This window comes from Trachurus trachurus (genome assembly GCF_905171665.1).
Source record: "Trachurus trachurus genome assembly, chromosome: 9".
Classification (NCBI taxonomy): domain Eukaryota; kingdom Metazoa; phylum Chordata; class Actinopteri; order Carangiformes; family Carangidae; genus Trachurus; species Trachurus trachurus.
In genome coordinates, this window is record NC_139895.1 from 29,614,266 (window position 1) to 29,758,444 (window position 144,179).

Here is a 144,179-nt window from a genome sequence, read left to right on the forward strand (position 1 = left end):
CCTGGCGCCACTGCGTTGTGCTCACACATGCCGGCCGGCTGCTGCCTGAGCTGTGTTTACTGGCTCCTCCAAGGTAGCTGCACAAAGCCATAACAGCATAACATGCAGAGCAACGCGAGCACCAAACACAGGTAGCTAGGTTAACCACCACTGAGGTTTGTTTGAATGTTAAAACTCCTGAACAGATGTGCCGCAACTTTCTTCCCCTCCTCTAGAGCTCCGTGCTGAGGGCGGAGCCAGACTCTCCAGGACACGCCCCTTTCAGATGGGGGCAACTAGACTCCAGGTCAGTCAGTCAGTCAGTTGTAATAGCCTATTTGAGAGGGAATGCTCTATGAAAGTGACATGAAGCTTTAATGATCCCCGCGGAAACATCTGGCTCAGTCATCCATGGCGAGGTCAAAGGCGCGGGTGTACGCCTGCTGCGCGCTCATGCTGCTCTGCCTGGTCGCTGTAATTGTATGTATCGCTGTACTTGTGGGGCACAAGTGTCCAGCTGATACTTTCTCCAAAGCTGCAGTGGCCGCAGACTCTTTGACATGTTCAGAGATTGGACGGTGAGTGACACTTTTCTTGTGGATATACTGTACATGGTCTGGATGGTTCTGTATGCCCTTATACTTTTTTATTTTTAATATTAATTTACTTACACATTCAAAACTTTACAAATCAGCTGTTCTCTCTCACTCTGCTGTTATAAAACTATAAGAAGATTACAGCTTCAATTATATCATGCTTCATTCGCTGGTTGTAACACTTTTCATTACATCTACCAGAATACATATGGACAGCATGCTTATGTATGGAATTTTATAGGGACATCCTCCAAAGAGGGGGCTCCGCGGTAGATGGCGCCATCGCTGCGCTGCTGTGCACCTCCATCATGAACCCACAGAGTATGGGCATTGGAGGGGGGTCCATATTCACAGTGATGGACAGCTCTGGTAGCACACACACACACCTTTATTAACGCCTCAGTTACAGCAGCAGCTTCCAGCAGAACTAAACCATGACATCTCATCTTTTCAAAGGTAAAGTGAAAATCATCAACTCCAGAGAGACTGTACCCAGCAAGTTTAAATCCGACCTGCTCAAGTCGTGTCCCAAGACCTTCCAGCTGATATCAGGTACTGCTCTGACAAAAACCAGTTTTCTTTTTCTGAACCTTGCTTGTTTTTCTTGCTCTGGCTGTTTTGCTGGATTTTAGATGACTGGTTTACCGCGCTCAAGGAAGTAGGAGAAAAGCATAAACAATTTTTTGCTCCTCATATCAGTCTCCTTCCTTTTAAAGAATTCAGTGGGCTCACGTTTAGATTATGGCACTTACCATAAATGGACACAACGTTGAAAGATTTGCAGCCGGTCTAGGCTGAAGGTAGCCTACCAGCAGTCCTCTCCAGACATGTAAATATCTTTGACTCTGAGCCAAGACCACACACGTATTAGTCCTCAAAGCTATTAATTCTGGAGCAAAACACGGTAGCACTTATGTCAGACAGGAAGTTTGACCTGCTAGAGCGTCAGTAGGTCAGCATTTGTTTAATGTACAGCACCAGTCAAATAAGAGCTAAAAACAGTATGGTCATTTTCTTCGCCTTTGCCTATTCAGCTTTTCCACTGAAGGCGGCTCTCAGCAGTTATGTAGCACTAACTGGATTTGTTTATTTTAATCATCTGTTGAATTCGTAAAAGTAAAAGGGTTAGGGTTAGATAAAGTTCAAGACGGACAAACAGCAAGAAAAAAAAACATACCTGATATGCATGAATTCCACACAAAAAACAACCTTTATACACATAAACAGGCCCAACATGAATTAGATTATGAAAGGGAATGAAAGAAAAGCAATATATTAGTATGTCACTAACAGTTTTCTAATTTATCCATATTGTTCATCTATTCAGGTAGCCAGTGGATTGGAGTCCCAGGGGAAATTCGAGGTTATGAACAGGCCCACAAGCTTTATGGGAAGTTGCCATGGGCGACACTCTTCCAGCCAACCATAAAACTGGCCAGAGAAGGTTTTCCTATCCCTCCAATCCAAGGGCGATACCTGGCGTACATCGATACGAACCAGACCCAGCCACTACGGTAGTTTAAACACCCACTAAAACTATATGTATGACTAGCACAGAATGAAACATTTCACCTTTCTACATCTGAGTCATTTTCTCTCTCTCTCACTGCACTGCACTGGCTCTTCAGGAAATTGTATTCAGATAAGGACGGGAAGCTGCTGAAAACCGGTGATATAGTGAAGTTTGAGAAACTGGCCGACACTTTGGAAAAGATTTCTAAAGACGGGGCAGACGCCTTCTACACTGGAAGAATAGCAGAGGATTTAATCCGTGACATACAGGAGGCAGGTATTGTGAGACGGGTTTCATCATACTCTCTTTCCGGGCTATTATCTATCTCTGCCTGGCACGCTGATCTAATTACAAATGAACAAATCAATTGGGTCTGTAAAGCACTGCAGTGATCACTCACAGACTGCGGTGCAAGCTGCCTGCATCCATTGAAAGTCATGATTATGTGGAGCTCAGATGCTTTTTCTTCCGTTTTGCTGAGCAGAAGCATTTGTTTTGGCTGTGTGTGCTCAGGAGGAACACTCACGATGCAGGACCTGGCGTCATACAGAGTCACGGTGACTGATGCGTGGGCTGTTCCTCTGGGAGAGTACCAGATGTACATCCCTCCCCCCCCTGCAGGCGGCGTCTTCCTCAGCCTCGTCCTCAACATCATGAAAGGTTGCAACTGGAACACACACACACACACACACACACACACACACACACACACACACACACACACACACACACACACACACACACACACACACACACACACACACACACACACTGCAGAGCTGCTCAGCGACAATCTCAAATTGAATGATTTCACTGGTTATTACATGTAAGAGTTGTGTACTTGCATTAGAAGACTGAATGGTGATGTGTATATGTTTTCTTGTTTGGTGCCAGAAAAGGATCAGGACCATTTTTAGAAGCAGAATTCACTTAACCTATATAGACAAGCAAAGAAATGAAACCATGTATTTTTTCCACAGGGTATGGACTGAATTCAGCATCTCTGACGGGTGAACAGAAGACTCTGGCTTATCATCGCTACGTTGAAGCTTTGAAGTTTGCCAATGGACTGAAGAAGCACACCCACCCACAGTACAGCTCAGAAGATGTAAGAATCAAAAACTCCCTCACTTAACCTTCGTCTTGTTATAGCTTTCTGCTACCATTCAGGTCAGTTTTGACCCATGTTTTAAATCAGCTGTAAAATACACTAAACATTTATTTTTTCATCCAATTTGATTTTAATCTCTTGGTTACATTGTTAGGTTTCTTTATCCATGAACATTTTGGTTTTAATATTTTTGGTGTGGGCTTTGGTGTTGTCTTCAATGGAACCTTCCTCTTGTCAGCTTTCTGCTGCCATCTCTTGTGTCAGGGTCGGTTCTGACCCGAGTCTTAAATCAGCTGTAAAACACACTAAAAATAATTATTTATCATCCCATTTGTTTCTCATCTCTTGTTACATTGTTAGGTTTCCTTATCCATGAAAAGGTTGGTTTAGCACTTCTGATTTCAGTTTTAACTCAAATTATTGTTCTTATCGTTATAACCGGGTCAAAATTGACCCGAACACCACAAATGTCAGAATTTTAACCAGAGCATTTTAGAAATTTGTGAATTTTTTTTATTTTTTATTTTGTTCCTAAGTCAAAAAGCCTTGATGCTATAAACAAATGTATGTGGTACTTATGCATTTAAAACCTGACCCGGACACCAGAGGAAGGTTAAGTCAAAGTAAGCGGTCCACAGTACAGACGAAGGGTATGAATATCAAAAGTAAATCCACATACTGGAGGTTTGTATGTGTTTTATGCTTTGTATAAAACAACACCAGAGTAAGACATCAAAATATATAAAAGAATGAATGCTCTCAAGTAAAAGTAGTTCAAGGTACAACGTGTCCCTCTGCAGCATAAAGCTGCATGAATTGTAAAGACTCAGGGGAAGTACAAGCACATCAACATCATACTCAAGTACAGCTCTTGAGTAAATGCTTTTAGTCTCTTCCCACTGTTGATAATAATGAAGTCAAGTCGAAGAACTGTTCAGTGTTTAATCCACAGTCCCAGTGAAGCAGGACTGGTGCATCCCTGTCAATCAACACACACAGTAACAGTCCTTATGAGCAGTGCACACACACTTCCAAGAGATCCATCCACATCCAAGAGACATGTCTGCATCATGTTATGTTGTGTGTCTCATTCTCCTGGAGTGGGGCAAGGTGCAAGTGTAGATTCACATGTCAGGTCAGAAACATCAATGACATGGGTAGGTAACTGAGCAGTGGCTTGTTGTTGCTGTCTGTTAGGGTTCATTTGCTGTGATGCTGTTTTAAGACAATATAGTCGAAAAACGAGGAGACTGATGTGTCAGTTCTGTTTCAAATTTAATTTTTGGGCTGGAAATATTATTGTAATTTTCCCTTTGAAATCTGTGTTTATTGTGGTTTTCAATACTCGGCACTCCTTGCAGATGGTGAGGAAATTCACAGAGGACAGCTTTGCCAACCACATTCGGAGCCTGATCAGTAGTGACAAGGCTCATGATCCCAGCTACTACAACATCACCCCGTATCTGGACAGCATGGGCACCACGCACGTGTCTGTGCTGGCTGAGGATGGATCTGCTGTGTCTGTCACCAGCACCATCAACCACATGTCAGTATCTGAAAAAACGTGTGACAAACCAAACCGTCCAATGTTATTGCTGGTTTTGAAATTTGAATGGCGTCACTGTCCACTTCATTTAATGAGTTTCCTTCACAGATTTGGCTCCAAGGTCTTCTCTCCGAGCACCGGGGTCGTCCTCAACAACGAGCTGTCTGACTTCTGTGGAAGAGTTGATAACATCTCTCCTGGTAATCGCATCAGCATGACTCATCATGACTTCCACTGAATATTTTCATTAGACTTTTTTTTCACAGCGAGCTGCAGAAGGCTGAGTATCTGTCTTACTGTATCTCAGAATTCAGAGCAGATATTGTCCATTATGTTTTGGGCTGATGACAAACAAAGTTATAAAAAATCAGCACTTGCTCCTGCACTCACTTGAAGCTCTTTTATTGTTAGGTCAACGTTTTGGTCAATTGACCTTCATCAGGACCTGTTTTATTTGTTCGAATCCCCATTAGCTGCGCTCTAGAGCACCGCTAGTCTTCCTAGGGTCCACATTTAAAACCAGTATATTTAAACATACATCTACAATCACAACACAAAAAAGACAAGACAAGTCAACAAAAACTTACATTAAATCTGCACAATTGGATTGTCATCTACATCAAAGAACATAAGATACTCCAATATACAGTAGTTATAAAATAAAATAGAATAAAATAAAAGGGTAAAACAAATGAAAATGACAACAAGACACCCTACGACCCCTTTGTGTGTATGATTGTGTTTATGTGTGTGTGTGCAAGTGTATGTGTGCGTATGTTATTTTACAGATATGAAATTCCAAGATTTTTTTTTTTATTGCTTTTTGATGTTAGTTTGAGTGTGAGTTTAGTTATTGGCAGCGGTGAGGAGTTCCATGCTTTCATTGATCTGTATTCTATTGTGTGCTTCAAAAAGTTGGTGTTTAGTTTGGGAAGCGTGAACCAGCTTTGTGTTGCCTGTCTGGTGGCATATGTGTATGAATCATGATTGTGTTTTAGCTTATGGTATAGGTGTAAAGGTGTTTTAAACTGTAATGTTTTCCATATTGAGAAAAGTAATGCAGCATTGACTCTGTCCTCAACTTTTAACCATTGTAGACACAGGAATGCAAAGTTATATAGACATATATTATTTTACGTCCAGACATCCCAAAGCCTGTCGGTATGCTGTGACATTTACACTGGGTTCCAGAGACCACTTTCCTAGAATGGGGAGATACACATGTTTAAAACAAATAAGCAAACCGTCCATCCATTCATTTGCTCTACTGCTTGTAACCTGTGCAGGGTTGTGGGAGCCAATCGCAGCTGACATAATGCAACAGCTTGGTACACCCATAACAGGTCAACGCTCTAATACAGGGCTGACATATATAGACAATATTCACATTCAGTCATACCTATTGGCAATGTAGTGTGTCACCAATCAACCTGGGACTGTGGGAGTGTAGCCGATGTCGATCTGGCCCTCTGCATTGTGACTGCCCCAGGTGGGGTTCCAACCCATGGTCTCCTGATGCGATGCAAACCGTTTTGCCAAGAGCTCAATGCGCGCTTGGCAGCCGGTTTGCACCTCCTTTTTATGGGTGAGTGAGTGCACCTCCGTTACAGGAGGAACCTAGAGAGAACCCAGACAGGCCCCCAGGCCTGTGCCGCCCTGAGAAAACAGATTTTGGCATTTATAAATGTTATATGCAGTCCTGTTAATTTAGTGTAAGTATACTTAATAAATTTGGTTTTATTGTAGAAATTATCTAAGATAAATAGTTGCAGTAGTCTGGTTTTGACTTTCATTTGTCCATGAGGCAGTTAGTTGAGCCTTCGCCCAGTTTTGTTAAACACATGCATCATATTCAGAGAAGATTTTTATAGAGAGGCTGAAGGATGAATCCACGTCGCATCAGCATTCACTGCTGTCAGGTGTCAGCTGTTGAACAAAAGGTAAAGTCACATATGAGGGTTGAATAACCGTCCTTCACCCTTTGTTATTCAAAGGCACTCTGCTGATTGCATTTATAATCATTCTCTTGCTCCTCTCACACTGATGAGTCTGAATTGTAGCCGTCTGTCTTGTCAGTCAAGGCGTTTGTTGTGTCCACAGGGGAGCAGCCTCCCTCCTCCATGTCCCCCGCTGTGCTGAAGTCTCAGTCAAAGACGCTGGTGATTGGATCGACTGGTGGGAGCATGATCACGACTGGGATTGCCTCGGTAACGTGTCCATGGCAATCACACTAAGTGCCATTAAGATAAATTGCAGCAGACTAATGCCCCTTACTGTTGTCATAGCAAGAGCTGTCTTCACGAGTGTCTTCAGCATGTCTATAATCCATTCTGTAATAATAATCACTTTCCCATCTGGCAGATGACAGTGCATTGTTCCGTCTCTCCTCCAGGCACTCATGAACCACCTTTGGTTTGGAAAAAGCCTCAAGGAGGCGATCGCCGCTCCCGTCGTTTTCGTCGACTCCCAAAACGCTGTGAAGTTTGAAGCCAGCTTTGACGAGGTAAAGACTTTCGGTGTGTTTGGTGGATGAAGCAACGTGCGACGCTGTTTTTTTTGCTCCTCCTGAGGCTCCCTCTTCCTGTTGTCCCATGCAGAATGTAATCAAGGCCCTGAAAGCGTTGGGACATGATCAACAAGCAGCGAGCCGTTTCTACAACGTGGTCCAGGCTGTGGAGAGGGAGGACGGCTGTATCTGTGCAGTGTCTGATGCCAGGAAAATGGGCCAAGCGGCCGGTTACTGAGACCAGTGCTGAGGGTCAGTGATGCTGGTGACTGCAGGGTGAGCCTGAAGGTTACAGGGACCTTCCAAGGCTGCGACAGGTGTTTGTGTCCAACACATTGAATTAACAGGCTTCTTACAGCAACATGTAGCAGTCAAACACGTGGCCTCTGACTTCTTACTGCTGCTCTTACCTGTTATTGTATCTGACCTCCTGTGACTCTTCTGCTCAGATCCTTTATGCACATTGTTTTCTCATGACATTTCTGATATGGTATAGTTATAGAACAGGTGACAAATCCTAATCGGTTCATTTACTTCATTTCTTACCTGATCCATGTTAATAACCGAGACATGAACTACATAGCAGGCTATTTTAGACTGTCTCGCTGTGTTGATAATAACAGAAGAGGTTACAAGAGTCACGTGACTTGACTCAAATCACTCGTACATAACAAATGTGGACACTTGAGACTTGCTTGTGTAACAATGATAAAAAAAAACTGGACTTGATGTTCATTTGGTATCTGTGGCATGACTTGACATGACTCTTAGGATTAGGGGGTGAGATGTTCTGTATTATTTTAATTGTGAAACATGGTCGGGTGATTTCTACTGCGATGCCCACGAACCTGACAACCTACTGAGACGTGGCAGACCCGCCGAGGCCAACACACAAAGCAGCTCTGATGGGAGGAGCTAAGTCCAAAAATAGGATTGCAAGAGAAACAAGAACATGGCACAACGCAGGTTTTACATAGACATGTATAGTTTTACCGATTTGAATGGCACAGAGTAGAACACATACCTTTGCCAAGGCCAAACAGCCCTACACATTAAAGAAAGTGATAATTATAATAAAAAGAATAATTCTGTATCTGTATCTGTCCCCTCACAAGATCTGCACCAACATTTAATGCATGCTCTGTCAGCTCATGCCCCACCATCCAGCAAATTTGGTGCAAATTTGTTCGGAAACATTTTGTATAACCCTGCTGAAAAATAAACAGACACAGATGAGAACATAACCTCCCTTGGCTGAGGTAATAATAATAAGACTAATAATAATAATTGCAGCAGTGGGTGGTCACAGTCGCAGATCTAGACTGCCACAAAATGTCAAATATTAGAAAGTTATACGCAGCTGCACCAGTTTTTAAGAAGTTTTTATTTTTTATTAATGTTGAAAGTACTGTAGAATAAAACTTTTCTTGACCAATGTCCTGAACTGACTTCACCAACCTTGACTTGTGACTCACCCGAGACCTGCACACGTGCGACTTACTTCTCCACCTCTGGTTAATAACTTATTCATATCTGGCATTATGTTGTATTCACACTGTCATGTGCCATATGCTGCAGTGAGTAATATGAAACAACTGAAAAGCTGCTTCTCAGTATGAAAACATCATGTTAATTGTCCACACTTTGATGGGTAGTTATCACAAATGAACTAAAATGTGTTTGTTAAGATATGACTTTATATATATCGAATATATATTTGTGAATCTTAAAAAGTGCCAATTTTAAGTTGTATTTACTGAGCACAGTGAGAAAAAGAGCTTGAAGTTCACTTGGAGTTTAATACATCGAGGATTAAAAAGAGCTGTAATTAATGAGAGGATGACAGAAATCCTGTTTGTAATCTGACAAACAAGCAATAAGGGCAAGTGCTTTTTTTTTCCCCGGATGCACCAAAATGGCCTCAGATGGCTGTTCAGTCCCTTTAACCCGAGGTCACACAGCCATTGAAATCTTCTCTGTGGATCTGTTTCTTTGTGCCATAATGTATTCTGAACAACGTGCCTGACTTCTCTGTGCTGTTTTCCATAAATTATTTTTCATTTCTGTGACGGCGCATGCTGCAGCTGGAGCAAGATAATCACATCAAACAGTGACTCAGACAAACAGGAGAGCAGTTTCAGAGAAAGTTTGTGAAGAAATATGATGCACCCTCTCTGTCTGCCCTACATGAGATATATTTTCATTTTATACAATAAATAAAATAAATGGCTTCTTCTTCTTCTTCTTCTTCTTCTTCTTCTTCTCAATTTTTGTCAAATTCCGGGGAAATAAATCAGTCCTGAAAGGTAAAGGTCACATAATGAGATCCTGGTGATTTTTGGGGTGGGCTCCGTTGCAGTGTCACATGGTATTTGGACCTCGGGGGGTGTGACAGTCACACTGTGCCCTGACCTTATAGGAGCCACCTGTTGCAAATGCCACATTACCATGTCTGGCAGCAGGAACAAAAGGTTGCCAGGAGAGGATCATGGGTAGGGCCTCATGTGATGACCACCCAGCCTTTCCCTGGTAAACCATGGCAGCTCAGGCGTTTCCCTGACAGCACACAGCACCACAGATGATCTGCTGGCTCTGAAACCGGTACAGTTCTGCCCCAGCCAATCCCAAACAGCTCAGTCTGAGCTCATTTCTTTTATTGCCCTATTTGCAGACTAATCTGCATAAATAAATCCCCTGTTTGTTTCCGTGAGAAGCTGCAGGTCCTGCTCGTGACATAGATATCGCAACCATCCGCCGTGCTCTTTTTTTTTTCGAAATAAAAACGAATCACTTCTCGGGTTTGGATCAGAGCTTTTATTGGCAGTCAGTGTTTGGCATGAGACAAATACACACAGGCTACAACAAGGAAGAGTTTGACGTCGACACACGAAACATAAACTAGGAACCGAGTGGACAGTGCCTTCCTTCACTCTGGTTAAAACATTGGCCATTAAAAGCTGTCTGCTCTGACAGAAAGTTACATTTACTGAGCTGTTTTCTGTTTTGCTGTGTAATCCGCCGCGTCCCCCTTTTGTTTACTGTTCAAGCTTACAGCAGGAGGTCACTGGGCTCAGTTTCATTAGAGTCATTATTATAATTACCGAGTTGGACAAAAGACAGAACACCAAAACAATAACACAAATTATTACAGCAGTAATCAGACGTTTTACTGTTACAAACACATATAACACACACTTGAACATTTATTATATATTCGATGATGGGTGTTTTCAATGGTCCTTCTAACAATCATCAGCCATTTGGTCATTTTACCTAAGAGAGGTCCGCTTTCAGCTGCTGCGTCGGAAATATCTCATGTACACAGAGTATATATGCTATGGAGAAAAATATAAAAAAGAAGATAGTGCCTTAAAGTGCATTGCAGTGTTTCGGTCAGTCTAACTTTATCATTATGTGCTACTGTAGACAGACTCTAACCATCAGATAACAGTCTTCACTGTGTCTCCTAGCAAACACAGCCCCACTGGATTTAAATACATGGAAATGGAAACGTATCTGTGGAGACAAACGGCAGTAGGAAGAGCACAGACTCAGTGGCCCATATTACAGTTGGCTGTGGTGTCATTAATGCACTGAAACACTGTGGTGGTGACTACAACGCTTCAATAATTACAAAGAGGTGAATATCAGCATTTAGGTTAAGTACAAAAAACAATCAGTGACAGCTATCCATTGTTGAGTCCTACCTGTTGTCTTCTAAGATTGCTTTGTTCACCAAAAGTGCACAAAAATAGCCTGTGGAAACACAACAGAGCCATGTTTTGTGTCCTCATTTACATCTACACAAGGGCTGCGTGGGTATTCACAAGTGGACATTTGGAAAGGGGGGGAAAACGCAAAAAGTCTTGACCTAGCAGTTTTGCCGGCGTCACGTGACGGGTCGTCGGCTGTATAGTCTGTTGAACTTGTGTCATAGCTTTTGTTGAGAGATTAACAGAGAACACACAATGTGGAGCTAGGCCCTGCCTGCCAGAGATAGTCTCAGTCCTGGTAGAGAACCCAGAGGGACCCACTGTTTCCAAACTAACTCCAGCTCCACTTCAGCTACCGCAGGGATGCTGCTCCTCCATCCAACCAACTGATCCAAACCTCCTTGGGACTGGCTCCTCAGCTGCCACTACCACAGAGAGAGAGAGAGGGGGAGAGAGAGAGAGAGAGATAGATAGAGGGAGAGAGAGAGAGAGAGAGCGAGCGAGCACCGGTTCATTAACTCTTCCAGCCCCCCTCCAATGAAACCGCACCTTGCCCCCAAGAGCACCATCCACCAACACAGTAAGTCCACTGTTGTGACTGTCACTATCTTGTGTGGGTTAACTCAGAGATGGTTAGGAATAGCTTGATAGCTTGTGTCGCGACGAGAAGTTCACAATGTGGGGCAGCGGGTCTCCCTCGTGCCTCAAAGGGTGACCGGGCTCGTGGTGTGAGGGCGAGAGAGGACGAAGGAAGTAACAGAGTGCTGTGGAGTGGGACCACGTTCCATCCGCAGTGGGGAAGAGCCTCACGGAGGAGAAAAAAACGCCTCATCACCTCTCACAGTAGTGAAGGGTGAAGTCTTTGGAGAGCTGCTTCTCCCCTAAACCCCACGGCTCCAGCTCCAGTTTGCTCCCCATGTGGTCCTCGTCGTCCTCCGCCTCGTCCTCCTCCTCCTCCTCCTCCTCCTCGTAATGGCTGGGCTCCTCGATGGAAGTCTCTAGGTGGTAGCAGTAGGGCTGGCCCTCCGTGTACTCGTAGATGGTGGGCAAGCTGCTCTTCAGGCTGCAGCGCCGGCGTAGCGCCACCAGCAGCGGCTGGGGCATGGTGAAAATATCCACGTTGTTGCCCAGGTCGATCCAGGCCAGGCTGGAGAACTTCTTGGGGTCTTTGAGCATCTCGGTCAGGTCTTTGAGGATAGCCAGCGTGAGGCGGTTGCCGTTGAGAGCCAGGGTGCTGAGTTTGGGCAGCGAGCCCAGAAGGGGCAGGAGGAGTTTCAGGTTCTCATCCTGGAGCTCGGTGAAGCTGATGTCCACCGCCACCACAGTGTCTCTGTTGTTTTGGAGGTAGAAGGCGACTTGTCGGACGTCGCGAGTGGACAGAGGGATGCCGGACAGGTCCACAGAGTCACTGGACAGCTTCTTCTGTAGGGTTGTCTTAAGACTGTTGGGGAACACAGGTAAAAAGAAAGTGGGATTACTCAGATGAGTTCGTAACAAAAAAAAGCAGATTATAGTTTTTACTTTTAGATGGAAGCATCTTAGAATGATTTGATGATCTTTGGAACAAGGCCCTGGTTTTGTGTTGTGTTTCCTGTGATGTACAAAGGAGGGGGTGACTGGGCTGGTTTAGAGCGGAAGGCTGACACAGAGACTCCAGCATGGGGATTTAATAGTGTAAACAGAGGAGCCAAAACATCCGAGTGAGCCAGGAGCTTGAGCCTAAAGCTCTGAAGGCCAGGAGCGCAGAGCTCCTTATAGCGCACAGCAGTTTACTGCTTAAAAGATAAACCTTGATGTGTTTTAGAAAAAGGATGAAACTTGAATAGAAGATGGTCGGCCACTACATTTTTAGCACAGGAGAGAAAAAAAAGATGCTCTCTTTGTAAAAGCTGCAATAACTCAGGAAATACATGAGAAAATGCTACGAATGCGTTTTTGTTATTGTCGCCAGTAAAAGAGTCATGTTGCGTGTTGATTTGTTTCTTCTATTACACCAAGATGTCTCAGAAACCTGACGACAGAAGCTCGGTGAAAATGAGGCCAGAGAACTTTCTCACACACCGATTTAAGCAAAGTACAGCTAATTCCTTATGCACCACCTCATCACAGCTACACAACCACTTTCATGATGGAACATGGTTTTAAATTTCTCTGTCTGACAATCAGGGAACACTTTATGATATAGAGTAGGATTTATTGTGTATTCTTGTCACCTAAATGACCTAAAGTCACTATGACTTCATGTGATTAGTTAATACTTAATAGATCATCAATTACGGACCTTTAAATCACAGCTAATTCATACATGAATTTCTAACATGTATAACTGCTGAAAATGGCTGAACCCACTTACATAGACTCCTTTAAAAAGCCTAATTTAGTGCCATATAAATGAATGTGTGTCATTAATTGGCGATCCATTAGAGATCACATAAACTAATCATGTGTTAATGACCAACAGGAGTAGGTGCTTACAAGAAATCATAATGAATCAAGCATTCGCTAAGCATTACTTAAACATATGGTCTGTGCCCTTATTAAAAAGTGTCACTTGATTGTCTATTAGTGAATATTTTAATGCAGATGAAGTGATTAAAAAAGAGGTTTAGAGGATTGTGTAACTGTGGCTGAGGTGAGCTGGCTCCAGCTGCTGCCTTGTTGTGTCTAGGTGATTTTTGTTGTTGTTGTTGTTGTTGTTGTGTCTGAGACATTGTATTGATTTATATAACGTATGTCAGTCACTGAAGGAAGCTGTATTGGATGTGGGAATAAGGAGCCATAAGGATGGGTTTTCTGGTGCATGCACTCAGCACAAACCTCTGAAAACCTGAAGGTGCTTTGAGGATAAGTGGTAACACAAGCAGGATTTGACTGCATGTGAATAGAAGTGATACCTTTCCGTAGCATTAGCTATTGCTTTACACTGTAGATGAAAAATATTTCTGCATTATTTATGCTCTCCGTTGCCCTTTTGTTTCCAGTCAGTCCCATTTACCGGCGCCTATTTCTCTCCCCGCGAGGATGCGGTGTGTTTAACTGGAGCTGCTACTGAATGGCCCGTAACGCTGATTTGGTGTCAGGGTGAATTATAACATCCTCCAGCGCCCAGTGACTTACTGTGACATTCACTGCAGTACCTGTCACTTGTGATGCTTTAAAGTGTTTTTTGGTCACACTGAAGATGGATGTGCCCTCAGCAGCACCCACAGCTTCATTTTAGAAACAGGTGATGGGCTGATGAGCACACACGTTTGAATTAATTTCAACAAGACAAAAAAAAGAGTTGAAAACGTTGCTTACGAAGCCAGGATAAAGTGGAGTTTAATCAGCTTTTGAGTGCAGACTCTATCAGATTAAGACATTTGTCAAGGCTGCCGCATCTTTAGCAAAAGTCTTGCGAGCCACACTCCCCTCTCTATTGTCTGGCCTCGGCAGCGTTTTATAATTGCCTGAAACCTCATCTTCAAGTCCTAATGACCTGGCAGCGACTCTCTGCAGGTGTGAATGAGTTTTGATCACACAAGCTCCCTCCTTTTCAGACCGACTCGTCTTTTTGAGCTCAAGAGGCATGAAAAACGGCGGTCTGCAGTGTCCTCTCAGGAAGCCTCCCCCATCTTTCCTCCAGATCCATTTGATACCAGGAAACAAGAGTGTTGCTGATAACTTTTCAGAGAATGGCTTTTCTTAGTCTTTGCATCTGTGAGGGGGTTCAATTTTAAATAGGTTAAGTGAATAAAAAAGGTGAAAAAAGAAATGCTGCAGAGGTTCTGCGCTGTGCATCAAATCACATTCAATACATGTTTCTAAGTGAATGTTCACAGCAGCGAGCAGAGGAGAAAATAATCCCCTCCTGCTCTAACAACAGATTGAAGCCAGTAATACACAAATGGCATCAACATTTTAGTAACAGTGCTTACTAAACTAAATTCACAATTACATTATCTAATAAATATCTTTTACATAATTAATTAATCAATTAAGATTTACATCATATAATGAAGCCATACTTGGTATTCTGGGTTAAGTACTGAGGAAGTAGCAGAGCACATCCCTAGTATTCATGTGTGGCTCATCAGTCGCTGTGTGTCAGTGATTTAATATAATGAGGCAGCGTTTGAATTCAGTCAGCGTAAATCAAATCACTCTCGTCATTTATAAATATTCATACCTGCAGGGTCAGCTGATGCTAATTGAGATGAGGGGAAATGCTATTTAAACAAATAAGGACACTTTCTGCCCGTGTTAACAAGTGGGTGGACAATGACAGAAGTCATAAAAGTTCCATTTCATCTCAACTTTAAATATGTATTAAAGTATTTTCCAGGAATTCATTCCCTCCTTAGCTCTCCCCTGGATTATTACTGCGTAGCTCACACCTTTTATTTATTTCTTTTTTTTTTCAGAGTCATTTACATTCGAGCTTTGCTTTGTTAGTCACTTCAGTCCTCTGACAGCTGAAACCAAACAGTAAAGAGAGACACGAGATGAGATGAGTCTCATCACATCTGCTCCTCAGCATTTCACTTACATTTTTGGTTTATTTTCTGCTGTATTATATCTGGCAACCTGCACAAAGGAAGGTGAGGGTGCACATACTCAGGGTGAAATCACTGCATTGTCCTTCATGAAATCCAACCTCACACTCCACAGCCCGGATCAGTAACGCAGCACCTGCATGCAAATACCACCTCCATATCTTTCTGTGTGGTTTTAGTTTTGGTGGAAACCCCCTGGAGAACTGCTGTGAGCACTTTGTTTTCCTGGCAGAGGACTTGAAGCTGAGACGATGTGTAAAATGACTCATGTGCCCCTGAGGAAGCTTTAATGTGCATCGTAAGCCACAGTGCACAATATACTGTACATTAGTGAATTTGAGAGGAAAAAGCAGAAGATTTATTATGCAGGTGATGGAGAAAGTAATGTGGAAACTAAAATGATAGTGCCCACTAAATTATTATTTCTGTATTTCTTGTTTCTCGGCATTCAGGTGACAAAGGAGGGGGGTGTTTATGAACAAAAATAAAGCTGATGCAACAGGAAGACAGCCGTGTGAGAACCGAAGTGAAAAAAGGTCACCAAAGTGTCGGCAATTTTTACGCTTAAATGAAATGACCCTTAAGGTGGGAGCGCCTCGGCAGCATTTCTGGGTCACTGCCTCCATCAAACCAGTTGTTGAGCTCTTTCGCTCGAGTGTTAAAAAAAAAAGAAGAAAACATTTTGAACAAAAACCAAATAAACTAGTTAGATAGATTAACGGGATTAGCGAGATTCAGACATTAATGCAGTGTGGCATTCCAGTCAGAAATGTGTGTACAGTATTTAGAGCGAGCGGTGTGCGCTGCTAATGCTGGATAATGAAGGGATGAGGAAGGACTGAGCTGCTTCTGTTTCCTCTGGGTACAGAGGAACCTCACAGAGGTCAGCTTGTTGCATGTTTTCATAGATGAAGGCATTTTGCCTGCAGTTGGACAGAGATGGAAGTGAAAAGGGGGTAAAATCCAGAATAAAGTCATTCCCTTTTATTGTTAATGAGAACAGGTAAATCCTTATTTGATGAGGGAATTGTTCAACATACTGGAAAACATACTTAATTGCTTATGATAGCACTCTCATGTCTGTACTATATCACATGGGAAAGGGCTCTGTTCTGAAGTAAGAAATAAAAATGTTATGCCAAGCTAAACTATGCTATGCTAAGCTTCCTTAGCTTCCTGCTGGCTGTAACTACAGATTGAGCATACAGACACAAGAGTGGTATAAATCTTTTCATCTAAGAAAGTGAGTGAGTATATTTACCAAACAATCTGTGATTGCAGCCCACAGGACAACACTACCACACAACTGGCTGCAGCCTGCTGCTTCCTTTAATAAGAGTAAATGGGAAACGATCTGCGCACCCAGGGAATTATCACACAGCTGCTTCCACCAAAGTGTTAAGGCAGACACACCAGAGACTGAGGTGAATTTCCTTTTCACAGGCAGCAGCAGACTGACCGTGTCTCGTCTCTTTCCAGCTTTGACAGGTGTTTGTTCATGAGCGCAGAGGCAGGCGAGGCTGTCAGAGCACACTACCGTATTAATATTCTGTTTTAGGGTGGATTTTTGTTTTAATGATTCATGCTGCTCCTGCTGTTTCAGCCGATGTCAGACTCTGTCTGTCTCTCTGCAGGTTTGAAGCCAACAATATGACTATGTAAAAAAAAAAAAGAAAGGAAAAAGGCCCCTCAGCTATAGGAATTTAGCAATCGTATATATCGGCTTGTTTCCCGAGATGCTGTCAGAGTCCGTTAAATCCAGCATCTTTTTCTTTTCCGGGCTGAGCTTAAGCGTCCACCAGCGCGACAAAGCCCTGCATGATCATGTGCAGCTCGACAGTGAAGGATCTGATCCTGCAAATATTTCTTCTCTTCTCCTCAGATTGTGCATGTTGATACCTCTGACTGACTCATAATGGACCTGCCTCATCTCACCGTGTTTGCATTGTCTCCTCGTCAATCCTGAGATTATTTTCATCTCCAGAAAATGAACACATTATGTACGGCGCCCAACCGGCTGTAGAATAGGTAATTACACTGGAGAGAATTATGATAGCCCGTTTCTGTTCATGAATAGGATTACCGAGCAACACCTAGGCACATAAAAAAACAAACTATTTGTGCACGACTACATTCTCTTGTTGTCATTTGCACATCAAAAGCAATTCAGTCTTTCATCAAGATGATGCAATTATATTTTAAATACCCCCCCCCCTCAAGCTTTTCTTCAGCAAACAGATGGACAAATTTGTTGCTGTGCCACTTTTGAAGAGAGAGAGGCCAATGGCAACGCACATCCACTGCACAGACCCGACCACTTAAAAAAGAGAGATGATTGACAGCTGTGGTTACCATGACGCTCCCATCAGGTCAGCCTGTGGCCAGCTCTGTCCTTAGTTCAATGTCAGCTACAAAGATGGAAATCTCACAGCTCGACACGGAGCAGAGCCTGTTCTCTGTTGTGCGGAGCTGCAGATTTATGACAGACTGATGTCTGGACAGAAGGCTTACCAGGCCTGGGATTTCCGTCTGGACATGCTCTGCCTCAGCCACTTGGAGTGCGGGGTCAGGTGGTAGATCAGCTGTCTGCAAATCTTATCCGAAGACTTTATGGTGTCTGCGTCCTGTAGACCAGAGCAGACAGAGCGTTTTTGGACACAAAAGACTCGGAGTTGTGAAGCAGAAGCTTTACAAAATGAGATTTTCTGCTTGCGTGTGCAGAGAAAACATCTTAACAATGCTTTATTTCACACCATCCAGCCTTTAAATCCTACAAAGTTTCCTCCTTATCAACCTGAACTTCTTTCACATGGACAGAATAATAATAATAAAAAAAAAGGTTTGTTATAATTCAAGATACCCTGAGCTGCGCCTGAACAAAACACAATTTCGGTGCCTTGCTGGGGGAAGAAAATCTAATCACATGCAGCGTTCATCGAAGGGGAAAACACAGGAAGTACAGAGGAGAGGTGAGATTTGACACAGCCACTGGCAAACACTGGCAATTTCAGTTCATTAACCATGTCGTGGCCCACATCCAAATAATTCAATATTCACTGTTGGGGGTTGAAACATACTGAGTTATGAATTCATCTGTCTGCACAAAACAACTGTTTTCAATCAGAGAGCTCTGTCTGTGGATTTCTCAAGGGTTATCACTTGTACTTTTGTAGATATTCACAGGTTCTTCAGGCTTATGAGTTTTTTGGTATGAGAGCTCAAGATGGAAAACAATCCAACAAAATATATTTGATACATATTTCTAGGATTCATACTGTACTGAGCAGTTAGTCTCATATCTAGCCCCTCAAAAGTAAAAAGCAGCTGCAGGACTTCTCTCAACTGTCCGTCTATAGAAATTAAGTCGATAACATCCACTGATTAGATTTGCATTGATCTTGATTACTTCAGAAAGAGAAAAGAAAGAAACCAGAAGGGGGAGACTGTTGGAGAATGCTTTCTTTTGCAGAATATCGTGTCAAGACTGTTTTCTGCTTTCCCCTGCTAGTCTGTGAGTGTTATGGGAAGGATGACGCAATAAAAACCGACCTTCTTAGGACACTGCATCTCTCGAGCCAGGCTGAGCAGCAGCTCATGTGAGATGGGGTCCACCAGGTTGAGGAAGGCAGCGTTTTTGTACAAGATGTCATTGAGTGAGGTGCCTTCCAAACCCAGATCCTACCAAAACACAACCAGAAAATGAAAAGGATCAAAATCACAGCAAGTTGAAATAAAAAAACAAAAAACAAAAAAAAAACATCCTGCAGTAATTACAATTAAAGTGTGTATGTGGAGCTGAGAAGAGAAAGAATGCATTAGTGATGGAAATGGGCCTCTGCTGTGTCAAGGGCAACGTGACTTGAAATGGAAAGATAAAAGAAATGTTTTGTTTTAAATATTCATTAAAGGAGACAGCAAGCTTTTTCATCTACAGCGGGAGAGTGAAATCTGGAGGGAGTTACATATATAATCACACCTCCATGGCACCCAGCCACAGCGCATCCCAACATGCAATAGCACATGCTGTCTGCATAAACAAGACCACTTTGAGAACTACGCATGCTGCGTGCTGTCATTCAAAACCCTCCAGAAACCCCAAAATGTATGAAATCCCTTAGAAACATGCTGTTTTCCACCTACATGCATCGATCTACGCGTTTTTTTCTTGGTGCATCATTCTTTTCACCGTGGCACTAAAAATGATTTTGACTGAATGTCATTCAAAATTCTGAACAAGACATAAATAGATTTCCAGAGAGGTCAGAGCTGACAGCTGTCGAGTAAGCTTACTCATAAATATGACAAATCCAGAAGCATCTGCAGTAAAAACAAATCAAAGCGACTAAAAGGAGCAGATTTCTGATGACCTTTTGATTGTGATGAGACAAGCAACAATCAGCAGCGCAGCTCCGTGTCCTGAACTGCACGATCTGCTTCCATTAACACGTCCATCCTCCAGGTGCCACAGAGGCAGAACCACCACCACCACGAGCACTTGTGCAGCCCATGCAACTTTAATGAGAGAGGCAAGCTTGTGAGACACAGTGTGCTCACACCTGTGCACACAAACTGTTTTTTTCCCCCCTCTCTCTCTCTCTCTCTCGAGCACAATTGGCATTGATTATAATAGACAGTTTGAGTGGGAGGTTGGCAGCTTCACATTATTGGCTCCCCTTTTAACAAGGGCAACAGTAAACAGACTGAACCCAAGGCGGGAGAGAAGCTGCTTCTGCCCTTCTGAGAAACAAGGTATAAAAATATCTCCCCATCTGAGTTTAGACACGATCAATTGTCATGTGCGAAGCGCAGCATGAAACCACGAATCCTCGCCATATCTGCGGCAGAACTCAGATCTTTTTCGTATCTGGAGCAGAGCTCGCTGTTACACACCAATTAACTGTGCCACTAACTCCTTTTTGAATTCAGAGAAGAGAAATCTCTCAGAAATCTCTCCCTGCTCTGCTGGCGACACTGTGAGTAAAGATAAAGTAAGGCTTATTTAATAAAAGTGGAGCTCATTTAGAGGAAGCTAGCCCGTGTCCCCTGTGATGTGGCTGTCATGGAGCCTGGGCTGGCTAGTTTATCTCATCGGCTTGATTAAGGATGTTCCACTCTCTCCCGTGTCAAGGCTTCAGAGTAATTAATGCTGGATTGGCCGACAGCTAAAAGACAGAGGGAGGCCTGAGGGAAAGCAAACAAATGAGATCACCAAGGCTGCTGTCACATCTTCAATGCACCTACATATTCTTTTACACCTCTCAATGCTACACTACGCATCCCACAGCAGGTGAGAGGAGACTTTAAAAACAAACTGCTTCATTTAGTACGGTGGAGATGGATTAACTCTAGGTCATGACTACAATATCTATTTATAACTACTGTCATGTTCAAATGAAAAGTGCATCAGATGTACAGCAACAAATGTCAGTGTTTTATTTTATTTTATTAAAAACAATTCAAAACTAGTGCCTTTGCCTTGATGACAGTGCATTTTTGATCTGGTCCAGCTGGCTTTTCAGACTTCCATCAACCCAAGAGGCAAAAAAGTACCTCAACTCATGGAAACAACAAGTAATCTTCTATGAAAAACAGGTGGAGCAAAACAATGTATGAAAGAGCCGCCGCTAAAGCAGTGACAGGGGTCTACATTTTCATTTCTGTGACCTTCTTCCTCTGAATAAGAGTTAATAAAGCCTTTTGGAGAAGAATAACGTTTTGTATTGTGGTATACACAGGACTCCAGGGCTTACATTGTTGCTGCTGGAGCACAGGCCATTACACACAGAGGGAGAGGGAGAGGGAGAGAGAGATGAGGAGTGGAGGGGGCAGGTCTCTATTAGAACAGCCTAAGGAGGAGAGAGGTGAGACTCTGGCCACAGTGGAGGCAACAAAGACAGATGTAGAGCGGATGGACGACTGTTTGCTCGTGGCAAAACCCACATCCCATCTGATCTGAGGACAGTGAAATATGGGACGAGGCGATGACACACACACACAGCACGCAGTTCGACCACGTTCCTTATTTTAGACTCCACGTTATCCCTTCAAATCAAACGTCAACATGCGGCATGTCAGCCCACTGGGAGAGAGGACGCTGTGTTGAGTCACATGCTGCGTCTGTCACTGAGACAATGTGTCACAGGTACACGGCTCTGGCCACCGGCCTACTTCCTACACAAACACACACACACACGCTCCTGGAGGAGAAGTGGCCGCAGCAGCCAGGCCATGCTGTGCAGACTCATCTCATGGAGATATGTAGATGAGGGGGGGGGGGTAAAGGGGGGTCTGGGCTGGGGTCAGAGGTCAGAGGGTGATGGAGGCACCTGTGGACGTGCAGGACGGACACATCAAAGTGCATTAACACACTGCAAGGAGCACTTGCCTTGCTCTCCATCTGTTGCTTTGGGTGAAGGATGTTCATCTGCATCAGAGCAGGCTCGCAGCAGCAGTGCACGTCGTGTCTGTGTGTGTGTGTGTGTGTGCAGTGTGTTTGTTGGAGGGTTGTGCTTACCTTCCTCAGTAATTTGAGCACGTCGGTTGCCTGCTCAATCCTGCGGTCGCGGAGCAGCTTCTGTATCTCCTTGATCCAAGTGACTCTCCTCATGTAGGGGCTGTGGTTGGACCTCCGCAGCATCCCAGGCAGCTTGTCTGATTTCAGCATCAGTGCAAACAGAAAGTCCCCCCCGCCCCGGCTGCCCCTGTCGCTCTCTCCGGTGCCATCCAGAAGCTTGCGTCGCTTTTTGGAGAAATTCTCATTGTCCAGGCTGCTCTGCCTGCTGAGTCTGGAACCCATGGTTGTTGTTGTTTTTTTTTTTTTTTTTTCCTTTCTTTCTTTCTAGACGCAGGCGGTGTTCGTGCTGCAGCTCAGACAATTATTAGCACAAGGAAACCCCCCATGATCAGCCACAGTTGTTGTTCAGCCAGCGGATGCTCCTCAGTGGATGGATGTGGTAGAAAACAGCGCCGTGCTGTCTGGCGCTGCGTTTCTACCGCCTGGCTGTCTGTCTGTCTGTCGGCAGCAGCAGCAGCAGACTGATCCGGCTGCGGAACGACACAATATCACCACGACGACACCAGTCTATTTTGTCACCATTGTGTCTCGCTCCGGCGGCCACACGTCGCTGTTGTGACCGTGGTACGTGAGCCTGGCTGTGTTGATGAGGATGATGCTCCGGCGCGGCTTCATCCTCCGGCCACCGTCTCTCTCTCTCTCTCTCGCTCTACGCTGCTGTTTAGGTTCGTGCAACGTGGAGCGTCCGACCAATCCCATCATCTGGTGCCCGCTGTGCGTCTCTCCTCCAAGGCTCCAAAGCCCCCCACCCCCGCGCCCCCTCCTCTCTGTCTCTCTGTAGCTACAAGGAAGAATAAAAGAGCCGAGGATGTCAGTGTTGTTTTTCTTTGTTAGACACCCGTGCTGCACAATTAGATAAATCAAGTAGAGCTGGTGGTGCTCAGAATAACTCTCAATTTCATATAAACTCTATCTAGAATATTTTTGATTCACCCTTCAGAGAAATCCCAAAGTTTGTCTTTTTTTTTCTCCTACGTGCTTTTTGCTTTTGCTTTTGGCCTTGGATGAATATGAATTTGTCTTTTGGCAGTCTTGCTGTCAGTCAGCCGTTGCCTGAGCTGTCAGATCCTATTTGCATCTGTTGTGAATCCACTACACTATTGTCATCCTTTGAAGAACATCCATGTCCCAGTGTACCTTTCTGTCATGTGGATCGCTATCTTGTTCAGAGACCTGCAGGCGGACTAAAAGGGGGACCCAGGGGGGCTTTCAGCTCTCAGTTCAGACATTTCACGTTCCCCTAACCCCCACACACACACACCTGCACTGCAGCAGGAGATTAAATCACTGCAAACATAAATGTTGCTTTTTCAGATTGCATTGAATCCAATCTTATCAAAGGGCTCATGGTGTGGTGTCAGTCCACCATGAGAGGCTCTGTGCTCTCCTGCTTTGTTTTCAGGACAGGTCAAGTCTGTTACTCTTCAGAGGTGACACCAGGATCTCAGGCTTTACTAGTACACTCTATTCTAATCCTTGTGTTATCACAAGAGTGAAGTAGCATTACATAAACATAATCCTCTGATTTATTGTTGTAAGACTAAATTATGTAAACAGAATGGCGTAAACCCTGGTTTTATCATAATTGAGCAAACAGGCTAAGTTTAGCAACATGCAAGCCACTAATAAAAACCTATTCTGGCAATGCCAGTATTTATCTTACTTGTTCATGCAGTTTGTAGACTAAACTAAAATAAGAGAAGAGAATTCAGAATATAGAGAATTTTGTTTTTCATTTACTATGAAGTGGCCTATGTTGCTAAACCTAACTTTGCTCAGCTGTGTTTAATGGTGGCCTAACCTCTCTGCATGCCTAAATGACTTTATTAGTCTATATCATTTGTTGAGTTATGTAGTTAATCCCAAATGTTTCCAACAATTTTCAAAACCCAGAGATCAGATCAAGGTCAGTGTTGTCTCATTTGGTCACAAATGTCATATCCTCTCGAAGCATGCCTCAGAGATGTTTGTCAGAAGATGGCAGACGTTACTTTTATATTTATTATATCTTTAAAGCTACTTTTTAATGATACTCTTTACGCAACTTGGTTGTTTTTAAATATACATTCGAGCCAGGTGATATTTGTCACAAATCTGAACATAGCTTCTCTCAGTGTTTTTACCTGAAGATGTCCTACACAGGGGTAGATAACAGTGTGAAGAAACAGCTAGCCTACATCTTTGTTGCTTCATGATGTGGCTAAATTTGTTCTTTCAGTATCATTTTGATTGAGAGACCCCCAGTGGCAGATCATTTCAAAACCTGTGTTTTAAAATTATGTCCTAATACATCAATTTCAGACTTCCAATAATAACATGGAGGATTTGTAAATGCATCTTCTTCTTCTTTAAAAAAAAAAATCCCTTTTATTTCAAAATGGGCAAAGCATTACCTCGCCGTAAATGATTAAAAGTAATTACATAAAATGGAGGTAATTACATGAAATAGAACTTGTCTGCTTAGCTACCACCCTCAAACACACACACACAGCTGCCGACCTGTCCTGAAAACAAAGGAGGTATTTGGCTCCGTTCTAGCCATGGAGGTTCAGCTCTCTGTCTGTCTGCTCTGAGGATCCTGGCCTGACTGCCCATCACTGTGGGTTTAGGGACATTGATCTTGATTTGACCCTGTTTTCTGCTATGATTCATGCCCACTCTTGTTTAGTGCAGCAGGAGTGTTGATCTCTAATAAACATTCCCCCTGGCTGCACTACACTCTTCCTGGATTCAATCTGCTGCATGTTTTCCTTGAGGTTGTAATTATGACTGACTTGTGCCCTTAATTTAATGTTTCATCAACGTGCTACTCATTTGTTTTGTCAGGGCTTTACCTCTCCAAGCAATGCTGATGAAACTCATTTATACATCACGTGCAAAACATGCCTGCCTTAGATTTTGAAACATATATAAAGTGACAGTTCTTCAGATAAGGGAGAAAACAAATTAAATTGTTGCCATCTCTCGTCTGGGGGGGAAAGAGTGATTAAGAGGACAATCAATTTTTACAGATCAGTAAAGTTCAGTTTGCTCATCATGAAGTAGCAGTGGTCCGCTTGTACAAACACCTGTGTAATGTCTCCTGTGGTTCTGGGGTAAGATTCCTACACTTTGCAAAAATAACTTTGATGATGTCATCTCACACTTTTTACAGAAAGTCTGTGTAACAAACTGGAGCTGTGGGTTTGGAAGACATGAGAAGTTGAGAGGCAGAGAGAGGGTCTAATTACTGAGTGAGATCAACTGAGAGTTGTGGATCCGGGCTTTTAGGAGTTAGACAAAAAGTAGCAACTAAAAGTCACAATATCTTGGCTGCTTCAGTTCAGAACATTATTTTCCACCATAGATGAATAGGGCAACATTTTTTTTCAGCACAGAATGAGGCATAGTTCTCAGATGTTCTCCTAAAGCTAACCAGCTATCCCTGGCCAGTCCTATACATTTCCAATAGTGACTATAACCTCTACAGTATAACCTCTACAATGGCTGAAACTCTCAGTCGCCAGCGCCACCACAAGTTCTTGGCAAGAAACCACATTGGGTGGCAGAGAAAACCTAAGCACATTGAATCTGTAAATGTTCCAGCGTTAGCCAGCTGGTGTCCGAAACCAATAAAGGGGAAGTTAAACAGGGGAGTTAAACAGTTTCTAAACAATAAGATAAGGCAGTGATAAGATACTGAAATGTAAACAGTTGAAAAAAGTAATGGTGGCACACATATCAATCAATCAATCATTGACACCATTGGTCTCCCCCTGTATCTTAGAGGTAATGTCTGGTTGGAGAACTTTGTTGTATGTCTTGCTTGTTGACTATCAAATTAAAGGCATAGTTCAACATTTTGGCAAATTGGCCCATTGCCATAATCCCTATAGTTTTAGGAGTATAGGTTTGTTACCTTTAATTGTCGGTGCAAGCTATTTTTAGAACTGCGGAGCAGAGCCGTGAGCTAATGGGATTTCTTGGTTTCCCTCATCAAACTCATCAAATACACAATCCAACAACTCCAAAAAGCTCTGGTGGACAAGTTGTGACCTGCACATTCACCACGCTATGAGATAATAACACAACGTTATGAGACGGAGTTGCTTTCTAGACAGATTCATGCAAAACCGCTGATGCATTGGCATCGGTGGCAGTTTTTCAGCATGCAGTCTCTGCATTTACCTCAAAAACAACTCCGTCTCATAATGTTCCGTTATTATCTCATAGCGTGGTGAATGTGCAGGTCACAACTTGTCCACCAGAGCGTTTTGGAGTTGTTGGATTGTGTATTTGATGAGTTTGATGAGGGAAACCAAGAAATCCCATTAGCCTCCGTAGCGTAGCTCTGAGCTGCTCGCGGCTCTGCTCCGCTGTTCTAAAAATAGCTTGCACCGACAATTAAAAGTAACGAACCACTGCTATCACTATAGGGATTATGGCAATGGGCCAATTTGCTAAAATGTTGAACTATCCCTTTAAGTTGAACATATAACTCTTTCATTGGACACAAGTACATTAGTTTGTGGACCTCTGTGATAGAAGACAGACGGGTGTGTGCCACCCTACCTTCAGTAAACATGCATCTTAAGACATTTTTCTATCCTTGCTGAGAAAGAAGCTGAATTTTCTAGTATAACTGCAGCAGACAGGACCCAGCGTCTGTCTGTGGAGTCCCTATCATTAAAGGACTGCAGTCACACATAAAAACACATGACATCACCTCCTCTTCTATTGTGGCCATCGCTCAGCTGTGTTTCTGCAGACTGTGTTTCTGTCCCTGAGGAGCAGCAGCAGTGTGTGATTTGATTTGCTACTGACTATATAGGTATAGACAAGCCATCCGCTCTGTTGTGTGAAAACAATCAGAGCGAAACCTGGACGGGTAGGACTGTGTCCCCCACCCCCCAGCAAAGTCAAAATGAAACCTATAAGCCTTTTACTGAGGGATAAAAATATGAACCATTTCCAGCTGGTATTTCATAAAAGCTACCCCACTGCTCCCATCCAGTGACAGTGATGTACACACAAAAGCTGAAGGAAGGCTTTTGTGACCTGTGACAAACAGATATGTAATTGTCCTCTTCCGCTATAAATCAGCTCTGTCCATTAGATAAACTCCCATCCTTAGGGTGGCTCTGAACCTGGGAGATCCAGAACAGGATAGTAGTGATTAGATTTAGACACAATCACAGCCACAGCAGTAGCAGCAGCCCACAGGCTCCTTTGACAGTGCTTTATCAGTGTGGCCCAGCAACAGGAGTGCACGCTGGATTAGCTGAGGTACCACAGAGGGGCAGTTTGCTGTTGAGAAGCTCCTGCCACCGGTGTGGCCGGCTTGGACCTGTGTTGCTGGGATGAAGGCTCAGGCATCTCAATCAGTCTGAGGATGCCTGCAGAATAAGCCAAATAGACTGTGACACGGCTACTGAGCATGGCAACGCTGCTGGCTGAGCCAATCACACGGATCCCTGAGTTGGGGCTGAATGCTGCCTGCATCTGTAAACAGATCACTCTCTCCTTCACTTTGGCAAGCCTGCCAGATTGATATCAGAGCAAAATGGAAGGTTATGGAAGACTAGAAAGACAAACTCAAGAGCTTAAAGTGAGGAAAAGGAAGCATCCATCATTTGAAAAAATTGATGTCCACTTTTAAAAACGATCTATTAAACCACACCAAAATCTGATTTTTGAATTGAATGTGCAGTTTTCTGTCAGAGTCGAAATCCTCATTGCTTCATTGCTGATATATGGCTCAAGCACAGTCGTTACAGAAGACAGCTTGTCTGACATCTGTCCTACCACTGTCTTCCTCTACTTCCCCGTCTGTCTCCGTGTGTCTGTTTTTACGCCTGTAACTTTGGAAAACATGTACAAATGAAACACATGCTTATTATCCAGAAGGCTTTGCTCAGCAACATTACAACGTGACACCTGAGCTAAATAACAGCTGAAAACCAAACCATCATCAGCATGACACACACTGAGTGTTAGCTGAATGGACAGCCCCATGTCTTCTTTTTGTCCTGTATTTGACATCTATCTGTGCCAGACCAACATTAGGTGAGTGAACTTTCTGCTCTCACAAAATGTTATCTTCAGTTCAGTTTCAGCTGCAACAATGATATGGATGCCTGATGTCTGGACCGGAGGAGAAGACACTTGTTTCTGAGCTGAGCAGGATCCAGTCTTGACTGTGAGGTGTGTTGATTTTCCCCCGGGCAGGAAAATGGTTGGGAAGTCCCTGATTGCTGGCCTGGTGGTCCTTCTGGTGGCTGCAGTGAGCCTGTTCCTGGGGGTCTTCATGGGGCTGGGGAAGAAAAACACGCCTCCCCCCTCAGACTACTTCTACTCAAAGGCCGCTGTGGCTGCCGATGCTGGAAAGTGTTCAGAAGTGGGGAGGTGAGAGATTCTGGTTTCACGTCGTCTACTTCTACATGTGAGCGCTCCAGCTTTTGTCTGATGTGTGTTGATTGTGTCTTCAGGGACATTTTGAAGAAAAATGGTTCAGCCGTGGATGCTTCCATTGCTGCCTTGCTATGTGTCGGCCTTTTGAACGCTCACAGCATGGGCATCGGGGGAGGACTCTTCTTTGTCATCTATAACGCCTCCACAGGTGAGCGCGCAGCATCAGTTTCCACTTGCCAACAAAGTTAACCAGGCAAACACCTCCAATCTGTCCTCATTTTCTCCTCAACAGGGAAGGTAGAAACTATTGATGCCAGGGAGACTGCGCCCATGAATGCCACAGAGGACATGTTTGGCAACAACACCAAGCTTTCTCGTACAGGTAGGAACCGACTACTGAGTTTGGTGATACTGTAAAAGCTATTGGACTCAAATGTATCAGAGGCCAGAGAAGGATTTTCAGAGGTAGAGATAAATATTTGGTCAGCAGACAAGAAAGAAGGCTTGTGAAATTCAAAAATAGTGTTATTGCTGTCTCTACATGACAGGTGGGTTGTCCATAGCCATTCCTGGGGAGATCCGTGGCTACGAGATGGCACACAAGAGGCATGGCAGGCTGCCATGGAAGGAACTGTTCGAGCCCAGCATTGCATTGGCTCGTAATGGCTTCCCTATAGGAAAAGCTTTGGCTCATGCCATCTTCAAGAGCAAAGATTCAATTCAAGGAGACGCCAACATGTGGTGAGGATGAAGCATTTAAAGGGAAAAAAATACAAGTGAGCTTAAAGGGCAGCAACAATGGCTCCACTCTCTCTGCTGCTTTTTCTAGTTTCATGACTCAAATCGTGTCCAATTATCTTATAAAACAATATTTTGACGTCTTGGCAAAAACTTTGTCATGAAGTGTTATGAAGCTTAGCTTTTTGTATATATTGAATAAACATCTTGTGGTTTCTGATAAAAGCTGTTTTTAGGATTAAGATCTGGGCTAGTGACGTGATGCAACCTAAGATGTAACTGGTGTATTTTCATAAAAATATGACTATATGCAGGAACATTTTTTGTTTTTTGTTTTACATAACTAACATTATTTAGAAGTTTTTAAGTATTCAGGTTAATTAATTCATGGTGGCATATCTGTGCAACATATTTTTTTAAATCGTCTGTGTGGATATCAAGCTCTGTCCTGAGAGGACTGAGACTGTTATGATCACACTTGTTCATTTTGATATACATGTACATAAATTATAGTAAGTCAGAGGCCATTAGAAAGTGATACTGAGACTTTTGGGGCCCACTGTGACATTTCCGTATTTGACTCATATCAGCTTGAACATCCATTGACTTGGTTTAGGTGATTTTCTGTCTTTTTCTTTTCCTCTCATCTTCCAGTGAGGTGTTTTGTGATTCTCAGAAGAACATCCTGAAGGAAAATGATATTGTTAGATTTCCAAAGCTGGCCGAGACATACCAACGAATAGCGGAAGAGGGGCCTGACGTGTTTTATAACGGGTCAATGGCTCAGAGCATCGTAGAGGACATCCAGGCGGCAGGTCTCTTTTCCTTGTCCGTTCTTATCTTTATACATGAATGAATAAATGTTTTGAATAGGCACGGAACTGAAACCAAGACTTCACAGTAATGCAGAGATCAGTAATTTGAGCATCATCCCTCATTTCAAATGTGGCTGTTCATGTCTGTGCATGTTCCAGGTGGCATTATCACCCTTGATGATTTGTTGGAGTACCAGCCTGTGTTGAATGAGAACCCTCTGAAGCTGAACGTTGGGGAATACACCATGCATGTCCCAGACGCCCCCTCCAGTGGCCCTGTGCTGGCACTCATACTCAACATTGTGGATGGTGAGCAGCTTGGCCAAGTGCTTGTGCAGCCATGCAGAAGAAAAGATGTCAGGTTTCCCCAGGTCGTCCCTGAAATGTTTCTCCGCCCGGTCTGGAAGCAGAAAACAGAGCTGCTGCTCAGTTCTGCTTGCCAAATTTAATTCAACGTCGACACCCCATCTGTGCAGGCAGAGAATCTTTAGTCATGCTTTAAATAAAAAGTGGCATCATTAGTTTCAAATGATGGGATAAGATTGAATGTGTTCATATATGACTCTGCAGGAATGTGTTCCCACTACAGATCTCAGATCTGCTGAAAGGGCTCATGTTGTTATTTTACTTAGAGTTTAATGACCTGCCACTGACTCAAATGGGCTTTTAGGACAATGATGGAGAAGCCTCATTACCTGAGTGGGCCAAGAAAATGTTATTCTTCATTTACTGTAGACTTGATTCTTCCTGTGGATACTTTGCAGGGTACAACTTCACAGACACAAGTGTCTCTACAGCAGAGAAAAAGACTCTGACGTACCATCGGATCGTAGAGGCTTTTCGCTTTGCTTACGCCAAGAGGAGCAGACTCGGGGACCCACGTTATCTCAATATTACCGATGTAAGCCTTAATGTTATTATTATCATTATTATGATCCTTCAGACCTTTATTATGGGTTGTTTCTAGTTTATATTACTCAGTATGATCACAGTCATCTCCTGCTTGTATTGTTCAGCTCTTTAGGGAAATTAAGTCTATGAAATGTTTTGCCTTCTAGTCATGATTTTGAAAGTCATAAGGTCCAGAACGAGTGCTGGGCAATTGATTAGCATTTATGACATACAGTACAGCTCTGCAACTGACTTGTTTTGTTCCTCTCAGCTCATCCATAACATGACCTCAGACTACTTTGCTGATGGCATAAGAAGCAAAATCACAGATGACACCACTCACCCAGACAGCTACTACGAGCCAGACTATTTTGTCCCAGACAACCACGGGACAGCTCACCTGTCGGTTATAGCTGAAGATGGAAGCGCTGTGGCCGCCACCAGCACCATTAATCTATAGTAAGACTTTAAGAGAATTTGAAATACGTCTCTCCTTTGGAAGGAAACAAGTGCGTTTTCTGTTCTGCTGCTTATGATCTGTGACTTTGAATGAATGATTCGTAAAATGAGCCATTTTATTTCCCCAGCTTTGGTTCCAAAGTCATGTCTCGGTCGACTGGAATCATTTTCAATGATGAAATGGATGACTTCAGCTCTCCGTACATGACCAACGGGTTCGGAATCCCTCCCTCACCCAACAACTTCATCCAACCAGGTGTGGCTGGGCTGAATTATCAACTGCTTTACTCCAACCCCCAGTTAAAGTTATGAATTTTGGGCACGTCTGTTTTGATGGACTGATGTGTTTTTAAGCCTCTTGTTTCCACAGTCACAAGGATGTTACATGACCATTTCTCTCATTAGGTTGATGCAGAGGTGACGTTTCCAGGAGACTTTCATTTGTCATTGTCTGGAGCTCACAAACAACATCACCCTCCTCCACTTTTAGAAATATAAGCTAATTTCCACACTCAGACTGAGACTCACTGCTGCCCTTTGCTTTGTTTGCAGGCATTTGAAGTATGTGGCAGATTACGAAAAAATAAAAAGTAAACATCTATCCATTAAGCAGTCGTAGCAGCCTTCTGTTTATCTGTTGTAGGGAAGAGGCCGCTGTCTTCCATGTGTCCAACTATCATCTTTGACAAAGACAACAGAGTGAAAATGGTTGTAGGAGCTTCTGGGGGCACAAAAATCACCACAGCTACTGCTTTAGTAAGTCTGATCTATTCACATTCACATGCATCTCCATCCCACACACACACACACATAATTATTTGTCTTGCATTTTGGCCGCAAACAGGTGATCCTGAACTCCCTGTTCTTTAACTACGACCTTAAGAAAGCTGTGACGGAGCCTCGAGTCCACAACCAGCTCAACCCAAATATGACAGTGGTAGAGCAGGGCTTTGAAAAGGTGGGTGGAGACTCATGCTGCAAAACAACATCATCAAACAATGATCTGATTAAGCAACCTCTTGGTGCTGCTTGTTACACAAGCATTACTTATTACATAATAATGAGATGCAGACTAATGAATAGTGCCTCTTTTGATTGATTTCCTACTGTCCAGAGCAATTCAGCTCAGCTCCGATCAGTAGGAACAGCTAATTGTAAAGACCTTGGGAAACTTGGGATGATGCTAAATTCATTAAGATATTAGAGATTGCATCAAGCATCTAAATGCACAACAAACAATCCCATCTCTCATCTGCATCATCACACGACGATTGTCAGAGAAAAGGCCGGAGGAACAGCAAAGTCACTAGGATTCAACCTCTGGATACCACAAATGGCTAAAAATAACTAGCAGGAATGATAAATAAAAGACGACAAAGTGTTTCCTCTGATACATTACCCATCTCAGCCAAGTCTAAGATTCATGAAAGTCACAAATCAGTAAAACATTAATGTTCTGCACAAGACTCTACATGTTTGTGTGTGTGTGTGTGTGTGTGTTGATGCTACCGTGGCAGAGTGTCCTGGAGGGTCTGGCCCAGAAGAACCATGTAACACAGCTGCTGAGGACTCCAGACTCAGTGGTGCAGGCAGTGGTGCGGCAGGGAGAGCGTCTCTGTGCAGAGTCGGACCCCAGGAAAGGAGGCTATCCAGCAGGGTACTGAGTGTGACTTCAGGGCCTCCTCTCACCTGTCAGCCTGGAGCGTCTCCTCAAAGACACTTGGACAGAGCCAGAATACACGAAAGGTGTCTGCACTGAAGACTCAAGCAGTGTTTAAGCTACAGAGACACAGCCACCAATCCTTTTCCGAGATGAATTTCTTTTACTCAAACGTGGAAAATGACTCCATTTCAATACCTCTTTTACTCCAACTCAACGATTTAACATTACTTTTTACTTTGGCATTATTTTTGTGTTTTGAAGTAAATTAAGAGGTTGCACCTAGTTTGACTCCTGTATCATCAATACTGGATACTGGTCAGAAAGGAGATGTTTGGGAAAGACCAAAACACATGTGCTTTATATAAAATAAACCTGTATGATGCAGTATCCAAAATTAAAAACAAGCAAGCACCAAATATTGGGCAAATGATGGAAATAATGTCATGATATGAAATGTTCTTTCTTCTTCTTCACTGTGTTTTAGGTAAGAATCTGAGTGGTTGTAGGTTGTCCGTGTAGTATTTTCATCTCTTTTAGTGTCTAAGGAAAAACTATTGTCAATAACTGGACAGTTTGTCTGAGAGGGGTGGAGTGGGGTGGGCTGGAGGGGTTGGGTTTCATGTCCAACTGGTGAAAAACCATTCACTAAAAACTACACCAGCAAGCAGGTACACCACTTAAAAGTAAGGACACCTCAGGTCTTTGCCTGTTTTACCAAAATGTCTACCTACATCTTTCTCCTGATGTAAGTTAATCCTGCAACGAACATTATTTAGCAGAAACTGAACGTGTTATTTTCTACCGTGACTCTACAGTCAAACTATTACTTTTTGAATTGTAAATGTTTAATATCGAGTAGAGGTTAAGTGAATGTAAAGTGTATTCTGAAAAATACATTTGCAGATATATTTTTCTAAACATGCATTGTTCTTATGCCATGTTTGTTGCCATGCTTGTTATTAAACATTTTGAACAAAGATGTTATATTTTACCATAGAAACTGTGCTGTTTGTGTGCGGGACTGTTAAACACCCTATCCTATCTTTCCATAGGCGGATGTTCTGCCAAAAACACTTTGAATTTCATGCATTGTGGTTAATACATTTAATCCAGAGAACATTCGGTGGCAGGACAGCTACAGTAAGACAAAGATACTCTACTGTCTTTGGCTAAGACTTAGGCTACAACAATTCTTTTCATTATGCACTAATTGTTTGACGTATATATTTTCTATGAAATATTTTGAAGGTGGTGTTCAAACTGATTGTTTCCTTTTGCACACTGTTAAAACTCAAGGAGCATTTAGTCTAACTGCTAACTTCCTCAGAATCGCTTTGGAAAACAGGTGAACAGGTTTAGCATGTTAGCATGCCAATGTGTGCCAATCATGGATGTATTATGGTGCCAATTAGACCCAAACAAAATTGCTTAAGGGACTGTCAAAACTTAAACCTCTATGAAATCAATTGTTATTAAAGAAGGGAAAAAAATCCCCACAACCCCCAGCTTTAGATGTGGCAAAGGCACTGGTTGTGATGACTTTGTGCACCCCACCACATCTTCAGTTTTAGTATAAACATATTTACTCAAAATAAATATGCATCTTCACATGCATATTAACAATATTTTTTATACATTGCTATTCAAATTTAAACATTAAAATGTCATACTTACTTAGGCTACCACACTGTTGGCTGGTAGGCTACCGTGTCCCATCTAGGTTTAGTTCCTGTAGGCTAAGGACTGCTCTACCCTCAAACAAAGAAGTTACTTTCTAAGTGATATTTTATTTTAGAAAAATTAAAAGGAGCAATGTGAGCACCAAAAAAGTGGTTTGTTGCCTGAGGGCAACACCATCCATAGAGGGTAGCCAAAGGGCTACACTCGTTTAGGACACAGTGGTGCTAATGCTAACAGAGAATACTAAAGGGCCAGGAAGATGTGTCAACATGCTAGGAGATGGTCATGCTGGGCTAAAAAAGCATGTTAATGCTTGCTGAAAACAACATTGGTGAAAATATCAGTGTTTTTTTGTTTTTTTTACCACCTTCCCCACCTTGATTTAGCATGTTAGCATGCTGAGGGAAATACCTTCAATAGGCTACTGCAAGAAAAAAAAACTGCTTAAGTGTTAGATGAGAGTAGAGTAGGGATCTCCAGACTCAATAATAATTGGAGACACTGAACACCAGAACTCTTCAGCTCAACCCCTGAAGAGTCAGTGTGACCCTTTTTTTTTCTGTATTCAGTCAGCCACTGTTTGAGCCAATAAGAAACCAAACACCAGCAACACAGATAATGCAGCCCTGTTGAAGAAATGTCTGAACAATTTTTGAGCTTAAAAAAAAAAAAAAGTTGTATTCTCAGTATTATTATTTTTTTTAAACTTATCTGATGGAAGTATTCTCTCAACTCATGGAAATTGCTCTGCTGCACTGAAAGCACTTTGTAACCAGAAGCATCAAACACAAAATAGGAGGCTTTCTGCTGTAAATGGTTCTACCAAACTTGATGGATAATGACTCCCACTGCAGCACATCATAACTGCATTCTCTTCAGGTTAAAAGCATAAACTGAACACTCAACTCTGCACTACACAAACACACTCCTACATCCAGAAAAGTGTTGGTTCAACTTCATCCTAAACTAACAAAACCCACAAAGTCTATCCACCATTGGCTGCAACTATTCCAAACAGGTTTTATATGACCTCAGTCGCACCACAACAAAGACCTCACCTATGAGAGTAACACTTGACTCTATACGGAAATTAACATGAAGCCAAACATATAATTAACTCATTCAACTGGAATTTGTGAGGTTGTTGGCACAGATGTTATATGAGCAAGAAATTATTGAGAACATATACTGAGAACAGGCTCTGACAGCTCTAACCAAACAATCACTTCAAGATGCTTGTGCACAAGACTAACGAAACAAAATCCTACTGAGACTTAAACCGTACCACACCAACAAGATATGACAAATCTAACCGCAGATTTATTCCTACTACAATCATTCCTATACTTGATACAAATTAACTGAAAAAGGAAATCAGATGAAACAAGTCATTTATTATTTTTTTCCCCAAATAAGTGCTTTCAGTAATGGATTATGGATCTGCCAGAAGAAATGTAATGTTATCAGCCAAAATAGTTCTCACAAATCGTGTCAGACATTAGTGGAATACAGATACAGTATCTGCTGTTATGTCATCCCAGAGCTTTTATTATAAATGTGATCACGATTTCTTTCCTCTGGATTCCAGCTTCATCAGTATTCTTCTGGTGAAATATGAATCATCCAGGCCACTGAAACACATTCATCTTGTAGCCAACTGTGATATTACGCTCATTCATCACGTAGCAGTGTGTAACTCAGCGCCGCTGTGACGGCTTCTGATAAACTTTCGATGTTTCTGCCATGCCGTCACCTGGCATGTGTCTGTCAGACAAGACTGGACTGCTGCTGTGGTTCAAGCTACTGAAACATGTGTTTATTAACATGCCCATGACAGGTTAATAGAGTCATTTATGTTTTGTCTTGTTTAATTATTTTCGCGGCAGTGAGTACAAAGAGTTTCACAATAATCTCCAGTTCAAAATATTTGTAAAAGAAATGAATAAGAGCAAAACAGAGTTTCATCACCATCTAGTGGTGAGCTGAAGAGACTCAGCTCAGCAGTTAGAGGAGGTTTCCTTCTCTCAGAGGCCAAAAAAAAAAAGAAAGAAAAAGTTTGTTGTTGAAAAAGGAGCCATTAGAGCCGCATGGAGACGGGTGGTGCTGGCGACTGCAGCTCCTGGTCCAGCAGTCGGAAGAGCATGGCACTTTTGTTACACTGTGAGGTTTGTCCCAGAGAATGCTGGAGCTGAGCCTGCAGGTAGTGGACGTCCCGTAGCCGCTCCTTACAGTTCAGAGTGGAAAAATAGGCCGCCGCCTCATTTAACGTGTCAACAGCCAACACCGCCATATGCAAATCTGCAGAGAAACAAAAAGCAGCAGTGTGTAAATGTAAATGAACAGCCGCGCCGCATGACTCTGCGAGATAGGGATCGGTGTCCGGCGGGGGGGCTGAAGCTGTTACCTGCTTGCCCTTGTCCGTTTGGCCTGAACCCAGCCACCGCCATCTGACAGCGGGCTGTCAGCAGCAAGGCTCGGCCCTTGTCCATAACTGCTCCGTGGGCCAGAACGGGCTCAATGGCTTCATGCAGGACACTCAGAGCCTGCTCAGGAACCCCCAGCATGAGCTGAGGACAGGAGAGACAACAAAGACAATAAATAAACCATGTGTCGGTGCCTGCATCGCTTTTATTTAGCAATTACAGCAGCATTTCTGTCCATAAAGTCTGCGGTGATTTGCATACCATGAGAGCCGTAATAGAATCAGTGTGACGGCTGTTCCTCTGCTGCGGATTACCTGAGTAAAGGCCAAGTGAAGGATGGTCTCTGAGGCCAGGGACTGTAGGTGGTGCTGTCTGGCCAAAGCCAAGGCCTGGAGGAGGAGAGGCAGAGCTGTGGAGAAGCCAGAAGACTCCCAGTGGAGCTCAGCAGTAGAGAGCATCACTCTGTAGGAGACATAAACAGGCAAGAATAAAAATGTGACTGAATGTTCTCATCTCTGGGAAGAAAAAAAAACATTTTGGGAAAGGCATCTATTTTTTATTCAGTCTTTTTATAACACAACACTTAGTGCTTCCTAAGATGATGCATAATGTGAACCTCATACATTAAACATTCATGACAGCCCTAAAAAAGATGAGTCAAGTTGAAGTGAGTTCACTCTTCTCTACAAAACCAGGAAACACATCATTATATTATCAGAAAATGTGTCATCAACAACATACAGTAAGTGGCAGCCTACCTGATGACCATCTCTGTACATTTAGTCTTCTCACAGTGAACCTGCAGTCGCTGTAAGATGCTGTACGCCTCCGTGCTGCGGTTGAGAGCTTTCAGAACTTGAGCTTTCCTGTCAACAAACACGCTGTTACTGTCACAGCACAGTTTACACCTCAATGATTCAGACAGTGTCAAGATTAGGACCGAAGACCTGTGCCTTGCCGTTACCTGTAGAGACCCTCTGTTTTGTTTTGGGCAGAGATGGCTGTGACAAGTGGCTCTGCTAAGTGGTATTTTCCTTCATTCATGTGTCTTTCAAACTGGATTTTAAGATCACACAGCATCCAGAGCTGATAAGAAAAGAAACAAAAAACATTTAACTTTTTTTTACATTTTGTGCCATGAACTATGATACCATCATAACGTGCATCAGAAAATAAATCTCTGTGCTGCAAGACTGAGTTATGTGTTTTACCTTATAAAAGAAGTGGTAGTTTTGAACCACCCACATGTTCTGAAGTATTAGAGATCATCAATAACCTAAACAATGCTGCAGCTGGTCATGATGAAATCACGTGCTTTATAAGCACCAGTACGGTTTTAGAAAAAAACATTTGACTTATATGGCTTATGGGGCTATCTTATGGTGTTCCTCAAGGATCTATCCTTGGGCCTCTTTTGTTTCTTATCTTTATAAACGATTTTGCTTTACAGTTTGATGACGCTCTATCCATCATATTTGCTGACGATACAAATATAGTTTTGTCACATTCTAAGTTCAGTTCACTTATCAAAAATGCTAATTACATACCTGACCAAACAGCAAGATGGTTTCTAATGAACAGGCTTTTATTAAACATCAACAAGACCAATTATATAGTCTTCAGACACAAAAACAAAAACTATCCTATTGAGGAAGCTAAATTATTTATTAACAATAATGAAATTAAACAAGTATCGCATACCAAATTCCTAGATGTCATAGTTGATGAAGCCCTTTCATGGAAAAACCATATTGACTTGGTGTACAAGAAAATAACTAAATCTTTGTGTTATCCGTAGAATTTCATCTTTTATAAATAGATCTCGTTTATTAACACTGTATTATAGCTTGATTTACCCTTATTTATCATACTGCAACCTTGTTTGGGCCAGCATATACTCAACATATCTTCACAATTTGTTGTTGTTACAAAAGAAATTTGTTAGACTTGCCACTGCCTCGTGTTACCTAGCACCAACTACTCTTTTGTTTAAGCAACTTAAAATCTTGACCATTTCTGAAATTAACACTTATCAAATATGTATTTTTATGTTTAATTGCACTACAAATGCTGCATCTTTTCCTATTGTTTTCAATGACTTTTTTGTTGCAAATTCCACTATTCACTCATACCCAACCAGACAAGCTAATCATATTTACCATAAATTTTCTCGTACAACATTAGGGCAGTTCAGTATTAAATTCAGAGGTCCTTTAATCTGGAATTCTAAACCTAATATAATTACTAAGTGTAGGTCTATTTCAGTGCTCAAATGTAGACTTAAAAATGTTCTACTAAGTGACTGTATGTTAATACTGGAGTGATTTGAGTACTAGTCTCGTTAATTAATATTATTGTTAGCATTGTGATTTTTATTATATTGTTATTATTAAGATGAGTATTGTTTCTACTCTTCACTGTCTAGTAGGTATGTATGTATGCATGTGTGTATGTATGTGTATACATGGGTATACAATACCAACTTGCACCTATTATTTTTTTGTCAATGTATTTTAATGTGTCCTATTTTTGTTATTCTGTATTGGTGCGAATAAACTAAACTAAACCAAAAAAAGAAAAAGAAAACATACTCTGCTATGTAAATCTTTCATTACTTTGAAAAGGCTGTGTAAAATTTTGAATAACCACAAAATGGAGCAAAAGACTAAGCTAAACTACAGAAACTAATCTTCCACACAGGAGCAGTCAACTATTGACCAAAACAAGGTAAATGCAATGTTGATTATTTCTGTATCCGTTACATATATTAAATTTGTTTCTTTTTTTGATTAACTGATCATGTTGGGCTTCTATTCCACTTACTTAAATGAGGCAGTAGCTAAATCTCATGTTTGAAGAAAGAAATTCTGCTCAACTCTTGGCAGCTCCTTTAGCTTAGCAGACAAGCAGCAACTGCCAAGTCAGCGTTTGACTCTATGCCAGTGAAATTCATGTGATTTACTGTTGTTTAGCTACCTTTAAGTCACATACTGAAATGTAATGAATTGTGAATCAATTGATTATACTGATTTAAATCAATAGTTCAGTTAAGTAGACAGAATAGCAGACAGCCACACAGACACATTTTGATAGAAACAGCATTTTCCACATGTATTTTGTTTTGTTATTATCTAAAGGCAGTGAGGTATAGTAATATGTAGGTTCAATGGCAAGGATTTTTTTTGTTAAAAATGATGGCAGAATAACCTTTTCATCTGTTCTGTTGTTTGCGGCTGAGTCTACACATTCCTTTTCTCTCTGCAGTTATAACCTTTGTAGGGCAGCAATGAATAATACAATTTAGAGCACACACCTTGGCATGCTGTGAGTGGGGAGGGAACTGTTCTTTCAGATGCTGGAGAATCTCTGTAACTGCACTGTACAGGCCCTGCGACAGAAGCAAAAGGTACATGAGACAAAAGATTTAAAGGCTGGACTCTGCCCAGGAGCCGGAAAAACAGACGTGATCAATGTTTATTGCCTTCCCGCAACACTGGGCAAATGGACTAATGGGTATGCAGCGGTGGGTAAAAAAAGGGCAGACAGACAAGATCAAATCCGTTGTGTTACCTGCTCAGCGTGTAGTTCAGCCAGGTGGCAGAGAGCCACTGTGAACGCCTCTGTGTTGTTCTGCTGGACCCCGAAGTTGACTGGCTCCAGACTGCTCATGTTGAGAAGCAGCTGGGCCTGCTGCAGAGCCATGGTGCTGCGCCACACACAGGGAGCCACGTTAATGACTGGAAATCTGTGGCTCAGTTATTCATGCTCTTGGAAAGTCTACCATGTTCAGGAAATGTTTAAGCTTATATAAAAATAGATATCTCTAGCTGTGTTTTGCAGGAGCTGATTTAATGTGAGTGGTGGAGAAGGCTGTGTGCTAGCATTCAGCTTACTGACAGTTAACAATGAACTACAGCGACAACTGTGTGGTGTGGTGGCAAGGTGAGGAGGCTGACCTCTTGCCGTACATCCTCCATATGGACGTGGTCTGAGCCAGGCTGATCTCGATCAGCTCCGACAGACTGTGCTTCCAGTGCAGGATGTCCGTGTCCTTCAGTGCGTCCATCAGTTTGTGTGCCGTCTTACCCTGCGTCGCCCCCTGCTGGACCAGAGACTGAATGCCCAGAGAGGCCAGGTACTACAACAGAGAAGATTATCAGTCAGCGAGGTGGGTAACGCAACAAGGATCAAATGTGCCAAGGTTCAGCGGGTTAAGCCCAAACACATGACTGGTAGATGATGGATGTTGTGCGTCCTCTGATGTTTTAATTTGCTGTTTTTCCACACATGGTTTTTAAGTGTTCTCTGTGCCTCTGTATGTTACTATGTTATCAAAACAACTGGGTCAGGAGTATTAAACAAGAGAAGACGTATGAAAGTGCTGGTGGAAATTTAAATGTTTATCCAATAGTCAGTATAACCACTGTATATACAGTACAGTACCATAAAGAACATCTAGTTTTTATATCTACATTTAATTTTACTTTTCACCGGTATTTCAATGTGCAGTACACCTAATGCAAAGAACCAAAGTGATGTATGGAATTCTCTCCTTCACAGATGCTGTCATTGAAGATAAAAACACAGACTCACAAACTCAGTCCATAGAATAACGACAGCCGATATTTGCCTCATTAGTAAATGCACAGACACGTGTTGCCCAGTTATTTCCCCTTTATTCTAATGTAGTCACAACAAATCATCAATCACTGAAACTTACTGTATTCAATCAAATTAAATGTACTGTGGGTTGAAATATTGAAAGTTTGGTGTTTGGGATAAAAATCAAACAGACACAGTAAACCTATCCCATTCACTGTCTTCCCTCATTTGGATGTAGGATTAGGATAGATGCTCATGTTGCCTCTGAATTGTTACAAATGTTTTAATTTTGTGTCCTGGAAATGAGCGTGTGCTGTGCAAATATTTGAGGTATTGCATTTTGTGCGGCGTTATGCAAATTGAAGCCGTTATAAAAAAATTGAGCCAAAGCAATTCAAAAATAATGAAGAGCCACCGCCATTTAAATATATGCAGACTTATTTAAGAGCTTATGCAAAAACTCACTGGCAAGCAGAAATGGGCAGCCATTTTCACTGAATCCTCTGTCAACACCGTGCTGTCAGATCCCTTCATCTGTTCCAGTGTGTAGAGCCAACTCTGGTGGGAGACACAAAGAGACAGGGAGAAATAATCTAAGGCACACTCATTAAATTCAGGCATAATGACCCATGGTGTTGACAGTGGTAACACAACACAGTGACATCAAGTAAAAAAACAGCTGAAAAGAGTTCTTACCAGACAATGCTGTAAGCACACATGGTCATTGGACTCCTGGGCAATGCGGATGGCCTCCTGCAGAGCCAGGTCAGCCTGCTGACTGGAGGAGAAGAAAAAGAAAAATATGTGTAATTAATGCATTTACTCTCTGCTTATGAACTTGTCCATCTACTTAGAGCTGCCCCATCACTTGTACTCACTAGTGACCAAAACGACAGTGCAGGCTTGCCAAGTTAAGAGCAGCGTAGCGGAGACTTCGACCATAGCCCTCATCCCCGTTGCTCTTTCCCTCACTTCCTGACAAGATGAGGCGATCAAAGTAATGTAACAGACTGTGGGCGGAGAGGAAGATGTCCTGGACTCTCATGCTGTTCAAGTAGTTCAGATAATGCTGAGGACAGAGAAAAAAGACCACACAGGTGAGACCAACTGATATATCAGAAGCAAGAATTATAAATGAAAGTAATGGCGATGGTCTCACCGCCTCAGCAAAATCTGGGTTAAATTTCAGCATGTTGTTGAGCTCTTCCTGCAGTACAGCGGGCTTCAGAGCTTTGTTCTCATCGTTCTTCAGAAGATATGCCTGGTGGTGACAGATAATGCAAAAAACTGTAAGTGCCCTTAATTAGGAATTTTAGTTGTTATGGCAAATCTATGGGTTTGAACAGAAACACTCACCTGTCTTGCTAGAAAGTACTCCGCCTGTTTTTGTGACAGCGGGCCTCTGCTTGGAGCATTGTCATTTCTAGAATAAAAAAAAAACAGACTGTGGTAAGATAGATATGCTAATCACACAATCGTCAAAACAAGAGGGTTTCCATTTACTGAGATTTCAATATTTGTTTTTACTGTAGAGCAGATGCAGTGAATATGATTGTTGCAAATGATGTGCTAATTTGTTCCAGCACTTAACATTATTATTATACAAGAACAGCGTCACTAACCGAAGCTCTGACTCATGCAGCGGGCTGTCTGACTCCTCTTTGTCTATTCTGTCTCCCACAGTGTCCTCAGTGCTGGTGAGGTCCATATCAGAGTCGTCAGCAACCAGTGCTGGCAAACCGACCTGCCCATCAGTTGGCTTGGCATAGTGACTGTGGTAGTAGTGCTGCAGGGACTTGTAGAGTTTATAGACCTGGCTGAAGGACAGCTTGTTGTAGGCCAGGAGCATGTGTCTCATAAAAAGGCCTTAGAAAAAACAAACAAACACAAAAACTGGTGAGACACAGACTAGAGTATTACATATTATTCTTTTGAGAATTATTCTTTTTGAAAGTATTACTGTGCACTCACCCACAACGCTGGTTTTGTAAGCTTCAGAATCAAAAGCAGTGAACGGAGTGGGAAGAGTGGAAAAGAAGTACTCCATGTCTTTCAGCTCTCCATCTGCCATTTCATGCAGCCTTTGAAGGAAAACAAGACCGTAAATTGTCTACATTTTAATGTTTCTAGGTGGTTATTATGATATTACTTATTGTCTATCTAATAAGAAGACAGTTTATTTATAGAGCACATTTCCTGCTGAGGACAACTCATTGTGCTTCACATCCAAAATACATGTAGAACAACACAAAACTATAACACAAATAAGCAAATCTAAATAAATACAGATAAAACAGACAACACAGCAGTGGTGTACGGTGACTTTTAGGCAAGCAGAGCCGAAGACCCCCACCGCACAACCAGAAATCACTAATTCAATGTGTGATTAAGTTGTTTAATAAACTAGTATCCACACTAAAAGACAGAATTTCATGATTGTGTGCTGCTGCCTGTCTTTCCCATAGACTGTAAAAAGAAGGTCTTTCCTCCTAAGCTCAGAGTCTCTCTCCTGCATCTTGCTGCCCTCTGCCTGGACACCTTCAGCTTTACTGCATTGAAAACATTCATAAATATGGTAACTGTGAAAAACTGCACCAACATTTTTAATTTATTCAGTTTTCATATTTACAGTTAACCATTTAACATAATTCTTAAGTCTTAACAGACCAGGCTAAAACCAGAACTTGTAAGAGCAGTGAGACAGACCAGGGTCTGTGTTGTTCTGTGTTGAACACAGATATATAAATATAAGTGCATTATATAAATAATCAGAGATAAAACAAACGTAAGAGACGTATAATTTAATAGGTGATTAAATTTGCTGATCTTAGGAAAGCAACCCGCAGTCTGATAATAATGTTTTTTTTTTTTTTTTTCTCATAACACCACGGCTGAATGCGACAGCGCTGTTAAAAGTAGTCAGTGTGTATCAAGCTGGAGCACCTGAGTTTGACAGCATATGCAGTCTGAGGGCAGCACTCCTCCACTGTCTGCAGGAACTGACCCAGAGTCAGGTCTGGACCCTGTAGACCGCCACATGAAACACAAGACACAGCTGTGAGTGAGACACCTCCTCAGTTTCATCACAGTGGGATGATGGAAGACAGTTCGCTCCGGACTCGGACCTGCTGCAGGGGCAGGATCAGCTTGTTGAGCCGCCTCCTCTCCGGCAGACTGATCTTGGACGCGGTCATCTCGTACAGCAGCGCCAGCACCGAGATCTTGTACGGAGTCACCCAGTCTTTGATGCCGAACACGTTAGCATGCACCACTCCGTTCGTCATCATGGGGTTGAAATACAAACTCTCATGCACACTCGCCATTTCCAGGAGGTCAGCGAGGGCCACCGCCACCACCACGACCACCACTACAACTAACTTTACCCAGCTAGGACGAAGAAAGACAGGAGTTTGACGGTGAGTCTACATTTAACGGGGAGCAGCGAGCTAGCTCACCGAACAACAACTGGACTGAGCCGAGTCCCGGGACGAGCTGGAAACAAATTATCAAACCAACCTCTTGCTCTCAGATAACTTGTAGTTTAGGAAGCATCTTACTGACGGTGACCAGTCGCTTCACCATTATTACCACAGCATCTTTCTTTTGAACATGTTGTCAAAACTAGCCTCTTCCTTTCAAACCGCCCTCCTCCTGTCCCCTTAAAAATACGTCATAAAGAGACAGCCCGCTGTTTTTCAATAAACTTTATTAGTCACGAGTCAGGCGTCGATTTTTTTTTTAATAGCAAGGCTGGGAGGTGAACAACAAGAACTTGAAAAATGAAAATAATATTGAAAGGACGATTTACACTTTCAGATAGTGGTGGTTTGAGACGTGGAGTAGTCGTATTATTACACTATTAGCTACACAGGGCACTTATTTTGTCCTCATCGGAAAGCTATTGCCACGGCCTTGTCCACGTTTATATGATCAAGCAAGCATATTGAAAAGTATAATATATATGCTACTATATCTATTATACACCCACCCACCGACAAACACATATTATTTTGAAATGACTCACTATTACAACCATGTAGTTACACAATGTGACCACTTGATGGCAGCGTCCAATAAAATCAAACCCTGTCAACTTCATGGGTGGGTGGTGGACCGTGGTGGACACAACATATCTGACACTTTAAAACAAACTTTTTGATTAGTCAAAAATGAAATGCAGGGATGTGATTGCATATGAATAAAAGGATAATTTTATGGCTTTCTCAAAGATGTCAACACTATATTGATAAGGCATATCCCTACCTCGTGCCTGGTGCCGGTTCCCAAAGTGACGAGGCCAGCTGGAATCAGTGACTACAGACCAGTAGCCCTGACTTCTCATATTATGAAGACTCTGGAGAGACTACTACCCCGCCACCTTAGACCTCAAGTACAGCATTCTGTGGACCCCCTGCAGTTTGCATACTCAGGAGAACATTGGGGTGGACGATGCAATCATCTACATGTTCCATCGGATTTACTCCTTCCTGGATGAACCTGGGCGATATGTGAGACTGCTGTTTCTAGACTTTTCCAGTGCCTTTGACACAATTCAACCTAGAATTCTGAGAGGAAAGCTGGAGAAGATGGGTGTAGATCCAACCATCATCTTGTGGGTCTATAACTATCAGAGCGGCCACAGTAGTGTGAGGCTGGGGAACTGCATGTCAGACACAGTGAGCAGCGTAGTACCACAAGGTACTGTGCTCTCACCTTACCTCTTCACACTTTTCACTGCAGATTTCACATCTAAATGAAATGATTATTGACTTTGGCAGGTCCAAGAGATCCTTAGGGCCTGTGACTGTGGATGGGGTGGACATTGAGAGGGTTATAAGTACCTTGGAGTAGGCGACACCTTGATGCTGGACTGGTCCGTACACACAAGTGATGTGTACAAAAAGACACAAAGCAGGCTCTTCTTTTTGAGAAGACTCAGGTCCTTTGACATCTGTAATGTAATGCTGCGTATGTTCTATCAGTCTGTCATTGCAAGTGTTACATTCTATCTATCTATCTATCTATCTATCTATCTATCTATCTATCTATCTATCTATCTATCTATCTATCTATCTATCTATCTATCTATCTATCTATCTATCTATCTATCTATCTATCTATCTATCTATCTATCTATCTATTTCTTCATCTTTAGATGGAATGTGCACATTGTCAATAGCCTATAATGAGTGCTTATTTAGAGTAGAACAGCTTATAAAGCAAATTTACTAAAACTCAGGTTTCCTGAAAGCCCAATACAAGCAGAATAAATTGCTTCAGATTAACATGTTCTCATAATATTACAGATGTTGTCTCATATAGCAGATGGCTGACCATCCTGGGAACCGTTGAGGAGGCTCTCAGCCCCAGAGCTGTGCTGAAGAGAGTCCTGTCTGTTTCTTTACACATCCTTCAGGAATATGTTGGATACCCAGCGGCAGAGCAGATAGCTCAGCTGGTCCCACCGGTGAGTCAGAGGAGTTCGACTTACATTGAGTCAAATATAGACTTCCTGATGTTGTTTCAGTGCCAGATCTCTAAATCTCAGTCTGCCCCAATTTCAGTATTTGTGTTTTAAAGATGACACATGAAATACCGGGATGGCAGGGCAATTATAAAAAATAAACTAATAGATTGAAAATGGTAATCAAAATATGATTTTCAGCTTTTTTTGTGGGTGCTGTCCTCAGTATTACTGTACAGTAACTACTAACACGACTACTGCTGCAACGACTACCAATAACTTCCACTGCCTATATTGCTGTAGTGCTTCTTGTTTATTCTGATCACTGCTCCCCTGTTCTCCACTCATTCAGATAAGTACTTTAACTCAAGACTTAAAGGAGAATCCCAGGGGTGTCTGTGGATAAAAACCTCCACAGTACATCTGTTGAGTTAAAAATGTGAGCAAACTGCCAGTCATCTGGATTTTTCAGTCTATACAGAAGGAAGGCATTTTCATCAGAAGTGGATCCAGTGAGAATTGAATCCTGAACCTCGGCAGCATCGTGGTCTGTTCATACCTGTCTAACCCCGGTCTTTCTCATCATAATGTCTCACATATTGTGTATGATGCAGTGGTTAGCATAGGCTGTGGGTTAGATTCCTGGGCCTCAGGCCTTTTTCTGATGTACGTAGTAAATTCACACATTGCCTTCAGGCAACGTGTGAATGTTTGTTTCGATATGTCGGCTCTGTCATCAAACATACTGTAATCTGTCATACTCTGATATATATTTTTAGCTCCTTCATCCACTTATTTCATCATGGTCAACATCAAATATTACACTTCCGAGTGAAATACTGCTCATTTGTTGAAGTTGTGAACTTGAGAAATTTTTGAATATGTCTAATAAAAAAGGCACTTAGGTAATTGTAATTTCACAAGTCATTAACAAAACCTTTAACTTGTGAAAGCGTAAACTTGGTTGCGAGTGGGAGAGATACCTTCTTTTTTTGGTTTGTTTTAATCGAACATGTTTCTAATGACCTATCCTGATTCATTGGTTGATCATTTACAAAGCTTGTTGATGCTGCTAATCTGAAGTGCAAGCAATTTACATTATCCATAGTTCACCATGATACACTGACTAAACAACATTATCTCTATCCTGACATTTGGAAAAAACAAACCAATGAACGAAAAAAAAAAAAAAAGTCATCTACATCATTACAGCCCAACACTTAAATCAGTCAAATATAGGAGTTCTGCACTGATATAGATTGGATCCATCAGAGTATGTAACTTATAAAATGTCCACCAGTAGCTGAAAAACCTGATTTGTAACCACATTTCACTATATTTATCTACTTTTCACGGTACTTTTGTAAAGTTTGCACTTGCCTGTTTGGTGTGGCTATACAATTTCCTCACTTTATTAAAACAGTAAATAGCTTTAGAGGAGCAGGTGGGAAGATTTTGTTACCTCTGGACAGAGCCAGACAGCTGTTTCCTGTTTCAAAACTCAGCTAAATGGCTGCTGACTCTAGTTACACACTTAATCTAACACACAGACATGAGTGGTACCAGTCTTTTTTATTAACATCGTAAGAGAAAGTGATTCAAAGTTGCAGTACATTCAATGATAATTATGCACAGTAATATGGAGGAGCTCAGTGGCATGACGAGCTAATCACATGGAACATTTCTATGATGCCGTCAGCTAATGGCAACATAGAAACAAACTAAACTTGTTGAAGCGTGATCCGTGACTTTTATGACTGTAGCCTACAATACACAACTTTTTCCAGAAGGTGGCAGTATTGAGCCACCATCTCATTCAGCGTGGTTCAACATTTCCTCATCAGAAACCAGAGTGAGAGGGAGGAGAGGCAGTGCAATCAGTGTGTGCCCCCCACATCCCCACATCCCCACCTCCTCTGTCTCCGTCTCTCTCTAGCATTAATGTAAAGTCAGGAGACGGTGCACGGTGGCACCTGTCAGAGTTGATATTTTTGAAAAGCTTAAATGAATTGACTGTAAATGCCTCTGTCAATACATGAGTCATCGTGAGCTAACATCACCAACTGTATGACTGCACAGTTTGTAGGATTAGATCTTCAGAGGATCAGGACAAACCAAACTTGTGTGACGTGTCTTTGAGTGTTGTTCGCCAGAGGTCTCTCCAGGTTTCATGATCTATCTATCTATCTATCTATCTATCTATCTATCTATCTATCTATCTATCTATCTATCTATCTATCTATCTATCTATCTATCTATCTATCTATCTATCTATCTATCTATCTATCTATCTATCTATCTATCTATCTATCTATCTATCTATCTATCTATCTGGCTGTCAAACAAAACGAAATGAAACAAACAAAGCAAATAAATGAATTGCCCAGTATTAGTTCAGAAGTTGTCAGATGACCTTGAATGATTGAATCTGCTCCCTGCTATCATTTTAATGAAAACAGCTTTGTTTAAAATATATAAAAAAGAAAAGTTGAGTAAATATAATTGCTTTGATTGCCAGCTGGCACATCATCAGTCACAGTCAAGTAATTGGAGTGATTTTGCTGGGTTTTCCTTACAGCAGTAGTTTGACCTCGTGGATAAATACGGTTATTTCTTCCTGATGAGATGAGAAGATTAACACCACTTTTACAGCGGTTAAACAAACATGCCAGGTCAGCGTAGCTTAGCATAAAGGCTGAAGACAGGAGGACACAGCTAACAAAGTCTGTCTATCAGCACTGAACTCATGAATCAACCTGATATATCTCATTAATTTAATACAGAACATAGTAAATATGATGAATAATATAGTAAATATGACATATGGAGCCTTAGAGGACCAGGTTTGAAGATGACTAACTCTGTCCCCTTGTCAAAGTTCAACTAATTACACATTTACAGTAATATAGCACACATCGCCTACATGAGAACGCCAGTCTTCTGTTCAAACTCAGCGAATATGCAAAATGAAAAACGAATGGTCATTTAACATAAAGGAGAACTTTATTCAAGTTAATTCAGTATGAGTTCATTCAAGAAACAATGTTGTCAGGTTAGTCTATAGGCTTTAGGTTTTATTGCTCTTATGGTGAAAATCCATGTTCTTGTGAACTATTACTCTCCCTTCATTGTCATTCAATGTACATAGTTATAGGCCTATACACTGTAACTACATCATTTACTGAAGGTAATTTCAACTGAGAAATTGTGAAGAGACAGGTTGTGTCTGTAATGGTTGAAAAACCTTCACCTATCATTTAGATGTAATGAGTTACTAACTTATAATCTTTATTTAGCTGTGTTCCTCACTTTCCGTTCAGTAATGCATATTTTTCTGTCACTTAAATATTCAAAATGCAACCACAAAGCCTTAGCCTCTGTATTTCTTTTGGAGCATGTTAAAAGGAAGGTCACTGAGACCGCTTTGCACCCAGCCAATCTGTCGCTACCTTGGAACATGGTTTAATTAATTAACATTTTGACCTCTTCCATTTTCAAAAGGTGATTTTTGTCGACCCTTCACAACGCAAGGATTTCACACATCAGGCTAGCGATGTTCTTATAGTCTTTAAAAATGAAAGAACATATACCACACATTTTCTTGTGTTCAAGTACTTGTGTAACCTCAGTTTGAGCAGCCTTTCATGTCGTGGTGCCTTTTAATCATCATGGTATCAGAACAAGATGATTGCATTTTTTCCTCCTGCCTCTCTGCTGTTTTTGTTTGACTCTTAAGCGTGTGGAATAGATTACCAGAGATAAACTTATTGTCCCTTGTGTGAGAAATGACAGACCTCTGTGTACACTGACCCTGACTCAGCTTCCTGCTGCTTACTCAGTGTCTCTAAATGGATTAAGTTGTCAGTTGGACAGCCCATCTGAGATTTTTAATATCCAGCCTGAGGTATATCAAGCAACCGTCTGCCAAATGGTATCAGAGGGATTTACTTCGGTTTTATTGCAACTTTGTCTCTCTCCCCTCTCTCATCTAAGACGTGGCCATGCCCTCCATGATTCCTTCAGGGTATTTCACTCGTACATTAATAACACATTGAGTGAATAAAAATATATCCCATGAACTTCTGAGTAAATATCAAGTTTTTTTCCCCCCATCTATAGTCTGTAGCATGTGTAGGAGGAGAAATTAAAATCACTGCTACGTTTATCGATTTCTTGACCTATCTTTACATCTTGGCAGGTTTCCATGTGGTTTCCACCAAATACAAAGCCAGATAAGAATGAAAAAGAAACACAGGAGAGTCTTGAGGAGTTAATGGATTTGACCAGAAGCTCATCGACCTCAAGTGAGAGGACACACAGCTCGTTGGACCGTAAGTGACACCCACCTCTCCATATATGCAATAACCTCCCATTCCATCCTCTTTGCAGAGATTCAGTCTCTTTGAATAGACCTTGAATGCTGCCTTGACTCCCTCTATCCATGGTGCTGAAGTACTGCCCACGTTTATTACAGTTCAGGCTTGAGGAGAGGAGTGAAGCCTGTGACAGTGCATTTGGACCTATTTCATCACATCAGGTATCCACAGAGAGAAACACGTCAGTTGTTTGTGTGTGTTTGTGGATTTTCTTCCCGAGGAACAGTGTTTGGTTTGTTGAGCCTGGTTTTTGTGCTTGTTTGTGTATCTCAGTGTGTGTTTGTGTGGGTGTGTGTATGTGTGTGAGTGGGTGTTTTTATAAAACAAAAATATCTTGTAACAGTTGCTGCTCATCGTGACAGAGCCATGAACCAAGAGAAAAAGTTTTCAACTTCCATTCCATTACATCTTTTTAGGGTTTATGCTGTGATTACACTTTGCTTTTTGCCGGGCAATTAGGTGTGTCTTATTACTTATCATCACCACAGAGTGGCTCTGTACAGGCTTTTGAGATATATTGAAATTAATTCTATACACGGACAAGTGCATTTGCAGTGAGTCATCACTGGACGAATGTCTTTAACATTGTGTAATTTGGTTTGACGTTTACAATTTGCTTTACAATTCCTTTCATTTCCTCACAGTTTCCTCGCCGGTTTCCAGCACAGAGGTGTAATTTAGTACAAATCATATGGAGAAAATAGAGATAATGACCCGAGACACCAAAAGAACACCATCCCTGCTATTTAAGTTTTTATTTTTTAAATATCATTATTATTTTTAAGCGCAGTTTGACAAGTTTGTCAGTTTTAAAATAAAACTTTTACAACTAAAAATCATAAACTCAGAAAGTTGACAACTTGTCAGGTCAATTGTTAGCTTGTGATCATGTAAAATAATATGTGGTTTATGTTTGTGCTAAGTTAAGATTAGTAAGAATAAACTTCAAGCCTAAACTTAATAAATCAAGTTTAATTGGTTTTTGGTATGATTTATTATCGGTGTACAAAACGTTAATTTGCTCAGTTCATGCTCAGAACATTACCAGCATCACCTTTCTATAACTGAACTACACCCACTTCAAATCAGTGATAAGAATATTTGGAAAACTGGACATCTCTCATGTGAAATAACCAGAACTGTTTGGCCCAAAGAAAGTGTGTTCATGTGGGATGCTGGGATCCCAATCCATGTCGAGAGGGGCAGATACATTAAGTCAGTTATCAGGGCCTGTTTGGAACAAGTGATTATAAATGTATTTGTTGGACTGCACAGAAAGACTGTTTGCATGTTAATGACCTGACGTTCATCGAGTGTAAAAACATTCACGTTTATAATTGAATTTGGAAACGACGAAACATTGATTAGTACAAAATCACAAACTCTTTGTCAGAGATCTTTCTTTAGTATTACAGTTTCATATCATGCCACAGGAAAACTCGTGACCCGTGAAGTATGTTATCACAGAGTTTATTCAATAAAGGTTTTGTGTACTGATGCACTTGATGAGCCAACGAGACCTTCAGCCTGTAGGTTGTTTGTCCTTACCCTCTCAGAGATGCTACAAAAAGACACAAAACCACTCAATCTTGAATAGAGTAGTCTTTAATACCAAAGATGAGGCTATAGAACATAAACCATGTCTCAAACCTCCTCACAGTCACTTGTCTGCTTTATATCAGCCAGTTGCAAGGTTTTGCAAAGTTTCAACAGTTATTGCCCTTGCACACGTACAGTAGAACTAGAACCTGGAGAAAAAGTAGAATTTATTATATTTGTATCATACATATTCTATATAAACCTTATTTCATGGAAGTGCCATTAAACTCTATACATTTTTTTATTATTATTTATTTTATTTTATCAGAATTGACATTCTAAACATACAGATTTTATGTTTCAGTGACTATGTACCTAACTGGAAGCTAACTGCTAGTGTGTGCCAAGATGGCTGCTGAGTGGTGAGATTTGCTTACTTGGACTTGGACCCACTGACATGATCAAAGAGGAGCATCTGCTTAAAGCAGAAGTAAGCGATCAGGTGGTTTTGGCTAACTTCCTGTCAGCCGATGGAGTTAGCAGTCCCCGCCCTCGTCCCTTGGCTGCACACACAGAGAGGACCGCCCCTTTATGTCGTTCTCTCTCCTCATTGGATAAAGGTTGTAGGATACAAGGAAAGTTTTCTCCTCTGCTTACAGCAGAGCAGAGTGACTGACAGAACCGTGTTTCAGACCAAACACTCTATGTAAGTGATTGCTGTCGGAAGATATAACTATTTAAGACTTATATTAACACAAATATTCTGCTTACTTCTGCTTTAAGCACTATAATGAACGTGTGTTCAAGCTAGACAACCTTGGTTTGGTCAGGTTTAGAAAAGTATTGTGATTTGGGCAGGGCCGTTGCTAGGAATTCTGGGCCCCCTGAAAGTATACTAAAGTGGGCCCCTGCCCCCTGACTTTTCCACTTTTTTTCATAGATTACGTATGTATTATCATTTCTTATTTAGCCTACTTTGTTTTGATGCTAATGCAGCATTACTATGAGTATCAGTCAGGGTCTTGTGCAGAATAATTCAGTCATACAAAGATTAGACTACTGGGGTTTTTGTGGGGCCTACTGGGTGCTGGGCCCCTATATCATCACTTTTCTCCCCTATTCAACGGCCCTGGATTTGGGTTAAAATAATAAAGTCCATAAGTTGTCATATTTGTAATAATACTGTTAATGGTAGTAGATAAAGGGAACAACAAGGTTGGTACTAAGCTGCCAGCACAGATGACCTGAGGGGTGGACAGTCTCAGATAGGTGTGCAGGAAAATGATAATGTTAATGAAGAGATTGTATTCCTGCTCACTGTCAGCACTGAGTTTATTACAGATCGTGCACCTTTATCAGGCACTGAATTCACAGCACTAAACATCTTTATAAAAGAGCCATAGCCCAAAACAAACAGTAAAAAAGGATACCTTGCACAGTTTATCATGAATAATTGATTAATTATTCTTAAAACAAGACAAAACATGTCAAAATCTAAAATGGAATTTTTTTTGTGTGTATCTTTAATCCAATGCCTTACAAAGGCTTTAAACTGAACCTTTGATCTGATTCAACTAAATATTTAATGCATATCATGCCTATTGGTTTATGTAGATTGTGTTTGTTATCTTTCCATCAAAACATCTTCATGAATTTTTAGTGCCAGAACAAATGAAATGCCAATTTGACAATGAAATAATCATCACCTTTCACTTGTAATGAAACACAGTCATGCACTGTCTACAGTGTTGGAGAAAACATTAGTCACAGCCATGTAGAAGATACTGGAACTGAGCTGTGAGAGATACTGCAGTGAAATCATGAGAAGCCTTCAGCTCCACAAAACAGAGCTGTTTGCAATAGTCTAGTTTGTTTAAATCCACTGTGAATTCTTCTTGCATGAAATACCTCAAGGACACCTTTATCCGCCTTCCACCCACAGATCTGCACTCTCCTTGTCTCACCAAACTCACCAGTAATTTATTTAATACATTCCAAAAGCATTTATCATTTTAAAGGAGTGACAACAACAAGGCAGCAACAGCAGCAGCAGCAGTAAAGGCTACATGATGCTTCATGGTAATAAAAGAATTTGGAGTCTGATTAGTATCTCCTGTCTTACAGTTTTAAAAGCAGTGGGGGAAATAAACATCAGGGATTCTCGCTATGCAGCCATGGCAACTCAGGCATTGACAGTAATCTCTTTCAGGAATGTGTATGACTGTTTTCAAAGTGACTGAGGCTTTGTCAGGCTCCTCAGAGTTTGGTGGCTTCACTTTGAACTAAACTGACAGCATTATATTAATAGCAAATCTAACTTTTGTACAATTCTATATTCAAACGTGAAGGTTCTTCTGTTATATAAACATCACAGTCAACAACATGGTCTTTCAAAGTTTGTTTTTCTGCAGTCTATAACCTCTGAAATCTTACTTTGGTGGAAATATGCAAGGATGATCTTCACGCCTGCCAAAAATGTTTGGGGGTGAAAATGCCTCTAAATCAATTTCTCTAGCCATCAAGACTCATGCTGCTCCCATTGTCCTTATGTCAGGATGACATACCGTCTCACCTGTCCAATTTCAAGTTGACCCATCGGATATCATTATGGGTGGCCTGACAACCGTGAAACTGTCAAAGAATAATTGATGTCACGGGATGGGTGTTACTGAAGCTATACATCATCCGATCTCTACCAACTTACCTTTTTAATGATAGCGCATTACAGTATATAATAAAGTAGCAGCATCTGATTCCAGCCTGTCCTTACTGTAATTGCAAATTATGTTGATAGATGTAAATTAAATGCAAGAGTGATTTCAACATGTTTTGAATGAATAAAGAAGCTGGTGTAAATGTCTAATGCAGATAAGTTTACCTCTTGTTTGAGTATTCTTTTTCACAGCATGTTTTAGTGCAGCAGCTCTTCAAGTAAATTGCCTAGACAATCACAACTTATAAGTAGCTGTTTATGGTTGTAAATGTCATCCAGTGTTGCAGTCCTCTACTACAGGCTCTTATTCTGCTGCGCCAGCATCCCTGGGACTGCCATTAAATAGAGCCGAGCCACTGGAAATTATCTCCTCTTTCTGCTGATGAACTAATTGTGCTCGTATGCTGTAATAACACCATTAAAATGTAATACACTTGGGATCATTACTTCACATTTGATATAGTTGAGCGTCGCCGGACAAAGAAAGAAAACAAGTGTGTTACAGGCAGCAGTGTTTCCCCGTGTGATGTAATTCACTTTTCAAATCAGGACAACTGTCTGTCTCAGTGGAATAAGTGAGTACAAAGGGAGGTGTGTTTTTCTTCTTCATTGCTGGAAATTGCTCTCCACAGGTGCACTAAGTAATCATATTAAATAGAGGGAGACAACTCAAGCATCACATTGTAGAACTACAGATAAGAATTAATCTGAGGTTTTGTGCAGAGAAAAGACACATCCAGCTGCTAAGAGTGACTGATACGGTGCTGTCATGTCGGGCTTTGATGAAAGATCTTTCATTTTCTTGGCCACTAATGGGAATTCTCACAGTGTCACTGAAGCCCTCGTTTCAATTCCTGTTTTTAATTCATCATATAATTTCTTCAGGGCAAGGATAATGGAATGTTTGCCACAATATTTCTTACCTTTTTAGTGATTTTAAATTCAAATGAATCTATCTTAGCTTACTTGGGAAAAGAAACTGACTATTCTAGGAAACTAAGACTATCATCACACATGTACATGTGTGTACAGACACACTAAAAGAGAGTAAACCAAGTGTGGTGGCTTGAGCAGCACTTTTGTTTGAAAAAAACTGAGCCTGACCAAAACTGACAGAATAAAGTTTGTTTTCTTTCCACTGCAGATACCCCACCATTAAGGGACATTGACTGGCGTATAAGGCCTTTGAACAAAGCTCAGCTGGAGTACGGTTGGATCGTGGTTTTAATAAGGTCCCAGCATTTTCATCGTCTAGCTGTAGCGACTGTAGCAGTGGGGGGAGGGTCCTTGCCAAACCTAATGAATTCAGATGTGATAAGACTTTGGTTTTGACTTAACATAATTAGGCAAGATGCAATAACACGCTGACCTTGGAGCGGTGCACCTGGATAACAAGCGATCAAACAGGCCCATCCATCCACACTTACAGTCTCAGCTCCTGCAGCTCTTTGTCGAAACAGGCTGTTACCTTGAAGCTCAAGCTCATTAACTCTTTCAGACACTGTTACGTCCACCATCTTTGATAGGTTCCAGTTGTGTGTGTGTGTGTGTGTGTGTGTGTGTGTGCACGTCCTAACATCATGCTTTCATCCAGGGTCCTTCTTGCATATAATTTCAGTGGTTGCCAAGCTTTTTTTTTTCTTTCTTACATACCGCTGAGGCCCTGTAAGGTGGCCTGTGGTCATCAAGTGGATACTGTCGGAACGATGTGTTGATACAGCTGGACGTTCAGTATTCAGGTTGGTTTGAGCAAATTTGCTCCTCTACCACTTTGATTATGTAATAGAAGCATGACATTTGACATATTATTTCATTTTTGTATCCATTTCTATTTTCCAACTGGTCATTTATCAATTTCTTAGTGAACAATTCCAATGATTTAACTTTTTCAACCATTATGTACTGTATTTGTAATTTTTCTCTGTGGTGGCAGTGACTTTGATAATCATTACTGTCAAGTTATTAAAGGGATAGTTCACCCAAAATTGAAATTTCACTCATTTACTTATTAAAATTTTTTCGGGACAATTTCACATTTCGGGGCTTCAGTACAAGACGGACATTACATACGAGCAGCATGGAGGTATTTGGATGTTTTTTGGTGTGTCTTTTTGTTACGAAGACAGTTGGTATCCATTTGCAACCGTTATGTGGACATGCACTGCTACGCCGAGACCCCCTGTAACTCAGAGAAGCCACAGACTCTGAAACTTCTCCCAGCCCTTAGTCGACATGAGGGTGAGTAGATAATGAGTGAAATTTCAATTTTGGGTGAACTATCCTATTAAGACTTCTGCCTGAACTCGACCAGGCTTGGCACAGAGGACGCAGGAGTCAACTCAGTTCAACTTATTTCCTTTTATTTGACTTTTGCTTTGTTGTTGAATCAGTCAGGTTGATAACCTCAAAAGAGAAGGAACAGAAATTAGTTTCAACACTGTAAATCATAATCAGGATCACAAATGCCATCAGCTCTCTGTCTTAAATAAATATAGATCCATATCTTCAATGAAATGAATCTTACAATTCCATATCTTAAGAGAAAAATGAACGAAGAAGTGACCTAACATATATAATTAATGTGAAATAACCATACATACAAATAGCATATCTGTGCTTCTACTCAAACCGCACCCAGGGCAGACAACAGGTGTTCAACCAAGTCTCATCACCCTGATGCTTCTCACTCTCTCTCTGACAGTGAACATTCTCTGGCATAAATCTGGCACATATCCCACACACAATATAACATTTAAAACTTCCTCACTGTGAGAAAAAATAAACAGAATATAATGCATCTCAACAATTACAAAAGGTTAAAATACACCCTCCGAGCAGTGGTACCTCTTCAGGACAGATTGGAGGCTTCAGTGAGGTTCTATCAGAAAGTGATCAGACAAGCTGGTTCAAAACAATATGTAATAAAGAATAATAGTTAACATTTATGTTGCTTTCCACCACTGGTGTCGGCTGTTGGTGAGTAAAGAGTACAACAGTTGTTTATGATGTACAGCAAGCATCATTTATAAGTAAACAACTGTTGTGGCTACAGTAGATAACTAACTGACTATCACAAAAACAAAAAAATCATATCACTTCAAGCTGTTTTAACCAGACATACTGTGTATTAAAACATTATAATTTTACACTGTTTAGACTGCTAATGAGTTTTCATGTACTCAGTCACAACACATGACTGATGATGATCACAACACATGTCACATGACTCTAAGGTGTTTCAGGAGCTTTCCTTCTCCCAGTAAACAGGAAAACCTGATATCCGCCTTCAGAACACACAGTGCCTTTAGCACAGTTTTTCAATGTACATGGCTGGAAGGTGGCTCCAAGCATCACATACATTACATGAGGTACTCCCCAGTGTTTCCGTGTACCGTACCCCCTGGCAACTGTAGTGGCATCCCTGAGGCATGAGTTTCCCTGGGAACCAATGATTTACACAGTGAGGAGGGCCTCCATCTAGTCAGCATCTGCTACTGTATGTGTGACAGTAATGTTAAAGCAAAGATCTTATCTCAACAATGAGGCTATTGGAAGTAATTTGAGCTAACACAATTTAAAGATTTGTATGAGATTAGGTTTAAAAAGCCCCCCCCCCACACACACACACACTTTTCGCTGTACAACGAGGCATAACAAGTCTGCATACAATGACCAATACTTTATGCATTTTAAAGACCCAAAACATGAAGACCCATCTGAATCAAATGCAATTTGAGTGCAATTTATTTAGTGGCTCTTATCAGTTGAATTATGCTGTTTTTCTGTTTAGAGAATCCAGGTGCAATCACTGAAGGAGGTGGAACTGAATCTGTTTCTTAATTTATTTATGTAAACTTGGCCTCCCTCCAGTTGCAGCAGATGATTTCATTTGTCTGAGCAGAGTGCCTGATATAATGGGATTACAATCTGGCTGTTCGAAAATTGTCTGTGGACCTCTGTGTTTCAGAAAGCTTGAGCAGGTCTATTATTCCATGATGGCATCTTTCTGTTTTTTATTCCAAGACTTCATCTGACATTTAAGCACACATTAAGTCTTGTGAGTTAGCCATTTAGCATCACTGAAAATGTCAGTTCAATAAAGTAACTAATTGTAGTAGGTTATTGATTAGGAGCATCTGTTCAAAAACGATATTTGGTCATTTGGTCAAATTGAGGCGTCTGGAAGCTTAATGTGTTGTTGGTAAATGCTCTGCAAGCTATTGTTAATTTTATCTGTTTATCTGCTATTTGGCTCTGAAGATTTCACATTGTTGTTTTTAGTTTCAGTTGCAAACTGCATCCTGCTGTGGAGAGTAGTCTAATGAAGTTGATGAGACCTGAAGAGAATATAGAAATTATGGGCCCGAATACCAAAACAGAAAAAAACTTGAGGTGGATTTGCCATTGCATGAAACTCCCATCACATTACACATAGTTATTTGAATAAATTGCAATATAAAAATTTGGAATAGAAAAGCTTTTAAAATGTAAAGTCGACTTTCAGAACAATTTCATCACATTTTCAACCTGAATTAGGCTACTTTAGTAACAGCAAATGAGAACACAGTGCGTACAGGACTTTATATCAGGGGCATCACTTGACCCCTTTAACTGGGGCACGGCCCCCAGTATAAATGAGCTCTGCCCTATAGGCTATATGTCATACGTACACTTTAATGCTTAAAGAATAAGCAAACTCAGTTCAGACTTAGTTGAAATATCAGTTGCCCTGAAAATTACAGGTATAACTTATCATGTATATTAAGGGGTTTCGGTGATTTACCTCATTGTTTGGATCTTAGAGTTGGGTGGGGTGGAGTGGGGGTGGGAGGGCTATACCCCAGTAGACCTTAATGGCTGGCAACGCCCCTGCTTTATACCCAGAAACTCTGAGTTTAAATGGAGAAATCATAACTTCACCCATGTTTTCTATTTCCCCTATAGACCCTCCACTCCACTCTATTACAAAACTGTCGTTGTGGGAACATTGCTGCTTATAAAATGGATGAGAGGATTGGCTGTAAATTTTTTTGCAGTCCCCTACCTACACATCATATATGATAATCAACTCCTTCAAACCCTAACCTGTTTTTCATGTGCTCCACCCACAAAACCAGCACTAACCGCTCACAGCGCACTGCGCGCCCTGCACCTTGCTTCATCTTATTAGCACCATCTGTCTCCTTCCCTGTCACTATCCACCATTAAGCCAACATGGAAATGAGGTTCAGCAGAAGAAGTCTCATCAGAGGCACAAACTCAAGTCTCCAAGGCATATTCAGATGAGGGCTTCCCTGGAGACGTTTGGCAGCCTCGGGAATGCCCTCAAGTGGGATTAAGTCAAACTTCTTCTTTCACACCACGGACACATCCACAGAGGGCACCACATCCTGCACTATGAACACAAGACCAACACTATAGTCTATCATTTAATATAGTACCCTCAAACACATTGAATGGTGTCAGATACTTTACTACAGTACAGTATGTTAGTATCAACATAAGAAAAAAAGAAAGTCTTTCTGTCTGCCAGTCTCATTATGATAGCATTGGTACAGCAGTTATATAACTCTCACTTCTTTATACTCCTTTTCTGACGAGGTTTGCTTTTTCCTTCATTATCATCATGTCGTTCTTCTTGTATAATCCTGTATTGTATATGAGTGATAGGTAATCATTTCATTATGAATGCTCTGTTTGCTTGTCTGTCTATGTCACTAAAATCTCGTTTGAGTGCCTATTCATGTTGATTTGTTTTTTTTTGAAATTTAAAGAAGTAAGCAATCCTGAATGTAATGTTTCAGCTATTTTTTTTTGCTTCCAGTACAGACTACATAGCACAATTCCACATAATCCTTGAGCAAATATACAAGTCAAAGAATATCTAGAGGGATCTGGCATATACCTTTATGTTAAAATTAAGCACTGCTGTCATCTTACAAGCAACACACTGCACAGGGTTGCGCATGAGTGAGTGCACCGTGTACGAAAGGAGACAGGAATCTGCATTTCAGTCCCTAGGCTACCTATTCTGAAACACAAGCTCAGATACTCAAAAAGGGTGAGACCCGGGGAGCAACAAGGGTGAAAATATCTTGGAGGCGTAAGAAATGATATGATAGATGCGCTGCGAAACAGAAATGTGGTGCAAACACAGGAAAACAGCTTAGAAGCGCTCGTCTCTAAATAGACTGAGGGGATCATTTTCTATTTTCTGTTTCATTGCTGTCTGAACCTACAAGACACCATGAAAGTTTGTGCTGTTTCATCCCGGCAGACACAAATCCTGGATGACATGGCAAATCCATCCAGTGGTGATTAGCACCAGTGACGTAAAGAGACGGCAATTTGTTCTCTGACTTTAGGCCTGACCACCTACACGCGAGCCTAGCATGGCTCCTCTCCTCCTCTCTCTTGTCTGATGTTTCTAAGAGCCCAGTGAGAGCTCCCCAAGCACTACTTCATCTAGGAGGATGTCAAACATAATGTTGACAGTTAATGTGGTCATTTGGTGCATGGCTGGCAGTGATGGCTTTTCAATTAATACAGCCCAAATGGCAAAAACGCTCAATTAGCTTTAATGTATTCTACTCTGTGATGAATGCTGCGTAAGTGAATGAGGGAAAAGTAATTTATCTGCTGCGTTTTACCTATAGCGACGTACGTAAATGTGCGATGTTCAGCAGTACTAGAAGACCAACCTTTATTGTTCTTTTTTTTTTATATATATATATATTTTTTTTTTTTGAGTCCACCTAAACCCTGGACAGTATAGAGACAGCATGGAGAGCTGTCTGAGAGACTTGCTGTTCTCCCTCTGGGCGGTGCAGTGGACAGAAAGCTGGACAGAAAGACATGTGGGCATAAACTGGGTAAATGAGAAACTCAAGCTGCTGCATAAAAAACTTCTAATACCCTCACAGACAGGAGGAACAGATGTAAACATAGTGGTAAATATCAAACACCGACAGCCTTCAGAAGCCATGTGAGACTGTGCGCCCCCAGAGTGTTGACTACAATTGGATGGCACATGCTGCTTGTGCTGTACTCACTTTTCACTTGCTGTTATTCCTCCTCGTTCTTTTATCATATCAGCTCTCAATGTGTGTGCTGAGAGCAACAAAAGGTTTTTTTTCAGTCTGAGGGTGTCACTGACCACAGTTGTGGTTTTGCTTCTCGTACAGATTGACATGTTTTTCCTCTCTGAATATGCAATCCTCAGCCCCAGCCAAAACACAGCAACCAGCATGTGTGGTGTCTATAAGACTCAAGCTGGGTAATCCTCAAACTGCCTCTGAGGCCGGTCTTCAAGTCTGCCAATCTGAGTCGGATTAGACAGTTGCTAACAGGATTGCCTTGGAAACATAATATTAATTTTAGTCCTCCAAAACAGGACAGCCATACTTCATGTACTGATGCTTCGGGGCAATGTACTGCAGTTGTCGAGTTGACTTTCCTTCGCTGTAAAGTGTCTTCCAAATTCAGTTCTTCTCAGAAGGAGAATAACTCAATAAAGCAGAGAGCTTCTCCTTGAGCATTAGTTCCAGATGTTTGGCCTCAGATGTTTGGATTCACACTGACAGTTTGGGTGTGTATGTGTGTGCGTGAGTGTCTGTGAGCCAGTCCACGAGAGTTTTCTGCCAGCACAGTTGAGAGAAAGCCAGCAGCAGGTGTGAGATTATGGTGCGGTCTTATTTTGAGGTGAGCAGATGTGGTGCTGTTAAAGCCCTACCAGATGCACAAGCTGCTCTTTTGTATCATTCTTCTCATCCATCGTATCACGTCTAGGGCTCCGACATGAAGCCAGGCAGCTGGGATGACGGCTTTGTTGAGAAAGATCTTAAAAGGGACCTATTACGCTCATTTCCAGCTCTATATTTTTATTCTGGGACTCCGCTAGAGGAGCTTTGCATGATTCACAGTTCAGAAAGATCCTTATTTATCTCAAGCAGCCTGTTATGCAGCCCCTCAGCTGAGCCTCTGACTGAAACTGGCTCTCCAAGCTCTTTAGAACCCCCTCTGCTTTCCTCTGATTGGCCAAAGCAGTGTTTGTGTGTGGCGCCTCATCCTTATACCAGTGTGATAGGTTCTGATAACTAATTGTGAAACTACAAAATAACATAATGATTGGAAATGGCAACTTCTCACCAAACATGATCTGGCCCAAATCCAATCCAAATCCAAGATTATAGCAGGATGCCTCTGTTCAGATTTTTTTTCTTTCAATCAAAATTCATGTCCTTTTTTTCAGTATACACACCTGTTGCATGGGGAAGTGTTGAAATACTGAAAATGTTGCTGTCAGAAAACACCAAAGTTAACTTTGCATGTAAAATATTCTGCTGTTGTCAAATGAGGAAAAAGTCCTCGGTCAAGTTTGGCCACATTTAATACGGCCATCCGACTTTGTAACATTGCCACATGTATGGCAAGGAAAAAGCAAAAGCATTATAAGCCCACTTTACAAAGTAACCACTCTAACTTAATTTTTCAGACTAGGCACTTGTGAAACGTTTCCTCCACTAATGAGCTTTTTTTGTTGCCTATGAGAGCTGGGAGACTGAGCAGAAACACTAAGGCTGCATGTCATAAACCCAAAACAATTAGCTTAGCATCCATTATTGATAGGTCTATACAGACAACAACAACAACAAAAACCAATTAATTAGAACATTTAAGTGAACATTTTGATTTCTTTATTTCTATGCATACTCTTATAAACTGTGGACCTATGAAGGCTATTAGAGATTCCTTCAACAACAACATTTAATTGCACAGATCCAAGTGGAAGTGTGAATCATTACTCTTCAGACTACAGGGACTGGCTCCTCACTATCACCTGTTCTAAATGCCATTCATTTGTCTCTAAGTTTCCTAGCAGAGGCTGTGGAGAAGGACGATTGGTGCTTCATCTCAGACAGATTTCCTCTTTGCCACTCAGGCACTGAGCAGCGTGCAGAGGTCTGGGCTCAATGTTCTGGTCATTAGTTCAAGACCATTGACTTGATAATCTCACCTGGGAAGGACAGGTAATGGTTCCTATCGGCGCAATTATGGCTACTCACACAAACAGCTATTCGTACTTGTCATGTACATACCTGCTCAATTTCTCTGACCTCGGGAGCTAAGTGGGGATGCTTGACATCTGGCACAGACCTGGGGACGCACTCACAAAACGCTGTCCAGATTTCATCCAGTAATTTAAGAAAGTTTAATAAAACTTTCGACTCTATCTTGAATCATTCAAATTTAACAATTTGGATGTTTGCTCTCTGTTTTTACTATTTAGTCAAGACAGGAGAGCTACCAGCTGGTATTATTTATCAGTATGAGCATTTTTTCCATCTGTATTTTCAATTGCGATATTCTGTGAAAGCATCTTTTTCAAAAACTGTTGCTTCTCTCATCAGTATTCACAAATAATAACCAACAGTGGATATGGTAATTCTAAGCCCTTGATCATGTCGTAATATTAGTGTTTGAAGATGTAATTGAAGTTAATCTGATAAGCTTACATGACTGTACGATGTCTATTTACTATGGTATGGTTAATTGCTGTATTGTATTGTTTCATTGTTGTACATCAACAGATAATAGTTCATTAATGTTGTCAAATGTTTAACAACTCAAGGCCTTTTTGCTGTGTATCTTTATATCGATCATGCGTAGAACTTTACTTTGAGAGGCAGAATGACTGGGATTTGGACACAGATGCATCACATTTAAAATGTGTTAAAATTTACATACATCAAAATCTGACAGAAAACATCAAGTGTTTTGTTCTGTAAAACACAGAAATGTGGTGCAAACTCAATGCACAATGTATTATTTATATATTTTATTTTGGGTTACACAGAGAGGACACAGTATCTGTTCAAAATCTGAAAGTAATTCATCAAAACAATTGTGTATTTCATATTAAAATGTGCTGTAAGTCAGTGCACATGAACACAGGATGATTTCCTGTCACCCTGCTAGACACCACCTCTATCCTCCACATTTTCACTCTTTTTTTCCACTAAAAATACAATTACAGAGATACCCAGGACAGTATTGTGACATTTCACAGGTAAGTGTTGGTCTTCTTCTGAACCTGCCAAAGGTCACATCCACTGATGAAGGAAATCGGCACACTGTAAGGCAGCACTCGTTGCAGAAATACATCAAAACAAAGAAAAAAGGAAAAAGAAAAAAAAAAAAAACAGGGGAGAAAATCTGTCTTGTCACTTGAGGCCGGAAAAACATCTGAAACACTTCCATTTCCACTTGAGACAGTTTAAGTGCTGGCCATGTTAAATTACACACTCTTGGAGCACTACCTACCCCACCAGTTAAGTAGATTAAGGTAGATTGAACGCATTAACGTTTTAAAAAGTGCTTTAATTTCATATTTTTCTGGGGGGCAAGTAATCCAAAGATTAGAAGACAGGAACATTTTGCTGATTTTGAGGAGTAACACGGCTGATTACACGTTTAAGTCTAATTTAACCTGTAATGTTTTAGAGCCAACCCCCCCATCCTCCTTGACAGGGTAGCGTATGCTTTTCCAACATGAATGAACCTCTAGTGCTCTGAAATTGACTCCTGCTCACTTCAGTGCCCTACATTTCTCGCCTTTCAAATGGAATGTTTCGGATTTGATTGATTTCCAACTTGATCTATCTTTGCACCTGTACTCAACCACCTCCATCAACTTGGCAGAAATGCAACTAGAGAGCTATTGATTTTTGTACCCCTGAAATCACTTAGAGGAGGATATACACTTTGCTCTCACTGTAACAAAAATAATTTTATCTCTCCAAAATGGTTTCCTATATTCCCAATTTCGCAAACCCATTTAATTCAGGGGAACATTGCTGTGAGAGGAAATTGAACATGGACTGGCTGCACCCAAGTCAATGAAACCTTAAGATATAGAGCCAACATTTGCAGTGTGTGGAGGCTCTGGACAAGCCACAGTGACCAGTGACAGCTTTAATGTATAGCTGGTATTAGAGGTTCCCCTGGACATTTATAAAAGAACTAAAAATAAGGAAAAAATAACTTGGTTCACATAGCATGCAGCTTTGGTTAATACTATTTCACATGGTGTTAATGGAAGAAGCCAATATAGACAATATGATGTAGGTACTGGCCATTTAATGTGCTTTGAGGTAAAATTGCATCACTGTGCAGGTTTTAGGAACACAAAAGCAGTCCAGTGACTGCAGTTGTTGCAGTTTATTTAAAGATAAAAAATCCCTCCCTCCACATGACAGTGTCATCCACAGTGTTACTCTTTGTGTCAAAGTCACCTTTCATGTCACTGCTTCATGGAAAGCTGCCCAATGATGAGCTGCCAGGTATTAAGAATTTTTAATCTCACTTAATCTCCCCCGAGTTTCATCCAACCTTCCACTTTCAAGGAGTTAAAACTTTATGATTTGTGATTCACATTTACGATTCTCATCCCCTTTTCCTTCCCTGTCCCAAAGGTGACATCAAGTGAGCATTTCCCTTTATCGTAGGCAAACTCACTACAACACAGGAGCAGATGATGCAACCCCAACACAAACATATTCGTCATTATTCAATTTTACGTCTCGTGCAGCATGAAATAAATAACAAAATGGATTAGCTGCAAATTAGATTGAGAATAATCCCATCTGCAAGAAAATTTAATAATCCCATCTTTATTCATCACTGGGTGTTTTGTGCGATGCCCCATGACCAAGTATGTCAGCCTGAGACTTGAAGACAGAGCTGGAGTTGCAGTAGCCAAACTCCACACATAAACAGTACAATCATGATTTAATTTTACAGAGCTGCATTTAGTCTACACTAGACTGATCCTGTTATCCGCTGCACTAAACAGTGCTGTATATTCAAAGGCCATGTACAACACACATAAAATATAAACATACAGACAACAGCCCACAAACCTCAGGGGTCCTAAAAGAGCTGGATATGGTGGTCTGTTGAGCCTGTAAATCAAATCATTTGTTAATTTTCATCCTAAACGATATTACTTCAGGGGGATATAATTAAATAAATGGATTCTAAAAGAAATGAAATTGTTCAACAAAAACAGACTTGCTGGCTTCAGCCTGTTTTTCTGCACAGCAATGCTGATCCACCATTTCTTCCTCTGCGTCTCTCTTTTATCTTTACCATTTACCCCTATTAAACTCACTGTACTGGGAGAGAGCCGCGCAGCAATGGTGCAGATTTATGTACACTGCCCATGGGTCAACTTGCTCAGTCTCAAATGCATTTGAGAAAGTGGATATGTTGCTGGCAGCAGGGAAACACAGCGCCAGGCTGTTGTTTCAATGACTGAGAAACGTCACAGAACAGGCGACATCATGTCCTGCACAAGTTATGACAGAAACATGATGGCAATGGGTTTGCATATTGATGTAATACTGCTGCCAGGTAGGTACTCCAAATTTCCAGCAACTTTTTTTTTTCACTGTGAGGTGGATAAAAGAACTATAGAAAGTACAAATAGATTTTTTTTTTTTTTTACGGATTTCCGCTGAATTAAGTGAAGCATCTCCAATGCCATATTCAGTAAACAAAAATAACAAAAATAGATTTTCATGTTCCTTGTTTTGTTTGTGCTGTATAATGTGAAGGAAAATTGGTGCAATGTTCCTCTGCTCTGAAGTACGAAGAGCTATTTGAATTCCTGCTGTGCATAATTATGATGGATGTGCATAGGTCCGGGTGGCAGTGGAGGCGGTGGATTTGTGTGTGTGTGTACAGTATGCGTATGTGTGTGTGTGTGGCATAGCAGTTGTCCACAGGGCCGCTAGCTGATGAGCTGTTACTCAGGGCAGACAGACAGATACAGAGATTGTGTGGGTGCTCTCCGGCGCTGACAGGTGTGAGAGGTTTTGTGTGGCTTGTTGTAGGAACATTTTTATATACAACATAACAGCACTCAAAGAGTTTTGAATTTTGATTTTCTTCATTTTACAAAGAAGAATAAATTTTTCTCTCAAGTGTGGACATGCACTTAACAGATGTCAATGTTTCTTTTTATGATTTGTTTATTTTTCTTTTTTCTTATTAAAAAAAAGATGAAATGTCTGCATTTGTTGAGTGAACATCCTGTATTATTAAAATTTGTTTGTAAAAGCATTCCGTCTGCCTTAATATTTTCATGCTGAAAGCACTTCAATAAATAAAATATTTGATTTCCTATTCATATTTTTAAAATGTCTCTGAAGTTTAGAGCACAAGTTCAATTAAACAGCCAACTTTTTAGCTACACGCTGGCAGAGAAAATCAACCAGTTGGCGAGGAGTGCAGTGTTTTAACAGCCACTTGAGCAAACACTGAAGCATTTCACAGTTATTGGTATGGACACACAGTGGTAATCCTTGAGATTTAGCGACATCTTGGATGCTGATTTCTGTGGTGTTGATGCATTGCACATCCACAGATCTCCAGTTGGATGTCTGTAAATGGCACTGTGCAGATGGTGACTACTGCTGCCCATGACTCAGGACTTCACCAAGAAAGGGAGAATGTGCAGCAATTCAGGTAGTGAATATGAGGCAAATGACCAGTGTTTCAGCAGAAATAGTGAGTATTTAGATCCTATAACCTAAAGTGGTAATGTGACAATAAAAAATGCATATAAAACATCAAAATCTCGAGTATAAAAGTATCATAATGTTTTTTTTGGCAGCAAAATGTGTCAGAGTTCAGTGATTATTGGTGCATGTAAGCATGTAAGAGGAGTTGCGTCGAGTTAAAGCAGAAGTAAGCGATCTGGTGGTTTTGGCTAACTTCTTGTCAGCCGATGGAGTTAGCAGTCCCCGCCCTCGTCATGGATCTACTGGTCCTCGTCCCTATGTCACCACATTCACGCGCATCCCTTGGCTGCACACACAGCCCTTCATGCCGTTCTCTCTCCTCATTGGATAAAGGTTGTAGGATACAAGGAAGTATACAAGAAGTTTTCTCCTCGGCTTACAGCAGAGCAGAGTGACTGACAGACCCGTGTTTCGGACCAAACACTCTATGTAAGTGATTGCTGTCGGAAGATATAACTATTTAAGACTTATATTAACACAAATATTCAGCTTACTTCTGCTTGAATTTAATTATATTGCTCCTGTGACATTCACCAATTCATCAAAGAAAAACAATCATATAGTAAAAACTTACAGTATATTTGGTGTCCAAATGTAATAATTATATTGTGATAATTATCCTACATGAGATAATATTTGATAACACAAGAAAACAAGTGCAAAATCAAATCCACTTTAAAAATAAGGGCCTCGTTAGTGTAAATTAGTCTCAGCTGTGGTGAATCCAAATCCAGAACCAACGCTGCCGTCGACTGGGCTCGTTCACCGCCTTCAGCAACACCTGCTAACCTCAGCCTCACATTGGATTATTCTGGAAACTCTACATTCACAAGTGACTTGTTTGGTTGGATGGATTGTTTTAATTTTAGTTGTTTGGAGTTGTTTTTTGTACTAAATATGTCTGTGGGAAGTGTTGAAATTTTGTCACACCACCTTTCCTGCCTCAAGGTACGTGTCTGCTAATTTGCTAAACTGTTAGCCTCTGTGACTCTTTTGGTAGCCTACTGATGTCGCCACAGTGTTGTCATGACTTTTGTCACAACATTTGGACGCAGCACGAGCCACAGTGTCCTGAACCAAGACAACATTTTGCTTATACTTGTCAAGTTGAATTTGCCCACATCACATGTTATATCCTTAGCTGTTATTATGGAAGATTATAATATCCCGAATGATGGCTAAATTGAAAGAACAACATATTGATACACTGTAGCGTGAATTGTATTCTGTACATTTAGGGCCGGATTTACTAAGATCCCAGATAGCGGGCGAACCAAATAAATAAATAAATAAATAAACCCCTTCATGTTGAATGAAACCCCTCCGCTTCGCGTCGGGGTTCCATACAACCTATCGGGTTTATTTCTCCATAACAACCTCCGAACTATACATTATCCCTTACTTAACCTGCCCCATGATGGGATATCGGTTTACATCCAGGCTTCGTAAGCACTGGCACAATAGTTTGCACCGCTTCTTTTAAACTAACGGTGATAAATTACTGTATTTTATTTTATTTGTTTGCTTGTTTGCTTTGTCTTGTCTTGTATTTTAAGTGTGTATCTGTATGAGAGTGGACCACTTTTTCAAATCCATAATAAAGATTATTATAATGTTGATGGGATGTGGGGCAAATTTTAACCAGTGCATCATATTATGAAGACTCATCACATTATATATATGTATAATCTGAAACTACTAAATAAGTATGCTGTGCAAGATCTGAATGCTGGAGTGGAAGCAAAATATTAATTTAACAGCAGTATTAAAGGAGCATTATCGCAAATACAGCAGTAATAGCATAAAATAAGCTGACATATGCAAAAGATGGGTCGGGGGGAGCCATAACTAAATTTACAAAAAAAATCGCCAACAGTATAGTGTCCGTGGGGCAAATGCAGCATTTGTCTTTGTTATGATCCAAGCCGGCCCGGCGCTTGCTGCATTAAAATGCACTCGGAACTCGCAAATCCGACCTCCGAACCGGACAAATATGCAACAGTAAGTAATGTAGCAGTGTTAGGGTGCTCACAGTCACTGAATCGCTGGTAGAACACTTTGTCTCCACGTCCCTGTGTCTTTCTTCAGCTGTCCTCTCAGCGTTATTAAGGAGGAGGACGTTTCAGTTGTTGTTGTTGTCGTTGTTGTGGTTGTGCGCGACGTAGAGCTGCCGCTTCCACTAGCGAGTTTTCTTTTTCCCGCGATTGCACGTTCATTCAGCCATGGTGAGGGAGGAGGAGGGGGGAGGGAGAAGGAGGGGGGGCGGGGGGGGGGACTAAACGAGGCTGCTCTCTCTCTCTGACAGCTGCCCACTTGTTTATATCTGATGAGCTCCGCCTGGCTCCATCTAGTGGCCGAATTTTGCGATAATACTCCTTTAAAGATGTTGAGTGATATACTCTATGTGCAGCAGTGAAATAATGTCAGTCATCATCATTAACGGTGTTCACATGTGTGAAAGCAAACCGATGTTAGTTTCAGCAGACATCTGGAGAGCATCAATTACATCCTGAGCAGAAAAAGCTGAAAAACAATATATCAGAACCTACAATACAGTAAGTACATCTGACACCATATGTCGGATGTGAAGAATAAAGGATCACCACTCACTTGCAACTTACATGTCCTTTTATCATTCATTCTCCTTTCAACTGACAGGAAACTCCTTAAGTCCTGTATGTAACAGTGTGTACATGAATTCACCTGTCTGTCAGACAGTGTGTATGTTCGAGGGATCTAACTTGGCTGCTCTCAATGTAATGTATCATGTGGTGGCACCGATGCACCAGTCAACAGTCTCCTGTCCCCCTCTTATATGGGGGATATTTGTGGCTGCTGTGAGGCAAACAATTTAATAAATCAGTTCATTGCAGTACATATGAAGCTCCTGGGCTTTACAAACAAACATCATGCTCCAGCATCTACAGACTCCAAAAGACAGATGAGAAAAACAACTATTAAACAGTCTCTTTAAGGAAGGCTAATTTTTACTCCACAGTACATCATGACATTTGTATTCCTGGGTTGCTGCTGAGAAAATATGAACCAATAGCTGTAATGGCTAGACTTAACAGCAATTAAAACAATCATTTCCAGCCACATTTGCGGGTTTACAATCCTTTTTATATATTTAAATGATTCTAAATTAATTGTGCGACTCTCATCAACATAATAGAGAAACAGCAGATTAGCAGTAGATTAATTTAGCGAGTAAATGTAATAAGAACAGGAGAATGAGGTGCAAAACACCCTCACATCCTGAAATGGAAAAAATGATTTAGACTTGAATTCTGGCTATGTTTAAGACACTAATTGCAGCCTGATGGCACATTTATAAAAGAACAATTACTGTGTATAACACTTTTGTATTACAAGAGCAGTAGTGTGAATACAATACATATTAGTTGCTGAATACATTCCTGATTGCTTTATTTCGCAACGCTTTTATTCTGAATATTGTTATGCCTTCTAGATAATGTTAACCTGTGCCACTAAAATTATATTACAATAAGAGCAAAATCCAATAGTTGTAAAATCCATTATTCATCTTTGAATGAATGAGTAATGAAACGTGTCACCAACCTGTTATGAATACCCAAAGAACTTAAAAAAAGGATCTGGTTTCAAAGGGACAGGAGCATTACATAGACCAGCTTAAAGTGATACCGATCTCAGGTACATGAGTGCTGTGAACCCTGCCTGAATCTCTCTAATGGATTTCCCCTCTGCCAGGTGCTTGTATCTAACCCAAAGAGATAACTCCTTCTCCAATCCCTGCCAGTTACAAAGAGCCTTTTTTGTGCTCAAGGTTCTCTGACCCCCACTCGCCACTATGGACTACTTAATCATGTCTAGTATTCAAATTTATTTCTGATTAAATACATAAGCCCACTGATTAAATGTGATCAGTAGACATACTTCCACAGCCGTTCTTGAAGTTCTTGATTAGATCTGCCATGATAGATTCGCAGTCATGCAGAAAAACAGGGGAAAAATGCTGGATTTCCACAATGAACTGCCTTCTGCCAAGGAGATGTAAATCAGCGTAGCAAGCTAAAATTGATGGAGCATCCTCTGGTTTTATTCTTGGCTCCCGAGATCACCCTGAATGCCCCAGCCAGAGCATACAGACTCTAAAAGATGGATTACAGGCAAAAATGAGAGGTGTGAAACAAAGAAATTCAGCATCAAAGCTATCAATCACATTGATCCCATACTGGTTTCTGTGGCTTAGTTTGTTACATAAACTATAATTATGGACACAGCTGAATATGGGGCCTGTATCTGTTTTGATCCCCATTGACAGTGCTTATGTTGAGTTAATTGAGCTCATATCCCAGGATACATGATGAGAGGCTGTAACATTAGCCGTTTCCTGCATGCAGCTCATTGGGATGCAAGGGCAGTGCTGGCAGAGTAAACTGCGCCTTGGCAGAGATGCTGAGCAGTGGTGGTGGTGCTGCTGCAGGGACATGACAGCTACAGTCTTCCCAGCCATAAATCCCCCCACACTCTGCAGGGCACACAGCCACACCTGTGTATTAAGTTGAAAGACAGCTAAATTCAGTCTGCCCCATCGTGCCATGTCAGTGGGTGAACCCGGTCAGGTGTAAGACATTTGTGCTGTTTCATCAACAGCCCATTACTTATTCTGGATGTTTCTTTTTTTCAGATGGGGGGGGGGGTTGGGAGTCAGTCAGTCTCCACAGAGTGTGAACCCAATTATGCCACCTCCTTCACTTGTCCCACTCAAAATCAAAGCTGTTTGCTCAGAGCCATCGTAAGCTTTTCTAACTATGTCAGTCACAGATGTAAGCATGTAATACCCTGAATAAGGTTTGATGAATGTGAAGCTTTTCTCTCCTTTTTTGTAAATAACATAATCAATCACTGACTAATTGATGGAGTGTACTTAATTGTTCACGTCGCCTGTTGATATCAACCACTTGCTGCAGCGCGATGAGGACAGGAGGTAAACAGCCTCGTTCAGCAGCTTGATCCTCTCATTCTGCTTCCCATCTCAGTGTGATATGACTTTGATTGTCTTCTTGCAATTTACCCAGCAACCGCCAGCTCTCTGTCTCCACCACATCTCATACAGACCTTTTCTTAGATCTCAATGGATTGCCTAGCAACCTTTTTCCTCAGTACAAATACCAATCTGTGCACTGAGCAGCGCATGGTGACCAGTATAATTATTATGCAACAAGGTCTAATCTGAAAAACAACATAGTTATGTAAATTGACAGACAGCACTAATTCAACACTTTATATTTCCATTTATCATCCCCCCCCCCCAGCTCCATGTTAGGCTACCTTGTGTGTAAATGGTGCAGGAACACACCCTTAAACAGGATAATGAAATCATACCTCTGCTTTTTGCTACCAAGGGAAAGAAAGACAACGTAGAGAAGTATCTTCAGATAGGAAGAAACTAGATTAGCATTAGTATCCAAAATGTTTTGCTGTTCAGGGACATAGGCTATGTAGAATTGAATGAAACTAAAAGTCTGTTTTTGTGTCAGCCTGGTTGTCTTTCAAGTCGTTTGACAAAACACATCCATCTCAACACAATGGAAGTGCGTTTGCTTTTACCAGTAAGTTGCTTCCAGGCTTGGGGAGTAACGGACTACATGTAACGGCGTTAGGGTGACATCAGGTAAATTGGGCCATCAGGTAAAATGAGCCAGTTAAGGTTTGAGCCTCCTAGCTTTTTAAGTTTTAACAGGCAATGGCTGTAAATGATTTCAAATTGTTGCTACAACTGTACTTGACAAAAAACAATTGATTTGAGTGGTCTCTGGTTGCTGTTGTGGGTGGGACAATGCTTTATATCCAGCCTGCTGAGGAGAAGTGTGCGAAAAGTGGCCTGGCAAACAAATTTCACTTGAAACTGATAAGGTTGATAACTCCGTAAAAAAACAGATCTACAATAAAAAATGTGATTTATAATACACATTGTGATTCCCCCCATTGGATAGAATGCAAAATTCTTGCTAAGCTTACTTATTTTTAATTTAAATGCATTTTTTGTGGGTGGCTCAATTTACCTTAATGCATCATGGTAAATTGAGCCATGCATTTCAGCTAAAATGGGCCACATACAAAACACAGTCTTACACTGAAGTTACACAGAAATTGAGGGTGCAAAACATGTTCAAAGTTAGATATATATCCAAGGTTGGTCAGTGCCACTCATGGTGCCATTAGCACTGTGGGGGAAAAAATGGCATCTATAATGCCACACACACACATACACACACAGTAAAAGAGCCTATAACATAGTCAGTTAACAAAGAGCATAGCAACCACATGATCATGTAATTTTAAAATGCATTTTAAGATTAAAAAATGTCTTCAACCTCTTATGTATTCACAGTTAATGTTAAGTTTAGTGTTGTAGTTTAGTAGTAGTGTCAATTAATTATTAAAATTTAAATGATTTCTGCTAAAATTACTGTGTTGTTCTCTCCTGGCCCAATTTAACTGAACGGCTGGCCCATTTTACCTGAACCTTCATCGTACCTCGAGAGGGAATATCCCGATACTTTAACTCTCATAATTCCAAAATAATTATACTTTTTAATTTTTTTTTCACACAGAAACATTTAAGAGACCTATGTCGATTTTTAAAAATATCAATGGATTTCATGCATAGCGTTTTTGATGGTCTTATTAATCGTTTACCAAAAAGTGGCCCATTTTACCTGACTTCACCCTACGTAATCAGGATACAAAAAAAGGGCAACTGTAGTCCGTTACAAGTAGGCTACAGAAAAAGAATCCATAAAACGGAGATTAGGCTACTTCGCTGCAAGTAGATTAGGCTACAACGAGACCTCACCGTCTCGTTGTATTTCAGAGGTGAGGCACAGAGCTGCTCTGCCTCCTCTGCCAGTACGGGGTGTGTGTGTGGCTGAGGCTACGCTGCCTCATTGCGTACGTAAGTTCACGTTGCTTTCGTGAATTGTAAACACACAGAGTTTAGCGGCTATTTCAACTGCAGTGATGGATAACTGTACCGGAGAGGCTAAACAACTGCATGAGCTTCATTTGAGGAATAAACGGCAGCTTTTATCTGACGGGGAGACCAGCGCCTGAGCTACGGTAGCTAACAGCTAGCAGGTTTTTCTCTTTCTCTCCCTCTCTTCTTTACACACACACACACGCACACACGCACACACACACACACACACACACACACACACACACACACACACACACACACACACACACACACACACACACACACACACACAGCCCAGGTTGTCTGTCATATTTGTTGTAAACCTTGAAATAATGGCTTGTTGAGTACAGTTAACATTATTGTTGCTTTGGTTTGCGTGTGGATTAATTGTTAACGGTTTGTTGTGTAGCTAATGTGAGCAGTGGTCCAGTATCACGATCCTGTTATTGATGAGTTGTGTTTTAATAACAGCTGATCTGTGCTGTAAGTTAGATGGCGTGGATTGTGATGAGAAGGTGTTGCAATACACACTTTAAGACTTACCTGTGCAAAGTGTAAAACATTGTTTACCTCAAACCTGTTTGTTGTGACCCCCCCCACCCCCCCAAACTCGTGGTTTGTGCTGGCGGCTGTCACTAATGTTGATAAAGTGATGATTTAGCCTACAATCGAGAGTTTATCCATTGTGTTTTATTTTGAAATTTAGCGGATGCTCCGTGCGTTTCATTTCCTGTTTCCTCTGCGTGGATTGATGCGTGATGGCTGCGTGACTGAATTTGCATGTTTGGTATTAAAGTAGGCTAATCCAAAAGTAACTATATATCATCTGTTACATTACTTTAATTTTGTGGTAGGCTACTTAGAGTAAGTTACTAATTACATTTTCTAACAGGCAACTTGTAATTGTACTGGAATACATTTTTAAAGTAACCCTCCCAACCCTGGTTGCTTCACAGTCTGTGGCTACAGAGTCATAAAGCAGCTACATTTACCACTGTGGGTCTACATTATCCGGGGCTACTCTCCATTGTCCTCGTATCTCTGCACAGTAGAAAACATTTTCATCAAATAAAACAAAGGTACTGTAAATATACATTATTCTGTTTGAGGTGCAAAACGTATGTTCCCATATCATTTATCACCCCTACCCAAACAAAACACACCGTTAGCATATAATGCTAGCTCTTGTAAACCCAGGCACAGTAAAAAGCTAATTGGAAGTATTCATTCAATATTTCATGGGGGCTATGAATAACATGGACATAGTTCCCCATTTCCTAAGGCTTTCCTAAACCGGTGAGTCAGTCAATGATTATTTTTCCTAGTATCTGTGAGCTGGTAGCTACAGAGACCACTGGTAAGGAAGCAGAAAAGAAATCCTTGAAGCAGGCCGACCCAGATACAGCACAGCTAAATGTGACACTAGATTAACTACATTTATGGGATGTGGATGGATGGAGAATTTTCACATTATATAGCACCTACTGCAAGTATAATCCTGGAGTGAGCGTGTGCCTGGTTAAATGAGTGGCATTCAGCCTTTAATACAAAGAACACCCGCACAATACCGGCTTAACTATGCCTCTGTTTACCATAATTGATTTGTAATTTCAACACTGAATGTGGCATTGAGGGAGATGGATTCTGCCACTATTTAAATAGCAGCAATAGACTATGCATGATCTCGGCTTTCAGGTCTCAGTCAGACACACAGTGGTTGAAACAGCTGTGGCTGCAGCCTGAGATTTTTACATTTAATGTCATTGTTTATGGCCTTTTTTTTTTTTCAAGGAATCCATACATTCCCTTTCCCTGCTACTACTAAATATTATCCTGCATTAACCCTGTTTCTGGTGCACCAACATGTCTTTTCCCCTACTGTGTTTTGTTGAAGGAATCAAGGGAAAGCCAATGTTGCATGATGAATTTGGGTTTTAAATCTTCATCCAATAATACTGACATCTCCATTATTGTTATTTGGATTGATGAATATACGTTAGAAGGATTTTGTTTCTGAATAACCAGATGACAATGTGTAAGGGACTGTACAAAATTCATCGGGGTAGGGAGAGGGTCAGACAAGAAGAGGGGTCAGACTATTTTGTGGGGGCGGGGGATTATGGTTTTCTGGTGCTAAAATGATATTTAGGTCTTTTTGGGTGTGTCATGGTTCATAAAAGTGCACTTTGCCGTAAAGAACAGCCTTTCTGTGTATTAAGGTTTAAGTGAAGCATGAGGTTCAGTGTTTTTGTGCAGTCCTAAAACAATGATTCTGCAGAGAAGATTAGTGGGTTATTCAGGGATAGGTGTCCCTTCCCATCAAAGTAATGGCCAACTCTAAGATATAATTTATAAAATGGAGGCTGGTGTTGTTGAATACAGAACAGAAAATCACTGAACGTTTCACTTCAAAAGAATCACAGGGTAAAGAAACTTAAAATGAGACAAACAGAGTTATTGGGAGTATTAAAAAGTGGATACACCTTTGACCCTGAAATATATCAGGAAAGTAGTCGATTGCCCTGTGATTTTGGAGACAGTTTAAAAATAAACTAGCAGCACCAGTGTCATAGTGGGCCTGTGAGATGGGAAAGGTAATCTCAAAGTGTGGGCATAGCAGCAGTGTAACTCCCCAGGGAAATCAAAAGCTTTCACAGCTGCCCTGCCCGCCAGCAGTTGCAACACAACACTAAAATGACAGGGCAGCGTGCAGGCAGACGAAGACAGACAGAAACTGTAGTTCGACCTTAAACAAAAATACTTGAACTCCACCATAAACCTGTGGGTAAGACAAAGCCGCTTGTTTCCAGATAAATACACTGCAGCCTGAGGTGCAGCCGAACATGAAAGTGGAAACCTTTTGCCCTGCAAGTTTGAAACCAACCATACATCTGCTGGAGTTTTAAAAGGTAAATATTACCACTCGTTTTGTGCTACGCAAAACCGCTCTGCATCCATGAGGGGAATATGGGTTAGAGAGCGCCATGAGCAAAAAACATCTGGCCCGGTTTTTATTGGATTTCAGTTAATTTGGGTAAACAAGTGCAGGGTTATTTGTATCACACATGGGGTTTGGAAAGACCTGCACTAAGTAGATAAAATGAAGAAGTTATCATATCTCTCACTACCTCTTCCCTTTACTTCATTGTGTCTTTATGATGAGTCGTGTACTGTAAATGTAGAGAGCTCCCTTGATGAATCCCACAGACATAAGATCACTGGATGAAATCAATGGAACAGAATGAGGGATGAGAGGATTTTAAGTCCATGTAATATAAAGTGTTACATTGTCTGGCTTATTTTGACAGCCCAGAGGAGAGAGAAAATAGCTTGTGTCTGCTTTCCAAGAAAGTGCCAACATATTGTCAGAGGGACCAATATGTTGTCCAAATAGATAAAATGTCAAGGGAATAATAAACCAAAAAAAAGTCTCCTGCCATTACCTTGACACTTTTCATTTCTAAGAATTAAGGCTGTGATTGAATTGGATGCATAACTCTTGTTGTTCTTGCACTGTGCACATGGTTCTTGGTCTTTTAAAGGGACAACGAGGAGTTTTGGAAAAGCGAAGCGTTTTCACACTACATTTATGAGCCTCCCCGCGCACCATATAATTCTTTGACCGGCGCAAGACGGACTCATGTTTTCATTCATCAAGAATTAAAGTCAGAGGTTCAGATACCGTCGTGGTTCCGACCATAAACGGCGATTCGGTGGCGTTATTCCCATGACTCGCCACGAAACCGAAAGTAAGGAAACACTGGTCGGCTCGACCAGCGTTTCCACCACCACTAATAATAACAAAATAACGATAGAGACAAAACGACATATTTATTGAAAATGGGCCCATTAACAAGAGTGGGTAGCGTAGATTCATCCACAATAACGTGAGACTTTTTTATAACCAAATAGAAACTCCTCGTTGTACCTTTAAAAAAAAAAAATTCTCTACATGATGGAAATGCCTGCTTGGCCCTATGCTTTTCAGGCTAACACACTTGATACTTGATTAAAGTCAGTGGGAGTCATTTCAAGGCTTCAAAACTTTATCCACATCCCAGAAGCATTTAATGACCTGTGAAATCATGAATCAACCCCTCATGGTCTGAAAATATCTTGTAGCTACTTCTCTTGTTTCCATGAGTCACGTAGTTGAGATTTAAGATGTGCTTTGGGTGATAATTATTTCCTTGTTTGTGGGTTACACAGAGACAGAACTGCTCCAGAAGTGGTTATTGATTGAAGTATCATAAGCCATCAGTGTAAATATATGTGAACCGATAAGTCAGAATGCTTCTCTGTTGCATCTGCTGCTCCTCTCTGTCCTGATTCTTTCACCCAGTGCTTTTCTGAACACTCGAGGTGAGTGCTGTATATGCAATCTATCAGCGTCGTTAAACTGCTTCCTGTGTGTGGCGACAGTGCAGTAAATCCTCCAGCAGCGTGAATCTGTCATGTGTCAGAGCACGTTGTCATAAGCAGATATATCTTCTGCACTGCCTATTTTTCCCCCTTTACACAGGCACACCAAGCTGAGCATTTCCAAAATGTCTGTTGAGGATTCATTGAAAATCTGACATACAACTATGCCCTTGCACCCAATCGATGCATAATTCACTTTTGATTATCATGCCAGATTACTGATTTTACACAGCTTACCATGATGGACACGGTTTTGATAATGACTGTGAAATACTGCATGACAGAATACTGTACATCTGTCAATGCCTCTCCTCCCAAGGAAATACAGAATGACATATGGATAAAAAAACAACCCAATTTGTAATAAATATATAATTCTTGAAGGCAATGATGTGACATATTTCAAAACATTTGGTTGTTCAACTCATTATATAATAATCTGGCAATAATTGCAATAGTAGAGATAACTTGGTATAATTCCATTCAGTAACATACAATTGACCACTTGCTTTGCCTGTCAATCTTTTCTTCTCTTAGGGCCAACTCCTTGAAGTTCAATGGTCTCACCTGCAGCTGGCTGAATAACTGAACTAACAAAATGATCCCCATGACTGATAGAAAGCACTGTCTCCACTGACTCTTGTATCAAGAGAACTCTTTTAAAAATGAGAAACATCTCAAAGTGGATTTGATGTCTATATATCAAATATACAGTAATGGAGTAAATTTACTTGAGTACTGTACTTAAAGCAGATATCAGCTTCACGGCCGTTTCGGCTAATGCTGCGTTCAAGGCAGGCTTTTGAAACCGTAAGTTACAGCTTCAAGTCACAACTACGACTTGGTAGCGTTCCAGGTAACCCGTAGCTCGTGTTTTTACCATCCTGTTGTCTGTGAAAGTTCCCTATAACGGCCACTCGTAACTTCCGACCCGTGAACTCGTACCAGATCGAACTGGTATGACTTCACAGGAAGGAAAAACACAAAGTACGAGTTTCTTTGAACGCACCATGAGTTAGCAGCCCCCGCCCTTGTCAGGCATCAATTGGTCCTCGTGCTACGTCACCACATTCACGCGCATCCCTTGGCTGCACACACAGCCCTTCATGCCGTTCTCTCTCCTCATTGGATAACACTTGTATCCCACAAGGAAAATTTTCTCCTCGGGTTACAGCAGAGCAGAGTGACGGAGAGACTCGTGTTTAGGCTGAAATACTTCATGTAAGTGATTGCTGACGGAAAATAGGACTATTTAGGACTTATATTAACAAAAACATTCCACTGATATCTGCTTTAAGTACATATCGGATTTATACTTTACTTGAGTATTAGATTTCTTTGGTACAGTACTACTCTTACTTGAATTTCTAGGAAGGCTGAAAAGTACTTGTTACTTTCAGGTCTGCTCTTTTTTTTTTCTAAAATACTATTGGACACAATCTGTGTTTGTCAAAGAAGGAAACCCTAACCCCTAAAAGCAGCACATCAGTGCAGGTGGTTTCAAAGAGTTAATTCTCAGAAACAAGAGTTAAAAGGTCCTTAAATTCATTTAGAAAAAAATATAGTAATTCATTGATGTGAAAAATAAGAAATGTACTCTTACTTTTACCTAAAGTAAATTTAAAAGCATGTACTTTTGGATACTTATGTAAAAGGAAGTACTTTTTTACTTTTACTTTTTTGTCGACTGAGGTACTTTTACTTGTAACGGAGTAAATTTTGACCAGTAGTATTTGTACTCTTACTCAAGTACTGGGGTGGAGTACTCTGTCCATCTCTGATCATCGTCACCATCATTGCAGACGTAGCGATAAAGAGACTGTTCTTGTAGCTGTTAGTTTTCTGTGTTAAACACCTGGGGAAGCAACACAACAAGTTAAACTCATGCTTTATTGTTGAACATAGTGCTCCCTCTGTTAGGAAGCTTGATGGAGTTGCTGGACTGTAAAAAACGTCCCCAAAACCAAAAGAGGGGCAGGGCAGAGCTGCTAACATTATCCTACACTGATGTATGGATTTAGCTGTGAACGGTGCAGTAGGGAAATATCTCACAATGCTTGCACTGATTATGAGGGAGGGATTTTTTGTCTAATGTAATGTAACCTATAAAATGTGGTTAAGTAGCCTAATGAAATGTTCCTTGGCCTTGGGAGTTAGCTACATGCTTTTTTCTTTTTTTTTTTAAGTAACAATCTACAGAAAACAATTGGCACCCACACACCTACAATGCATTAGTGAGCAATCATGTACTAGGCAGGTGCAGGAAGCAGCTTGTCTTTCTGCAGTTGATTTGTTGCAGAAAATACCGTGAGTGAAGAACAGCAAAGAGCTGCAGTGGCAAACAATGCAGAATTTAACTGGACAACAGCAGCTAGCAAAGACAACAACATCAGTAGAACTTTTATTTGTGTGATGTTTTCACCAATGACATTTGAGAACCAGACGACATTGCTCTCCCTGAAGTTTTGAAACAGGGTCAGTAGTGATTTGCAAAATGTTCCACTTTCAAAGCTGTAGCGTAGATGGGAGCCCAAAATGTAGCAAAAGAGATGCATGAGTTACTGATGTAGATATTCAGCTAGTTAGCCTGGCATGCTAACATTTGCAAATTACTCAGACAAACATTGTTTCATTAATCTTTCACAGTTTTGTTCTTGTTTTATGATTTTAGACAGGCTAAATCAAGGACACCGGCCTCCTACAGTACCTCTACATCAAGAATAACTGTCACAGCTCCTTGCACATGTTTCAATATGTGGCGACGTCCAAAGCTTGAGAAGCCTGATGTCGGTTTATAGCTGTCAGACATTGACTGGACAATTGCTATTCAGGGGACTTGTTTAACCAACAGTGAGTTGGTCAGCTGACAAATGTTCCAATTATGTCTCATTTACTTTCATAATTTCCATTCACTGTATTTGTGTGTTAATGGCACAGAACTCCAGTCATGAGCTTAGAATTATAAGGTTCTATCTCCGTTCAGGGTAATTCCGAGATATTGAGCATCAAAGTTCCAACTCGGCTTGTGTTTTGGTTGATAGAACCTTTGTATTTTATGAATAACTAATCAAAAAATGTTGAAAATTTAAAAATAACACCAGGCATTAACAGACCACTAATGGATGATATTATGCAAAAAACTCAATTTTGAAAAAAAAATGGAGATAGAACCTTATAATTCTAAGCTCACGTCCTGTAAATCAATAATCAGGTCCTGTACTGTTTTGGGCACAATTTTGATTTCCTGGAATGGAGGCCATGAGCAGAGAATAATTATGTCAGATAACAGTCACACACAGTCACAGGAAGAGAGAAAGCAAGTGAAATTTACCATGAGGGTGCTGATCAATATAGGGCAAAAGATCTGACGCATATCATTATTATACAGTCTTGCCTCCAGCGCTGTGCTCTTAAGTCTCTTCAGCCACCTACACAGCTGTCTAAATACAGCAGACAGTTGTTTGGGTTGATACCTCTGATCTTGATGAATGATACTGTTATCGGTCATTTACCACAGTTTATTTACCATATATTATAATATAACATCTTGTAAAAAGCACACACATGTAAATATATGAGTGTACATTCAGATAATTGGTCGCAGAACACATTTGAAAAACAAAAACCATTAACTACAAGGGTGATGTAGATGGCTGATGAAAAGTAAATATCCAAAAGGTTCCAGTGCATGATCTGTACTTTATGTTCATTTTTCATCTTTTCATTTCTCAGCTTGATTAAATTAATTATAACGTGATCCACATCACAAATCATTAAAGAAATTAAAAGTCACCATGTAAATTATACATACTGCCGGCAAGATGTGTAGGCTGTACATTTTATTTGACAATTACTGTCCGTTATTTTCTGTCTCGTGTCTCTCGTCTTGGGTAATTTTATTTGAGTGGCTCGAGATGAAAAATGCTACAGGGACTTGAGTTAGGGAGAGACTTCTGACTGACAGAGTGAGCAGAAAAAGCAGCAGAAAACGTTTTAGCTCGGCTGATCTTCCATTTGTTCTGCTCCTCATTTGCTTATCATGCTGTTTTCCCTGCTCTGTTTATAGCATTTTTGCATTTGATTACTTTACCTGACACAGCTGGGGGGTGCACAGATTAGGGGAAGTTGAGGAAATATGTTTAATAAGATTAATAAATCATTAAATTATTATCCATAATGCTTCTCAAGAGGCAGAGCAGAACGTGGAAAGTCATGCTGCTGTTCAGCCTCCTTCCTAATTGAGGACATTGAGGGTCAGGTGGGTCAGAAGCTCACTAATCAATACTGCTGCACCCCTTTATTTCCACTGAGAAATATTTTCATTTTCATTACCCTGGTTCCAGGGTGCTCTGCAGTAGATTAATTGTCTCCTTTGCTTCTTTACCAGTCCCAGCTCCCTCCCACACAGCCTTGCGTTTCATTTGAGTGGTCCACTGATTCTGTGCAGTGGACATACAGTATTTTGGACACAGAGCCTCACAGTGTGCACAGCTCACTGGTGGAAGGAGTGGGTCTGAGGGCAAGGCAGCACAGGCTTGGAGGAAAGGGCAGCCACTTGGTACCCGGTTGGCCTCCGACCCCCCAGCGCCGGAGCCTGGGGCTCCGTGCCCACGTCGAGGTGCAGTGACAGGTGGGCATGACAGTAATCCAGAACCGACTGCTCACACCTGTACAACGTCAGAGCGCTCAGCTGCCGTGGTACCTTGACAGAGACAGAGAGCAGAAAAGGGAAGAGGAGAGAAAGAAAGGGGGAGCCAGATGTAAGTCTTGTGAGTCTACCAGAGAACCCTCCATTTCAACATTGCATCTGCTCTCAGAGTATTTGGAATTGGCTTAATTTACTTCATGCAGTTGTGGCACAGCACTGTCATTAATGCAGCCTTGGCCGGTGATACAGTGCGCGCCCTAAGACCTGAAATCTGTGGTGCTCAAACACCCACTTTCAGCTGGAGTGATTTATATGCAAGATGAAAGCCTTAAGCAAGAGTGCACACATATTTTCTGCCCTCTTTTAAATGGAGTCAAGGCTCCATTTAGAAGAGAGTGCTTATTACATTACAAGCACTTTGCTGATTCGAAGACCCCTCTTAGTTTTACGTGCTAGTGTGGTCTGAATTATGTCAATTAAATGGGATAAAGCTGCATCACTGCCCCCGTGATATTGATATTAATATCCTAATGTCTATTAATGCTTTCACACAAAATATGAATGCACTCATGTATCTTGAAATGCAGGGAGCAACATAACGCAGTGCACAGAAACATTCATATACATCAGATTGCAACACAGGACACATGCAGCGCGCATGCAGTTGACAACAGTCGACTTTCTCTAAGCTCAAACTCAGTTCCACATAGAGGTACAGTGCTATTGTATTTATCTATTGTAAAATATGTTGTGTGGATTATTTTATTGGATCACAAAAGGATTTGCTTAAAGCTGATTTGATGCAGAAACGGCCTTCAGATGGGTTTTTCCCTTCATCTGCTTAGGTCAAGTTTCACAGCGCTGTCACCATTCAGACCCTTAAATTTAAAAATCGCACATTTCAAAAGGTTATGTTTTTCTTTGCGGAAACAACCCAGCTGTGTTTGTTCCCAGCTTCAACAAGAACATTAGTTGAAGACACTCTACTGTATATCGTTACTATTGTCTAATTCAACAGCTGAACTTTGCACACACACTTCAGACGTCCTAATAAAAAATTCATGAACAACAATGCTCAGAATGCACAATGAGATAAATAGGAGGATGGTGGGGGGTGTCTGGATCTGGGAGTTCTCTGTTCAAAGTATCAAGGGGAAAGGCTACGCTGTGGACTTGTTTTCTCCAATTATTGCAATAGAGAAGTCAAACATGCAAATGGAGAAGTCAATATAAATTTGGTTGGTAGACTAGTTGAACCAATAGCTCTCTCTGCCTCTTTGTATGGCAGCGGTTCATTGTCTCCTCAGCATCTCTTGCCTCCTCTAACAACCACATGGCCAGTTTGTACCAGCTGTAATACTGTACAAAGGTGCCATAAAATAACCTGAGCTACAGTTACTGAGAAAATAAAAGGCTTTTTTGCCTGATGGTGTTATAAAAGTTAGTGGTTCTCTGCAGATCTTTATACAAAAATAAATGCACCTGTAGAGAGGTGTAGTGCTATTATTGTATAGGTCTTCTCACAATAAACAGTATGAATAGTCTAGATGGCATAGAAAGAGTCAAAATAGAAATACTCTTATGGCCTCTTGAATGGTTATGAGTTATCATAACTGTTATGGTCTTTGTTTTTTTTAAATGTAAGTACAAAGCCTAGAGAATGATTGCTTGTTTTCCGTGTCAGGTTGTATCTGTAATGCTTCAAACATACACTGTATCCTGCTTACCATCACTGCAGATTGATTTAACCTTCTCAAAGAACCTGACAAAAGTCAGTCACATCAAACACATCAGCATCAAGGTTTCTGCCTCTGTTTGCACTTTACTGGAATAGGCCTTTTCTAGACTGAGAGAGGGGAAAGATACTTTATGCAAAACACATTAACCATAACATTCACCAGTGTCGTGGCAGAGGTTTCAAATGGTGCCAGTGTTCAACTCATTTCTCTACTGGCCCAGGAGGTACAGTGTGATGCAATGTGTGTGGTAATGCCTTGGCTTGGACTGAGTGCTGTAACATTGTGACATCTCCAACCAAGAAGGGAATGCGCTGTAAACCCGTTTCCAAAATAGCATGCATGCAAATGTTTTTGGTTCATTTAACACAGATTTGTATGCTACCATAAAGATACACACAAATATACACATATCATTGCCCCCAGCGAGATCTGTGGGGAAGTCAGTTGAAAAAACAACTACACTGTAGCCTATCCCTTTTCTGTTTTTATTGCCTCCTCCTCAAACACTTAAGTCAGTTGCAGCTTTTTCCTGCATTTTGCTTAACTGTCACCTACTGTAGCTCACATAAAATGCACTCTCAGTCTGCAGTTCACTAAGTTACACTCACATTTTTTATTCACATAGAGCCGCTTACCATGAAATAAACTATAATTTCTATTTCACGGGGTCTTTAATTTTTGCAAGGGCCTCACTGGTATTTTTTTTCACTGACAGCTACAGAGTGCTGTATCTGCAGCTCTCAAAATGTTGTAAAGTAGAAATGAAACAGAAACACTTGAGCCCAGATGACTTGCTCCAGATCGGCCCTCTAAAGCCACACTTCACAAATACTATACAATTCATTGTATGAATTCATGGTGTGGTTGCTCCACAGACACCATGGAGTTAAACAGAGACAAAAATATCAGTGAATGTGTAACTGTTGAGCACTTGTTGAGAATGGGCTTCAGTAAAGCAGTGAGCAAAGTGGGATGTGAAACAGCAGGTGATGGTCACACTTAAGGAAAGGACTGGTACATGCTAAATGGACTGCATTTATAGCACTTTCCCAGTCTTATAGAGCACTCAAAGTGCTTTACATTGCAAACCCCATTCACCCATTCACCCACCCATTCATATAGCACTTATTCTATACTGTACTTACACACACTGATAATACCCTGGGGCAATATGGGGCTCAATATCTCGCCCAAGGACTGGTTGACATTTGGACCCAATCTTAGAGTCTGTGTGACTGTAGAACTGAGCTTTGAGCTAAATGCTGACATAAGCAAGGAAATCTGCTCACAGTGAAAATGTTTGGCAGAATATAAAATATATTTCCTATTTCTCCACGTTGGTGCAACTCTTCATTAATTAGAATGTAATACAGTTGGGGCTTCCACCACTACCATGCCACAGCTTTCATGACTGAGGAGTGGGGACGACTAAAGGTATGGCTGTCCAGTATCAATGATTGTCCTGTAAGATGTAATTACATCTAGAATTCAGTCATATATTAACAGTCTCATCTAGTGTAGTAATTATAAAAACAGCTGTCCTGTAAAGGTCACATTTGAAATTCCTACAACATCCTAATGTCTTTTAATTAGCCCAATGATTAAACTCCTCCAATGTTTTTGTGCAAGATGTCAGCCAGTGTTTCTCACTCCCTCTCAGCAGGGTAAGAGCATCCACAAGTTTATTAAAACAGGAAGTGTCAAAACAAGATAAATTAACTTAATGTTAGATGTTGTTTTACCTTTTTACAGTCACATGACATCACAGGTCAATAAATAACGGTGCTGCCATTTAAACATGTAAGCATTTTTAAATGGCACTTACTCACGCTGAGCATGTAAAATAGAAGGGGAAAAAAATCAGCAATTGTGAAGCAGTAAAGTTAAACAGGATCTGTTTCATGTCTTAGCATAGAAGAAGCGAATAAAAGCCTTTTTGGCCAACCAGGCAGAGAGAGCATTCAGGTTTAATCAGGAATATTGGGGAAACGCTGGCTGTTATGGTTGGAGCTCTTAGAGAGGTGAGTCATTGGCTAGCATAGCTTGGATGGCCGCCAACAGAGCTGCTTAAGGCTGAACGCTGCATACAGTTGGATTTTGCCGGAGGCATGATCACCATCTTTCCTCAAGTGTAATGGCTCAGGAAGTCCTTTCCAATCTAGTTGTGCACTACATACCCGGATAAATGTAAAATGAATTCAAATGTCTTGATTACAATAGCTATCTAAGAATAGTCTTGTTTCCTCTTGACAAGTGTAAGTCGTTATTCAGTGAGTCTCTGGCCACTGGCCAAGGTAATAAAACAAGCATCTGGCATCAACCCGATCTTGTCTTCACTTTATATATTAACTGTGTAAACTATTGCCCAAACTATTTACCCTGAGGTGAAATCAAAGGGATGAAATCACAGACATTTACTGGTGGATACTACACCACTATTTCATTGGTTATTCTCTGTTGTATGTTGATGTTGTGCAATACATCCATATTCTGGTTAATACGTCCTATTTCAGATTCATGAGGTTCTTTTTTCCCTCTGCATCTTCCTCTAAGCTGAAATGACACAGTGTTTATCACTAAAAACATATGGAGTATAACGTGTTAAGAGATGATTTTTCTCAGTTGGTCTGGAAACAGTTTGGGCTTCAAGTGGCTTGATCTTTATTATTTCTCTTGAGTTATTTTATTTCATTTCAGTTTAGTTGTTTGTGTGTTGATAACACAGAAATTGAAGTGGCTATCACTGTGATGGAAAAAAAAAAGACGAAAAGGAAAATAAAAAGTATAAATGACAAAAACATAAAACACAGGGGGAAACTGCATAAAATACAAGCAGTGGAAACCAGATTAGAGTGGGCCTGGTGCAGAGACGGAGATCACAGTGATCTTGTGGGTTTCATACTTTTCACTTTCCAGTCTCCCTCCAGCAAAACATCATCACTGAAATCCTCACCTCAGGGTATACGACCAATTATTCACTACCAGTTCTAGTGAAGATTTCAAGACCGCAGTGTGTGGTGTAAACTGTGTCTGTCATTATGTGATACCAATATTTCGCAGAATTCACAAATCCTGGCAACTGCTCAGATAGTCACAGAAAAAAAACTACAGTAAATAGACTGTTTTGTTTCCCTTTTTTTTTTTTTTAACTGTTCTATCAACAAACAAAATTTAATGTGTGAATGAAAAGTGTTTTAGAGGTGGCAGATTTTGCTCCCTTGTTAGACAGAGTCAGGCTAGCTGTTTCCAGTGTTAAGTTAAGCTAACTGGCTGCTGGCTGTACAGTAGGTCAATATTTATAATGTCATCCATTCAATTAAAAAAAAAAGTTTTGAGTTTGAGAGTGAACGCTTGGTTCTATGTGATGCCTTAATATCAGAAATGTTCACTGTTACAAAACCACTTTTCGTGCAAATGCAGCATTTTATAACAAAAAGGCAGTTGTTCAATAAAGCACTCCACTAACCCACTCTAAAGCACTACTACTGCAGATACAGAGAGGAGGACAATGATATAAACTCCTGTGACACAGCACACGGCAATTAATTCTAATTCCCAAGCTATTAGCTTTGGATTGCTAATAAAAACATTCACATAGGTGGCCCCCCTTTTGCACTGCTCTGAATGTAGGTCAAGCTGCAGCTAAATGATTCCCAATTAGGTGATAGGCAGCTGCACCATGCCAGCATGCCTCAGACTGGCACGGGAGGCATGAGCTCTCATTGGCATATTAACAACATCCTCCGCCAGAGCCGTGCTGCTGCTCTCTGTCAGCTGGATAATTCACTCAGTGGTCAACGCTGCGGCGGGAGAGCACAGACAAGCCTCTATTATCATCGCTGTCTATTAGGCTACACACCCATGGATGCTGAATGGCATGCTAATGGCCACAAGACCCCCTTCCCTGATTGTTGCTTAGCATGGATAAATTGAAAAATGATTTCAGGGTGAGTGACATAGACATGAAGCTGATAATAAGTGGTCGGTAAAGTTAATTAAGCAACACATACTGTGGGTGCCCATACACATTAAGACTGTGTATTGTACATGTTCATTGTTATTGTTATAAATGTGCTCGAAAAGCTGGAGGATGGATTTTCTCTCGCACAATGAAACACAATATTAAATAAATCAGACAACAAATATTGTAGACAGTGGACCATTAGCACCCTCCCAGTGAGGATTAAGAAGTAATCAGGAGAAAAAAAAACTGACATTCATTTTGAAAGGCATAGGAAAGTTTTACATTGTAATATTGCATGTGCTAGAATTCCAGAAAGATCATCTTTTGCTGACTTTAATATTCACCATGTAATTACATTTCTATTTGAAAAGCGTTTCGCATTTGTCAAAATAACCATAATCCTTCAGATGTGGGGATTTATCTCCTCCTAATGCTGCTCATCCCATTTTCTGCTCATCAATGTTGGCAGCGCATGCTGAGATTTACTGTTATTTCCTGGATGGACAATTTATGAGTCACTATATAGTCCTTTCTGATGTATGTTGATATAAGTAACCTGAATATAGAAGGCAAGAAATATAGATTTATAGATTAATCCATATTGAATGAGAGGCATAGGCTACAGTAAAAAGACGTGTGTGCTACAGTGTTTTGTTCAGTCTTGCTAACCAACTGTTTTTCTCTGTCGTTGTGCACTCCCACACACATTCCTGAGTGCACACACACACATACATGCCGCTTGTCAAAATAACCATTATATGCCTCAGTCCAGGAAAAAAAAAAGTGCTGCTTCCGAGGTTGAAACCCTGATGGTCTCATTCAGTAGTCTAATGGTCTTTCATTTTTATTTAAACGCCACAGGTAATTCATGTAACAAACATGTTTTTTAGTCTATAACTTCCATCGCACTGGTGACTAAATATAGCCTGCCTTAGTGCAATCCCACTAATCATTATAACAGGAAAAACACATCTACAGCATGGGCTTTTTGCATTCAGACCGGGAAGAAATCAAATTCAGATGTTGGACTAACATGGATTTTTATTTATTTATGTATGACAGCTACAACATTCTAATTTTAACTCTGGTCTCATAGACCAGAAAATATAAGTTTCTTATTATGGCCTTGGACTGTCTATACGAAAGTATTTTTGAGCTTCCAAAAAAAAAAAAAAAAATCCAGAGCAACCAAGACTGCACTGTAGACATAACCATAATATTCTGGTGCTGTCCACAGGTGACACTCTAAAATGTCACAGCTAGTCAGGCTGAACAAACTCCTGACTGTCAACTCAACAGACAGCAATGAGCTACCTCTGAGCAGTTAAAATAAAACTTAAAACTTGCCTTGCCTTAAAACTGATATAATAAATATTTGTTATATTCACTGTGAACCCACAGATTATAATATAATAATTAATGCTCTCTGTTTTCAGCATCTTTCAGTTAACTGTTTTGGGCCTTGTAAAGTTATAGGTACACTCTCACAGCTCCCGTCACATAATTTGCCATCACAACAGGCAGCTGTGAAAAAAAAAAAAAGCAGAGGTCAGATATTTGCTACAGGAGCTGTTAGCACAGTGAGTGTTACACTTACATTTGCCAGGTGGGCAGGAAAACAACTCCAAATAATTGCTAATGTTGCTCTGTGTCTGCTTGATGTGTAAATCAGCAACCGTTTGCTAACAAGTCAAGGTTGTATCAATGTTGTGTTCAGAGCTTGTATCTACTTGTTTCACTACTAAACCCAAGTGGCTAAAAAAACCCACCTCTAGTAGGTTTGATAAAAATACATTCTCTTAACCTGTTAATTACATTTTGGGTCACAGAGGGATGCATTCTATCCCGGCCTGCTGTAAGGCCGGGATAGGTAAACCATCCATCAAACTACAAGCATACTTTAGAGAAATAACAAAGATATTTCAAAAGAAAGACAGATCACTATCCATACACAGTTTACAGATATTTTTCAGACTCAGCAAAAGAAAAAGGTCTTGTCAAGATCAGCATAGTCACTTACACTAAGAGAAAGACTTAAAGGAATTCAGTGCACCAAGGCCAAAGCCATTTCATTCTCTAATGGATGTCTGGAGTTTATCAGCCCTGCTTTGTCCAGATGAGATACTGGACTAATGTTGCAAATCACGGATAATTTAGTAAGTTCAAAAAAGATATGAAACACTAGACTGACAGGCATGTATTTATTGGATAAGGGAATAATATAATCACCTTGGTTCAGATTGAATGCTCATTGACTATGCAGATGATTGCTTCAGAAAAGGGAGCAATATTTTGTGTGGTAGGAGGATTTTCTACACACAGTCTCTGGAGTTGGGGTTCTCCTCTGTGAAACATCTTAAATCTATGTGAATATGTTAAAAAGCATGTACTCCAGAAATTTACTCACAGCTTATACGGGCAGTCTAATTAAGTGATTGACTTCATAAATAAGCAGATCACAGCTTAAACTGAGAGTTACATGAAAAGGATGAGTGAAAGTTTGGGGCAGGGGTTAATTTGGGGATTACAGGGTTGTGTACGCAGAGATAGGGTTAAAGTTTAGGATTAAAAATTGATGGGATAAACCTAAACTCAGTTTTGAGGGTTACGTCAATCAGATTCAAGACAGACACTGCTGTAATCTACTGGCTGGCTTCTTTCACTGTCACATTCTGTTTGTCTCCAGTCGTGTCTTTCAGTCTCAGTTTTAATTGTGAGAAATACAAACACAAGCAGTCAAGCTAACAAGCTACCTGCTAATTAAAGAAAACTGACAAAAACCTGAACTGTGCATACAGCAGGTAATTAGTCGTGAGTAAACTGTTCCTCAGCTCCAGCTCCACTGTGCTCGTTTTAGAGAAAGAGGAGCATACAAACAATTCTTGTTTTATGAAATCCTAGATATGCTAGACATCAGAGGACAGGTGTGTTCCACATTTGGGTTTACCATATGCCTGCCTTAGTGCAGTGTTCACACTGTGCTCTTGGGCAGGGGTGATTGCTTGTCCTATGTTACTGTAATCCACCTTGCAGCTTTTTGAGTGAATCATTGAAACAACAGCCTGCAGTGTGTATGGAGGTAGCTACACCACTTTGCTCCAGTAGTGTCTGGGTGATGAAACTACCATCACAGTCGTGCTCTGCGTTCCACAAGCGGACCGAACACACTGTGGTGTGTGTGTGTGGCAGTTGTGTGGCTGAACTGGCTTGTATGCATGCATGCATGCTTTCACACTGACCACACGTCAGCTGCATCGCTGCTACAGCCAGCTCTATCTTTCTACACGTGTGTGCCTCAATATTAACAGTCCGCAGTCATTATTGACACATTCAGTTTCACATGTAAAAGATGGTATAGGCTACCTTCCAGCAGAACATCATGTTGACTCCCAGATAGTTTCTGATTTACAGTTATATCTCTTGAATCATTTATTCAACCTCTCCAGAGATATCTGGTCACTTTTGTGACCTCCAGAGCTAAACATTGTTAATTTATCAGTATCTTCTGGCACTGCCTCAGCTAGTGCTAAATTGGCTGTGTAAAACCTTCACAGCTTGATCCAGGATCTCTGAGTAACACTGGAGCCTGTTGTTCCACTGAAACAGGACGCACAGTAAATGGTCTTGTGAACTCTGTGTATTCAGACTCCACCATTGTGCCCCTCTTGCTTTTATTCAGTTCAGCTTTTGACACCACACATCGCTGTATACTAAACTCAGTCTTGGCACTCATCTACTTAACATCTGACTGATCTCACAGAATGTCCCCAGAAATAAAACTATATTGCTATACTCTGATATGAAACATGAGGTACCCCAGGGCTCTGTTCTTGGTCCCCTCCTTTTCTCTCTTCATATTTCACCTCTTGGTCAAATTATTCACACTCATGGAATTAATTTCCACTCTTCTTTTGACTGGTACTCAGTATGTGCCTCTAAGGGCTGACAGTTTCTCAGATTGTGAATTTAGAGGTCTGTCAGATTGTCTGAGGTCTGTTTGTGAAAAACTGGATGTCTTGAAATGTACTGCTCCTAAATTCAGTTAAAACTGAGATGCTGGTCACGGACTCAGCTTGACACAGACACCATTTTGTTCAATAACAGTAACTCTCTACAAGTGTGTGATAGCTCATAGTCTGACAGCCAGCTGTCACCTAAATAACACAACTGAAATTTAGTCTTCCCTGTCCATGACGAGTGATATTTGAAATTGTACCTCATGCAATTGTTTAATTAAGAAGTTTTCAATTGGTTGAGAGTGCTGCAGCTAGACTTTAACTAAATCCAAATGATTTAATATTACACAAATTTCATTGGCTCCATGCATGCTAGATCAGATTTTAAGATGGTTTTAAGGATATACAGGTTATAAATGGACTTGCTCCTTCATACCCGTCCTTAAACCTTATTTTGCATCTTTTATTCTCACTCCCCAGAATTAAAGCCCCCTGTCTCCTTCCCCTTTCCCTGGACCAACCTGCCTGCTGACATCACACTGTCTGACTCGGTTAAACTAATCACACCTTAACCTTCAGTTAGCTCCCCGTTCTTTCACAACTTCAGGATTTGTACCTGTTGCAATTCTACTCCCACTGGCTCAGCCCCAGTCTCAATAAATCAGTTAAACCCAGTGTACATAGTATAGTCCATGTTGTCCTGCCAATGAGATTACTTTCTAAAACCACTGCATCATTCCAACTGTTTCTTTACTCCCACAAGAACACAAGCGCCCAGGCTGTGTACGTCTCTCCCTCTCTTTCTTTCCCTCCCTCCCACCCTCTCTCTCGTAGTATTTTGCTTTCTCTCCCCTCTCTCCTCCTGTTGCTCTCTGCAGGTCTTTCAGTTGTAGAATTTGGATCTGTGGCTATAAAACCACCCACAATCCTCACAGTCCTGCTCAACACCCACTGTTGCACTTATTATTAGTACTAGTGGTATTATTATTTCTATCTTTATCATCATTATCATCACTACATCTTTGCATTGTAGTCCTTCACCTGACTACCACTCTCTCTTAACCCAAACCAGTCAAGGCAGACCGCCATCCATTCTGTCTGTTCTGCTCAAAGTTTCAGACTCTTGGAAGAAAGTTTATTTATTTAATGTCTGTAATCAGTTTCACAAAGACTATAGTCTGTGACTTGTTGTGATTTGGCTATACTATATTATACGTAAAAACTCACTTGACTATAACTAAACAGCGATAAGGAGCAACAGCAGACATTCATTAGAGGAAAAACCTGCACTAACTGCATTAATTGATTTTTCTGGCCACTTGGGGAGCTAACTGCTCCGCTGTGTTCACTTGATACTTTCCCACTTTGTCTATTTGCTGGATAATGCTATGCACGTAGCGTACTGTGGGTTAATCAGAGCTTTTGTGCTGAAGAATGCCTACAGGATCTATTAACAATCTCATATGTCCACTGTCAGCGAAGCAAAACCACAACACTGAGGTGAAAGACGCTATAAATAGTAGAAGGGAGCAGCAGGATCTGGTGATAATTATCTGCTCATGCATCAATATGAGTGATCACACTACTACAGTAGTAGCCATTGATTCATGTATAAATATTAACCTTTTACAGCTTTAAATTAGATACAATTTGCAATATAATATGTATAAAGTTATTCTAAGGTACTCTTGCAATTTGAAATTAAGTCTTCATATGATAGCGTTAAATAGGCAAGACACCTGATTAGATACTGTTTGTCAGATTATGGTTACTTTAGTAATAACTGTAGCGAAAGGGTAACAACTTTTGGGACACACTTGATAAACCATAAAGACTGAATTTCTCAAGCATGAAAGATCTTGGGTCTAATCCAAAGCAACCACCTGAAAGGACCTCAGAGTGAATTCAACACAATATTAGCCACAGAACTAACTAACTGTTGTAACTTCATTACTGTTGTCACTGTCACATTTGTTCTTGACAGAAAAGAAAGTGAAGGATTTCAGACAGAGCTGCATTTTAGTATTAAAAGTGAAAAAAAACAAAAACATTTTGCATTACAGAGAAGTTAACAGATAAAGTTTATACACTGTGTTAAACCATCTCATATAAATGTCACAGATTAGAAACCAGGATGTTGACGTGCCATTGCTCCATCCACCGTAGTACAGGCTTTTCACTCCTGTCCAGTTTCCATGGTGATAACTGTGGAGAATAGGCTGTACGTCCAACTCTTGACGCTGTGGAAGATTGCGTGTGTGCATCCGTGTATGCTGCATGATATTTTATGTGCTCTGTCATTATGTGAATATATTAAATCTTTAAGGAGACTGACCAGAGAGCAAATAGAAACAAAGACACACACACACACACACACACACACACACACACACACACACACACACACACACACACACACACACACACACACACACACACACACACACACACACACACACACACACACACACACACACACACACACACACACACACACACATTTTGCTCTAGATATGATTTCTGTCCTCACAATAGGCTTAAGAACCAACATATCTAATAGCACGCAATTGATTGCACAAAATATTCATGACAATGAACTACATGAAAATACTAGCAGATTTAGTTCATCCCTGTTCTGTTTGTCTGTTTCCCTCAAAAGAGGCCTGGAGAACAGCCATCTGATTAAGTGCTACAGTCTGAAAAAGCCTCTGAACTTGAACAGACTTGCCCAATATTGATGTGGCTGAAAATGTGAGAGGACAAGAGATGAACTGCAGCCAGCTGTTGGCCTCTTGTGATATTTCCACAGAGGAATCATGTGCACAAGGAGGATCGGGGTGATATTAAGAGCCAAAAGCTCGGCAAAGCTTCATCTGTGGTGATGAGATGTGAATATTGCAGAAGGCTAATATACAACTTGAGGGAAATGGCGTGAGGCCAGTGCTGTGATACAATAGCTGCTGCATTTGACCATACATTATCTTGCCATTCGTCTCCCTGTCAAACAAGGGGGATGATGTTGATGAAACTGTTGCCCCACTTTTTGTAGTCTCAAACTGTCATGTCCATGGAACTGATCTGCAAGATTAATAGTTTTTGTTATAACTTGGTTTCTCTGGTGGTTCTTATGCCGCTTCCCTGCAGGCCCAGTAAACCGAAGGACGCTTCAGCCCCGCTGTCCTTGAGTGTAGTTGCGCCCCTATAGCGATGACTAACTTTGCTTCACCATTGTATTGTGAGCAGGACCATCACATACGGTGTCTAGACTCTCATTAAACTGTCTTCCCCTGCTCAATGTGTGAGGTCATGTGCAATGGGCTAGAGAGACAAAAACATTTTTCAAAAGCTGCCTGCGTTGAGCTTTGACTTGCTCTATGCCATCAGAAACACTTTGTGCAATTTTGCTCAACTCATGCATTTCTGGTCTGACTTTTATCTTACAGGTAGCAGTTGTGTTGTTTTCAGAACCGCTCATCATTATCTATGATATACACAGTACCAACCAACAACATCTGTTCACAGCATATGAAAATGAACCTCCATGCAGGTTTCTGCAGAGCAGGTTTAAATGCTTCCTCCGCTGTCACTACTGTATCTTGGCAGTGCTAGACTCCACCTAACAACAAATATACATTTACATACATTATATATACATTTAAATGGATGAGCTCACACAGTTGCCACAAAGGGGCAACATAACTATAACTATATATACCAAAAGGTTTTTTGTACTTGCCTGTTTATAATCTGCTGGAAAGTTTTCCATCTTAACATGGGAGTCTTTGAGTATTGACTTCATTTTGTAGGGAGCTCACTGCCCAGTGCCCATTCAAGGAAATGTAATATTTGGCACTTTTCAGTTGGCTTCCTTTTCGCTTTTTTTGCTTGGCCCTAGTGCAAGATTTTTTTATGGCCCCCTCTAACCTTGACAAGCGTGAATGATCATGTAAATACAGAGACGCACACCCACACAGACCAACTGAATTCTGGAGGTCACACTTGTCTTCTCCACAGACATTAAATCCAGGGACATCAAATTAGATAAACTTAGAAGAACTACAGACGAAATCCAGAAATGTAACAAACACCTAAACACAAATTGGATGAGCAGCAACATTACAGACCTACGTACCCCTAACCCTTTATTAACATTCAATAAAACTATATTTGCTCAGACAAGAAACTAACCATTTATATTTCGAACAAACTGTCAGTTTATCTAGATAATGTCTGTTTGGACATTTGCTCTGGTGTTTACAGAGATGTCAGGACCCCCTGCTGGTTGAGACCAGAGGTCAGCTGAGCAGCTCGCGCTCTGATTCCTGAGATGACTGGCTGGTCAGTGTCGTCCCAGGGGAGCGGTCTTATCTCTGCCAGCCCTGAGGTAATTCACTACTGGCTCTTACTTTGAGAAATATAATTCCCTTTGAGGGATGAAATTCAGTCTTAAAGTTGAATTATAATATCTGTTAAAGCCTCTTTTTCTGAAGCTGAGTATGTAATAGATACATGCTTTTGTGACAGTTAAATATGAGCACTGCCTCTGTTGACTTCTTCTGGGGTACTTTTATATGTAGATGTTTGTATGATTTGATTAAAATACAGAAAGCGTCCTGGAGCATTCCTGGTGTGGAATTTTTTTGTTGCACGTCTTTCTAATTTGTTGCATTTCTGTATTTGGAGCCTGTTTCCCTTATGTTTGTGCTTTGTGCCCTCTCACACAGGTCTCCCACACTGTTAGCATTCGGGTGATTACTTGTCAATCAAACAGAGGCACCTTTCCCCCTCTATAAAGTTAAAGTTGATGGAATTGTAGGTTCTGTGGGTGGTTATGTTTTCCTTGTTTGTTTGCAGCTTGTCTTAACTACTGAACATTTATTAGAAACAAACTGCTGGCAACATAAAATGCATCATTCCCTGTATGCCAGAAGGTATCTTATGGGAAAGACCTCACAGGCCGTGGGTGTTTAAAGCAGGAGTATATCTGCCTTCCTGCAGTAACAACACTTTGAATCACTGCCGTGCTACAATGTGTCAGCCAGTGATGTGCAGTGGCAAAACACATTTATTCATAAGAAATTGTGACTGATTTTTTTACTTAAAAGAATAATGGTGCTGCCAAGCAACAGGGAGTCAAATTAAAATGTGCAGTTCTGCAAAAATGAGCTTTTGTGGCAGGATGGTGCCAACAGGTCGACAGGTACTGTTCCATTCAGAGAACCGGGGCTGGAAGAACAACATTACACTCCAGCTGAGACGGCCTGTCTGCCTCATGCCTCTCCTCTCTTTCCTCTGTCTAACTAGCACCTCTGCAGCCACATCAGTTTGATGGTCCACTTTATTAAGATGAATGAATCTTATCCGCGTGACGCCTTCCTTCATTTGGCTGCAGAACATTCCCCGTGTGCGCGGCGTGCTGTGCTGTAGGTGCTCAGCTGTCACCTTGGTAGCCTGACAGGAACTCCCTGGAGGTCACCTTGGGGATCGAAGTTCACAGTCCCAGTGCAAACGTTTTGTTGCCCTGACAAAACTGCTGCAGCATGACTCAGTTACATTGTCTGTCTGCTGAACATGGTGCAATGTACCCGACAGAATGTACTGTAATAAATCACATGAAGAAAAAAAAAAAAGCGTGAGAGAATGAAGGGACCAGGGGAGTGGAGGTCAGCAACCTCAATGTTTTCTGAGCCACATAGATTTAAATTCACTGATATGGTGAAGGGTAAGAAGGCATGAAAGATGTTTGTCTGTCTGTATCCTGCAGTGATAGAAGACAAGTCCCTGGTTTGGGGGCAAAAGCACAACCCTGCATCTGTTCTTTCTGTCCTGCAGGACTGGAGACAGTAAATGTAATTGATGATAAGATCTAGTGGTTCAGTTTGGTCTCAGTTTTGATTATTTAGCACAGCTCACAAGGGGAAGTAAACAACAAGCAGATTAAAGGTTGACTATTAATCTACTATACGCTCGGCAATCACATTAACTCAGAAACTTACAGCACTGTTCTGGTATGAAATCCTTATTTTTAGTCATGCTAGTGTTCGTGACGGGAGGGAGTCGGTCCGACCTTAAGCCTAACCGAGCCTTTAGGTCCAAAGCTGAGTTAAAGCTGCTCTGATCTTGGCAGTGGGTCAACACTAACAGTGGACAAATTAAAAGGATTTTCTCACAGTGATGAATCTGAAGAGATATATCATTAAATCCCAGAGTTCCCCTCGGACCTTTTCAGCTCACTGATGTGGTTTTACAGTCTGAAACCTTAGGCCACACTCACACGGTTACATTTTCAGAATAAAAAAACCCATCTCTCTCCATTTTAGCTCTCTATCAAAAATAATCTTTGTCCATACCATGTCTAAAAAACAACCCAAATATGTCTGCGGTGTAAACAAGAGCCAGATTGTCTGCTCTGCAATTTGTCGTTACAAGACACTATAATGAAGTGAAGATAGGTGTAGAATTTAATAAGGCCATATTTTCCATGTTCATCGTGTCTTTTTTTTTTTTTGCACATCAGCCCTAAAATTTTCACGCTAAAACAGGTTCAGCAGCTTTTCCAAAACTCTCATTCTCTGGGACTCAAGAACTAAATGGTAACAAAGAAAATTGGAGACTGGCTGATTGTTATCATTATTATCAGAAACATAACTCCAAGTGAATTCTGTTTCATGTCTGATTGATGTGTCACATTATTTTAACTCCATTATGATGATAATGTGAACGTTGTTTCTTCTTCTGCTGCCCATAGTGGCCACAAAAATCTATTCATGCAGCTTTAAACACTGAAATGAATTATACTGTATCTGTTTCCCAACAAGGTTTTTGCTGAGCCCATGCTGAGAAACCCTTTTTTTTTTTTTTTTTTTTAGTATTTTTATATTCAAATGCCCTCAAGTTTTTAATGACTGATATCGAAGCAGAGCTGAATTCATAAACTTATCCAACCAGTTCATGGCTCATAGTTTGCAGAGGGACGTTTCCTAAGACCATGGTTGAGCTCTGATTCATTCTTTCTCCCCTGTCTTCTCCCTCGGCTCTACTAAAGTGGATGAGGGAGGTGTGGGTGGAGGCCTCAGTCCTCAGTCTACATCTACCCACCCATTTGGTGTTGGAAAACATACCACTGTCCTAACGTCTGTTTCTTTGTGAACTTTACAGATCATGCTGTCCTTGTGGTCTAAGAGGGACAAAATATTTGCATGTGTCATCCAATGCTTTTGTTTCCTGGTGTGTAACAAGCATTAACCTCCCACAGGGCCACTAGTGTGACTAAAGACTTTGATAAGCCACGGTCTGAATTCTGTGTGCATACTCTATTAATTACAGGATTACAACGCCTGTTCCAGTCTGTGGTAGCAAAGATCATGGAGTGCTGAAAGGAACATAACATCGACGAGAGGCTGTAATCTAAAGGAATACAACTGAACAATACAACCAGCTGTTTATTGTAGCTATAAATAACTATAAGGTGTTCTTTTAAATAGCAATTAAAACATCACTGCGCTATCTTTCAAGCAACAAGAGACCCAACAGCCTAATAACTCAGATCATGGAGCAGAGTATAGATCCTGCTTAAAAATAACTTGTCTGCTTTTCCTTTGCCAAACTTGGGGCTGTCTTTCTTTCCCTGTCTTTACCCACTGTCAAACACAGCTGACATTAGTATTCTGATAAAGCCTCCTTCAAGCAGTGTTCGGTGCCAGCCACTTAATTTGTCATTTATTGCTCCATGACAACTGAAGTAATTGAACCTCTTGCCCATGGATGAGATCTGCCAGCCTTTTGGCCATTTTCTCTCATTGTGGAAGAGATGGAGCTACAGGACCTTGGTGCAAATAAGGGCACAGATCTCATTTTATGGGGCAATGAGATGGTTAGTATGTACCCAGGCCACAAGGGCCTGCAGGATGTTTATTGCTACACCTCAGAACCCCAGCAAAGGCTAACTGGACTACAGATAAAAAGAGGAAATTAGAGAGTATAAAAAGCTTTGAAAAAGGAGGAGCAATGACACAAAAGATGAAAAAAGAAATGTTTTGTTGATATGAATTATTCTAGAAAATCATATAAGAGAAAATTAGTATCCAAAGTGATTATGTTGCTATGGGGTCATTTGTGTGTTTATCTTAAACATCATCCAGCCGGAAATGAAAGCAATTGTGTATCAGATTAAGTCACAAAGAAGATGAACGAGAAATGAATCAGCTGATTTATCTGCAAAGGAGTGATCATTCTGGTCCTTCTTTTTGTTTTTGTGCGCTTTGTGTGTTCGTTCTCTAGAAACACTGACTACTCTGAAATGTTATGAAAATTCAAAGAGCGAAAAGAGAGACACCTATTGATTTCAGTGACCCTCACCTTTCATTACAGCGCTTCCATTGAGACAAAACCTGCACCCTTAATTATTCTGTCATCTTCCCTTCGCACTGTTGACTGTGACAGTAACTATATTAACTATAGTGTACACTGTTGACTCCATTTATGTTGCCATGCACCTTGAGCAATCAAATTATATCTGGATAGGGATTAACACTGAAGAAAGCAGATGGAGAAACACTCAAGACACATTAGGAACAGATTGAAATCCAATTGACTAAATTAGTACAGGAGGTGGTTTGAGACACTCTTAAACCAGATGTTTTACTGTGCAAGTTCAAATTCATGTCTCACAGTCACACATGCTAATCAAAAAAACTCCCTACAGGCCTCAGAAGAGGCCCTGAGCCCACTGCTGTCTCAGTGATCAAATCAAATTACAGCAGATTTCAGGAAACATTCAGAAAAACTAAACCCTCCAGGTGGATGGGGCTTAAAACGTCAATGAGTGATTGTTGTGTTGTGACATCACAAAGTCACAGAATTCCTGACAGCTTGTTTTAAGACTGTGTTTCGTATCATACGCTGTAAGCATCAGTTCAGCTTTCAGTTTTCTTTATTTTCTGTAACTGCATGCAGCCATGAAACCTTAAAGGGACTTGGGGCAGGATGCAAGAAATAAGACTAATTTTTATTTATTTATTTTTATTTAACCTTTATTTACCCAGGCGAGCAAATTAAGAACAAAATTCTTATTTTCAAGTGCAGCCTGAAGGGGAAGGGGGAGGGGAGTGCTAAAAGTGAAAACAAGAGTATATAAAATACACTTAGAAAAATTCGATATAATACAATACTTAGTGACATGACGGCCATTGTGGCCGTTAGGGTAACTGCAGCCATCAGCCAAGCCAGTGCAGGAGCACGCATTAACTCTTCACAGCAGTGCAGCTGATGCTGTGACACTGTGGCTGTATTCAAAACTGCATAGCCTACTGTGCTGCTAGTACGTAGCCTACTGATTTGGCCAAAATGTAGTATGTAGTTTACGGTATGCAAATAAAGGCACAAGTATGCAAAGAATTCCAGGATGTCGTACTGATTCAGAAAATATATCCAGTGTACATCTAACCCAATGGATGTATTGGATCCATGATCTGACCACTCTATAGTGTACTGTATCCCACAATGCAATGCACCCCTGACCTCCAACCCTACCAAAGACGGTTTAGAGTAGTTAAGTAGCCTATCTTTGCCCTGTACCGTAACCATGTTATGCAACTAAGTAAAATAAAATAAAATTTAATGTAGACTGATCGGTTCATTGTAAAACATTTATTCACTGATGTAAATGTGGTGATTTCTGTATTACAGAGCCCCGAGGCAGCTAACACACACATGAAGCTTCACTTTTCATTCAAACAAACTAATGCGACTGCCACAATTGTTGGATTTCATCAATGAGACCAGTATTTATCTCCCCAAAAGAATTTAAACGGCTGGCGGTAAACCTCTAAAAACCTGCGGATAAGTTACTCTGCTGGTTTTTGCCCCTGGGTTGATCGGCCTATCAGCTCAGGAGAACGGCTGCTGCCTCTGGGATGAGCTGCTGCTCCCGCTCGCTGCTGGTGGCTCTGCACTTCTCCCAAAACTTCGGAGCAACAGGCGTTATTTGGATAAACTGACCACAGATTGGGGATCTAAACTGTGACTTTCTCCCATGAAAAACATATTAAAACTTGATAAAGTGACGTTATTTCTTTACTCGCTGTTCGCATGTCTGTTTACTGCAAGACCTCCGCCAGTCGCAAGTCAAAGCCGTCGAGGACGTGCATTCGGCATCATTTGACGACACGTCCACAGGACAGCGCGGAAAATTCGGACTCATTTGCAGCACATTATGCAGCACACAGCCTGTTCAAGGCAATGGAGAGATACATGGGTGGGCTCATTCTTTTTGGTTTTGAACACTTCATCACCCATTAGCATTAAAAACTTAAAGAGGAACTACGCAGGATTTCTCCCGTGGCTATGCTACATTTTTATTTTCATTAAAAAGCTCCGGAGTAATTGTGATAGTTAACTACATGACTTGTGACTTGTTACAACCTTGTAACATCAGTGTAGTTACTCGGCCGCCGCCCCGGTGTCCCAGCTCTCGTCTCTGCACACCATGACACAAACGCGCTCCGTAACCCGTAATCTTTTGTTTATGACGGTTAAAACTACACTAATCTAAGAGTGAACTAAAACTATACCATAATTTCCTTGCTTTCACCTGTAATTTTTACCCCCCCCCCCAGTCAGTCAGAGACATATTTCCAATGCTGAAATGTAATGGTGAGAAAGTATAATTTCCCAAAAGGTTTGGATCAGTGGAGCTATTAGCACATATATGAGAGAACAAATCATGTACATTGCTGTCGGATGCACCATCAGCGATGAGATGCATTCTTCCTTTATGCTAACAAGTAATCGGATGTCCATCAAGTGCTCAGAGAGCAGGGCTGTGAAGGGGGTCCAATAATTTCCCCTGTTAGCCATTGCTTTCATCATTGATGATGTGCTGTGTGGAAAACTGCTGTATGAATAAAGTTAGTCTGTGTTTGACTGTGTCATTTTTCAAACCAAAAGTGGTGTTTGGGAAAAGGTCATGGGGTCAACAAAGTGAATTTGTATCCTCCTTGGTGGGAGCATGTGGGTGTGATACAGTAAGAGGTGATGTGTGTTTGTGTGGGCTTTTGAAGTCTGTATCACCAAAAATGTTGTAGTGTGTCATTTTTAAATACCACTCAAAGCCAGTCAGCATGAGTCTGAGAGTGCCAACAACACTGTGGTGTTTAACTCACTTAAATCATATCCTGAATGTAAAGTGCGTGTCAGCAATTAAATGAATAACAGAACAGAATTGGTTGTATAATGGGGTTAGCTCATATTGACGAGATACAGTGTATGCTGAGAACTGTGAATACGTTTCTTTTAAAAAAGGAGCAAAAATAAATCACCCTCAGATCCCTCTACTTACATTCATATTTCAGATTTCTACGTGTTATTTTTCTCACAATGTGCCGTCATAGTGACTGTCAAGGACTATAAAAATTCAAATATTTTCCTCCAGTCTGATATTTTTTCCTTAACAAATAATGCAAGAAACTTCAAAACTTCAATCCAGAGTCGGCATGAGTCATCACAGGCTTTATTCATTTGGCATATCTCTACATCCTTGATATCAATCATTTCAGAAAGACTAATTAGCCCTCTGGACTTGGCTCTCACAGAGCTAATGTATAAATCACCAAAGGTGAAAATGACAAAAGATGTGAACTGACTCATCTTTTGTCAAGTCACAAGAGCAAAGTTTAAGATTTGTCTCATCATGTCTGGTCAAGTTTTGAAAGGACGGGATGCACAGGGACACAAGGACACAAAGTGTAGCTTGTTATCTTAGAAACATAAAGCGCAGATGCTAATTTGCTTTTTTGTCTTGCTATTTGTTCTGGGTCTAAAGAGGAGCAGTAAAGTTCAGTCAGTCAGGTCACCACTTTGGTTCCCACTGAAATGTCTCAACAGAAATGGGATGAACGGCTGGTCATGGTCCCCAGAGGATAGAGTCAGATGATTTTAGTGAGTTTTCATCCAGCTTCATACTTTGGTTTATTGCCATATACTGTACCTGCAAAACTAATGATATCACCATCAACCTTATGTTTTACTATATCCCTCCTGACTGTGCCAGAAGTAGAAGTCACAATGCCATACAGTAGAATAACCTTTATGTACAGTACGTAAAGATGAGCTCAACCTGTGTGGGGTCACATCAACAAATCTGTGTAAATATCCAGTTAATTAAATCCACAAGGAAAAACCATCTCTTGAAGGTGTTGCCCGTCTCAGCTGTTGTTTCTTTGTGTAGGAGGATGTACACATGTGGGTTCAGACAAACCAAGACACGACAACAACAAGATATCACCGCTAGCTAGGAACCAGGCTCAGAAAAATCATGTTTTTTCCTCTATTTTTCATACTGCTGTCTGGATGTGTGTTACATCACTTTTCTGACCAAACTGTGTGACAAAGTGTAGGCACAACAGGAGGTGATGGACACAGTTAGTACATGGCTTCTTTCGTCTTAGCCTTGTTAGAGAGACCAGATATATTGCTTCTGTTTCTTTTTCTCTATTGCAACAATCAACACTATAATATACTATTGTTATAGAACAGAGGGCTGCAAAAAAAAATAGAGAGTTGTACATTATAATATTCCTCTACATGTTAAGTACTTTATGATGCTCATAAAATCATTCCTTTTGTCTGTACCCACTGGACAATGCCACACTCAAGATAATATTCTGATGCAATTTGTCCACATCACATTTATATTGGTTACTACAAATGCATTATCATTGCACTCACCTTCCTGTACTCTATGTAAATGTGCTCGACTCAGACAGTAATACCTTTCCACAATGACAGCAAACACCTGTTTTCATTGCGCTGGATTGTAAATCCTAGCCATGTCTAATGGTTGGAGCTAGTCCCAGTGTGCACTGGGCTGAAAGGAGGAAACACTGTGGACAGGCCTCTAGTCAACTGCAAACACACAAGGTGTACACACAAGTTTGTGCAGCTATCCTTGTTAGGACATTGCACTGACTTCTATTCATTGACAGTCTGACCCAAAGCTTGACCCTATAACCAATTCATGCCAGACCCAAACCTCAATCCACACCCAACCCCTTACTCCCAACCTTAACCTGGACCTCAGAAGATGTTTTGCCTCATTAGGACTGGGCTTTGGTCCACATGAGGACTACTCGACCTGACAAGGTCATGTTTATACCAGATAAGGTCCCAAAGAGGTAACAACACCCCCCACACACACGCACACCACACACACACGGATGATTCACCTACAGTATGAGCAATTTGGAGTCATCAGTGTACCTGGCTTGGTTTCAGTGTTGGTGTGGGTGTGTTGTGTATGAGATTCATGTATACTGTGTGTAGTGTAGGTAGTGTCTAATATCGGCCAGACATTCCCATATGTGTGTAGGCAGGTGTGTCCTGACAAGTTCATCACTGAAAACAAGAAACACTATTTGTTAATATTCATTATGACAGCTATTTACATAATGAGGAACACCACTTGTACTGTACTGCTGTTAAAGAGCGAACGTTAAAGGTTCAGAGAGAGAGAGTTGTTTATTTTACTGCAATGTTGTTATGTGGACAGATGAGACGCTGAGTCAGACGCAGGTACGGACACAGTAATCCCCTCAAACACAAATGCTTTTAATGCCTATAAGCTGATGAGAAGCCTTTAGCACCAAAGTGGAAATACAACAACATTAACATTCAAATATCACAGTGTAAATACATGTTGATATGATTACATGTGTTGCAACTGTATTGAGAACATTATAAAATGAAAATGACATTTTTCTACCATCTGTCATTGATGATGCAAAAATAATGAGGGGTCATATACGTTTATGAAATCTGTTCAATACAGAGTAAACTACTGAGTTGTGTATGTATATGTATTATATGAGTAGACAGACAAAGAGATAAGTCTGTCCAACTGTGCCCGTTTAAAGCAGGATGTCCACACTGGATTATAGCTCTCTTTTTTATTAAACTATAGGCAAAGTTGAATCCTATCACATCTGTATGAGACAAACGTGACCAATCACAATAATAAAGAGCAAGATATACATTATACCGTATGGAAAACGAAACAATTACATTTTCCTTAGATAAATATCTATGTACAATTCCCTAGAACTATATTTGTAATCAATTCAAAATACATTATCAGTGTTGTCCCACAAGATATACTGTATAAAAAAACTTTTTTTTAATGATCTGTTGTACAAAACATTTTCCTGAAAAAGTGAAGTGCAGCATGACAATAAATAAAAAAATGAGTCAACAAGGGGTCATTTCACAGCCATGGATTATTTCTGTGAGTTTGACAGTTTCAAATACCAACAAAAACTATTTTCAAAAGATTTAAAAATCCATATTTTTGCTGATTCATCCCTGTCTATAAAAATGATCACTGGATTGAATACCAAAAGTAAGATCATGGAGCATAAAATGAAAAAAGAAAATCTTTGCACAGTTTTATTTTTAACTTAGTTTTGTTGTGGAGAAGTAAGAGGTGTAGACATGTTTGGGGCAGCTAAAGGAAAACTGTTTGTTGAGTTGATGCAGACTTAAAGGAAAAACTGTGCTGCAAAGCCCCAGTTTCACTGACTGATCAGCTGCGAGAGCCTAAAACGCCATCATTACCCACACAAACAGCCAAATGAGATTCCTTCACAGAGCGGCCAGGCTCACTTTGCATAATAGGGTGAGAAGTTCAATGATGTGAGTGGCGCTCAGTGTCCTGCCACCGTGTTGAGAGGACCAGCTGAGGCTTTTTAGGAACTTGATAACCTGCACCACTGATTTCTGTAAATAGAGTCCATGGTCGTTGGCCTCCATAAAAGCAATGATTAATGGAAGTAATTTTGAGATGTCAGGAAGTTCAACTTGAGAATTTTCTTTCCTCCAGTTTCTCAGTCAACTATAGTCAGTTTTTTCTTGTTTCTATGTTTGCTCAAAAACCCAGGACTCCACTAGGTCCTGTAAATTATGCAAAATTGGAATAATTGTCCCCGAGTGCTGGAGAGCTAAAGTCTCCAAAACAACAAAAAGACTGACAAATAATTGGTGGGGAAAAGATAGTTTAGTTTTTATCTTGTTTTGAAAATTCACCAGTGTACAGGCTGGCTGCACTGCAGTCCTGCTGGGGTTGTCATAAATGTATGAAAAACACTTTTCCTGTATAAAGAAAAGTGTGTAACCGGTAGTAAAATGATTATTTAACCAAGAGAGAAATGCATCTTTCAACTACATTAACAGGAACATGATTGGATGTCAGCTGGTCCTTTTGCCAACACACACACACTTTGGGGTCTGCTTTAGGGCCCTTGTCATGGGTTTCCACTATCTGTTGCATTAATTGTCACTGAATTGGAAAACGACCAGCCGCCTGACTCAGAAATTGCAGACAAACAGAACATGATGAAGGATTTAGTCTTAATTTACACAATGAAACCACCTCGTCAACTGCTTTATTCATTAACGTTACAGTGTGACTGTGTGTGTGTGTGGGAGTGGGGTGTGCGTAACACTAAGCTGAGGATAGAAGTCAAAGCACGCGTGACTCGAGCAGCATGTGCGAGTGTGAATCCGTGTGACTTGTGGTTTGAGGTGATGCAGACTGTGCTAAATAATGATTCGTATCAGCAGCCTTGTTTTCTGCTCACTTGAGACATCTAAATGTATGAAGCTCCTTTCTTGATTACTTCAAGTGTGCCGTGGCACCGAAATGTCAAGTCAGAGCAAGAAGAGACAAGTGCTGTGTCCCTGTAACAGATGAAATGTGGTTGGAAAAAGTTTACCACTAAAAATGTGTTGGAGGCAATATAATGCTCTGCAGAGAAAATAGCCTCCATCATTTATTCCATAAAGCCAAGACATTTCAGTCTGCATTAAGCTGCTGTAATGCAAAGGACTACATTTGATATTTAAATGTGGTCAATTTCGTTTGATTAGCTTCGACAGTAGACCAGAAAATCAGTCTGGATGAAAAGGAGAACAAAAAACCAAAGACTAAAAGGATGAAAATCCACCGCATTTGACGACAGTGTCTGTGAAACACTGTTAGACGATTATATATACATATAAAAAAGAGAAGACCAGCTTGACAGGTGGGTGTAAAAAAGGAGGATAAACTACCTTTGGAGCAACAGAAGCACATGACCTCACAGTACTGCCACTGCAGCGAGCTCACACCTCGGTGCTCTATGGAAATGGGGATTGACTGAGATCCAAGAGTCACCAAAAACAGCCAGGTTTCAGCGATGTCAAACATGCATGGGCTGAAAGATCAATACAAAGTCCTGATCTCCAATTGATGAAATGCCTCTCTCGCTGGCTTCAGGGATAATCTCACCCACTGATTTATCTGTGGGAGGAACGCTCGGCACTACATGTGGTATGTCCCTGTGTTTCAACCTATATGCTGCCTCAGAAAGACGTCAAATTAAACACGAAAATCACACACGGCATATGTCGGATCAGTTGTTAAAATGAACGACAAGGACCCTGTCAAGGTAACAAGTGGTGTTATTTCATCTGTAGCGGTGCAGCTCTCCTCAGCTTCTCACACAGCACCTGTTACTGGATGACACCTCACAGTACATGTTGCCATGAATACACTGGAGCATTTGTTTAGGTACAACCACCTGGTGTGGTGGGTTTGAACTCGCCCAGTTTAAGGAGTGACCCCACACGGCAGGGAGCTCAGTATAATATTTTCATGCTGTGAATGTTTGGTTTTCATAACACTGACTGGGATTTGTGTTAGTTTTAAAAGAAATGATGTTATGCATAAAGAGGAGATGTATGTGGGTCATGTTGGAAACAGTAAAAAACTTTAGTTTTGACAACTGAAGTGAGTAATTTGAAGTGAGTAATAGAATCAGTGTTTAAAAAAAAAGGTGTGTTGCTGCACACATTGTTTTGCTTTCACACCTGTAGTATGGTTCATGTGGACCAGACACAGGGAAAAAATGAGACATTTCTCTTCTGGCACAGTTCATGTTCAAACTTGCTCTTTCTAAACAAAGAGCTTTACAGATGAAGTGATGCAGACTGACAAGTTATTCATTGATCAGACAGCTGCGGTGACTGTCATCCTGCATCATTTGAGCAGCATGGATCCAAGTAGAGAAATCAGATTCCAGTGACTGACAGCTGCACTTAAATCCTTTTTTCATGTATATTTATGTTTCTGGCGTCACACCGAGCTCACAGAGAAACAACTGATTGAGTGTTTTTAGCACTATTAGAGTGCAAATCGACCATGTTATAAATATTGACAAATGAGGCATCGTGTACAGCAATATTACACAGGAATCACTGCTGGTTAGTGCTCTCGCACATTTTAATGAACTCAATGATGAGGGATAAAAATGTAACATCAGAATAATAATATTGGAAATGCTGTTGCACGTACAGCATGGTGATTTGTCTAAATATACAGCATATACAACATGCTAATACAGACTTTTGTAGTTTAGCTACTGAGAGGTCACAACTTATATCATAAAATCCTGTGCTTGGCCCATTTGCTTTCTCGCCACAAGCACCAGAGTCCACCTTGAAACAACCAGACCGAGACCGCTGAGAGTTTGAGTGCCAGCTTTCACACCAGCTCATATGAACTGCACTAAGACGGCAAACATGCCAGAGTTCAGTAGAGCCGAACCAAATGGGTTAGGTGTGACAGCAACCCTAAAGCTGCTAACTGGTGGTATGGCATCAATTCTCTAGGCTCAATTCTAGAAATGTGACATTTTCAAAATGGATGTACATGATAAGAACTTTCAGCGCCTCCGTTTGAAGAGTGGTTCACAAAAACTGATAAGGGTCTCCATTGCATCTGACTGATGAAAAGTGGATGACATGCTTTAATGATGGCTTCACCTCTCAACCAACTTACCTTTAGAGGGCATAATGGCAGAAAAAATAATTTATCTTCATCGGAAGTGTCTAATTCTGCTGTAATCTTGTATGTTTCTCTTGTTATGAATTCATGCACAAGGCACTATAAGACCACACAGATTCCTCCTCTCTGACCGAGACAATGTGCTGTGATCTATTTGAAATTCTGCTGGTGGCATCTTTCTGTCTTCTCTACTCCTTCTGTCTGTCTACCTGATTTGTTGGCTTGTTTATTTTTCCACTGGATGTGGAAACAAGGTTGGAGGAGGATGTTGGGGATTAAACGTGGCACCAAAACATGGGGTAAGGTGGCTGGGGAGTGGAGAATTGAGGGGAAAGAAAGTCTGAAATCAGCTGAGGTCTGTTTAAATTCTGCTCAGTCAGAGCACATATAATCCTAACAGGATGATCTGCCCCACATACTGTATTGTGTAGAGATAGTACTGTTTTTTCTTTCCTGTGAATGACCAAATTTGCTCACATTTTTTCCCCGCATGCAGTGAAATTTTAGGTTAATATTTGCCTGATGTCGGCTAACTCAAATCTAAAAAGCGTTTTAATTTTGGAGTGCTGAAACACCCCACTGATCAGAGTGTATTACATGCCTTTTTAGATAGGGCAAGTAAAAATATTCTGCTGGAACAAAGGGCTGACCCATTTGTTTGATTTGAAAAGGATGTATTGGCACCCAGACTGAAAATGCAGAGATGAATCCCTCTTCTCCTTCCACCTGTGCACAATACATGTCGCAACAAATTATACGGCAGAAAATACTCAAACATCTCGACAGCGCTTATTGTCATTTGCACACAGAAATGATGCGTGACGCTGGCAACATTTCATTGCTTTAGTCAATAGGCTCAGATTGCTAGGAAGGCTGTAGGGTTATTCAAAAATTACAATAAGATTGAGATTAAAAGTGTGATTGATTCGGGGATTGAAGCTCTTGCCACTTGTGCTCTATAGTCACAGAGTAAACCCACACTATCAGCTTGGCTCAAGAGAAGGCAGTCTGTCACTCCTCCACTCTGGTCCAGAGTAAACTTTCTTTACAATTATTAGATGGATGACTGTGAGAAACAGCTATTAATGGACTTTTATGACCTTTGGATGGATTACCATGATATTTGGTGCCGACATTCCCCTCAGGATGAATTACCAATAACTGGCACTCTGCCGGTAAAAGGGGATTCTTTCCGTGGTCACTGTGGCTTGACAAGAGCTTTGGCCGTCGTTGTGTTTACAAGAAACAGCGCTACATCTTCTGGGCAGATTGGAGACTGCAGTGAGTCATTATATTGGAAAGTGACGAGCTTGTCTGGGGCTAGCTGGTTAGCATGCTAACTTCAGTAGAGGAAAATATATAATGGGGACAACAATAGCATTAATTTGCATTGCAAGAGACGTCTTTTGGTGGGTAATGAAGTTTTGTTGCTGAGCTCACAACATTTCTTCTAGACTGGTCTAAGTAAGACTTGAAGTAAAACAGGTCCTTTAATCTAGCACCATCATCAGGTTCATGTTTAAATTTACTGTAGCCTAGTTCATCATTGAATGCCTGAAACTAGTGACAAACAAATACACAAGCTGAAGCTAATTATCTTATTTGAAGTGTGTGTGTGTGTGTGTGTGTGTGTGTGTGTGTGTGTGTGTGTGTGTGTGTGTGTGTGTGTGTGTGTGTGTGTGTGTGTGTGTGTGTGTGTGTGTGTGTGTGTGTGTGTGTGTGTGTGTGTGTGTGTGTTCTTGTACTTAGTATGTTGTGAGGACCGGCAAGAGTTTTTAACCAACATAGTGAGAACATTTTTGGAAAGTGAGGAAATTTTGGCCGGTCCTCACTTTTTCTAAGGGCTTTTTGAGGGTTAAGACTTTAGGTTATCATTAGGTTTATATTAGGTTAAGAAGAGTAATGGTTAAGGTTAGGCATTTGTTTTGGATGGTTAAGGTTAGGGTAACTGGCTAAGGAATGCATTATGTCAATGAGGGTCCTCACAAAGATAGCGTTACAAGGATGTGTGTGTGTGTGTCTGTGGGTTTGCATGCTAATGTGCTACACATTGAACATGGCTTTTGAAACAGAAGCTGCAGCATTTAAAACACACGTCCCTTGTCCAAAGTGTTTCACACGGAGGCAGCTCACTCTCTTTCTCCTGTGTCTCCCTGTGCTCTCTGGTCATGTGACACCATTCTGTACATCAAGGCAAACTTGTCTGACAGTAAAAGGAGACAATCGCCACTGGGACATAACAAACCCATGTTGCTGCCATCCATGTGTCAGACAGCAACCACTTATTATAGTGATATTGAAAATCTAATACAAACGGTGCCATTTATGATTTGTTATAAAACCACCATGTCTATGCTTACACACGGAAGTTAGTATTCAGCTTGGAGTACCACTCTCTCAAAATACACTTGGCGGCTGTTGTAGACTCTTGAACCTGTCTTGTAGCAAATATTTGTTTCAATTTTACACATATCTATGAAGCTTATATAAAAGGAAGAAGTGGAGGGAGAACATTTTCAGTAATCGGTACGAGAAAAATCTTGGCTTGTGCTTATTTTGGGGAGATCTCCCCCCACACATACACTGCCTGACAGGCATTTCACAATAACCTGAGAAGAAGTTGGCAGAGATACTGCATCATTCTCAGTTTGTGCTGACTGACTCACCATTTTGTCCCATCAGACAGGCTGAGATGTTGTAGCAACATGATGAAGGGGTTTTAGTTTCTGGGGAAATCACAATACTATTCTTGAGGACTTCAACAAAACATCAAAATCCTTCCCACTGGAAAAAGATAAAATGCGACTGCAGTGTCTTCATACAGATAACGGTGGAGAGACAAATTGCAGTCCACCAACTTCCTTGGACATGTGGTAATGTGTCAAGTCAACACTTCGCTCTCTTAAAAGTATCACTTTCATGTTCTTGTGCAGTGAATGAATGCAGTAGGCAGAAGTACAGCGTCTCAGTCAAATGGACTTAATTACCCTTATTAAATGGTGGGCTACAGTTAACGTGGCTGCTGTGGCTGCTGTGACCATAAAACAGCATAAAATGTTATGTGTAATATTTTCATGTTCTATTATTCATTCTCTCTGCCTTGCCCGACTTTACATAAAGTGCTAGATAAGCTGTCAAATCCCATTAAAGCAAAATTGCCGCTGATTGAGTGAACAGAAGCTTAAACTGAGGGAATCCAGGGCATGTGATTACTGATTGATAGATATGCCATGATAATAGGACACTCGATATGGGATTCAGATTCTTGAGGAGTATTTACAGATTTCTGCAAATACTTTTTTTCAAGGGAAAAATCTGTCTATATTCCCAGAGAACTGAGATAGCTCCTTTGTTCCTCAGCTCCAACAGGCTGAAGACTTAAAGGAAAAATCCACCCTTGGATACACTTACACTGTTATGTATCATCAAACTATGATGCTCAGTGCATGCCGCGAGTAATTTAGCACTGGGCTGACATAAATTATTTTTGGGGGGTTTCCAACTTCCATCAACTCATCACATCTTCAGCCTGAGTTAGTGTTTTCCTGCATTTCTCTAAATGCCCTTCGATAGCTGTCAGAGAATGAGGGCAAGCTTGTTGCATTCGGGCTGTATATTTTGGCAGACACATTACAGCAACAGCGATTGCATACAGTAAGAGTATGATAGGCAAAACATAGTCACACCCCTCACTCAGACCACAGCATATCATGAAGCTGCAATGCATTGTGGTCTATTGAAGTTGCTGTCAGAGGAGAAATTGGTTTCTGTGCCTCTTCTACAATGCAATTCACTTTTATGATGGGCTGTTGAATGCCAGTGTAAAATTGTGAGCCAATCTTTGAGAGTGTCTCACACCAAAACTAGATGTTTATGCCTGAAGTTATGGCCAACTGGAAATGTTGCAGTGGATGAGGCATTACATCTTCAAACAGCTAGGAATGTCCCCTGATGGCAGAATGTTAAAACTGCTTGATGAAGAGGTTTCCATGATATTTGTATTAATTGCTCTGAGAGGGCTGAAAGAATTAAGACTTGCAGGTTTTTCAACTGCGCTCCTATTAAAAAAAACAATAGCATCGTCAGTGGTTTCAACAAAAGCCCCCAAGCGAGGTATGTAATTTAAGAGTGGCTGTAGGAATTATTACTATTGTCAGGGGCAAACATTAAGATCCATTAATCTGCTTAATTAGAAATTTGATACAAATGATAAAATGAGTAATGGAAACAATGGGATTAAAAAAAAAAAAAAAAAACTCCCAAATGTCACAAAAATAGTTTGCCACGTCTTTACATGCCGCACATGTCCTTGTTACCTTTGATTGTGTACATCAGTTGCTATACATCCATATGTATATGTGGAATGATATCATGAAAGAAGGAATACACTGCTTTATTCATAGCATAATGCTCAGTGGGCGAGGGACTGCTAACTCCATCGGCTGACAAGAAGTTAACCAAAACGACCGGATCACTTACTTCTGCTTTAATTGAGCTCTTCAGTTTATGACTAAATATTTCCCAAACTAATGTTAACCACTTAAGTATCCACTTGGAGTTTAGAGCTAAGTTTAGTAATGGTACGACTGTGACTCCCCCTTTTGTTTTTGCTCAACACTGGCTTTGAGTACAGTCAGCTGTTCCCACTGTCTGGGATGTCAGATTTTCACTGTCAGAGAAGATTTCCATCACATTTCTGTAATTAAAACAAAACTGTTTTTTTGGCAGTTCCTCTGTTTCCTGAGCAAAATGGCCTTGAACACAACTGAGAAGTTTAATATCACATTAAATATTCATCATCGTTTGTGTGTGGCTGCAGGAGGGAAGGGCCACTGGAGATTGTGTGATGGGAAAGGATGAATTAGTTTGATTTATCTCTGTGGTCTTTTTCATTTATATCCAAATTAGTTTGGGTAAAAATAGGCCTTCTGTTTCATAATTTCCATACTTCTCTGTTTATACATTACATCATACAGTACAGTCATAACATGTACTGACTCGCCTGATTTGTTTATAACAGACAAGTCAATTTGATGCTGGGCTTAAGTGAAGGACTAGGTTATCGTTTTATATCAAGTGCATATCAGAGTTAATGATGTTGTCAATCAATGCTGACCTCAATTTAAAACAGAGTTTTAGAGGTCGGCAAAGCCGTGACTTTCATTTCTTCGTTCTCAGCTGCAGAATGTTTTCTCAGTGATCTACCTACGACTATCACTCGTCTGGCTTTAGGCTTCTGCAAGAGTCTGTAATGAGTCAGTCACAGACACAAACAGCAGCTCATCGTATATGTTCTGTAAATAAGTACATCTATCCCAGAGTGAAATTCAATATTGTCTGTGTTGAAGCGTGGAGGAAGAACATCATATTTTCTGCCTGTGCCAAATAAAGCTATTAGTAGGCCGAGACATGAGCTATTAGTACAAAATAATATGAACAATACAATCATGAAAACATCAATTGGGTGAAGGAAGAGATGATACTATTAATTATTATGAAAAAAAATGAATTTGCCATATTCACTGTAACAAGCCACTTTAGATTGCAGGCCATTATTGCACTGCTCTTGTGTTTGCTAAAGGCAATCCACCTCCTCAGCAGCGCAGACGTCACACCTCCAAGAGGAACATCTGTCAAAAGTCTGAATCATAAGCATAGCCAATTATGTTTACTTGGGGGAGATCTCACCTCAAACAGACCACATCAGTCTGAGAGGTGCTTAACACCAGAGACTGGTCCAAGGTGTGGTTATGTCCATTTGTGCTGCTGAATCCCACAATAGATTTTAACACCACCAGACATAAAAGTCCTTAAACGTCACTGAAATCCCTGGGTAGGTCTTAGATGTGTGTGTGGAAGACAGACAGAAAACATCTCAGAACTGATCCACAGGAAAAGTATAAACATTAATAAATTTGTATTTCAGACAGGCTACTTTTTTCCAAATCAGTTTTGATTTTAATGTCATGCTATGTTCAGAGTAGTTATAGTATATGGTCTGAGTAAGTAAATGCTAAATGAATTGATACCACAGAGGATAATGAAATATCAATTGCTCAACTTAAGAAATGGGTTGACATTTGGGGAAAATTGCTGAGAGACTCATAGGACGCTCCTGGCAGCAGCCAGTTATCTTAGCTTAGCATAAATATTGGAAACGTGGGGATGTGTCCTTCCTTATCATGACTGTGAGGATGCCAGGCCTCAAGAGTTGGCATATAACGCCCTGTACCACCATGACACATCGCTGTTGCATAGATATACAGTAAATGAGATCAAACATGTTGGTGAGCTTCAGAGGTGCCATGCTTGACATTTTTCCTCTAGTTTGTTCTAAGCTAAGCTAACTAGCTGCTTCCTGTACCTACACATTTATTGTATACATGAAAGTGGTGTCAACCTCAGAAAGAGAGCAAATAAGTGTATTTCCCAAAATGTCAAACGTTTCCTTTAAACAGCTTAAATATGAATTGTAGCATTAAGTCTGGTGCTGTCAAGGGTAATTTATTTGGCTTGTATGCCTCAAAAATATGAATTTCAAACTGAAGAATTTCCATAATTACATACATATCCTCAGTGCATCAAAGCACCTTGAATCAGTCTGATGTGCTTGATCATAACCAGATCTATTACATGGGCTTTTTTTCATGCCACAACTTACAAAATGTGAATCATGGCACTGAAATAATGATGTTGTGTAACAGCCATTTCAGCCAATTCACTTAAAAGCCTCTTTCTTCCTGCATTTTGCTGCAGTTGGTTTGAATCGAGTTGACCAAAGCTCATTTTTCACAAAATCATCAGGTATGATAAAAGCTAAGTAGTCTACTTCTGTGGGCCCATGGATCATTGCCATCCAGTCTCCCAGTTACAGTAATTTTCAATTTCACCAAACAAGAGGACAACCAAGCAAAAATGAGAATTAATGGCAAAAGACATAGCTTTAAGGAATAATCAAAAACCTAAATGATGAGCCATTTGTCATACAGTATACTGTATGCTGCTTCTCATTGCTGTCGTGTGTTGTCCTGTACTATCATTAAAATGTGTTTAAGTTGCTCCAGTCTGTGCTGTGCTACAGCATGCAGCTCACATAATAATGCATTCAAATGTGACACATCCTTTTAGGCGCTATCAGGCGCTCATGCAGCTATCCTTTATTTGGCAAGTGAATGACAAATACTGAAAGCTGTCAAACTCCCTTCACATGATAGAAACCTGCCTTCTGTGCATTTACGCACAGATGAAGTGCAAGCTGCCACCTCGCCGAGTGGAGGCAGTGTGTTTTGATCACTCATCATCTTTGTCTCTTATTGCTGACATTTTAAAGACAGAGCTCATACTTGAGCGCCTAAAATTTAAAACAAATATTTGTTGAATAGAATGTACCCACAGCTGCAGGATCTGTCCTCAGCAAACACTAATTAGATCCATAGGGGCCATTAGTTTTTAATGTGACCAGGAGGGGGACACTGGGTGCCACATTTCTGAGTGCAAATTGCAGAGAAAAATGAAAACAACATAATGCATGATTAAGGCTTGTGCTAAATTGTTATATTTTAAAAACTGTACTTCTCTCTGTTGTTCGCATTACAGTGTTTCTAACCCCGTTATTTTTCAAAATTAGTTAAGTTGAACACTGTAATTATTAGTCTAATCTTTCAGGCTTTTTTTCTATCAGTCAGTTCAGTGCACCATCAGGGCCAAGTCTTCCTTTCTCCTCCTTTCATCTGCCCCCTCACAGCCTACTTTAATTATGTGTGAGCAGGATCCCCTCACCTTGTTAATGCTTGAAGATTCTGCCCAAGCGCAAGGATCGCCTTTGGCTGAGATGGGGGGATTTTCACCTTAATATTTTCTGAACTAACTTTGCCGGGGATGATCTGTGGGTGGACGGCAACCACTGCAGCTGCTCTGTGAGCACAGAAGTGGATGGCATACAAGACAGAGAGTTTTTTTTTCCTCCTTTTTTTGAATAATGTGTCACAGGAAGACCGTGGAACTGCACAGTTCAAAGTGTTCATCAAAATTCACACTCAGTTTGCAGCGCTGAAGTCAACCTGCTGAGTTGTGCTGGAGGAAATCTATAGAAACAAATTAACTCCAAGTCTGTTGGTCTGGGCATGTGCAGAAGATAACGGGCTTCAATTACAAAGCTCTTTCTTCTAATTGAAAATGCAGCTAATAGCTTAAGTGCTTGCTATCTGGGAAAGCTTGCTAAAATGTGGCAGGGGCTCACTGGGTTTTGGGCATTTACAATATGCCGCTGACTGTGGGTTTGAACCCTGGAGCAGTCTCTTTCTGGATGCACCCTCGCTCTCACTTTCATCTTCCTTGACTCTCTCCACAGTGAGCCATTCAATAAAACAGAAAACCCTCTCATATGTCAGAAGATGTTGTGCTGCCTGCATTTCCTCTATTGTGATGAAAATAGACCTCAACACTATCACTAGCACATCATGGACATCTTGTATTGCAAACTCCACTGGATACTGGTGTAAGGCTAATAAACATGATACCTTATTAGACTGAGAATCAAAACAGTTTGAGTCTAAACATGCATTAAAACCTGAAAGTAGTTTTAAAACTCCCCTGTTGTACTGTCAGTTCTTGCTTTACATTACAGTGTTTGATACAAACATACACAAACACACACGCACACATACACATGTTAAAAATCCCATTACATTTTTAACAACTCAGGCTGCTCCCTTGAGCTGTAGAGGGCAAGGAATAACAAAGCAGAGAGAAGTCTCGGCTCCTTACCTCTGATGGGCTATTAGTTATTCTAGCTAGCAGAAGCCCCATTAGGTCTGCCATTTAATGCTCCCACGCCACATTCTCACATGAAAGCTACAAGATTGATAAGCTGGCCATCTCACCTCAAGCTTCCCTCGTGTTTGAGAAATGCTCTGCCACAGATAATCTGACAAAGAGCTGATTTAGCAACCGGTGTTCCTCGTGATGTGTGACATTACTGAAAACAATGGAACATATTTGCGCTTGACTCTCCAGTGACTTCAGGAAAGGACACAACAAGAATATAAGTGGTGCTAAGGTACAATCCTCCGACTTAAAACACACTCTACAGTGATTTATAGAGTCCACGTGGGATGTAGGAAATGAGCTGCGTGGCAGCGTGAGATAAAACTTTGTCTCTGAGCTGCGCTGACGGATATAATGGAGAGGAGAAATGTCTCCTGTAGCCCACAGCATGTCTGTTGAGCCTGACAAAAGGTGCAGCAAAGATTCCAGTGACACAACATCTTTCCCAACACAACATGTCCTGTTAATCACACTTAACCATACCTCCAAATGAAAAAAAAAAAAGCTGTCGCACAAAGGAAGACAGATGCAGCACTAGGGGAATAAAAGAGTACACAGGCAAAAAGTGCCTAATTAACCATGTGCAAATTGATTAGTCTTTCTGTCTCAATCGCTCTGTGCCGCACACTGGTCTGGAGTCAGTCATGTGGGGGAGTCCGGTGTTAGGATGAGAATTTCAATTTGGACCCCTTGGACAGAAACTTTCAGGTGTAGCTGAATAGTTTCTCCATACTTCTGAGATTACATATACAATTAGTCTAATGGTGTCTGTTGCTGCAGTAGTGCACAAAAGCCACACACAGAAATCGAGATTAAATGCATAATTTATCCACTATTTGGCTTCAGGCTTTTTTGAGTGTTCTCCAGGCTACAGTGACTGTTTGAACTTTGTAAATTAAACTAAAGTGTAAAATCTTAGGTACATAACTGCTAGAGGCAGAAAAACAGAATGGGATATATGGGCAGCAGGTGTGACTGTAAATATCCATATACTGTATTTAACACACAGAAAAATATCCAAACTCAAACGGCGTGTGTATTTGCTACTACAGCTGTTGTAGCAAACACACAGGATAGGAGAGGACCACCTGCACAGTGACTTGATCTAATACATTTTCATTGCTCCGTTCAGGTCTGCAAGTCATTTGTGAATAAATAAATAACAGGCTGGCTGATAATACATAGATTCATCAATGAGCTCTTCTGTGTCTGGAATGAAAGATGAACCTACTTTGTGTATAATGCATCTTGTTGTATGTAAGTGATGCAGGGAGAGGAGCTGCCACTGCAGTTTCAGCTAATGGGAATCATATTTTAGCAATAAAACTGCATGATTCAGAACAACAGCTGGGTAATCATATGGAACTGAACAGACCCAGCATATTGCAAAACAAGTCACCATGCACTGACCTTTACTTCCTTATCCCGAAAAAACAGACAAGAGCAGAGCAGAGGGGAAAAAACAATAGTTTTCTCCACAGATTGTTAGAAAATTTACCTCTCATGCCTCGCAGTGGAAATGGATTTTTGGAGGGCAACGGTCATACCTCGCATTCCCTGGAGCCTGAGATGGTGTATGTGTAAGGTCCTGTCCCATTAACCAGCACATCCATAGTCTCTGAGTGTGAGGGCTTGTAGTCCACATAGTACTCTTGCAGCGGGGAATTAAAGGAGCGCTCTGTCTCCCGTGCCTTTTTCTGGCGTTTTTTAACCGCCGAGCGCTGCTGAAGTTGTTTGATACTGCTGGGATAGCGCTTCCATGAGACATAGATAACCAGTAGAATTATAGCCACAGATAAGAGAAGGGCCACGCTACCAGCAATGATCTTGTGGAAGGACACGTACTCTGGCACGGCGATGGTGGGGGAGGCCTCAGAAGGAGTCGGCGACACTGTCACGTTCCAGATCCGCTTCTTATCCACCACAGACTGCGTGGGGAGAGGCAGCAGCTCTGGACGAAACGCAGGAGTGATGGCCGATGTTGTTGAGGGGACGGGAGCCGGCGTGGCTGTACAGATGTTGTACGTCTCCACCACATCTGTCACTTTCTCACCTTGCGCCTCCTTAGGGCCAGCACAAATCATAGTGGTCTCCTTGTTCCCCTTAAAGGCACTGAGCCAGGCCACCAGGGGACATATGTTTGGGTTACAGTACCACAAATTACCAGCCAGACTGATGGTGGTGAGCGAGATCCAAGCCTGCACCGTCTGCTGAGACACATTGCTGAGTTTGTTGGAGTCCAGATTAAGAGTCTGGAGATTAGGCAGGCATTGAAATGTACTCGGGTCCAGCATTTGGAGCTCATTTCCTGAGAGGTCCAGCTTTTGCAAGGAAGTCCACATCCACGGCAGGCCCTGGGTTAGCACTTTGATACGGTTCCACTGTAAATAGAGCGCCCTCAGGTTGGTCAGGCGGGGGAAATGAGCAAAGTTTATCTTTGAGAACTGGTTGTGCTCCAAATGAAGCTCGATGAGCTTCAGGAGTCCTGCGAAGGCGTTCCGTGTGAGGCTCCGTAGCCTGTTGTAGCCAATGTCAAGAAACTCCAGGTTGCGACAGTCGAGGAAAACTCGCATTGGGACAGTTTTTAAGGAATTTGACCTCAAGTGTAAACTCAATAGCTTCCGTAGACCCAGGAACTGATTAGGCTGGAGAACCTGCAGTTTATTGTAGGAAAGGTCAAGGTTGCGTAAATTAGGAACGTCATGGAAAGTGTTGTTTTTTAACTGTGTGATCTTATTTGAGCTGAGGATCAGTTCTTTGAGCCTCCGTATCCCGTGAAACGCTTGGCCATCCACGGCGTTGATGTAATTATGATCGAGATAGAGCCAGACCAGTTGACTCAGCCCGGCAAACTGGTGGGCTCTGAGGTTCACCAGGCTGTTGTAACGCAGGGACAGGCCCTGTGTGCCTACTGACACATTGTGTGGCACGTCACGGAAGGCATTAGATTCACAGTATATTATTTTCCCATCACATCTACAGCTCTGGGGGCAGGGACGCTCACGGATGGAGCTCGGAGCAGCAAGCAACCAGGCCGGCACCACCACTGTGAACACAAGCCATCTGAAAAGCACGGGAAGTCCTGCAGACACAGAAAAGTGACAGATGTCAGACCCCAAAACATGAACCAACCACAACCGGTCTACGCAGACTAAAACGAAGCACAGCTGGATAAAACAGAAATGAATTAAGGGGGGGAAAAATCTTCTTCATTTGCATCCCTGTGTTCATGGCAAATCTACACACACACACACACACACACACACACACACACACACACACACACACACACACACACACACTTACATCCATTATCACAGTCAAAGTCATGTTCTTGAGACATGGAAAAGGTGATTGAGAAGCACATGCACCAGGCTTAATCTGTCAAATAGTTAGTGAGAGGAAAGGCTCCCTTAGATCCCACAGCCTGCAGTCATCATTCATGAACCACAGGAGGGCAAAGACAACCCGGAACGTTATAGCTGTAAGTCAAGTGTAATTGGCAATCGACTGAAGACTTTGCACAGAAAGAAGGCTTTAAGTCCCTAACAGAACAGACTACATACCCATATTTGCGCGGTGTCGGCTCCTCCTCATGTTTCAGGGCTCTCTGTTGCAGGCGGTCCGCGTCCACATGTTAGACGCACTCGGCGTTTTTGTCCAGATAGTTGGACAAGCACCCCGGACGCCTGTCTGCACGGAAAACACACGCACTTTGCGCCGCAGCCAGATCCGCTTTGCGCACAGCCGCCGCACACCTGTCGGAGATGAGAGTGGCTCCAGATAGTGAGCATCAGCCGCTGCCTGTAGTTTCTCACGTTACCGCACAACACGAGCTGGATAAGGCATAATACTGACTGCCACCTCACAGAGCCCCTGGATGGACGCACTCAAGCTTGTGTCCTCACGAGAACGACACTGTTGAACGCGTTTTTCAGGATGTAACATACCCCACACTGTAACACCCGAGCCGCCAATTGTTGAGTGTGGGTGAAGTGGTAGGAGAGAGGAGAGGCAGGGGGGGAAAAAACCCACCAAGTGAAGAAATTTGAGAGAAATAAACTGTGGTCCGCACCCGACAAGTAGTTGGATGTGTCTCAATTCAGATGTGGACAGTGGGAGGAAAAAGGCGCAGTCTGCTGTGGATAAGACCCGATGACCGTGGCATCAAGAATAAATCAGTTGTATAGCAACAGGAATGATGTTGGGGTTGGATTTGACTGAGCTCACTGATGCTGGTTCCAGGACTTGAGATGCCCTCTCCTGGTCACTGAGTGACTCTCCGCAGCCTTCACTAAAGTAGACTTCATTGTCCTCAGGTACAGAGGCTGCATATCAATTAAAGCAGAGGACTGGGGAGACTGTTTGCTCTGCATTTAAATATTTGTGAAGATACACAGTCGTATGCTCCTGAACAGCCCATTAGGACATTTTCAGATGAATGTCAATGCAGGAATGAACACCACAAAAATAAAATTTACTAAAGAGCTGTGAATTACTTTTATTACCTACATTTAAATAAATTCAATTTACACACGACTAACCATAGTTAATGTTATACATCTTGTATTTTGTTGGAATATTATTTCTGACACAATAACATCCATGATTATTGCAGTGACATAGCAGTTGGCAAATCTGATATTTCTTTAATTTACGTGTATACAGTTGTACAGTTGCAGTTTCATCTGAAAAGTCAAATCATATTTTAAAAGTTCATTATCGGTTTTATACAGATAAGCTTTAACTTTAAACATATCTTTTTACTAGGTATTGCAGCATAAAATTGAAATACAATACCTATAACTGGTTATTTCCTTCACAGATAATTAAGTCTATTTGTTATTGTGGTGCAGCCTTCTTATAGTTTAATGCATTAATTTATAATTTATAGCAAATGGCATTACATCAGCAGCATAACCAATTACCAGTGCCTGTCTTCTAAGTGTGAGTTGTAACTACTAGTGCCCCCCACAAACACCAGAGGATCCCCAGTGCTTTCACTGCATCTGCGCCTACATGTAAGAACCTGTTGGCAAAATCTCTGATGTTTATTAGTGCTTCATAGGCAGGTGGGCCCGTCATGAAAAGGTCAGCTTGTTAACTCTCCTGGTTTGTGGTACAATAAAGCACAGTACAAGCACCAAAAAAATCTTCTACAGGAACCAGATGTGGGCATATTGTCCTTTTTTTATTTTCTAACATTGGAAATTAACCTGAAACGATAAAGACTGTATTCAGAAACTTTTGACAGGTGGTGTAAATTCAACACGGACAGAACAACAACAGATGGGTTTAAAAGCGTGTATATGTTTATATGCCATTCATCTGGTTTGAAATGTCGTATTTAATACTTCCAAAAAAAAAGTTCAGAAATAGAGTTTTTTCTTCTTCACTACTGGATATATACTGACACTGCTATGTGTCATGAGTAAACAAAGGGTGTGCTCAAGACCTCATAATGGGACTTTGAGTCAGGGTCAAAATCATCACTTCTAATGGGTCCCTCTGCCTCTGTACTTAATGAGTAGTGTAATTACTGGTAATGGATGTTAATGAACATTTCAGATCAAATTGCAAGTAGTTTGTGAGAAAGAAATCGGTGGAAACAAAAATAAAACTGATGCATCCAGCACTCCAGTGGCATTCACTGATTTAATTCCCATTGTTAGATCAATCGGCTAACTGGAGTTGAAGGACAGGGCAGGAAGCTAGCTATTCTCTCCCTCTGCCACTCTCTATTTAATTCTCTCTCTCTCTCTCTCTCTCTCTCTCTCTCTCTCTCTCTCTCTCTCTCTCTCTCTCTCTCTCTCTCTCTGCCACACACACACACACACACACACACACACACACACACACACACACACACACACACACACACACACACACACACACACACGCTCACCAAGGTGACTGGAAGAATGACAAATACTACTCCTCAGTACACTGTACAAGCTTTCAATGTAGCATATCCTTGAGTGTGCTTTACACTTACAGTCTGTGCCAGTATAAGTGTCTGTGACTCCAATCCAAGCATTGTTGAACATGATTTATAGTTTAATTTGTTTATTTGTTTCTTTTATCTTTTCTCAAGTGTGGCATCATGGTAAACAACAGATAGACCTAAACATTTTCAAAAAAATACTGTAAAAGAAAAACAAAATATATCGATTTGACTAAAATTGTTACACCTTTGCAGAGACAAGTTTGGTGCAGCAGATTTTCATCGGTTTGTCGGTGCAGCAGAGGCTGCACAGTACTCTTATACTATAGGTGCATATGAGATTTGTTTGCATGTATTGTGTTCTGTTAGTAGCATTGGATGGTGAAGTAGACAGAGCAATAGCCCCAGAATAGAGCCTCTAGGTATACCCTATGGGGTTGTACCTCTGCCAGAACACCTGTGCTTTTGAACAGTAGCATGGAGTGTATGTATGAATGTCAAATAATCTGAATACTTCAGTTGTAATTCATACACAAATAATTCATCAAACACGAAGGGCCCTAGTTTCGTCGACCAGGTGAAGTCTAACGTCAGCGCAGCTTCGCCACGCCAACGGGGTGTGGCCCAGGTCCATTTCGCAAGTTTGGTGGGCCGCGCAGTCAGACTTACGCCAGCGCAATCCCTCCCCTCGTCCCTCCCACCGGCGCAAACGGCAAAGAGGGAGGAGAGAGGGCGGAAGGGAGACAGGAGGAGGAGAGAAAGGCGTGGAGTGGGTTTGACACAGCCGAGTCAGATCTTCACCAATCAAAGGAGCTCCTCTCCTCACCTTTAACTGCGCGGCGGGTGATGCGCGCTGCAAGTTTGTCATTTTATACTTTGACATGGACGGAGGAAACAGCGACGCCAGAGGCCGAACCTCTCCCCGGAGGAAACAGCTGTTTCCCCGGAGGTCCGAGCTCAGAGTGACCAACAATGAGTTTACTAATAATAATACAAATATCCTTAATCAGGTTTGATCTGATACACTGAGAACCCCTGCCCAATAGTATAAGAAACAACAACTAATAAACTAATAAAGAAACTCACATTTATTCAAACCCTGTGCAAGATGATGAGACAAAGATAAACAAACACCATGCGTAACGGATGAAATCCGCGTAAAGGACGCTCTCTCTCTCCCTCTCTCTCTCTCTCTCTCTCTCTCTCTCTCTCTCTGTCCGTCTCTTTTTTTCTCTTTTTTTCTGTGATAGAGAGTATACTGTAGTAGGCTATATACTGACTATCTGATACCGAGGCAGTGGTGGTGGACTAAGAGAGATGAAGATTTGTGTTTTGTTTTTCATTACGGCTGCCTGATGCGGTCGCTGGCGTTTATAAATTAATAAGTAAATAAATAAATAAATAAAGCGATCATCACAAGGGCAGAGTGGTATCTCAACACGGCAGCGACATGCAGTCATTCACCCTCAGTCCTGCTTTTGGGACATCCACAGCTGCTTTTCAGTGCCAGTTCGTCCCTGCTGTGTTAATTCAGGTGGAGTTTCCATTACGCGTGCCACAGCCTTTGATCTCTGCTTTGATCTGACGTCAGATGTGACGGGACAATCTATATAGATATAAATTCACGTGTTGATTCCATTAGTTGCATTAAATAGTGGTTATTGTGGATATTTATTGCATTGAAATGTGTCTGGAACTGTGGAGATCTGCCTGTGAGGTCTTGGTGACGTGTGTGCACTGCAGGTCAGTCAGCCAAACTTGCACTGCACCTGCTGCGCTCCGCGCTGCGCTGAGACTAGACCTGGTTGGAGGTGGCGAGCTTTCAGCGCAACCTCGGCGGGACATTTTCGGACGAAACTTCCACTGCACCAAGCTGAATCTGTGACGCCTCCCCCTGCTGCGCGGCCACGCCTATCTCAGCGCAGCGCGATCTGCCAATCTTCCAATCTGACTTTGCGCTAGGCTGCGCTGGTCGAAACTTGCATTAGACCGGCTGCGCTACCTTGCGCCACCTGCGCTGCGCCAGCAAACTAGGGCCCTATGTGATCCCCATTTGATGAAGTCTAGTAAAAGCATTTATGAGATCAACAATCACATGTCAATTAAGAGTGTGAATAATCTCAGGCTATTATACTGCCTAATAGCACAGCATTTAGCTGTGTCATCCATTAAATACCCACGATGGGCCTGCACACGCATATTTATGTATTTATGGTTGAAATCTGTTTAACATTTATGATAATATACTGCACAGTTATAGTCTGTTTGGTATGAGTTTTATTCTCTTGGTCTTGTTTCTGCTAATCCACAAACAAACCACTGGTCATTTTGATTTGCATATTGTTAAATCTATGATGATATATGGTAATAAATACCCAGAGATTTGTAGATGAACAAAAAATATTGTTATCTCCCATTGTAATCCCACGGTTAAAAATCACAGCACGTAGCTGCTGTGCAATCATCCCATGCTGAGTTCTTGTAAATTCCCTATGGTCTGTTTATATTGTCGAACAAATCTGACATGACCCACTTTCACATTTCATTCAGCTTTTTGGGGTATCTGGTATAAGTGGCATATGCAAGCAATGCAGAACTGCCATGGATCAATAATTGAGTTTCACACTATATTTATACTCAACTCTCAACACTGAAAGGAGTATCACTACTTCAACTTCTTTCAACTCCACTACCTTGAATGTTTCCTCGCTTTTTTTACTTACTAACAACAGTGATTTGACAGCTTGTCGAAACATTTGTCAAATAAAGGGACTTGTGTTTTAGATTTTGTGATGTGCTGACTCTTTAATGATTGTCTGTGGTGCTTGATAATGCTCCCTCAGGTGTCATCGAGTAAAAATTAACCCCACAAGAGAGCAGAATGGTACTCTGTTGTCATGAAAAGCAGAGAAAACCGGGCCATAAACAACAAAGGTATAGTACCACCATATGCACTCACCTCACTTTGCAAATAACTCAGGCACCAAATTGCTTCCTATGAAACTTTAATGACTGTCTGTGACTGACTGAGCCCTGAATAATAGAGCAAGGGAAGGACCTGCTTTTTTGCAGCATAATGAATCCCACTGAAACGGGGTGTAGAAATGCATAAATAGTAAAAATAATTAGGACAAAGGGAGACTTAAAAGAGTGCTGAGGCAGGTTGTATTTACTCTGACCCTGATTTCTCAGTGTGTAATTTATATTACCCCTGGAATTACTCATACAAATATCAAAACGGCAGGTAAATATTTGCGAGACTGAGGGCTGGCCTCACAGACTGTATATAAAAAGGCTTGTTCCAAAACATCTGGAACTCTATCCCCATTGCTACTACGACCCAGAGAAGAAAAGGACAAGAAAGAGAGAAAAGGCTGCATTCACCTTTCTTGTCTTTTGATACAGCAACAGCTATACATTGACTATGAAATTATATCCTTAAAATTTACCTTGATCTTAAGACAAAATTCATATTTAAATAACTTCTTAATGATGTGCATCTGCTTAGAAACCACAGCTGGACAGAAGCCAGAGCCCAGGAGGTTCTTGGCGATGATGATTCGTATTCTGTTTCATTCTCAGGCAACAGTTTTTTTTAGGATGTGTTACACACATCTCATCTCAGTCTCTGGGCCATTTCATATTCTGAAACCCCAGCAGCAGAGGTGTTACAACATTCAGGATGTTAATGAGAGAAAGGTGGTTGAAAACACCATTAAACCACCATTAAGACACCATTGTTCCAAAGGTTAAACCAGTTCTCCTCAGAGTGTTTTCTTCAGTGAAAGTCGAAGACGATGATACCTAGTCTTTAGATTGCTTGTCCCTTTCAAATACCACCTTCACGCATATGAAAAAAACACTTCTGCCAATAAGCCTACAGTATAGGTTTCTATTGCATTATAGAGATGATGATAATGGTCTCTAGATTTAAATCCGGACTCAAACAACCATAATACCTGATCAGTTCCTGCAAAATGAGCAGTTTCCTGAATCATATGTAAAATCTCATCTTGTGCAACTGTGTTTGTTATATTTTGCATTAGTATATTTCCTCATGCATAATGTATCGTGATAGCATACCACCGTACACAGCCTGCTGGGCCAAGAGGGGTTGTTTTTCTTGTGCCTATATGTTTCAACAGCAATGGGGGAGAGGAAAGTAGCAACGGGCCATGTAACATTTATTCAGCATCAGTTTAGAACATGATACACAGCATTTTATGGAAGTTTTGAATTTGAGATGGAAATGTGAGAAAGTAAATTGAGCCAACGGTAAGACAAGGTGTACTATTGATCCTATCTTTTGTTTAACCTGGGCAGGAGAGGCTAAGAGGTAGTGTGTATCTGAAGAACTTAAACACACGTTGACTACTGCAGGACATGAATTTACTGCCTGTGCACATCTGAAAAAAAAAAAAAAAAAAATCGAACTAAAACCAAACTTGATGCAACCTTTTACTGATACTGCATCAGAAAATCATCAAACCTTAAGTGACGTCTGACCTTAATAGAAAGTTATCAAGCTCACATCGTATAAGATTTAGCTTCAGTGGTGCATTTATTTGCCAGGCTGTTCCGTGTAGACTTCTTGTCATTAAAATATTCAATTACTTTGGTTCCTGGACAAGATTCCTTCTACTTAACAGAGGAAGTGTAGCTGGAAAATAATAAGAAACAATAAGAGATGTAATTATTACACTGTTCGGGTTATCAAATCTAAGCCAAGAACATTAAATTCATCCGGTTTTGCAGAACATAAGAGATGTCTGCTAAGCTAACACTCCAACCTGCTTTGGTTGTGACATTTAATTTACATAAGCAATCTTCCAAATGGCTTGTCTGTCAGTGTGACACAAATATTCTGTGTAAATATCATATAATAAAAATTTCCCTCTTGAATTAGCAATGACATGTTTTCTCCCTCTCTTTTTTTATAATTGTAATTTCTTTCAGGTACACCATCACATCAAATAAACAACAAGCATGTAATATTTTTTTTATTACTCATTCAGCTTCCTGGATGTTTATTTTTCTGTTATATGCTTTCATTTTACTGTTGATTATATTCAGAGTGCTGGCTGCTTGTTCCCATGCTGTTTGTTCTTTATGTGCAAAATAAAATTTTAATGAAGCACCTGAGATCAAGTGAGTGAAAGTCATGTATTTGCATGAGCGACGTAACACTTTGAAACCCCAGCACAAACTGGCAGTCTTACAATGTGTACTGTAAGACTGTGGGGGGAAAAAAACAAACACTTTAAACTCATTTACATTATCACAGTCAGCACATAAAATACATATAACAGGAAAAAGGTTTTTGTTGATTACCTTGACACCACCCACCCCTCTCAAATCACTATCCAAAGATTACCTTACCCAGTTATAGATACTTCAAATATCCTGAAAGGCCATTCTGAGAAGAGAAGCATGGATGATAATCTGCTGTTTGCTTACCACAGTGGTTTTAGTCGGGTGACATGCCGCCACTGCACACCGACACACACTTTGTGGAAGGTAGGAACTGCTGAGAAGGTCAGTAAAGATAGACAGTATAAATCTATCTGTCCATCTGTATGGATATAGTGATAGCAATGACAAGAGTACTGTACAGTGCATATCTACGTATAACACTACACAATCCAACTGTTCATAGGCTCCTGCTGTAACTTCACCAAAGGTCATTTTTTGATTTCTCCTAATGGAACAGGTTATTTGTGCAGCCTATCAAGACGTGATGTATTATCCACTCTCACTGCTTGATATTCCTTGTGTCATTGGCAGTTAGAAGATAGTAGCTGTCACCTGTCTGAGATTGATTACATTGTCATTGTCAAGTGGCAGTTTCAAGATATATCTGGCACATACAGTCATTTTCTTTATTTTCATATACAAGATAAGATACTGCTGATAAACTGATTGCAGAGTGACACGTGATCACTGGCAGTGACCAGTGCAGCACCTCCTCCCTCACCGAGAGCTACAGGCTTCATGTTCTTTGCTGAAACCACCACGCAGTGTTCTTCTGCTTAAATGTTGCAAAGTGGCCTCTCCTGGCAGCGTCATTGTAGAACAGCACGTTTTCCCATCCTTTAGGTGCACATTTCTTGACTAATGTGATCTCCCAAGACACGTGTGAGGCAGCACATCCTTTAAAGAGCAGATTCTGTTTGACACTCAATTGCAAAATGTGCTACTATAAGTCTGAGAGGTATTATCTTAACAGAACAGCTCGTTTTCACGCCTCAGATTCACCCCTTGCTGTGGTGCTCATGGAGCGGATTTCATGAATACATTTCTTCTTAATGCAATCCACAGGCATGAGAGGAAATCTGGTCCGACCTACAACATCAACACATTCCTGGCTAAATATTGACATGAATTCATTAGCGCACCTTGTCATAACCATGTGTAATCCGCAGGCCGACTTCTCTCTCATCTTTGCTGAAGTCTTGATCAAAGTCAGCAGCCCATAACGCCGAGCACTTCTCTATGCATGCACAAGAGGTTGCTGTTACCGCACGTTACAACTCAAGACTCCTCAGTGCTGTGCAGTCAGATGTGCTGTTCCCCACACTGTGGTGTTCAGCGTGGCCAGTGTCTGTTGTAGGCAGAGTGTGCAAAGGGTGAAAAATGAGCATGAAATAGCCACAGAATCACAGCTTTCCCTTTCTCCACCCCCCCATCCTCCTGCTGTCTGTTGACTGCTCACTTCATAAACGCCACTCATTTGACCACCAATAATCCCATTGTTTGCCAGTTCCTCAGCAGCATCCCTAGACACCGAGAGGTGTTAACAGTTTATCTACATTAACTCCCCCTGCTGCCACAGAGCTGGATGGATGCTGCATGTCAACATCACCTTCAAGCTGTTACCATAATGATCCCCTAAAAACAGGCTACTGAGACACGCACCAAAAATCCTGATTACTTCCTGTTGTTTATGAGTGAATGACTGAAAGTATTAATGAATTAATTCATTAATGAGCGGATTTGGATCATGCCAACCTCTATAAAACATTCCATTTTAATAAGGGAAATATTCATCATGGCCAACAGTGTGTATCATTATGCTGTGCTTGATACCATCTTTATACATTGGCTCCTGGCGTCTCACTGGAATTTAGAGTATGAGCAAATAAACTGAAATCTTACAAAATAAAATACAAATAAATTAACAGTCAGGGCCAACACACACACACACACACACACACACACACACAGTAGTGCAAAAACCACCATATTCCAGACCAAATTTGTCAGCTTTTAAAATTAATAATACAGGCCTCTGAAAAATTAACAAAACACTGAATGAATTAATGAAATATGGTCCGGATTGACATGGTCGATATATATAGTATATTTATAAGCTCTTATGTGTGCTTACAGACGCCTACGCCTCTGAGAGAGCAGAAAGGGGTGAGGGAGGGGAGGGGAGTTGGGGAGAGAGAGAGAGAGAGAGAGAGAGAGAGAGAGAGAGAGAGAGAGAGGCTGCGTGGACAGGAGGATTGTGCATCAGTCTATTGGCGCTCAAATGGGTTATTGCGCACAGAGCGGGCTGAACTAAGCAGCGGCGTCTCCAACTACGACCCAAGTGTGAAGGCGTCCTATTTGTGAGCGTCAGACGGAGATCAGGGGGTGTTGGACCGCTGCGGAAAACTTGCTTTTATTTGATTTTCTCCTCAAATTGAAGACATAAGTGATGCTCAATATGCGGACCGACTCCGAGGCTGCATGAACTGCGATTTTCCTCATCTGCGAGCAGTTTAATGTGCTCTCTATCCATTTGTTTTAGAGGATTACTCCTTCCCTCAGTAAAGACGGGTAAGTCGCTCCTTCTTCACTATTTTGTGACACAGTTTCTCCGTCTTGATGCTCTTCGCAGCACATTCGACAGCAACGATCAGTTTTCCCTCTCACACATTTATTAGTTCCCAAACTGATTTTTTGTATGTCAGAAATCTGCTGTTTTATTTAGGCATTGATTTAAATGATTCCTCCACCTGACATGTTTTCATATACATCACCTTAAAAGTGTCAAACGTCAGACTGTGTCATCAAATCTTCATGAGGCAGGTCTGGTGTCTCAGACATCAGACCTCAAACTGCTCCTCACTGCATGATCTCCTGTTTGAAGAAGACATTTCTCACCTTTACTTATTTAAACATCTCTCAGCACACATTTTTCTAAAGCCAAGTCATCTCTTTTGATTGCCTGTGCCCCCACTCTACCCCCAACAGGTTCGGTGATGTTGGACTGGAGGATATCATGTCTTCTTCTGCAGGCAGCTGTTTTGCTGCTGCTCAGCAAGGGGGAGCGGATGTGCCCTGCCAGTTGCCGCTGCGAAGGAAAGATTGTTTATTGCGAGTCTGGCATCTTCCAAGACATCCCAGAAAACATCACCACTGGATGCCAGGGTCTGTCTATGCGTTACAACAACTTGCTGGTTCTGTTGCCCTACCAGTTTGCTCATCTCAATCAGCTCATTTGGCTTTACTTGGACCACAACTCCATCAATGCAGTCGATGCTTTAGCCTTCCATGGTGTGCGCAGGCTGAAGGAACTGATCCTCAGCTCTAACAAGATCAACCATCTGCACAATAACACATTCAGTGCCATACCAAACCTACGGAATCTGGACTTATCCTACAATCAGCTGCAATATCTGCAACCAGGACATTTTTATGGTCTGCGCAAGCTTCAAAATCTCCACCTTCGCTCTAATGGACTGAGACAAATCTTCATTCGCACCTTTCTGGAATGCCGCAGCCTGGAGTTTCTGGACCTGGGTTATAATCGTTTGCGGAGCCTCACTCGTACAACGTTCTTAGGCCTGTTCAAGTTGAAAGAGCTTCATTTAGAGCACAATCAATTTTCCAGGATTAACTTCTTTATTTTTCCGCGCCTTAACGACCTCCAAGCTCTTTATTTACAGTGGAACCGCATTCGATCCATCAGTCAAGGCGTGCCCTGGACCTGGCACAAGCTGCAGAAGTTGGATCTGTCAGGGAATGAAATCCAAATGTTGGACCCAGCTGTTTTCCAGTGCATGCCAAACTTACAAATACTCAACCTTGAATCCAACAAGCTGAGTAGTGTACCTGTGGAAGCGGTGGCAGCGTGGACCTCCCTGACCACCATCAGCCTGGCCGGTAACGCCTGGGACTGCAGCCCCAGCATCTGCCCTCTCATGACATGGCTCCGAACCTTCAGAGACTCCAAAGACATCAGCATGATATGCAGCAACCCCAAGTCTGTGCAGGGAGAACGAGTCGTGGACGTAGTGAGAAATCACTCTACATGTGTGGCCATGTCCAATGTGTTCACGACCACAGCTCTGATCCTTCTGACACCAGCCGAAGTTGTGAATGTCTCACCTCACCCCTCTCCCTCTTGGTTTACAGACCTGACTCGGAGTGAGTCCCCTGCGCAGAGATTAACCCCATCATCAGTCCATCCTAGTTGGACAGACCGAAAGACAACAGAGTCCACAACCATGAGCTCTACAACACCCATCTCCTCTGAACCCCCAACATCATTTATCCCTGAGCCTCAGTTTGAACATATGGCTTTCCATAAAATCATTGCAGGCAGCGTAGCCCTGTTCCTGTCAGTGTCATTGATCCTCCTGGTTATTTATGTCTCGTGGAGGCACTACCCCAACACCATGAGGCAGCTGCAGCAGCACTCAGTCAACCATAAGCGCAGGAAAAAGGCCCGCAAGCAGGAGCAGGATCTTAACTCCCAGTTGCAAGAGTACTACCTGAGCTACCACTCAAACTCAGAGACTATGGACTCCTTGGTGAACGAGACCAGGCCGTGCACATGCACCATATCAGGATCCATAGAATGTGAGGTCTGAGCTGCTCACTCCACCTTTAAGAGACTAAAAGTGCAATTTTCCACGGGATTACGTGGCTTTATCTCTAATGTGAGATGATGGATTCTGCAGCACTGAAGAAAATACTTGGGGGCATAGTACAATATAATTATGTGCACAGAAAATAAGACTGGAAAGGAGGGATATATTTGGAGAGAGCTAATTATCACCCTGACTGACATGAGAACAGTGGCAGGGTCAGCCAGGTTAGCCGTGTACGACTTGACGTAACACTGGGACCTGGGCCACAGTAGAAGTCAGCTCTGTAGAGACTGACCATATTCTTAGACAACCTAGATCGCCATCAAATACAAACCAACAAAGCCACTTTTTACTTGCTAGTTGTTTTTTTTAAATTATTGTTATGTAGCTTGTAAAGCGTTTAGTATATTGTATGTGTGCATCTTTGAGTGTATGTGTATGTTTGAGTGCGTTATGGCGATGACCTGATCATTTACTGACTTCTGACTGGAAGAGTTCAAGAGCTGCAGAGTTGCAGATGCTGTTTGTCCAGTTAACCTGATTTGCATTTGGTACACCACTGTAGTGCAGTGATGCGAAGAAGCACTACCACAAAAAAAGGCAAACAATCATGAAGAGAGAATCTTGTCCTGAGGCCCATTGCATGAATTCCTCTCTCTTCTTACCTAGGATTCTTCTCTCGCCCATAAAACAATTGTTTCTAATTGACAGAAAAAAAAATATGCATTTTGGTTCACTGTGCTACGAACCACACAAACTAACTGTATTCAAAACTCATGAGTCTAATCTCAGGACTGATATTTTCTGAGTTGTACAAATCTGTCAGGTCCAGCAGAAGTGATGAAGTCAATTTTCATAATGAATTTTGTATTGATTATTCCTATCATTATGATTATGCATTGTTTGTGTAAAGACATAATATGGGTACTAGGCATTCTGTGTGATAATGACTGTATAATTAAAAGAAACACTGACAATTGATGAAAAATGGTTGTGTGTGATGAGAAAATCAATGACTGCTGCATCACGTGGAGAACAAGAAATCTCTCTCGCTCTATGCATTGTGCTCAAGATGTTAATACATTTCATTTGATTTGCAGCTGCATGCGAGCCGGGCTGACATGTTTCCCATTATGTGTCTTGTTTTCTGGCTCTCTTCCCTTCTATCCTCTCCTGGCACTCCGGTATTGACACCAGTATTGATTGCATGTGTGTTACACACCTCAAACTCAGGGTAGGGGGCCTCGTGTCTGCTTTGAGTGGAGCCCATGTGGCCGATGCCATTCTTCACGCGTCCACTGGACAAAAAGACACTCCAGTCCTTGAAACCGAAAACAGATTAGGAATCTCTGCTTTTATATCACCATGAATTCTCTGTCATATTGGAAATATTGCTCATGTGCAGCGAAAGAAAAGCGAGAACAGAAGCAGGGACAGTGGGTGTTTCGGGTCAAGGCATATATATGCTATTAAGAAGATATCACCCACCTTGCTCTGTCTTCTCCCCTTCCCATCTCTCTTTTCTCTATGCCTCCTCTTCTTTTCTTTTTTCTCCACTCTCCTGCTGTGTTGAGAGAAAACTAACCTGTGCCAGGGGACATATGTGAATGTGTTAAGCCAGGCAGGATTAGACAGTGCTGGTGCTAGCACCTAAGAGCTTTGAAAAAGGTGTTTTTCCCTGTGCGAGACTTGTTGAAAACAATAATCCACTGCTTAGTTCACTCTTTCGCCCACCACACGTTTATAACACAGCTGTCAGTCGTCCTCTAAGGCCTCTGGCAAAGTAAACAGAGGTTACCTTCCTTCTCCCCGTTACCAGCCATAGGCATGAACATGTGAACAGATCTCGTCTGTAGTATGTCTGAAGTTTCTGTCTGGTCAAAGGTCGTTGTGATATGGATTTATGATCCCCCACAACTCATTTTTTTCAACATGACTCAGGCTTTCTTCATCCTCCAGGCAGGCACGGAGGCATACTGCCAAAAGAATTTATATCCATATATTTAGTTTCCAGCACTCTCATGTATGATGAATTTCTTCTCAGGGCCGATAGAAAAATCTGCAAGGCCGCCCGAAAAATGTAACATGAACACGACAAATGATTTGTTGATCTGATTTTGTCAGATATTGTAATTAGTGTTTGATTTGTCATATTGTGACTGATGAAAAGCAATTTACCATGTTTTGAAATCTTTTGGCGTTATGTAGCATTGAAGAGAATGCTGATTAGAGAGCTGGAGTCTGCATCTTGCAGATCATTATTTAGGATAGTTGTTAGGATGAAAAATGACGGCTTTGCACAGTATTGACTTAGAACAACAATGCACAAATACTGTAGGAGCAGAGTTCACTGGAAAGAAAACACACAAAACGCACTCACGCTCTCTCTCTCTCTCTCTCACACACACACACAGACACACACACACACACACACAGACACACACACACACAGATGTTCCAAGAAATGAAAAACGCCTTTTTGAGCTAATCGGCACTTGAAGCAGATGAAAGGAAGAGATTTGGTGAAATCATGCCTGGAAACATCTAGAGGTACTGTATGCTTTCTCTGTAAACTCACTGTGTGGGGTAACTCGCTCAGCCCTCACTAGAAGGCATGAAATTTTGATTTACATCTCTCACTGGGGATCTTTTCTGGGGTAACGCGTGCAACGCTCTGCTCATCTTTGCCAAAGGTTATGCTGGCATTTTGAAAGGTAGGCATATTAAAAGCAGTGATGGCAAGAGATTTATTGTCAATGCATCAAATACATGTTTTCTTTTTTACCTCTTGGCCTGATTTCCACTTAGTATTAGATAAGTAATCTAAAGCAAAAAGCCATAATGTTGGGGATGGTTTTCATATTTCCTGTCCTGACTGATTGATTACCTCACATAACCTGGATATATCATGTTAATTAGCTAGCTTGTGACGTGTTAGTAGGTGAATTTGGTTGCCTTTGCACAGAGCATGGCTAGCTCTTTCTCTGTTTGCTGTCTTTTTGCTTTTTGCTAAGTTAACCAGCTCCTGGCTGTAGCTTCATATTGAATGTGGCTCACAGATAGGAGAGTGGTATTGAGCTCTTCATCTCACTCCTGGCAACAAACTTAATTTCCCAAAACGTTGAACAATTCCTTTGACCAGAGATTTCTTTTGAAATAATTACGAGCAAATCAGTTATGCTAATGCTTTCACAGTTGTCTGAATGCCTTTAGCTCCTTTCTATGTTGAGTATATTTCATTTCACTCGCTTTTGTTCTTATCAGCCTACCATGCACTGGAAGGGTTTCTTCAAGGATGATCAAGCCTGAGATCTTAAAATTGGAAAAAAAAAATTAGCTTGACAGTTTCTTTCTTTCTTTCTTTCTTTCTTTCTTTCTTTCTTTCTTTCTTTCTTTCCCTTTTTAACAGCTACATGAATCACATCTACTCCTGTATGAATTTAAGAATCCAACATGTAGTACCTTTAAGCTTGTCAAAATAATGAGTTCCAGGCTGTTAAATTTAAATGATTAACGTCAGCCGCACATAGAGTCAGTGAAGTATGAAAGCATTCAAAGACAGTTGTCACAGTTTGAGTAAAAAGGAAAAAAAAGGAAAAAGAAGTTGTCCTGATCCTGTGCTCCAAAATAGGATTTCTTTGTTACTCCACCTTTTGTGCACTGTATGTCACCTGTAAAATTCATTTGAATATTAATGCTTTACAGCTTTTGTTGCGTGGCCCAGTAAGTCCTCAGAGGAGAGAGGAAAAAAATGAGTCATGTAGTGGTAGTGTTGGTCAGAAAGGCCTCTGAGTGGTGTAAAAGCAATCTGTTCTCTGAGTAACACCACTGCTCCAACAAGAGGACACTTTAGAGTATAGAGTAGCTTGAGTGTCGCCACAAAGAGTTCTAAAATCACCTCCAAGAAAATGATTTTGTATGATAATATATTCTCTCCCTTTCATCTTTCCAATTCATTACTCACCTGAAACTTGAACATATACAGGATGCTTAATGAGAAAGAAAAAATTTAGATTGCTCTGCACTTCGTGTAAAAGCAGTAGGAGGTAAAAATTTAAATCCGTCAGCAAATTAAGTCATTGTGGTCCTGTCCTGTCAGTACTGTACTGTATGTGTATCTCTTTGTCCATGTAAAGATTCCAGTACTCACAATAAAATGGCCTCTTTTTACTGTCAAACCTTTCAGCAAGTGTTGTATGGCACGAGCAGAGCCAGAAACATCCTGTATGACAAATTACTTTTTATGACTTACATAGTTTCTCATGCATGATAAGAGACCTCAGAGCAGCTTTGGTTTACTTAACGTCAGGAAATCATCCAAAGCATAAACCCACCAGCTTGACCTTTGAAGCTGCAGTTCTACTTCCTTTTGACAAAATGTCTGTTACATTAAGAGCCTGAAGTAATATTTATAGAACTTGTAGGGACACACTGAGAGCTGGGATGAAGTTGTCTTGTACCTAATAAATGTTCGTGTAGACTGTATGATGTAACATTAATATAGCGATTGTAGATTGTACAACGTTGTTTCATTGTTTCTTTGATTTATTTCCCCTGATTCTTCAACAGCTCTGCCTTCCACACCAGGGAAATCAACGAAAAGTCAACAACAATTAAATGTATAAGATTTATAAGAAGTGCACCTTGTCATATTGTGCTTTCCTTAGTAATAAAACATCACCATAGTACCTATAATAAAGACACCGTGGTGGTGTCCACCGAGGACCCACTTTGGAGGTAAAAAGGGAAAGTCGCTCAGTTGTGCGAAAAAACATTTTCACTCTGCAGTAGCCTCACACACATAATAAAACACAAACACACACACACACACACACACACACACACACACAAACAAACAATATGTGTACCGCTCACTCTCCTCTCAAAGATAGTCTTCTGATTTGACAGGAGCCTGTGTGACTGACAGGCAAGCTGACTCGACACCAAAAAAATAACAGTATTAAATAAAATATGTTGGATGAACACAGCCAGTTCAGATTTCAAACCTAAGAGTAAATAAAACAGTAAATAAAATGATCATTTGGAAGTAGATCAAGCACTAAACTTGACTCAGAAACAACACATTTCAGGTTAAAATAGATTTGCCTCTAAGTGTTGTTTTCCTACTTTACTGCATTTAAAAGCACAACCACAAATGCTGTCGTTATAAATGGCTGTAAAATATTACTCTTATTAGTTTTTTTTCTGCTTAGGGCCTCCGTTTGACAGAAGTCCCTCAGGCTCAACGCTGTGGGCTTCTCTGCTACTGCATGAATGATGGCGGCATTAGCACAGCAGAGGCATCCAGTGCCATGGTGCTCTGAACCACCCTAATAAAGATAAAAAGTACCAAAGCCATCTTTATTACTACAGAGACTCCACAGTGAAGGTTGTTAAAGGGCAGAAAAAAAAACATAGGTTAGGCAGGAATGAATGGGCGGCAGATTGCTGTTGGATCACTGGGGTTTGACTGCCTTTAAAAACCTGCTACTTGTGACGCCTGGGATTTCCCAGACAAGGTCCTGTCTGATCCCTCTGCAGCAGATTCTTCTCCTGTCATCTATTGGCCACTATTGGCAACCGCAGAGCCTTGACAACATCAGCATCGGTCTGGCAGAGCTGACAGTGTGACATAAATAATAAAAGCACATTTTCAGCAGAGCTTGTTTGCTAATTAGAGCAAAGATTCATCAGCACAAGTGGATGAATATTATAATGAAAAGTAGTGTCATGATAATCCTGTTTTGTCATCTGACATTTATTTGGCTTGAGAACGGAAAGACGTTGTCATAGCTGTGTCCTCTATGAGTCCATCCGCAGTGTCTCGCATGCTTTGGCCAATGGGACGGCAGAACTCTCACTTGTTGACAAATAATTTCCGTTGACAAACAGGACAATCTTGTATTTACATGACTGATGTCCTTGGTGTGACGGTCCAGCGACTCCTAATCATCATTCATCACAACCGTTGTTCTCACAGACTCATTTTAATTTTTAATGTGTTTTCAGGTTTTCTCTGCAAGAGCAGAAGGACAACATCTTTCTAGTACTGATCATGGTAAATGCTGAAAGTGATTATGTATCTTAACTCTTAAGTGAGAGCTACTGTGATTTGATATGGATCATTTTGTCTGCAGCACAGTGACAACCAGAGCTGGAGGCGTCATGCTTTCAGGTTGTCCATCCATCCATCCATCCATCCATCCATCCATCCATCCATCCATCCATCCAAACCTTCACTTGGACCAAAGGAAGAACTGATCATACTTGTTGGCCAAAGGTCAAAGGTCATGGTCACTGTTACCTCTCAAAACACATTTTGGCATCATTCATGTGGTATGTGGCGACCCCTTAAAGGAGAGTTCTGAGTTCCGAGTTTTTGACCCCTAAATCGTTGTCCTGATGGTCACCCAGTGTTGGAGGGAGCAAAAAATGTGACTAAAATGGATGCAGGCAAACCGGAGTTACAAAAATAAACGGTCAGAGATATTTTGGACGTTACCACTGCACTGCTCCACCGTTTATTTTTGTAAAGAAATCATCACAACAAGGAAGAAGTGTTT

The 144,179-nt window shown here is 41.2% G+C and overlaps 6 protein-coding genes across 6 annotated transcripts; 3 read left to right on the forward strand and 3 right to left on the reverse strand.

Annotated features, from left to right (window-relative positions):
- Positions 1-341: 341 nt before the first annotated feature.
- On the forward strand, positions 342-9,272 carry ggt5a (gamma-glutamyltransferase 5a). The gene is made up of 12 exons (XM_083979722.1): positions 342-557; positions 817-944; positions 1,032-1,127; positions 1,903-2,089; positions 2,204-2,364; positions 2,602-2,748; positions 3,069-3,196; positions 4,561-4,745; positions 4,854-4,945; positions 6,846-6,952; positions 7,138-7,248; positions 7,343-9,272. Exons 1-12 carry the CDS (start codon positions 391-393, stop codon positions 7,487-7,489), a joined length of 1,656 nt encoding a protein of 551 aa, XP_083835848.1. The 5' UTR covers positions 342-390; the 3' UTR covers positions 7,490-9,272.
- Positions 9,273-11,518: 2,246 nt separating this feature from the next.
- lrrc75ba (leucine rich repeat containing 75Ba) lies at positions 11,519-22,295 on the reverse strand (the record flags this gene model as incomplete). The annotated part of the gene is made up of 4 exons (XM_083978334.1): positions 11,519-12,405; positions 18,011-18,123; positions 19,049-19,177; positions 22,014-22,295. The coding sequence occupies 4 exons, from the start codon at positions 22,293-22,295 to the stop codon at positions 11,796-11,798; spliced, it is 1,134 nt and encodes a 377-aa protein (XP_083834460.1). The 3' UTR covers positions 11,519-11,795.
- A 5,983-nt stretch (positions 22,296-28,278) lies between these two features.
- ggt1a (gamma-glutamyltransferase 1a) lies at positions 28,279-33,030 on the forward strand (the record flags this gene model as incomplete). Its single annotated transcript, XM_083979720.1, has 12 exons — positions 28,279-28,457; positions 28,541-28,671; positions 28,756-28,845; positions 29,012-29,204; positions 29,856-30,016; positions 30,176-30,325; positions 30,781-30,917; positions 31,179-31,366; positions 31,495-31,622; positions 32,010-32,122; positions 32,211-32,324; positions 32,884-33,030. The coding sequence occupies exons 1-12, from the start codon at positions 28,285-28,287 to the stop codon at positions 33,028-33,030; spliced, it is 1,725 nt and encodes a 574-aa protein (XP_083835846.1). The 5' UTR covers positions 28,279-28,284.
- Positions 33,031-36,585: 3,555 nt separating this feature from the next.
- Positions 36,586-45,360, reverse strand: anapc5 (anaphase promoting complex subunit 5). Its single transcript, XM_083979721.1, has 18 exons — positions 45,251-45,360; positions 44,860-45,111; positions 44,678-44,757; positions 43,706-43,815; positions 43,357-43,600; positions 43,091-43,157; positions 42,894-42,995; positions 42,613-42,803; positions 42,431-42,512; positions 42,200-42,292; positions 41,089-41,270; positions 40,703-40,838; positions 40,446-40,520; positions 38,097-38,218; positions 37,891-37,998; positions 37,447-37,594; positions 37,114-37,276; positions 36,586-37,007 (listed from the first exon to the last, which is right to left on the reverse strand). Exons 2-18 carry the CDS (start codon positions 45,055-45,057, stop codon positions 36,787-36,789), a joined length of 2,322 nt encoding a protein of 773 aa, XP_083835847.1. The 5' UTR covers positions 45,058-45,111; positions 45,251-45,360; the 3' UTR covers positions 36,586-36,786.
- A 77,990-nt stretch (positions 45,361-123,350) lies between these two features.
- On the reverse strand, positions 123,351-125,406 carry LOC310991189 (leucine-rich repeat transmembrane neuronal protein 4; the record flags this gene model as incomplete). The annotated part of the gene is made up of 2 exons (XM_083978815.1): positions 123,351-124,891; positions 125,376-125,406. 2 exons carry the CDS (start codon positions 125,404-125,406, stop codon positions 123,351-123,353), a joined length of 1,572 nt encoding a protein of 523 aa, XP_083834941.1.
- A 10,116-nt stretch (positions 125,407-135,522) lies between these two features.
- On the forward strand, positions 135,523-137,616 carry lrrtm4l2 (leucine rich repeat transmembrane neuronal 4 like 2; the record flags this gene model as incomplete). Its single annotated transcript, XM_083978195.1, has 2 exons — positions 135,523-135,577; positions 135,995-137,616. The coding sequence occupies 2 exons, from the start codon at positions 135,523-135,525 to the stop codon at positions 137,614-137,616; spliced, it is 1,677 nt and encodes a 558-aa protein (XP_083834321.1).
- Positions 137,617-144,179: the final 6,563 nt, after the last annotated feature.

Bases quoted from the DNA above. Each gene is read 5' to 3' on its own strand.
- ggt5a (XM_083979722.1), top strand. From the start codon at position 391: ATGGCGAGGTCAAAGGCGCGGGTGTACGCCTGCTGCGCGCTCATGCTG. The intron at 558-816 runs GTGAGTGACACT...GGAATTTTATAG, and splicing joins ACATGTTCAGAGATTGGACG to GGACATCCTCCAAAGAGGGG. The intron at 945-1,031 runs GTAGCACACACA...ATCTTTTCAAAG, and splicing joins CACAGTGATGGACAGCTCTG to GTAAAGTGAAAATCATCAAC.
- anapc5 (XM_083979721.1), bottom strand. From the start codon at position 45,057: ATGGCGAGTGTGCATGAGAGTTTGTATTTCAACCCCATGATGACGAAC. The intron at 38,219-40,445 runs GTGTGTGCTCTA...TTTTCTTATCAG, and splicing joins CCCACTCACAGCATGCCAAG to CTCTGGATGCTGTGTGATCT. The intron at 37,008-37,113 runs GTAACAGCTTCA...GTTTCTCTGCAG, and splicing joins AAACGGACAAGGGCAAGCAG to ATTTGCATATGGCGGTGTTG.